The sequence below is a fragment of the Hyperolius riggenbachi genome, chromosome 6, assembly GCF_040937935.1.
Source record: "Hyperolius riggenbachi isolate aHypRig1 chromosome 6, aHypRig1.pri, whole genome shotgun sequence".
NCBI lineage: Eukaryota > Metazoa > Chordata > Amphibia > Anura > Hyperoliidae > Hyperolius > Hyperolius riggenbachi.
The window spans coordinates 148,282,357-148,426,535 of record NC_090651.1 but is presented as its reverse complement, the minus strand read 5'-3'; the positions used below and the strand labels follow the sequence as shown (position 1 = coordinate 148,426,535).

General features: G+C 40.9%; 1 protein-coding gene across 6 annotated transcripts; it reads right to left on the bottom strand.

The window, feature by feature from the left end:
• Positions 1-24,277: 24,277 nt before the first annotated feature.
• LHX9 (LIM homeobox 9) lies at positions 24,278-129,656 on the bottom strand. 6 transcript variants are annotated; one of them, XM_068240071.1, is made up of 7 exons: positions 129,338-129,651; positions 124,000-124,263; positions 120,084-120,167; positions 108,649-108,851; positions 94,347-94,708; positions 40,395-40,591; positions 24,278-25,281 (listed from the first exon to the last, which is right to left on the bottom strand). In XM_068240071.1, exons 2-7 carry the CDS (start codon positions 124,174-124,176, stop codon positions 25,225-25,227), a joined length of 1,080 nt encoding a protein of 359 aa, XP_068096172.1. In that variant the 5' UTR covers positions 124,177-124,263; positions 129,338-129,651; the 3' UTR covers positions 24,278-25,224. The 6 variants fall into 6 exon arrangements, with proteins under 6 accessions (XP_068096172.1, XP_068096174.1, XP_068096173.1 ...); XM_068240069.1 differs by lacking the exon at positions 24,278-25,281 and adding an exon at positions 37,983-38,842 and having other exon boundaries at positions 94,347-94,705; positions 129,338-129,656; XM_068240068.1 differs by lacking the exon at positions 24,278-25,281 and adding an exon at positions 37,983-38,842 and having other exon boundaries at positions 129,338-129,655.
• Between the last annotated feature and the right edge of the window lie 14,523 nt (positions 129,657-144,179).

The window sequence follows — 144,179 nt, the reverse complement described above, 5'->3', positions numbered from 1 at the left end:
GTGTCCCTGCGTCACGCTGTCCGTGTGCAGCTGGGTCCGTGCTTTTTGCTACTGTGCATGTGCGCAGCATGGACCTAGCCTCAGAGATACAGGAGGACAGGGCCAGGGAGACGGGTGGGCGCGTGAGCGGGCGGCCGGGTGTGTGCGCGCAGTAACATGCGGCGGGGGCGGCGAGAAACACAGACCTAGAGCCTTTTTAAACGGGCTTGGGTCTGCTAGTAGTTAAAATAATTGAACATAAATATGTTTATTCCAGGGCTAAAATGAAGGATGACTTAAGACTAAATACCGTATATACTCGCAAGCAAGCCGAATTTTTGACCCCCCAAAAGTGGGCCAAAAGTTGGGGGGTCGGCTTGCTTGCGAGTCATGGGTGGATAGGTGCTGTCCCTCCCCGCTCCCCCCGCGGCTGCCGCTGCTATTACCTTAAGCGGCGCCGCTTCCTCTATCCCCGTCCTCCTCCGGTAAGTAACTCATTCACAGCAGCGCGCCCCCCGCTGCTGTGATGACGCAGGAAACCATAGAGAGCGGTTCCCATAGTAACGGCATCGCCGCTACAGGAAGCCGCTCTCTATGGTTTCCTCGTCATCACAGCAGCGAGAGGCGCGCTGCTGTGAATGAGTTACTTACCGGAGGAGGACGGGGATAGAGGAAGCGGCGCCGCTTAAGGTAATAGCAGCGGCAGCCGCGGGGAGGGACAGCACCTACCCACCCACCTACCCACCCATACTGGGGCACTATGCTAGCTATATGGGGCACTATGCTAGCTATATGGGGCACTATACTAGCTATAATGGGGCACTATACTAGCTATAATGGGGCACTATACTAGCTATAATGGGGCACTATACTAGCTATAATGGGGCACTATACTAGCTATAATGGGGCACTATACTAGCTATAATGGGGCACTATACTAGCTATAATGGGGCACTATACTAGCTATAATGGGGCACTATACTAGCTAAACTGGGGCACTTTACTAGCTATACTGAGCACTATACTAGCTATACTGAGCACTATACTAGCTATACTGAGCACTATACTGGCTATACTGAGCACTATACTGGCTATACTGAGCACTATACTGGCTATACTGAGCACTATACTGGCTATACTGAGCACTATACTGGCTATACTGAGCACTATACTAGATATACTGAGCACTATACTAGCTATACTGAGCACTATACTAGCTATACTGAGCACTATACTAGCTATACTGGGGCATTTTACTAGCTATACTGAGCACTACCTACATATACTGGGCACTATACTAGCTATACTGGGACATACTGGGGGGATGACGCGGCCAGCGTTTCCTACCCCCGGCTTACATGAGGGTCAATCATTTTTTCCCTTTTTTTGGGGTAAAAGTGGGGGGGTCGGCTTACATGCGGGTCGGCTTGCTTGCGAGTATATACGGTAAATTGTAAATGATTTCAAAAAATATCCCTTGTATTTGTTAGCTATAGGAGGGGTACATAAAGAGGTGGGAGGAATATTAAAGACCACTAGAGGGTGCATTGTGAACAGCTCTGCATAATGGGATTACACTGTTGCAGATTTATATATATGTTCTTGATAAGGAAAACACATACTTTTTATATAAATAAACCATAGTGATTACTAATTAACACTATAAATATATAATTATAGACTATATACAGTAGAATCCCTTTATAGTAAACTCCAGGGGACCAGGAAAAGTAATTTACTATATCAGAAGTTTACTATATAAGAATTGGTCATACATTGTATATTTATACAGACGCATTTGTTGGGACCTGAGGGCTGAGTTTACTATATCCAGAGGTTTACTATACCAGAGTTTACAATAACAAGATTCTACTGTATATAATATATAATAACATTGCTATGTAAATAGATGAATAAGATGAAAGGATTCAAATTACATAAAAGTCCAGCAAATTACATGTGATTGCATACAATTGCATCAAATTAGCAGGTGATAAAAATTAACTGAATAAAATAAACTAAATTACGGGGGTGTAAAAAATGTAATTAGGTGGTTGCTATGGGTTACCACCTTTGTTCGGCACCATATCCCAGGAACTGCAATAACTTGACATTCTTACTGCATCAGCCAGCAATGGAGGCAGAACACGGACGTCTTCACACTTTTAAGGAGTTTATTTGGCAATACAGGTATACAGAAGAAATGCAATCATATGTCTTTAAAGGTGACTCAGCAATGCAGGAACCTGGAGTTCATCTTGTGTTTCATAGCCTCTTAAAAAAGGCCTAGTACCTGTTTTAGGTTCATATTAAAGAACAGTCTTTTACGTCACCCTCAAGACCAATTTGACATATGTACAAGTGTAGTGAAGCAAGAAGAACAGGTAGTGAAAGGAAGTAGCAGGAAGTTAAAAGTAGTTCCAAGTGCCAACTCTTGGCCGGGCAACCTCTTATAAACCAGTTCGCCAAGGGTTAATGCTGGATCCCACCCGAGGGGTGGAGTCCACTGTCCATCACTTGCTAGGCCTGCCTTTGGCTGGTTGAAGCATGTGATGTAGTGACAAACGTAATACTTACTGCGCTTGTCCGATTGCCTCCTCCAGAATTTGAACTTCCAGTGGAATTGACCCCTCCAATTCCAGGAAAATATTGCTTAATGTACTGTTAGAATGTTTTCCTTTCAAAGCATAACAAAGCGCGTGTTTTGCATTTGCTGCTGTCGGCCAGTCTGGCATATGATCTGATATCGCTTCTACAGCCTTGTTGAAGACACACAGAATGTTTTTCTAAAACCCTAAGTATTATGCTTCTAGAAATATAATTTAAAGAAACACTCTGCATATCAAGTCTTTTACTGAAACCAGTTTTCTAAAGTAACTGAGGGCCCAGCATTCAGGAATATAATCCTTAAATTCCAAGAGGGGGGGGGGGGGCACAGTAATTTGTTCAATTAAGATCACTTGTAGCAGGTTGAATTGTCTTTTATGTGCCAGATCAAAGTGTTTTTGAGAACCTTTTTTAAAGTTTTCCCTGTATTTGATTAGTCTCACAGGGAAAGCCTGTTTAGTGTGACTCATATACTGCAGATTGTGGGGGGCATTTTGACAAATATATAACATAATTGCTTTTACAGTTCAGGTATTGATGTATGGGCTACGTTTCTTGTTAAATGTAGAAATGAAATTAAGGGTGCCATTGCAGATGTTTCTGCAACTGAAGCATCTACTGCTCTTGCACTTGTAGCTTACAATTATTTTTGTGGAATTAACTATAGTTGTTTTTTTTGGTGTTTGTTGTTGGGTCTTTGAGATGACTTGGTGTTATAATGTTCCTAATTGTTTTTCCTTTCCTGAAGATTAAACATTGTTTTGAAGTGACAATATTTCTGCACTCTTTATGTTGGTCAGTGTAGTTCATTATTACATTAACATTAGTATGTCCTGTTTCATTAGTTCTTTTTGTTGGTACTTGGCAGTCTTTTTATGTTAGATTTTTTGGTTCTTTCAATATCCTTTTCAACCAGTGGTTTGGGATGTTTCTTATGCAAGAATCTTTTTTTGAAGATATTTGATTGGATCTCGAAGTCTGATGTTGAAATGGCCATATGGCATGTTCTTTAACCAGGGTCTGTGTTGTTTACTTGTATAGTCTAAATAGCCATTGCAAGTTTTGTAGAGTGTACCAAATTATTTTCATCAATGTAAATAGTTACAGTGGGATGTAAAAGTTTGGGCAACCTTGTTAATCATCATGATTTTCCTGTATAAATTGTTACGATAAAAAATGTCAGTTAAATATATCATATAGGAGACACACACACAGTGATATTTAAGAACTGAAATGAAGTTTATTGCATTTACAGAAAGTGTGCAATAACTCTTTAAACAAAATTAGGCAGGTGCCTAAATTTGGGCACCACAAAAAAGAAATGATATTAATATTTAGTAGATCCTCCTTTTACAGAAATTACAGCCTCTAAACGCTTCCTGTAGTTTCCAATGAGAATCTGGATTCTGGTTGAAGGTATTTTGGACCATTCCACTTTACAAAACATCTCTAATTCATTCAGGGTTGATGGCTTCCAAGCATGGACAGCTCTCTTTAACTCACACCATAGATTTTTAATTATATTCAGGTCTGGGGACTGAGATGGCCATTCCAGAATGTTTTAGTTGTTCCTCTGCATGAATGCCTTAGTGGATTTTGAGCAGTGTTTAGGGTTGTTGTCTTGTTGAAAGATCCAACCCTGGTGCAGCTTCAGCTTTGTCACTGATTCCTGGAAATTAGTCTCCAGAATCTGCTGATACTGAGTGGAATCTATGCGTCCCTTGACTTTGATAAGATTCCCAGTCCCTGCACTGGCCCCACAGCATGATGGAACCACCACCATATTTTACTGTAAGTAGCAGGTGTTTTTCTTGGAATGTCGTGTTCTTTTTCCTCCATGCGTAACGTCCCTCATTATGCCCAAATAACTAAATTTTAGTTTCAATAGTCCACAGCACCTTATTCCAAAATGCAGCTGGCTTGTCCAAATGTGGTTTAGCATACCTCAAACAACTTTTATTGTGCTTTGGACTGAGAAAAGGCTTCCTCTGCATCACTCTCGCATACAGCATCTCATTGTGTAAAGTGCGACGAATGGTCGGACGAACTGTGACTCCATCTGCAGCAAGATGATGTAGGTGTTTAGTGCTTATCTGTGGATTGACTCTGACTGGTCTCACCATGCGTCACTTCTGTCTATCCAAGATTTTTCTTGGTCTGCCACTTCGAAGCCTTAACTTGAACTGAGCCTGTGGTCTTCCATTTCCTCATTATGTTCCTAACTGTGGAAACAGACAGCTAAAATCTCTGAGACAGCTTTCTGTATTCCTCCTCTAAACCATGATGGTGAACAATCTTTGGCTTCAATTCATCAAGCATTACCGCATTCGGTAATGCTGAAAACAGCTGACTTAACGAAGCACTTTAGAAAATGTTAATTCATCAAAGCTGTTACCGAATGAGAAGCTGAAATGACACAGCAATGAGATAAATTACCGACATGTGCTCAACAAATGTTAATTCATCAAGGTTCCCACATTCGCTAACACATTCGGTGTTTATCTCAAGCTCTCCCCTGTCGTTACAGGCTTCGAAAGCCTTCTGTGTGAATGTTTTCATGATTAGCAGGAGCAGGCAGCCAATAGAAACAGCCCCTGTTCTCCTGCAAGTGCCGCTGATAGGTCACACAGGCTTCTCCACACAAGCTTTCAGACCCCCCAAGCAGTGAGCAGAGTGAACGGGTCAAAATATATCCCCAGATTCCCTTCGGTGGTGTAACCCTTTCAGGCCCTGTTTGATAATGCAAAGATGCTGGTGGTGAAATCACCAAGCATGGCATTTGTAATGTCTCCAGGAAGTTTATCTACGTTGTGGCAAAGAAGTAAAATGTTAAGAAAGACTGATCGACAGATTCAGAGCAGCAGAGGCAGTATAAATAACAGTAACTATAACACCTTTACATCTAAAGGGATGTCTGGATGCCTTCTATTGTTATCAGCTTGTAACAACACACGGACATTCCAAGCTGCTCTGCACCACTCTGCTGTTATCTAACAGCCTTTGATGAATTGAAGCCTAGTAGTTCGGTAACTTAACGAACCTCTACCACACATGGGAAAATATTGATGAATTAGCACAGTGAAGTGTAAAATACCGAATGCGGTATTTTAAGGACTGGGGTTTTGTTATCGAACACCCTTTGATGAATTGAAGCCTTTGTCTTCAGGTCATTTGAAAGTTGTTTTGAGACCACCATGTTGCTACTTTTCAGAGAAAATTAAAAGAGGAGGGAAACTAACAATTGACCCCCTTAAATACTCTTTCTCATAATTGGGTTCACCAGTGTATGTAGGTCACTGAGTTTATCAAGCCAATTTGAATTTTAATAATTAGTTCTAAATGTTTTGGAATCAATAAAATGACAAATTTATGCACCTGCCTAATTTTGTTTAAAGAATTATTGCACACTTTCTGTAAATCCAATAAACTTCATTTCACTTCATTTTTTATCGTAACCACCAACAATTCATACAGGAAAAGCATTACGATTAACAAGGTTGCCCAAACTTTCGCATCCCACTGTAGGTCCAGGAAATCTATTGTATAGGGGTGGATGGTGGCTGTAAATGTCAACCCAAAGTAATTGTTGTTTAGACAGTCTATATAGTTGGTAAGTGTATAATTTGAACCTTCCATATGCAGATGATGTTATCTATGAATCTTTTATGTTGGACCAGGTTCCCAACATAAGGGTTGTCTGTGGACCAAACCATTTCATCCTCCAGCCACCCCATATATAGGTTAGCGAAACTTGGTGCCAACATGGTCCCCATCGCTGTCCTTGTCTGTAAAAAGGTTTCACCATGAAAAGTAAACTAGTTAGTAGTTAAAATAAACTCAATATCTTCTAAAATAAATTATTTTTGTGCTTGCGGCATGATTGAATCTCCCTCTAGTTAGTATTTAATTGCTTGTAGGCCCTTATTTTGCAGTAGTATGTTGCTGTACAGTGAGCATACATCTAGGGTTGCACATACATAGACTTTTTTTCCATTAGATTGATTTAATGGCAGCAATAGTATGTGTGGTATCTTTTAAATGTTGAAAAATGTAAAGTCATGCATTTTGGTTGTACCAAGTCTAGCACCATACAAAATAAACAGGATACAGATGGGGACATCAAACTGGAGAAGTACTTAGGAGTACTTATTGACAGCAAGTTAACCACTTAAGGACTGCAGTCATAAAACCCCTTAAGGACCAGACACTTTTTTTCCATTCAGACCACTGCAGGTTTAACGGTTTATTGCTCGGTCATACAACCTACCATCTAAATGAATTTTACCTCCTTTTCTTGTCCCTACTACAGCTTTCTTTTGGTGCTATTTGATTGCTGCTGTGATTTTTAGTTTTTATTAAATTCATCAAAAAAGACATGAATTTTGTCAAAAAAATGATTTTCTGTAACTTTCTGTGCTGACAATTTAAAAAAAAATCCAATAAGTGTATATTTATTGGTTTGGGTAAAAGTTATAGCGTTTACAACTATGGTGCAAAAAGTGAATTTTCCCACTTTGAAGCATCTCTGACTTTTCTGAGCACCTGTCAGGTTTCATGAGGTGCTAGAATTCCAGGATAGTATAAATACCCCCCAAATGACCCCATTTTGGAAAGAAGACATCCCAAAGTATTCACTGAGAGGCATGGTGAGTTCATAGAAGATTTTATTTTTTGTCACAAGTTAGCGGGAAATGACACTTTGTGACAAAAAAAATAAATATAAAAAGTTTCCATTTCTGCTAACTTGTGACAGAAAAAAAATAAAATCTGTCACGGACTCACCATGCCCCTCTCTGAATACTTTGGGATGTCTACTTTCCAAAATGGGGTGTGTTTACTGTCCTGGCATTTTGGGGGGGGTGCTAAATTGTAAGCACCCCTGTAAAGCCTAAAGGTGCTCATAGGACTTTGAGCCCCTTAGCGCACCTAGGCTGCAAAAAAGTGTCACATATCTCTGTGAATGACAATTGTTTTATTTTTTTACAAACAATTGTCCATTTACAGAGATATTTCTCCCACCCAGCATGGGTATGTGTAAAAATACACCGCAAAACACATTATACTACTTCTCCTGAATACGGTGATACCACATGTGTGGCACTTTTTTGCACCCTAATGGCGCTAAGGGGCCCAAAGTCCAATGAGTACCTTTAGGATTTCACAGGTCATTTTGAGAAATTTGGTTTCAAGACTACTCCTCACGGTTTAGGGCCCCTAAAATGCCAGGACAGTATAGGAACCCCACAAATGACCCCATTTTAGAAAGAAGACACAACAAGGTATTCAGTTAGGAGTATGGTGAGTTCATAGAAGATTTTATTTTTTGTCACAAGTTAGCGGAAAATGACACTTTGTGAAAAAAAACAATAAAAAATCAATGTCTGCTAACTTGTGACAAAAAATAAAATCTTCTATGAACTCACCATACTCCCAACAGAATACCTTGGGGTGTCTTCTTTCTAAAATGGGGTCATTTGTTGGGTTCCTATACTGCCCTGGCATTTTAGGGGCCCTAAACTGTGAGGAGTAGTCTTCAAACCAAATTTCTCAAAATGATCTGTGAAACTTTCTACTTTCCAAAATGGTCATTTGTGGGGTGTATTTACTGTCCTGGCATTTTGGGGGGTGCTAAATTGTAAGCACCCCTGTAAAGCTAAAGGTACCCATTGGACGTTGGGCCCCTTAGCTCACCTTGGCTGCAAAAAAGTGTCACACATGTTGTATCGCCGTACTCAGGAAAAGTAGTATAATGCGTTTTGGGGTGTATTTTTACACATACCCACGCTGGGTGGGAGAAATATCTCTGTAAATGGACGATTGTGTGTAAAAAAATTAAAAAAAGTCATTTACAGAGATATTTCTCCCACCCAACATGGGTATGTGTAAAAATACACCGCAAAACATATTATACTACTCTTCCTGAGTACGGCGATACCACATGTGTGGCATTTTTTTTGCAGCCTAGGTGCGCTAAGGGGCCCAACGTCCCATTCACAGGTCATTTTCAGGCATTTGGTTTCAAGACTACTCCTCACGGTTTAGGGCCCCTAAAATGCTAGGGCAGTATAGGAACCCCACAAGTGACCCCATTTTAGAAAGAAGACACCCCAAGGTATTCCGTTAGGTGTATGGTGAGTTCATAGAAGATTATATTTTTTGTCACAAGTTAGTGGAAAATGACACTTTGTGAAAAAAAACAATAAAAAATCAATGTCTGCTAACTTGTGACAAAAAATAAAATCTTCTATGAACTCACCATACTCCCAACAGAATACCTTGGGGTGTCTTCTTTCTAAAATGGGGTCATTTGTTGGGTTCCTATACTGCATACGCACCTTCCAAAAAGTTCAACTTTTGTCTTGTCGGTCCACAAGGTATTTTCCCAAAAGTCTTGGCAATCATTGAGATGTTTTTTAGCAAAATTGAGACGAGCTTTAATGTTCCCTTTGCTTAAAAGTGGTTTGCACCTTGGATATCTGCCATGCAGGCTGTTTTTGCCCAGTCTCTTTCTCATGGTGGAGTCGTGAACACTGACCTTAATTGAGGCAAGTGAGGCCTGCAGTTCTTTAGATGTTGTCCTGGGGTCTTTTGTGGCCTCTCGGAATGAGTTTTCTCTGCGCTCTTGGGGTAATTTTGGCCGGCCGGCCACTCCTGGGAAGGTTCATCAATGTTCCATGTTTTTGCCATTTGTGGATAATGGCTCTCACTGTGGTTCGCTGGAGTCCCAAAGCTTTAGAAATGGCTTTATAACCTTTACCAGACTGATAGATCTCAATTACAGTACTTTTGTTCTCATTTGTTCCTGAATTACTTTGGATCTTGGCATGATGTCTAGCTTTTGAGGTGCTTTTGGTCTACTTCTCAGTGTCAGATAGCTCCTATTTAAGTGATTTCTTGATTGAAACAGGTGTGGCAGTAATCAGGCCTGGGGGTGACTACAGAAATTGAACTCAGGTGTGATAAACCACAGTTAAGTTATTTTTTAACAAGGGGGGCAATCACTTTTTCACACAGGGCCATGTAGATTTGGAGTTTTTTTTCTCACTAAATAATAAAAAACCATAATTTAAAACTGCATTTTGTGTTCAATTATGTTATCTTTGACTAATAGTTAACGGTTTTTGATGAGCAGAAACATTTAAGTGTGACAAACATGCAAAAGAATAAGAAATCAGGAAGGGGGCAAATAGTTTTTCACACCACTGTATATCTGTTGGATCCAAGGTTAACTTTTTGTAATATATGGTGTCATCTAAAATCCTGTAAGCTTCTTTGATATAGTCTGGTCTATCTTGGATGGCAACTCCACCTCTATTGCCAGCTTCTCTTGTAGGTTAGACCTCATCAATGGCTGTTCTTTCATTAAATTAATGTCTTTCGTTATAAGTGTATACTATGTACTGATCTGAGACAAGCTTATGTGCTTTGGGTCCTACGGGAGAAAAGCACTTTACAAATGTTTTGTTGTTGTTGCATAGGCTGCCCCCCTGGCTATTGACATATTACCTGTTTGGCAGGAAGTATGTCACTGGGATTCCCGTCAGTCCGCGAATGCCCGTCATGTCGCACTTCAATGCCATTGTGCACATTTTCAGCATTACCCATTGACTTGCATTGCTGCAAAGACACATATCATGGGGCAATGCACTGCAGCTTTTGTGCAGGTGTTGCAGAGGTTTGGATACTACCATCACATCTCATGTTAACTGTACGATAAGGAAGTGTTGGGAAGAGTACTGTGGAGCGACGCAGCACAGTGGCCAGAAGGTACCTTGTCTCCTTGCCACCCTTTATGTGGTTTTACACCTCCTCTTCACTTGCATTTTTTGTGGCTTGTCTCCATTTGTTTTGATTAGACTAGCCTTGTCTGCAATTAAACATCCAATTTAATAGAATTATCCATCTGGACACCAGGGGTAGACTCCTTTTCATCAGTTCACCCCCTCTATAGTTATAATTCATGAGCAATATGTAATTCAGTAGAATTTTGTAGTACATTTTTGCTCTTTTTTTCTTTCTTTCTTCCCCTCATTTTTGTTCCTTCACAGTTTTTACCCCTCCCTAAACTAGGTCCTGCTGTCATCCCTTATACAGGGAGTGTGGCTATACTAATTTTTTTCAGAGGTTTTTACAGCTAAATACAAGTAATAACAAATAATTTATTTAAAGAGACACTGAAGTAAAAAAACATATGATATAATGATTTTTATGTGTAGTACAGCTAAGAAATAAATCATTAGGAGCAGAGACATAAGTCTAATATTGTTTCCAGTACAGGAAGAGTTAAGAAATTCCAGTTGTTTCTATGCAAAAGAGCCACTGAGCTCCACGACGTTCAAAGTCGCAGAGAGCTCTGTCTTTTGAAGCTTATTGTCTCAAGTGTCTGGCACTGTATTGTTGTTGTTTTTTTGCAGGGGACTGTTCTAAAGTTTATTAGCCTGCTCTGTAAAATCATTTGGAATGCTGAGTAGTGTGTAAACTGCAAATATTAGAGAATGATACAATGTTATAAAAAAAACTATATAACTGAAAATAAAAATATGAGAATATTTTCTTTGATACCAATGTTCTAGCTATTATCCATACTACACAGCCAATTCATTATATCATAATTTTCTTTTTGCTTCTGTGTCTTTCTAACTTTACACCAAAATTGGTATAATATGTCTTCCTTTACTTTTTGTAAGCTATGCAATGCCATATTCATTTTTATAGATCTTTCACATACTAAAGCAGCTAAATATGACAAGCACAGCACTGTGCCATGGACCTTTTTGGGAACCAAATATTATTTCTGGCAAATATACCTCCTGGTTTGGCAAGCGATAGATATGCACAGTAATGTTTGGTTTTACTGCAGGATATACAATTTTCCTTAATCAGGAAGTGTCCCTACAATCCAACCAGAGGCTGTTTAGCCCATAATAACAGCAGCCCTATAAATTTACACCTTTGCATTGAATTAAAATGCTTTGCCTTCAGGTGCAACATATGGTCTTTCTTAAAGAAATTTCAGATTTCACATGCTTCCATTAACAGCATGACTGAGAGGCTATAAAACATATTTGTCTAAATTCTAACAGTAGTTCCACAAACTCTTTATCATTTGCAGGTTAAAAAAATACACTGTGCTAGTTTTTTTCTTGTCTATATGTTGAAAGGACTAAGCTTAGTTCTAGGGCCTGACATGTGGGTTTAAGCAAAAAAATTAAAATAAAAAAATAAAATACTAGTTTACTAGTATGTTAAACAGGAAAATCGGACACCAAAGTTATGTTCATAATCATTTGCTTAACAACAAAAAAAATGCATGCTGCAGATCTTAACAGACTTACGAGCCCAAAAGCACTAAAAAAGTAAATGCATGATGTACCTGCATGATGTTTAAATGCACGGAGGACACCATCCGCGCCCTCTGTGCAGTTCCGCCGGGTCCCCTTTGTGAAATCGCCCCCCATGCCGATCGCGACCCCACAGGCCAAGTCGGGTTCTCCTGCCACTCCTAATATGGCCGCCGGAGCTAGCCGCGACTGCGCAGTCCGCATTGCCGCGAGTGCGGCTGCGTAGCTCTAGGGCCAACCCCCCGAACCACGCACTGTAGCGTAGATCGGAGGGGGAGGCCCTAGACCTACTGAAACGTTCGTTCTATGAATGTGTCCTGTGACATGTTAATTGCTCCATTATTATACCATAATTGTAATTTTAATGGACACTAAAACAGGACAGAGTGGTTTTTTTTTAATGTGTTTTCAACGCTGTATTATCTAAATGCTCTACCTACATACCTATAGTAAGAGTTCTCGTACTGTAATGTAATATACGTAACGTTAGTTTTATAGTGTAATATAAGTTTTAAACCGTTCGTTACGTGCGGGCGGACCTTCCTATGATGTCACTTCCAGGAACAGTATGTGACATCTTCACTGTACAGAAGATATGGTAATGGCTAGACGTGAGCCAAACGTTCGTTGGCATCACATCCATCGCAGAAAACACGCATTTTCCTGTATTCTACTGTGACGTTCCAGATCGTTCGTTAACAAACGATCAGATCGTTACACACTTTTAAAAGCTACTTTTGCTTAAGTCGCTCTTTCATCAATTAAAAGATCGTTCGTCGTTCACAACGAATGATCGTTGTTGTATGTGTGTACATAGCTTTAGACTCCCCTTGAATTGTGTTTAATAAATGCCTTGCCCAAATCTACATGTACCAAAGTCCAAATTAGTTAAGATTGTTACTAAGGTGCAAATAAATTTGAGATGATACAGAATTATACAAATTTTTATGGATTACCCAGCAAGCTCAGGGTGAACCAGAGTTTATAGGAATGTGTAAGGTGCTAAAAAGCACCAAAAACCCCTCTTAGTACGAGCAGCAGAAGAGATTTGGGTGCAGTCCAGCACCACCATAGTAATAGGAATTATAGCAGCGCTCAGTGAGTAATCTGGGTGCCGTCAGAAGACTGAGCACAAATTATGAAACACTGTAGTTTGGATGCCAGCAATAGCTTTAGCAACTATCTTTCCCCATTATCCATGGCTGCCTGGAGGGGGAATAGTAATTAATGCCACCAGGACTGTTTATCCGCTTTACCTTGCACCCAAATCTCCCAGCGGCTGAATCATAGGTATGCTTCTTAGTAAAAACGCTATGCAAAACAGAAGGTATTGGCAATTATTCAGGTTGGAGTGAGTATATGAGGTCTCACACAATACATCAATGCTGAATATGCAAATCATCCCTTTGTTGTCCATCAATGCTAAACACATCTCCAAAAAACTGAAATTTAATGATGTGTCAGCTTGTTATCAATGCCACAACACTCCAACATGCATACAGGCTGTTTCCAACTGCGTGGTTCTCATCAGTGCATGGCATGTATTAATGTGCCTTTATGGGGTAGGACTTGAAGCACTCAGAGTTACAGATTACCCAGAAAGCTCACGGTGAACCAGAACTTGTAGAAGTGTGTAAGGGTCTAAAAAGGACCAAAAATGCTATTCAAAACAGAAATTTGCCTTCTTAAAACAGAAGGTATTTGTGAATGTTCAGGTTATAGTGGTATACTCACTCCAACCTGAATTATCGCTAATACCTTCTGTTTTAAGACGGTAATAATTCTGTTCTGCATAACGTTTTTAGTAAATGGGCTTTTTGGTCCTTCTTAGCCCTTCATTCCTAGAGATTCTGGTTCACCATGAGCTTTCTGGGTAATCTGTAACTGAGTGTTTCCTACCACATAAAGCCACATTAATCCATGCCATGCATTGATGAGAACCAAGCAGTCTGTAACAGTCTGTATGCATGTTGGATTATTGTGGCTCTGTACAATTAACAAGCTGACACATCATTGCATTCCAGCAGTTCTGGAAGTGTGTTTAGCTATCAGGGACAACAAAGGGACTACCGGTATTTGCATATTCAGCAGTGATGCATTGTGGCAGACCTCATATACTCACTCCAACCTGAATAATAGCAAATAGCTTCTGATTTAAGAAGGCACATTTCTGTTTTGCATAGCACTAATTATTATGAAAATCTATTTTAAACTGGACTACCATAATCAAATATTGCAATAAAAGCATTTTACTGGTACATATTCAAGCTGTATTGAGTTGCATTGACATTTGCATAGTTGTTCAATAATTTAGAATTATGTGCATATTTCAAGTAAAGTAGAAAGTTGGCACTGAGCTAAAACGTTGTGCCTTTTGGATGTCTGTAGAAAAGGGATATGGCCACACAAAAATGCCTATAGTTATCTGCTGCATGCTAGCTGAATAGCGTACTGGTAAGGCTGTTGCCTTTGATGTGGGATTTGATTCCTTTTCCAAGGGTTCGATTCCATATCAAACCAGTAGGGAGTCTTTGGGCAAGGCTCTCTAATTATCTTGGTCACCCGTGGAGCCTGCCTTATGTGGCTACAGCTCTGTTGCATTGAGTCCCCCAGGAGAAAAATGCAACATAAATGGTTTGTGTCTCTTGTCTGTAGTTTTGTATTTAAAAGCTTTTAGACATCTGTGGCATGTGGATCCGAAAACACAGAACACCTATAGATGTTGGTGGCAGGGACACTCACATTCACTCCCTCCTAACACTAGACCCCTGCCTCCTAACCCTTACCCCTGATATTTTCACAGCCAATGTGAAAAGCCATGATTACCCGCTATAAATGATAAATAGCGGCTATAAGTGTCTATAGTCTTAAATAGCGGCTCTGGGCGCCTCTGGGCGAACACGCTGAAACCAGCGCAGGAGATTTGGGCGCAGCGCAGGAGATTTGGGCGCAGCGCAGGAGATTTGGGCGCAGCCGGCGCCACCATAGGCAGTAATAGGAATTACGGCTATAGCAGGCACAGGGAGTAACTTCAGCGCCGTCAGAAGACGGAGCTGAAGTTACTTTTAAAACATAATAATTCGTCTTTCAGCAATTGCTGGAAGACAAATTATTTCATTCCCCACTCATTCCCCAAGTCTCCAGCGCCGTTATCTGTCGTACGCCCTCTGGGTGCCCAAACTACCATTTATAGAAGCTAATCTTGGATTTTAACATTGCCGCCTTTGGCAGCACCATTTTTACAGGGAGCCTCCGTCACCCTTTTTACCTGCTTTGGACACAGACTGTATTTGCCACCAGTCTCTCATTTATATTTGCACAATGTCCTGAGATGTTTGTTCCTATTTGTTACCATAACACCTTTGGAACGCTCACCTTGCTGTACTCCACTGACTCCCTCTCCTGCCTCTGCCTCTACTGCTTTTGCATCCACGGTCCCTTCTGTTCACATTCTGCCTGATTTACTTGCTGTTACATTTCACAACATCACAGTGTAGAAAGAAGTAAGTGAACAAGTGAACAAACAGTAAAAGGCTGGGCATTAAATCGGGAGGAAACAGAAACATAAAATCGGGAGGAAACAGAATGGTTGGTGACAGAAAAATGAAAGTAAAAAGGTTTTGTAGCACATGGAGAAGTCATGGCAAACAGGATATAATATATGGAGGCACACAGGGCATAAACAGTAAAGTGTGTGTGTGCGTGTGTGTGTGTGTGTGCGCACGCTCGGGGGGTATATAGAGCTGAAAGGAGCAACAGTTAAGTTAAAAGGAGGACAGTAATGAATGATTAGGGTTGCTTATTTAACATGGGAGACCTGGGTTTGATCCTGGCTAGGGTTGGTACTTATTCAGTAAGGAGTTCAAGGCAAGACTCCCTAACACTGCAGGGTGGCCTCTTGACCGCGTCCCAGTGGCTGCAGCTTTTGAGTGCTTTGGGTCTGACAGAAGAAAAGCGCTATACAAATGTTCAGATTATTATTATTAGATTATTATTTCCTTTTGTAATTTTGCAAATGTGAGCAGGTTTGTGAGAATATATAGGCATGAGAAACCTCATTTTCATGAGTGCATGAGTGCTTGGCAGAAATATGAGGTCATACCTAAAGGAGTGAGCATGGAGAGGGATTACAGTGCAGTGTACTGTACTTAGTTTTCCAGTATTGTATCTTAAAGCGCACCTGAACCAGGTAAAAAAAAGATGACTTTTACATACCTGAGGCTTCTTTTTGGAAATTGCGCCCTTCAAGTTAAACAGGAAAAGGTCGGCGTTATCCTGAGGGTTATTTATTGATTCTTCTGTGATTGGTCGGTGTTTTCTAGCCAACACACATGATGAGAGTCTTTCTTTTCAGACCTTGAGTTCCCCATCAGGTCTGGCCTATGCTGCGACTTTGACTACGCCTTTTCCATTGTCGCTCAGTTCCCCATTGGTTGGAACATCGGTGCAGAGCTAGGTTCTTTTTTTAAACCTAATAGTATATAGTTCTGCTGTTTGTGTAGTTTTATTCAGAGGCTGAACAAGCTTGATAAAGTGAGGATGTACCTCTCGAAATGTTGCATTGGTGTTTAGCTTTTAAGTATTGCCAATTGTAACTGTATGTTTGGAATAAACGATTTGGATATTGACTGACTGGCTCTCTTTTCCATTGCAGATGATTGAAAAATACATTTTGGAAGATTCAGAGCTGTTTGTAAAGGTTCTCTGTAATGATCGCTGCTGCAGCAGGTGTTGCTGGAAGTAGTAGTGCTGCAGCTCAGGCAGTTCTGATCTCTTTCCATGCAAGCTGCATAGCTTTGTCTGCCGTTCCCTGCTGTCAGCTTGTGACTGATTATCATTCACCTGTGTGGGAATCTGCATGTCTGCTCCCATTGGATGACCTCAGTATAAAGATCTGCTTCCTGCAGGACTCCTCGGGTTTTCATAGCTTCAGTTTAAGCCTGTCTTGCTGTCGCTTCAGCCCTCGATCGTGTTTCTTGTTCTAAAGATACTTTGCTGGTCTTTGCATCATATATTGGTTCATTGCCAATATATATGCATACCAGCACGTTTATTATTTTCCTTGTATTCGTGTTACGTTGATACATCAGTGTCGCTGATGTATACGTACACGAACTGTTTATATCCTGTGTGCAGTTAGTCAGCTTTCCAGCACGTTTTGGTAGGTTGCGTGTACCGTGACCACCCGTGCTGAGGTAGTTACCCTGCTCCTGGTACCGTTTGTGGATTGCGTTCATCTCTGCGAGGAGATAACGAATCCTTCTGAATCCTGTCCTGTTACCGTTTGTGGATTGCGTTCATCTCTGCGAAGAGATAACGAATCCTTCTGAATCCTGTTCTGTTACTGTTTGTGGATTGCGTTCATCTCTGCGAAGAGATAACGAATCCTTCTGAGTCCTGTTCCCTGTATTACTCCAGTCCTAGTCAGCGTTCCTGCTTATGTCATATATCGGTTCATTGCCGATATATACATATGTTAGTCAGACGTTACAAATAGTTTCATTGATAGCTGTAATTGTAATACGCTAGGAAAACATACTTATTGTATATTTGTCTGTGTTACGTTCATCTATCTTGATCCTGCTATTTCTTGACTATCCTGTCCTGTCTTTGTGAGGCACGCCATCGCTGCAAACGCATTGGCTGCCTCATTCCAGTCTGTCTTGTTGTGGACGCTTGCTGTCACTAAGTAGCGGCTAGCTAGCAAGCGTTTATTCTGTCTACCTGTCCTGATCTCCTCAGTTCTGGTTTATGCGCTCAGCGCTACTTTGCGCTGAGACGTTATAACGAAAGCATTGTTTGTGGCTGTCAGTTCTGCACCGGCTCTGTGCGCCACAATCTCCTATTGGAGTCAGTCCTCCCCTCCACTATACTAGGGATAGCCTGTTTCCTTGTGCTAGTGTGTGTACCTCCTCCACGTCAGCTCATGCGTTGCATGCTGACTGTGGAGAATACACCACCAAGCCTCACATTCTCATTGATCTAGGTCATTATACAGTGTATGATCCATTCCAAAATGGGGAAGGTGCCTTCATTACAATTTCTTATCCATGTAAAGTGCTATTCTATCAACTTTACGTGTATGTTTTGAAGATAATACACAACTTCAACTGGGTAACTTGAACCATTACACATGTTTAATGAACTTCAATTAGAGTAGTTTTTTCCTTGTCTGAATTACTATTATTAATCCGTATTTATATAGCACCAATATTTTACGCTGCACTGTACAAAGCATATAGTTTTGTCACTTATTTGTCCCTCAGGGGCACACAATCTAATCCCTAGTCATATGCCCATCATAGGCTAGGGCCAATCTTTTTAGGGGGAAGCTAATTAACTTATCTGTATGTTTTTGGGATGTGGAAGGAAACTGGAGTGCCTGGTGGAAACCCACACAGACACAGAGAGAACATACAAACTCCATGTAGATAGTACCCTGATTCACACTGCAAGGCAAGAGTGCTATCCACCATGCCACCGTGCTGATATAAGTGAACTAACTGAGCATAGCTAGTATGTGTATGTGGTCTGGTGGTGGAGAGAATCCAAAGACATAACAACAAAAGTTGTTTAAGTAATACCTTTAATGACTAACTGGACAAGATTTGTTTGCAACCTTTCGAAGGATATATGAGGTGAAATAAATATATAAAGCTTATCTGGGTTTTTTTCCAGCCCCTAGAAGTCTCTCAGGTAGCTCAATGCAGTTCCACCTTCCTACATTGTCCTGCTATCATCCCCATATTATGCATGCGCAGAACGCTCCTGGCTACAGGAGCTTGATCATGGCAGGCACGTGCCCTCTCTTGCGCAGTAGCTTCCGACCCACCGGGACTGTGATCACTATAGGGCTGACAGCTGAACCCTGGAGGAAGACGGAACTGCAGCAAGGGACCACAGTGGCCTGGAAGAAGCCCCGGGTAATTAAAGCTTTAAATGCTTATTCCACTTCCTATATCCTTTATGTTTCTTCTTCAGGCCATAGGCTTCTTCTGTATTGTGCCTCGTGTAAGAAGAAACATGTGAAGTTAATCATTAAAGGTATTATTTAAACAACTTTTGTTGTTATGTTTTCCGATTACCTGAGAACATAATCATTTAGATATCACAATCACCCAATTTGAAGAAGTAACTTGCACTAGTAAAAAAAACATCTGCTGGAATGCAAAAAGGTTCTCAGTTGAAGCTACCCTATTTTCCTAAAATATGTATGTACAGAAATATAATCTTGTTCTGTCATGTGTAAAGTATCTCTTGAAATGGTTCACAAAAGGCTCAATTTAGATGGTAAAAGAAAAGCATTCATAAGTGCAGCATGGCTGTTTTTATCCCCAGAATGGAAACAATAGGCAGTCAGCTTAACTAGTGCACGTAGTAAGGAAAGATTGGCATTTCTGAGCCCAGCCTGTTGGAAGCTATTTCTAAACCCCTCTTATCACTAAACCTTTCCACCTTGATCTGCAGCATCAGTAGAGGTGGGCACCATGCAGATTGCAAACCAGCCATTTATGAATTACATATGTAAATTTAAGAGAAAAGGATCTCTGCTGGTACTGTTGTGTTTGTAAATCCATCGAGGTTTTACCATTTAGATAGATTAAATGTTTTAATTTTGCCTTTAGCTTTTACAGTCTTGTAACCTTGTGGTTCACATTTCTTCAATATGAAAATAATGTATTAGTTATTCAAGTAAACCTGTAACCTTTGGTGGACAACAATGTAGATACTTACCTAGGTAGATGGAAGCATCTGGATAGTCCATGCGCTTCCTGTGTCCTTCTCCACACCAACACTGCAGGTCGAGACCCTCTGACTCATTGCAACCATGCTTGTTCATGAAGGGAAGCGCATCTGCAAGATCACATCCAACAAGCTCTTGTCTAATTTGTTCAAAGGGTCCAAGCGTAAAAAAAAAGGGTCCAAGGGTGGCAATAGTGGGATAGAAGAGGACAAGGGAAGCCTCTGGACTAATCAGAGGCTTTCCACTACCTAGGTGTTTTTTTTGTCCCATAAGACTACAAGTTTACTTTAAGCTTGAAGATGCTTTGAGTGCTTCACCACATGCCAGGTCACACTAAAATGTGAGCATAAGAACAAATGGTGCTGTTCACATCCTAGCCCATATGATGCCATGTAAAAGGACATTTAAACACTTAAAGAGACGCTGAAGCGAAAACAAATTATGATATGATTTGTATGTGTAGTACAGCTAAGAAATAAAGCATTAGGAGCAGAGACATAAGTCTAATATTTGTTTCCAGTACAGGAAGAATTAAGAAACTCCAGTTGTTGTCTATGCAAATTGCCATTGAGCTCTTTGACTTTCAAAGTCGTAGAGAGCTCTGTGTTCTGAAGGCTGTTATCTTAACTGTATTGTTTTTTTCTTTTGCAGAGAACGGTTCAGGACAGGTCAAAAGTTCACTGCCTTTTCTGTAAAAAACATTTAGAATACTGAGTAGTGTGTAAAATGCAAATATAAGAGAATGATGCAATGTTATAAATAAAAGCTGTATAACTGAAAATAAAAATATGAGAATATTTTTTTTGCTACTAATGTTCTTGTAATTATCCGTACTACACAACCAATTCATTATATCATATTTTTTTTTCTGCTTCAGTGTCTCTTTAAGCGTTTTGAGGAGTGCTCTAATAGTTACATTTTTAAATGTTATATATCAGTGCACAAACATCTCAGAAAACAATTTATTATAGGAAATGTGCAACAGTTTTCACTTTGAACATCTTGGGTGTCAGGGATTTTTAAAGTCTAGCTCTTGGTAAGTAATTACAAGCAGTCCTGTCTTAATTGACATGCTTTAAAAATATAAACATGCCACCAGTCTAAATTAATTGTGATGTGCCTACTTAGCCTTCTGGTTTTGGAGCTCTGTCCTAAAAAGCACAATATGCATATTCAGTACCTTTTTTTATGGCCCATTTGATCATATTCCAGTCACACTTTATTTTAAAAAATGAAAGTAAGAAAATCGATTTCTTGAGATGTGACCATTTCCAAAAACTGTATATTGGGAGACTTATTACTAAATGGTTCAAAAAGCCCACTGATAAAAACAATCTCTTGAGATTTAAAAGCTCACAGGATCGGAAAGTAGTAACAGCTATTCTAAAGGGCCAGTGTATCTGGGCCAAAATTGTATCAACCTCTTACACGGGGCCTGATTCAATTAACCTATTCTCCTGAGTTTTCTCCTAGGAGATAATTTTTCCTCTTTTGTTCAAAATAACTTTTGCAGTCTGCACTTTAAAAAGTAGGGGAAAAAGTACTGTCAAATTATTCTGAGTATTTACCGTACTTCTAATGTGCAAATATTACCTAGGAGAATATGTCAGAGAAAAAGTGAATTGGATCGGGCCATAATCAGTATTCTATAATGTCTCTCAAAAAGGTTGTGTCTCTTGAGTTCTGGCCTGCATGGTAGACTAAAAGAGGATGGACTATATTGTAGGTTAGATGCCTGTTTCACATGTATCTTTTTCCTCCAGGAAGTTCATGAATCTTTTCTCACTAATGAAAGATTCTGTACACATTATGCTCCCGGGTGTTAAATATTTGACTTATATTTTAAGTAAACAATGGTCTTCATTTTACATTTGTCTGCTTTAGCTATGCAATATATATTTTTATTACCTTGAAGTTTACTGGATTGTGCCAGCCACAAATCAGTGAAATGTAAAACATTCTAAGCAGAGCTTGGTTGTCAAGTAGACTGCAAATGAATCAGCCTTTAGAACGGTAATTGTGAAAACATGCATGCTAGTATCAGACAAGTGTAAATATTTATGCCCTTTTTATACTCTGTAGGCACCTTTTGTACTGTTATTATCCCAGCATTCCTCTAAGCAGTCTGTGCCGACATCATGCTGTGTAACTTAAATAGCAGTCAATCCAAGAGTGATTATTATTATTTTATTATTATTATTTTTTGATTACTGTAAATGTAATATTATAAAAGTTATAACAGTGCTGACATTTTCTGCAGTGCTTTACTAAGATCACTAAGTAATTAATGTCATTATCTGTTCCTTCGAAGATGCTCACAATCTAATTCCCATAGCACAGGCATACCCTAATATCCCCACATTGTCAAGGGACAGTTTGGAGGGGAGCCAACCAACCTAACAGCATGTTTGTGGGGTGTGGGAGAAAATACAGGCAATCCCTCTAAGACGCTCACAATCTAATGCTTATAGCACAGGCTAATATCCCCACATTGTCAAACGCCAGTTTGGAGGGTAGCCAAAGCCAAGCAACCTACCAGCATGTTTGTAGGATGTGGGAGAAAATACAGGCAAACATATGGAGAATACACACACTCCATACTAATAGCAAAATCCACAGTAATAGCACATCGACTGGCCATACAGCTGGATACCTCTCTCTCTCTCTGTCTAGAGAAAGAGGTTTAGAAGGGCTTATGAGCCTGTATGTGAGGTTCTTGCTAATATGTGTTGCAATAGGTGTAACTGATGTCTCCTTCGCATTCAGTTTTTTTGGTCCTGCTTTATTCCTGTTAGAGAAGTAATAGCACAGTATGTCTTTGAATTTGCTGAGAAGCTTTTCCTGAAGCCATATATATGTCAGGTGCTGCTTGGCTTAAGCACTTGCCCTTTTTTTGCAAATGTATTGCACTGCATCTAACAGGGCAACACTGTGGTTCAATCAATTTTTGATAGATTTCCTGCTGAAATCTATTCAACATTAATGTGTGGTGTGTGGGTGGCAGACTTCCATTTGTCTCCCAACTGGGTGGGGGGTTCTATCATTTTGCCACATCAGGTGGCAATCTATAAGTGTTTGACTAGCTTAAGTCTTACCTTTAGGTTAGATTGTACCTTGAGGAAGTGTATGAATGTGTGTAAACAGCTAACAGTGATTGGTAATGTTTTCCCCTATGTGTTGTGACGTATACAGGGCTGGGACAAGGATCTGCAGCACTAGAGGCTGAGATTCCAAAATGTGCCCCCTCAGTTAAGAAAGAGAAAATCTCAAAAACTAAAAGGAAACAAGCCCAGGAGCCAACACAGTGTAGTATTTTGCTATAAATAGGGTACACATTTGTCAGAATGGTACTCATAAAATGGGGTCATGAAGATAGGAAACCAAAATGAAGGCAGCTGAGGAGCTTTTATCGTTGAAACCCTTGAACCTTTATCATTGAAAGCCAGCAGCAATAATATGTATATCTTGAGATATCATTTTCTATATTTTGTTATAACTTAAGCCCAAATATGTGTGTTGATCCTAGTCTAAATCTGGTCAGCAAATCCTTTTCTCAAGCACTACATAGAAAACAAAGTTCTGAGTTATTAATTATGGAGCCAGTCAAATGCAAAGGTAACATGCAAAGAGGCATGACAATGGCTAACACACACCTAAAACAAGGATGCAGCCATTGAAGTCAGAGCAAACTACTTGGAAACCTCTAGGAACAGCACGCTCTTTGGCTCATTTGAAAAAATCCTATGTGTGGCTACTACAACATGGCATGGTTAGGAATCTGGTATTGTTCCACTGCTGTGGTGGAATATCATGGTGTTGCAACTAATCATTTGCGTTGATGAGATTTTTAGTAGTTTGTGAGAACAGCACGTTTAAATTCTGCACATCGTAACATGTAACGTATGCATTAAAGTACAGTTATCTGTTTCCTCCTAGAAAGTATCAAAAACATGTCTGGCCACTGCACCCCAATGTCTTTTCAATCCATGCTGACTGTTGTAAACAGTGCAGACGACATTGTATGTCTATCTGAAGAAATGAAGAGGTAGATAAGAAGGCAGAGACAATAAGGAATTGTGACTGATTTTGGACATCCTTCCCCAACTAGTAGACACCCTAACCCCAGCCACCTGTAGCCCTGCTTCCTGTCTGCATCCTTGCTTCTTTGTGTACAACCACCAGCATAAATTGAAGGGTGGCCAGGCTGTAGTGGCAAGATCTATGTGCACCCTAGGTATGGGGTCCTATTAAGGTTTTTGTTATACTTTTTTTTTTAGGGGGAGGGGTGCAAAAAGCTGTATTTACATGCATAAGTACAGTAATCTTACTAATGCTTGACTTCTTTCGGACTGAATTGTGTATTTTAGCCAACGCTATTCATATCTTGTCCCTTTTACTCTGGTTTTTGTGAACATGTTTTGGTATAGTTACAGTTACATAAATCCATAGTTACTGTTACATAAATCATATTTACGTTCTATAATAGGCAGATCATTATTTGTGTTTTGAATCAGCAAATACACAGCCATAATTCAGAAATTCTATGTTCAATGAATGTAATCCAACATTTTATCTGTACTGAATTTATTTATGAAAACGTGTTTATTTTACAGCAAACATCATGGAAAGTTTCTCACACTAGTAGACAAGGATATTAAAACATCATGCATATTTATTATCTTGTTTAAAGACTTGTCCTATGTAGTATAATTTATAAGTGCCGTTTTGAAACGTATGTGTAATCTGGAAGCTTAGGTTAAAACATAACTAAAAGTAAACATGTATGAGTATTTCCACTAAATACATGAAATTTAAGGTAAAAGTCTAGTTATGGCCATAAACTGACAGACCACCAATCTTGTTATGTAAAATAAGAATAAAATAATATATACCAAGTTTAAAATCCATTATCCTTATCATATGTCCATAAATTGTTCAAATGATACACCTGTAAAATGTTGTATGTATAAAGTGTTGCTTCAACTGTTTTTGCTTGCAAATGCCTTTTTATTAATTAGAATGTTGAGAATATTTTGTCTGGCAGGTAATCATTTCATATCGTGTGTAGTACAAATGCTACATGGGACTAACTCCTATAAATCAGTAAAAAAAAAAAAAAAAAAAAAGATATATTGTAGATGATTCACATTTTGTAAGAATATGCTTTGCAGGCATGTTAAAAAGTGTATTAAAAACATTTAGATTAACAATAGTATTGTGCTTACTTCAGGCAAATCATTCAAAACTGTATACAATTCATTAATGCCAGGTTGCTCCATTGTGCATTTACACATTTTATGGTTTCTATATAAACCTAAAGATATTGAAAATGAAACTGATAGAGTAATAAGTATTATGCCTTCCCTATGTGTTGTAGGGCACAACATTATAAATCTTATCAGCCAATTATACATATGGTAAAAAAAAACAATTCTCAACATTCAAAAAATTACATAAATGTTCTATATATATTGATTTAATTTTTTGGCTAATTTTGTCTTTGTCTTCACTGCAGTAGGCTTTCCGATCAAACTTTCCCCTTCTTTAAATACTTTAGGGAATTTTCAAACGCCGGGTTGTATGGCTGTTAAACCCCGAACATTGTTCTCCCTGAAAAAAATCATAGCAAAAATGTATTAAACTACAGAGCAACCTGGCACTAATGGGGTAAGCATTTTATCATCTGAATATTAGTTTGCATAAACGCACCCCTCTGCTGTTCGAGATAGAACTAAACCCAAAAAATAACTTTTATTCAAATATTGCATATGTATATATAAACTAGATGATATATCTTATGTTGGAAGCCTTGGCGGTATTTGTTTTTGCCAACTGAAAGCCACTACTGATGTTGCCAGTTGAAAGCCACCAAAGATGAGAGGTACTGTGAAAATAAGCATTAAAGAAATTAAGTGCAGTGATAGTAAAATCTTGAGATTTGGAATGGCATGAAATAATGTAGCAGAAATTTTTGCAACATTACAGAACATCATGAGCTTGGGACACATTCCATATGTCCCATGTTGCACAAAAAAATAGCAGCATCCAGTAGGCAAATACTGTTTCATTCTGGCAATTTAAAAGTAGGAAAAGAGACTAGGCCTGAAACCATTAGAATATTTTTTTCAGGTTTAGTTTACCAAGAAGCTAGCAGAAGAAAGTTTGGGGTGGGTGTACAGTATATGGGGCGAAATGTATCAGTATGATAACATTTCCTAGTTATGATTTTTTTTTACTTTGTCACACACAGCACTAGACTTCTTCCAAAGCCTAGGACAAAAATGCCAGTTATCTGTCCCTCTATGTATTTTTTTCTATTACTTCCACCATGCTATTGCTTTTTTTCTAGCTACAACTATTTTGTTGACAACATACTCTCCTCATATGCTCAGGAAATAGCTACAATTCCTTGGTATAACACAAACATTTAATATTCTCTCTTACTACTTTGTCTTTCATTGATATAGCTGGTGTCAACTTAAAGGAATACTGTAGGGGGGTCGGGGGAAAATGAGTTGAACTTACCCGGGGCTTCTAATGGTCCCCCGCAGACATCCTGTGCCCACGGAGCCACTCACCAATGCTCCGGCCCCGCCTCCGGTTCACTTCTGGAATTTCCGACTTTAAAGTCAGAAAACCACTGCGTCTGCGTTGCCATGTCCTCGCTCCCACTGACGTCACCAGGAGTGTATAGCACAAACCCAGTATGGTCTGGGCCTGCGCAGTACGCTCCTGGTAATGTCAGCGGGAGCGAGGACTTGGCAACGCAGACGCAGTGGTTTTCTGACTTTAAAGTCGGAAATTCCAGAAGTTAACCGGAGGCGGGGCCGGAGCATCGGTGATTGGCTACGCAGGCACTGGACGCCTGCGGGGGACCATCAGAAGCCCCGGGTAAGTTCAACTCATTTTCCCCCGACCCCCTACAGTATCCCTTTAAAAGAGAACTCCAAACAGCACCATGTGAATATAAATTAGAGAGGCAATGTTTGTCCTACTCAACCTACTCACCAAAAAGTAGTTTGGTTTACAATTTCCAAATTTGTTATTAACATGTCTTCTACAGCCTTTCAATGCTCTTCTGACACTTTTTTTTTTATTTTACAGGTCTCTTCTGGTCCTTCTAATCTTGCAATCATAGATTTCTATAGGAATATGTAACTGAGCTAATAAATAGACCAGCAGTGCGTACATGCCAAACAGCTGCAGATTTTTCCAATGTGGTTATTTGGCTTTGGAAATCCAGCAAGGTTTCTTCTTTGGTAAGTAGGACAATCAAACCCACAGTCACCCATTCTTTCATATAGTACTAAATGGAGTTCCTATTTAAGGTATAATTTAATTACATGATACATATTGCCCCATATGTTTTTTTTTTCTCCTTCATTAAACATAAGCATTCCAAAATGACTTGTTGTAGCATGAATTTAAAATGTTTGATTTACCAGAATATAAGCATTAGGAAAATATTCATTACCAATCTAATTTACCTTCTGGCTGTTTTAAACAATCTGGAAGTAAAGAGTAAACTGTAAAATAAAATATAAATAAAAGTCGACTGAATTCAAAATATTTTATTCACACAAATTTAATTGGTTTTCACAAAGGTTTGGTCCATAGATACTCAAAGGGAGCCATTCTATACAATGCATTTCTCATTCAACAAAAAATAAAACTTGGACATCTTTTCTCTACCACATACTGTACGAAAACACAAAGATGTAAATGTAAGTTGATAAAAATCTTTTTAACTCTCTGATCAGATGTTTTTGGATGTCAACTTTCATTTCAAGCAATTCAAAGTCTTGACTTTAATATCTTTATTCAGAAATAAGAATCAACCATACAAAACTACTTGTCAAAAAGCAATTGAAACAATTAATTTAACAAACAACAAATATTCATCCTGATTTTCACAAAGTACTTGAAAGTACAATAAGGCACTTCAAAAACTGAGATTCAACCCCTGCAGAGGAGTTAATTTTGTATAAAGGCAGGGTAAAAAGAATGGGGTGGATATGTAGCCTAAAAAAGAAATACCTATATACATAACGTTATCAGTTCATTGATGCCATATGAAAGCAGCCATCTTTCCTTTGTAATGTTTTTAACTGCACAGAGTGCATGCTGTTATTATGTTACCATGAGACAAAATCCCTTGGATCAATGTAAGTTTTGTAACATTTATTTTTCATTTTCCATACTTTACTGTTGGCCATGTTTAATATCCTGATAAGATTATACTAAATGTGACAAGATGTATTCTTCATTGTCTGTTGAAATTAAGGGTAATCACTAATACTTATTATGTGTTTAAATGTATAACAATGGATTCTAAATTTTACTTTTCACTGATGTAAGTAAAACAGGGTGACTCTTTTTTAAACAATTCTGAACAAATTTTTGCCACCATTTAGTGTTGTTAAAAGCCCTGAGTGATTCATTTAAATTTTTTCTGTATCTAAAGCAATTTTCTGTCTCTGGGATTATTTTCACCCTGACCAGTTAGAAGTATTGTGTATTCAAAGATACGTCTTGTAAAGTTTCTAAAGCAAACATTTAAAATTCAGTTATTATTTTATATGTGGAATTTTACATTTTAGCAAAATGGTTCACATGATATCTAAGGTCACAGAAATGTCTGCTAATTATACAGATGGTCTTTAAATTCACAAAGATTTTTGAAAAGTCTTAGCATATTTAAATTCATATTTTTAACTATGTTACAAATTTACAGCAATCCACTGGTATAAAGATTTTCAAATGAACAATGGACTTTCTCGACTTAATATTCATTGTCATAGATCATTTTGATCCTGTTAATGCATTTCAAGTTTAAAATGGTGCCTCATAATAAAAGCTGTTGTCACAACAGCTTCTGGCTTCTTATCCAGCAATAAGTCTGTTCCAGCAATAACTTAAATTGTTTGCATCTCACAATGAGCATATTGTTCAACATTTTAATAGTGCAGCATGTTAATCTATTGGATTCACTTGTTAACCCTTAACATAATGTGCAAACATTTTGTTTTGCCAACAGAAGACATGGACAGAGGGAATAGTACACAATCATTTAATGAATAAAAAATAACATTCACCAATGTTAAAGCCATTTGCCTCCAAGTCTGAGATCATGACAATGCAATCATTAGGCTTGTAATTTCAACTTGTCTTGTGTTTATTAAACCTGATATCATCTCTGTGTCATTTTTACTGTATCCTGGATGAGTATTTAAGTTTAATGTTTATATAGCACCATCTTGAAAAATAGCAACAGGAATACCATGTTCTGGATTGTCAGTTAGTCTTCCTGTACTGGAGCATTCATTTAAAAACTCAAACAAAGCAAGTGGCAATGTATTATTATTTCCGTTTATATAAAGTAAAAATAAAATGTTTTATACTTGAGTATGTATTTATATTTCAAATATGACTTCTTATTAATTAATACATTTACTAAATGTAAGTTCTATTTCATGTAATCTGTAAATGTATAATTGTTCTTGTCAAATGGCTGTGGTGCACTCAAAGCAGCTTTTAACACATTCGCAAGATACAATAAAGATAACAGAAGAGAATTACTTTTCTTATACAACTCTGATCCCAACATACAAAACATTAATGTCCATTTGCACATGACATATTTTATACAAAAGTAACAAAAATATTATATATTAGAAATACTTGATGTTTGTATGGTACAATCTGATCATTAAATACAAAGAAAAGGAATGAAAAGAGTTTGTTTCACAAAACATTTTTCTCACAAATCATATTTTGCTTATTTCCATTTAACCTGAAAAAAATATATACTGAACATGATCTGAACAAAATTTCTGGATATGTACAATCATGATTGTTTCTTACAATTAAATATGCATGTTAATAAAATATCAGAGTGCTAATTATATTCAGATATTTAAAAAGGTACCTATAATCTCAAGAATATGATAAATTAAAAATGTAGGAAAAAATTTCTACATAATGCAGTACTTGGGGAAAAGTTAGGTTTAACAAGCAGTAATTTTAAAATCATAACAAAGATTTTGAAGCGTTTTAAAAAATATTTTATTACTACTCCAAAGTCAATAAAATTATATGGAGTATTTGGGATGACGTATTTGAAATTACAAACATATTAGGTTTATTAAATGTTAGACGTAGGGAATAGAAATAGGGAGAAAGTATTAAAATAGGTTTGAAATAAATGCATGAAAGAAAATGAAGGATTTATGTTGTTTGCATACACTACACTTGAAAAGGCCACTAAACAGAAGTTGATATATTATGATATAGGTAGTCCCCGACTTACAAACGCTCGACTTAGGAACGACCCGCCGATACGTACGGCATGGATTCTGTGTTTCCATGGGAATAAGTTAAAACATTTTTTTCAAATTGGACTTGTATTTTTTGAGGTAAACGATTTTAAAAAATTCAAAGAAAAAATTGCTTCTAAACTTGTATAAGCAGGTACAGAGGGCAGAGGGGGATACTGGAGGCACAAGGGGGCACAGAGGAGGTACAGGGGACAGAGATGGCATAATGTTCTGACTTAAGAACAGATTCAGGCTAAGAATGAGGTAACAGTCCCGATCTCGTTCGTTAACTGGGGACTACCTGTATATAGATATATACCATGTTATTTACTACATGAGTAACTTTTCGCCTTTACCGGCCACATCACATTTACTTTAATTCATCTTTGAAATAAAGTAGGTTCACAGTGTCGCAATAAACGAAATGTACATAGAAGCTTGATGCAGATGTACATCCATTTCTGTGATGCATTTGCTGTCATTTCATATAATCTGTTCCCCTCAAGCATAATTAATGGAGAAGCATGTGGCTCATTAGATTAGGTGAGTGATTTTAAAGTCTCTGATTGGCTGGTCATTATTATGTGGTCATGCCTTACTTCTACTTTAGCCTACATATGAAGCAGAAATGAGACATGATCACATGGACATAATCTGAAAAAAAGTAATGCAGGCCATACACTTGTAGACATTTGGTACATCAGGTAGATAAATAATATCTTACTGATATCGTTTACCTTTTGTACCGCTTTGTGCTATTAGAAATGAAATACGATTTCAGCAAGTCTTGTTGTTGATCTGTCCTTATTTTCTAATAAATTGGTATTATACTTGATGTTTATACAGAATTTAATGTCTAGTCTATTAAAAGTGTCTTGCCGCGTATGATCACCTTTACAGAAACAATCATCTGGTCACATCAATCACTTGCTTTTCCATGAATTTTCCATAGAGAGAACTGCTGAAGAAGTTGATTATATCTAATTATAATGAGTGAAACAGCATAACTACTTCAAATGCTCTTCTTAGTTGAGCCAACAATGCACTTCAGATATACTGAGTTACTTATTAAGGTAGGGAAGGGATATGAATTAAAGATTACATTTTTCCCCCCATTTAGTTTTACTTACTATAAAGATAATTCTTTTCTTTTTAAATAGATTTCTGTGTCAACTCCTGTTGATTAAACACCTCCTACCCTTCATTGCCAGTCCTCAATTCCATTCCAAGGTTATTTGTGTGCACATAAATACCACATAACAGAGGCCTATAGTTGGTTCTTTATGTTTCCCTTAAAGATGAAATCCCTCACATAAAAATCTCAATTCGTCTTATTCTCCAATAATAATTAGTCATTTTTAATCTGAATAACGTGATGAGACTATACCAGGTTCCAAAATTCTCTATTTCCCTGGCATAGGATTCAGCATATAACTGTGATTAAGCTCTGCCTGTACTGAAGTCTTGTTAAAGTAATGCTGGGTTAGGTAAACCAATCAATTATACTAATAGGTTAAAGGGGACCTGAACTCTTGCACTGGACAAAAGGAAAACATAGATAAATGCACCTTGTATGTACTTAGAGAGTTTAGCTTGTCCAATTTCTCCCTCATCTGTGACTAAGCACATGTTGTAATTTGATCCCGTATCTGTGTCAGCTGACTGCCATGGCACAGAGCTCATTTGTAAACACAGGATGTTAATAATATGTCTGCTTCCATGAAAGCAGAAAGTAGACAAAGTGCAGATTGCAGGATTTGCATCAGCTCTAACAAATATTTTTTTTTCTTTAAAGGTTATTACATTGTTGCTTATATTTTAAAGCTGAGATGAGGTTCTGAGTTCAGGTCTGCTTTAACCAGTTCACCCCCAAGGGTTTTTATCCTAACGGACCAGAGCAATTTTCAGTTGTCAGTGCTCCTCCCATTTATTCCCTAATAACTTTATTACTACTTATCACAAGAAAATGATCTATACCTCGTTTTTTTCGCCACCAATTAGGCTTTCTGTGGATAGTACATTTTGCTAAGAATTTTTTTATTCTAAATGCGTTTTAATGAGAAAAACAGAAAAAAAAGAAAAAAATCATTATTTCTCAGTTTTCAACCATTATAGTTTTAAAATTAAACATTCTCCTGTGGATAAAACAAACACGTTTTATTTGCCCAGTTGTCCCGATTATTCACTTTTTTTGTTTTTGTTTTTTTTTTCTTCACTTTATTTAATTGTTACATTTCCTGTTATTGTGAATGGACGTAGCCGCTGTTCGCGGTCACGTCCATTCACTCCAGGCACTGCGATTGGGTAGAGGACCGTTCGGTCTTCTTCCTCAATCACCCAGCATGGAAGCCCGTCGGAAATAGCGGCGCACACACGGCGGTAGCAGCGGCAGGAACGCGGGACGTATTAAAACGTCATGTTGCTGTTAATAGCGGTAAGCATGACGTTTTAATACGTTAGGCTGTCAGTAAATGGTTAAGTAAGCTATGCCCACTAAAAGTTGACAGGGATTAGTCAGAGATACTAAACTGTTGCACACAACTCTAGATAGCCAATTTTATAAAATGTAAGCATCCATTACTCCTAAACTATAAAAGGTATTTCTCAAAAGTTATGAAAGACAATATCACCTATGCAGAAGTTTTAATATAGTGCTTTGTGGAATTATTTTTAGTTATTTGACTTAATATATATTCTCAGGAATAAAGCTGATAACATTATCAGGGAGGTTAAAGTGAATCCGAGGGGAAATTAAACTTATGAGATAAACAACTGTTTTTATCCTTCTCCTAAAAATGACTTCTTTAGGTTCTGTGGATTTATTTTATATTTAATCATTTATAAAGTAGATTGAATATTTTCTTGTCTCTGCTCAGTGGCAGCCTATTAACCTTTTCCTAACTACCTCTGCTCTTTGTAGCAAACAGACTTCTAACATTAATAAAGTCAAGTCCCCCTCCTAAGTTTTCTCCTAGGGGATATTTTTAAACTTGTCCATATAATGCCTTTTAACCACTTTACCCCCGCCCGTACGAATTTCTCCGTCCCTTTTTCCATCCTTTCATCCCCAGGGACGGAGAAATCCGTACTTTCCGCGCTCCCGCTGCTGCCCGCGCTCCCGCTCGCTCTAGCGCGCACTCCCGCTTGTAAACACGCCGCCCGCCGCTTGCCCGGAGATCAATGAACGGGAAAATCCATTCCCGTTCGTTGATCTGAGCCCCGCAATGATCCGCTGCTTTTCCGCTAAGCAGCGCGATCATTGTGAAAAAAAAACTTACCCAGCCTCCTAGTACTTCCTCCAAGCGTCTGGAAGGACGCTTGGAGGCCGCATTAAACAAAAAGTTACTGTTGCCATCTTGTGGCCAAATAGTAAAACTACACCCTAAAGCATTTCTCACATACAAATCATTACTTATACACAAAAAATTAACTCATTACCTCCCACACTCCCCATTTTTTTATTTTTTTTTTTGTAATTAAAAAAAAAATAAAAAATTTACAATTAAAAAAATACATAAATAGTTACCTTAGGGACTGAACTTTTTACATTTTTATGTCAGGAGGGTACAACACTGTTACTTTATAAACTATGGGCTTGTAATTAGGGATGGACGCAAAACTGAAAAAAATGCACCTTTATTTCCAAATAAAATATTGGCGCCAAACATTGTGATAGGGACATAATTTAAACGGTTTCATAACTTGGCAAATCCATTTCATGGGTTTTAATTACAGTAGCATGCATTATTTAAAAACTATAATGGCAGAAAACTGAAAAATAATGATTTTTTTCCCACATTTTTCCTATTTTCCCATTAAAACATATTTAGAATAAAATAATTCTTGGCATAATGTCCCACCTAAAGAAAGCCTAATTGGTGGCGGAAAAAACAAGATATAGTTCATTTCATTGTGATAAGTAATGATAAAGTCATAGACGAATGAATGGAAGGAGTGCTGAAAGGTAAAAATTGCTCTGGTGCTCAAGGGGTAAAACCCCTCAGTGGTGAAGTGGTTAAGCCACCAGAAAGTAAGAAAATACTGAAAATAATTTTGATTGTACTTTTTCACCTACTTTTTGGTACTTTTTTAGTTAAAACGTGCTGGAAAGTTACTTTACATCGAAAATGAAAAATTATCTCCTGGGGGAAAACTGAGGTGAAAAAGTGGATTACATATGGCCCTTTTTTTCCTTAAGGTAAATAATTTTACAGATAATTTAATTATGCTGTTTCATAGAAAAAGAGCAAATGCACACAGAAAAATGCAACTGTTTATGTTTAAAATCTAAAATTAGCCAGGTAGAGGTTTGGAATTAGTTTAAGCTTTCAACTGCTGAGTCCGAAACCATTTGCTTTTATGTGAGACTGGATATTAGTGTATGATACAGTCTACCTCACACTTAAAGTGTACCCAATATGTGACATGATCAGATAAACATGTGTATGTACAGTACAAAACATATTAAAAACAGGCTATTTTTACTTGTTTTATTTTGCTGCCTGCAAGAGTTAATTTCTAGGCATGGATGTGACAGCTTGTGTCTTTGTCGGGAATATAGTAAACATCACTGATAAGCAAATTATAGCCATAAAAGTTTTCCTGGCAAAATACAACTATTGAGAGCAGAGGGAGATAAAATTCATGAACTATTGACCTTTTTCTAACTCTGGTACATTTAATAGGCTGCCACTGACTGGAGATAGTAAAACATTCAACCTACTTTGCAAATGTTTAACTATAAAAGATAATGGGATACTTAAAAAAGGTCATTTTTAGGAGTAGGAAGATGAATATTATCTCATCAGTTTATTTTCACCTCTGGTTCACTTTAACAACAAAAAATGGGATATTCACAGCTAAATCTTCTCAAAACCAGTATTACATTTTAAGTGATACAAACAAGGTAAGTCACCCAGCAGTTTGATACATCTTTTGTGTAATTAGAAAATTAGATCTCCAAGTTTTAGTTGCTGCTACAGCCATAAGGGCCCTTTTCCACCAGCGCTGGCTGAATCGCAAAAACGCAAACCGCTAGCGATTTTACAATCGCTACGGTTTGCTTTTTAACATAGGAATCGCGGTAGGTCATTTCCACTACCGCAATTCGTTTTTGCCGGGAACGCGAAAGCGCGGCGGAGCGATATTTGCCGCGATTTTGCTATGCAGTGCATAGCATAGCAAAATCGTGGCCGCAAATGTCGGGGAATCGCCGGTAATTGCGATTCAGCAATCGCTAGCGTTCAGCGTGAACGCTAGCGATTGCTAGTGGAAAAGGGCCCTTAGAACAGGTCCTAAAAGTGTAAATGGCCTTTTTATAAAAAGTAGTAATCCATCCATGATTGTTATTTTTTCTCCACTTTTGAAATAAAGGTTCTTATTGTTTTAGGGCATAGCATATCCATATAAAAAATAAGGTAGCTTCACATTGACATGTTTTTGTGTTCTAGAGAATATTTTACTGATATTGCAAACAATTTTGTTTGCTCTAATTAATGAATAAATAAATTATATAGACAGTTATAAGTACAGCCAGAAGTACTTACTACTGCCAGCAGTGTAGCAAATTGACACTCATTATGCATTTTGCCAGGCTTTTTGTTGTTTTTTTTGACACCACAATTATAAAATGAGAAAAAAAAAGTATTTTAGATGAAAAATAGAAAAAGTACTATAGATACCCAGCAATAGAGAAAAGAAGCGTCACTCAAATGCACCGAAGAGGAAACAGTATAGCAGAAATGTGATAAACAGGTTGTGGAAAATGCAATTTTCTACTTTATTGGCACTTTTTCTTGAACAAAAAATTACATTATTTATCAGCAATTAAAGTTGAATCACCTGATCACGTTATTAATAGGCCCCTTACTGTATTTATATATGAGTATGGTAAAATAAATGATTTATGCTTAAATGAGGCTATTGATCAATAACACTAAATACTTGTATTTCTGATTTTAGCTTTGAATTAACATACATGCATGTCACTCCCATTGCTTACATTGCAAACCTTATAGATCACTTGCCTGTTCACTATAATTTACTGATAAAGTCTGAACAGGGAGGATAAGGAGTGGAAAGAGATTATTTATAATGAGGGATGGCTCCAAAGCAGTGAGGACAACTGAGAGCAGGACACAGTCATAGTCCGTAGGTAGTTTACTAGCAGTAAATGGTATTAGAATGGCTTAAAGAAGAACTGTACTAAAAAGAACATAATACAATTGCTTATTTTTTTACAGTATTACTTTTTAAATTATGTAGTCGGTGTTTACCCATTGCAAAATCTTTTCTCACCCTTTACTCTCCCTGATTTAAATTCTTAAATTGATCATGGGTAGTGACATATTCAGTGCTATCAGGTGCAGCTTTGCGGAATGTTTGTATACTCGGTGCTCAAAAGCCAGTAGAAAAAAAGTGGGAGGATTCTCTGGGAAGAGAATTGCACATAGTTAAACAGTTTAGGCTGTGACATCACTGGGAGAGCGGGGCTGCATACCAATATAAAGCAATATATATATATATATATATATATATATATATATATATATACACCATATATACTCGAATATAAGTAGAGCTCATGTATAAGTCGATTCCAATATTCAACCTTCTTAAGATGGAAATTTTTATTGACTCAAGTATAAGTCTACCCAGCAAAGTTAATAGTTGCACTTGGGGCTCAGCAGTGGTTAATGACTTCCCTGCAAACAGTATTGCAGCCATAATCCCCTCCTGTCCCCCAAGTGCTGCAATTATTCACTCTCTTTTATGCAGCCCAGTATTTCCCCCCTGACCCTTTCCTTGTTAATTGTTGTAGCCAGGACTTTCAGACCTGTGTTTTCTTGGCATTTCCTGTCCTCAAAGTATCACTTACCACAGGATAAATTACTGCAAATTGGAATGTCACTATTAGTACACACAGTGTGCTCAGTGTTGCCCATGACTTGTGTCGACCACTATACTTTTATGACATGAATCAGACCTAAATTTCTAGACTTATACTCGAGTATATACAGTATATATAGGAAGTGTTTTTGATGCCAAAACCAGGATAATAAACATAAAAATGGCTGTGTCATCAACTGAATGGTTGTGTATCCCGGGCTTTTTTGTACTGAGCATGTGCTCAGCCAGGGCAGTTAGGACACAGGGCAGGACCTGACAGTTTGCTGTCTGTAGTTCACAGAAGTTTTCATTGCATTTTGGGAAATAACAGCTTTTTCCAACTGCCAAGCAAGCAGCTCCCTGTGTGCATATACTTCAGACAGTGGTGGAGAACGAGCAAGCAGGCCGCGTATGTGCGTGCATTGCGGGGGGTAGCCGCTGTGACCTAGCACCCGTTTTTTAAGGGGCGGGGCTTTTTACTAGTTCTAAATAATTTAATACAGTCTATAATGTCACCATGGTGTCTTAACAACTTTAACTGGCCTTTTGGGGACTGACATGCCAGCATTTTAAGTAATAAAGTAAAATCAATACTGCAAGTAGATTGAATTATTGATCAAGGCCCCATTTTATAACATTATAAGCATGCTTAAATAAAAAAGCACTCACACATCAACCATAAATAACAATATTTTTTAGTGGGCTCTCACTTTAAGTCTCAAGGAGATACACCTGTTTTAATTTGATCTAAAAAATGTTGCTGTTTCAAATTGAATGATATCTCTTTCTGTATATCAACCTTTGTAAATGTATTTTTCAAGTTTATGGAAATAAGTAACATATAATTTCTTAGAGGCACTTACAAGGATGTATACATATGAATCTTACCTCAGCTTTATTGGTTGTCTCTGAAAAATAAAATAAACACCTGTGACAGATCATGTTTTCCTAATCTTCAGTCTGTCCATACCAAGGGGCTCAGCATATGGAAACTATGGCTACTCTGCATAAATGTGGATAGTGGAATATTGAATGGGCTATGCAATACAGATTCTCTCCCCCCCCCCCCCCCCCCCCCCAAAAAAAAGACTAAGGATTGGGGCCAGTTTTTACTGAAGGCAATGTGTTTTTAAATGATTAAGGTTAGTGACTCTTACTACTGTAAAAGTTAAAATTAATACCAGGTATTTATCATTGGAGTGCTTCGCCATCATCATCAAATAAAATCAATGAGGTGCCAGCAAATAATGGACAACCATAGTAATAAAAGAATTGAGGATATATCTATGAAGATCACAGTGAGAAGAAAATAATACTGGTGCAGTGGATAAGAATTGGATCTCATTGGCTCTCTGCAGAGTAGGAATACATAACTGCACCTTTTTTACTGCACAGAGTTAAGAGGGATGTTATCTTATGACTGAGCGCTTGCCTGCTTAGTATACAATTACATTTGCGAGGTTGCCTGTTGTCTGCACATTTCTTTCCTCCTCCCTGTACAACATCCATCCATGCGGCCCCCGGTGGACTTCGAAGTTTTTAGGCAACAAAGAATAGCACAGAGCAAAGACTTATAACTAATTCACTTTGTGGCTGTTATGTCCATCCTTCTTCTTTTACAATGTGCTGAAGTTATACCTTAAAAAAAGGGTAGAAATGCACAGTATTGCAAGGGGGGAAAAGACAGCAAGAGAAAGTCATAGTAAGTGTTAAAAAAGATTGGTGAGGGTTGTTTGAGAAGGGCTTCCAGACTCGTGACTGTCCATGTTTGGCGTAACAGAGGCCCCCACATTGAGGGAAGGGCTGGTGAGGTCTGATAATGTGGATGCAGCACCCGTTGGTGTAAGTGCAGCACTGTCCGTTGATGCTGGAGCGCTGAGAGAGGGACCTTCAACCTTATCGCCTCCCCCATTCTCCTGACGTAAAAGATTCCGTCTGAATTTCGCCCGTGCGTTTTGAAACCAAACCTGCAAACCAATCCCAGGGCATTCCTTTTACCGATTATTTATTTTTTTCCCATATTTTTACTGGATATTTTTACCTACTTATTAAGAATTCTACTTTACAAACATGTTTTCTATAAGGAATAACTATACTATTTCCAATAATCACACTTAGACAATTAACATTACCCATTAAATGTCCCAGTATAGGCACTATAACATATACAAACACATATGCATCAAGTAACAAAAAAGATTATTTTCTTTATGTTTTTATCCCCAGGCTATCTATCATCTACAGTATGTAAATAGCATGAATGGAGTTATGGTGGCTACATATACACTATATTCTATTTCAAGCCTATTTAAAAAAAAAAAGCATATTTATTAATTCACTAGAAATTGTGACATCACAAAGTGCCCAATGTCACCATCTAGTTTCTTGGGAATTAATAACCTGATTTTTTTTAATCTCCTAGAAAAAGATGACTGCCTGAGTATCAGGTACACATCAGGGCTTCACGTTTTGTAAAAAAAAGTTTACATTTGTAAGGTATTTGCTATAGTGTTACACAAGTCTGGACTGGCATTTGGGCAACTATAGAACTTAGAGAAGGCTTGAAATAGGTAAACAAAATTTCAGTTCATGCTAGAAGCCTGAACGGAAAGGAATATGGAAGGAGATATTTGTAAATATTACCTGCTTGGTTGTTGCACTGATCCTCTAATATCTTCTGAATCACTGACCCAGAACAAGTATGCTGACCAGGTAATCAGACTGCAATGGCTGCATGCTTATTGCATGGGGTAATACAGAAACTACCAAAGGCATTACATCCAGGCAACAAAGGAAATAAAGATGGGCGTCTCCATATTCCTCTCAGTTCAAGATTCCCTAAATACCCTAGTCCAAAATAGTGCCAGTTTATTGATCTCATTAGGTGTTTTTGAAATAGTGTTCATTTAGCCATTGCCCTGTGTACTTTGTATGCCAGGGATGCTCTTTATGTCCAGTTTACATTGACGATTGACAGCTGTCACCTCTTACCTGCTGTTTCTGTCTGCTGGTGTTCAGGACTCACAGTGGGACCCATGCAGGTACATCTGACTGATTCATGCATCATCAGATGACTTCCTAGTAGCTAAACCTCATGTCAACCTTTGGTTGACAGGAAAGCCACCATTCTTCTGCATCATACATCATCTGAATGGCAGAAGATCCCCAGCATTTCAACAGTCAACTTCATGGTAACTGCCTGGTAACCACACAGTTCAACCATCCATGTGAACTGGCCCTTAAACACAATTTGATGTGTGGTGAAAACTTCTAATGCACAAAGTTACCTTCCTGCATTTACCTGCTACTACATTTTCTATTGTAACTTCTACATTCTACCACTATTCATTTTAAGTATATCTGACTTTTCCTTACTGAATTAGTCAGCAGACAAACATTAACCCAGACCAGTTCAGTCTAAAAATGTCAAAATAACAGAGAAGAAATAAATCATATAATGGGCTCTGAACAATTATGGGAATTATAACATGGGCAAAAGGAGAAGTAACAATTCCTCACCTGTAGGACCCTTTTGGTTAATCCTGTTTTCTGAGCAAGTTGCTTCAGATCCTTTGCATCTGGATTATGGTTTATGGCAAAATATGACTTCATGGTGCGAAGCTGGTGATGTTTAAAAGAGGTACGCATACGTTTTGTCTTTTGAGATGGAGGGTAGGATTGGTCTCTGTCCAAATCTGTATCATTCTCATTGCATCCTGCAAAAAATAAATTGAAATAGTTTACATTGTTGTCCCAAAATGTGTTTTTGCTTTATGAATTATCAGCAGGCCAGTCAGGCAATTTGTATTGTTTAAAAGTAAATACATGTCAAACTCCATGTTCTTCTCCCTTCAGATTCCCTTTAAATGTTTTCTTGCATAGATTATCATGTAAAACTTTCTTATTCTGACATATTGGTTTCCTTCAATTCTCAGAAATCCCCATAGGCTATGTACTCACTACAGTATTCTTCTATACTTTTCATACATTTCCCTTTTAATGTCCATGACTTTAACCCATTACTATACATTCCTAGTCTGCTTTTCTAGAGCTGCAAAAGTTATAGGGTACATTTTACAGACTATTAGACTATAGTAAATCTAACAAAGCTTACCCTTTTATTGATTCATCCACCACTTGTTTATGGTGATTGCACTATATTGTTTATTAAAGCCTGTATTCCTTACTACAACTGTTATCTTTAATGATATATTAAAATGATATATTAATCGTTATCACCCTTCACCAATAAAGACAAAACACGACACTGAACATTTATATTCTGCTTTTCTCTTGGCAGACTCAAAGCGCCAGAGCTGCAGTCACTAGGGCATGCTCTATAGGCAAATACAGTGTTAGGGAGTCTTGCCCAAGGTCTCCTCACTGAATAGGTGCTAGCTTACTGAACAGGAAGAACCGAGATTCGAACCCTGGCCTCATGTACCAGAGGTGACCCTTAACCAGTACATTATCCAGCTATAAAAAAATGACCTTTCCACATAAACATTTTTAGCCATTACACTCTTTACAATACCTACATTCATAGTTGGTCTGAAACATAATTTTAAAAACTGACTCTCATTATCCCATTCTCCTCAGTCACCTAGAGTCTTTGTTTTCCTCCTTTTTATACCCCCATCTTCCCTCTGGCTGTTCCATGGCCATCTCACACAGTTCATGTACAGAACTGTCACCCCAAGGATTGAGTGGCTTTTGTATACAAAGGCTTAAGGACCCACAGCTTTAAAAAAACAAATTAACTTATTTGTTTAATAACAGACTCCTGACCACTAGCACTTGTCTGACCTTTGCTGAATTATTTATATTTTCACTGCAGTAGTAGTTTTTCTGTGTTCTGGGGAAGTACTGTATATGTTGCAGCAGCTGTGCTACCCCTTTAGCAACTACCCCTGAGTTTATTTCACCAGTATCAGCCAAACAGCCACACAGTTTAGGACGTACTACTTCAGAACTAGACCCCCTTATTGTTATTGTGACTCCTCTACATATTTCTGAATATTGATCTTCATTAGTATTTCCATTACGAAACACATACATATATAGAATCCCAGTCTAAGCCATTACACTCTTCTGTACTAGAGACTGGCAGCCATGAGGCATCATCCAGCTGGCAGAGCAATAACTCCCCCCCCCCCTTGCCCCCATGCCCAGGTGACTAAAGCTGAAAGTGAACCTGAGATAAAGAGAAGCCTCTCGATCCCACCGTTGCCACACACAGACCCTATGAACACATATGACAAGAGCTTGCCGGATATATTCTCATGGGTGAGGTCCTCTGTTTTATGAGTGCAGCCATACTGTGCCTGTGGTAGTACAGTTGCACTTGCGCAGTAAGCAAACCTGTTTGTCCACAAGCGGCTCCGTGCTACTGCGCAGGTGCAGCCGTACTCACACAGGCACAGTATGGCTGCACTCAGCCAGTGTCTCGGTCAGTTGCAATGTGGTCAAGGAGGACATGGGAAGCCTATGGAGGATTCATTGGCTGCCCTCTTCTTAGGTACATATCTAACTTTTGTTTTTGTTGCCACCTTAGGCTTACTTTAAGTGTTTCAAAATTTTGCATAATCTACAACAAAACTGATTTCTAAATAATTAGTTTCAATAATGTTCTATTGAATGCAGGTAAGAAAACTGTGAAACCATAAACTTTACTTTGCTCGGCAGACATCATTTGCAGATACTTTAACTACTTAAAGACCGCCTCACGCCAATGGGCGTGAACGCGGTGGCAGCCCCCGGACCGCCTAACGCCAATTGGCGTCAGGTCCTGGGGCTGCAGTTTGCCAGGGAACGGCCGCGCGCATGCACAATCGTTCCCTGCCGCTTCACGAAACGGAGTTCCGTAAATAGCCTGCTAGCCGCCGATCATGGCTAGTAGGCTGCTTGTAAGCGTAAGGGGAAAGAAATACCCTTTGTTTACATGCCTACAGCGCTGCCAGGGGCCGCAGCGCTGTACGAGATCGGCGATCCCCGGCCTCTGATTGGCCGGGGAGTGCCATCCTCTCATAGGCTGATGCCTATGAGAGGCGGAACAGGACAGATCGCCGCCCTGTTCCAATTCAGATGCCGAAGGGGAGGGGGAGGGAGGGAGAGAGAGCCTTGTAGAGGCTAAAGAAAAAAAAATACAAACTGCCGCAGCGATCGGACCCCTCTGGCGGCATGTCCCCTAAGGGACAAAAAAGGAGGTGAGTCCGATCGCTGGGTTCCTAAGCTGGGCTGTGTTGGTGGCTGAAAGGCCTGCACAGCCCAGTACTGCAGAAAACGGCCTGGTCTTTAGGGGGGGGGAGGGGTTAGCACTGTGGGCATGAAGTAGTTAAAATTGAACATAGCATTAGAGCTATTTGGGACAAATTCCAGGTAGCCCTATGACTACGTTTTTGGGTTAATGGAAAAAGTAGATACAATACAATAACATTTGTAAAGTGCTTTTCTCCCATAGGACTCACAACGCATCACAAAAATGAGACCAATGTCAACATAGGGAAGCTATATAAACTCTGAACATAAGTAATATAGGGCTGATTCACAAAGCATTTTTCCTAAATTGTCTCATCTTACTTAATTTTCACAGAAAATGGGCCTGATGCACAGAGCAGTGATAAAATACTACCTGCGCATGGCAAGTTTACTGGTACCAATAGCAGGGGGCAGTGCGTGTTACCCTATTAGAGCAATGCACGTTACCGGGGTTACGGGCATGTTGCACAACATGATGCCATAGCTACGCACAAATAACCCAGGTATTGTGTGTTGTGCTAATAGGCTAATGCGTGCTCCTCTCCTGCATGTGGCAATTTTACTGCTGTTTCATGCAGGGGAGCTAATTCATGAGATAAACTGATAAGAATAAATAACTAATTAGTTAAATAAATAAGGAGTGATAAATCATGAGTTACATCAGTTAAGAATGGTTAGCAAAGATAAGGATCCAAATGTAAAAACTGTTGGTAAATTTGCTGTGTGCATGCCAATTTTACCAATACTAATGCCAGAGGAGACATGCGCATTAACTTAGGCAAGTGGCATGTAAAGCTATAGCAAAGGACGTGTAACCTGGGTAATACAATTTGCAGTAATGGCATAAGGCACTCTACTCCCCTGGCATTAGTATTAGTAAAATTTCAAGTATGCCAACAGTTACTGCATCAGGCCCAATGAGAGATAAATTGTGAGTTATTAAGTAATATGAGATAATTCCTGGGAAAAGTTTTGTGAATCAGCCATTAAATGGTCATTGACAACTGTTCCAACATTTACCAATTTCACTGTAGTCTGCATGATGTTAAAATTAACCCTTAATTAATTAACTCTTGCACAGGACAGAAGGAAATCCAAGAGAAATGCAACCTGTATATACAGTATTTAGATAGTTTAGCCTGTCTAATTCTCCATTACCTGTGACTGATCACCAGTGCAATTTGATCTCTCAGCTGTGTCAGCTGACAGTCATGGCAGAGCAGCTAATTTGTAAACACAAGATTTTAACCCTATGTCTGCTTCCATGAAAGCAGGAAGTAGAAACACTGCAGATATATTGCAGGATCCGTATCAGCTGTAACAGAAATGTTTTTCTTTAAAGGTTATTATTCTGTTGCTTATCTTTTAGAGCAGAGAGGAAGTTATGAGTTCAGGTCTGCTCTATTAAATTGGAATTCTTCTTTCAATTGAAAACATGCATATTAATACTACACAGCATATTCTTCAGTTTAATGCTATTAAAATTACTTTTCCATTTTAAGCTGCAAACAGCTATGGTATTCTTAACCACTTAAGTATCAGCGGTCTCTTATCCTTTAGTACCAGCGGTCTCTGCCCCTTTAAGGACCAGATACCGCTGGTACCAGAAATGGTGGAGCACCAACGAATCGGCCACATCCACGCTGCATGCCGGGAACCTCAGCCACCCACTCTGCCATCTCAATGACGGCAGAGTTCCTGTGAGCCATTCAGGAGCCGCTTTCATTGGCTCCTGACCGTATGTATTAATGTAAGCCAATGGGAGTTGCTTATGTTGATAGACAGGGTCTGGAGCCAATGAAATCGGCTCCTGGCCCGCTGTCGAGATTTCCATATGGCGGAATATCGTTTTTCCGATAAACTGAACTGTACATGATCAAATAGGAATAAAATCTAATATTTCCTTCCCTTAGGTTACAGAAGACAAAGACTTTTTAATGTATGGTGATTCTAGTTAACATAGTTGCATTGAATATTTAGAAATATATATGGTTTATTTTAATATATCCTGTAATGCTGAATTGCACAATCTGTGTCTCTAAAGTGAGGTTAGCTATTAGTAACAGGCAATCAGCTGATGTGCTGTTTGCAGTGGATAAACCTATCCACTTTGCCTGGACAATAATATCAGACCATTCCTTGTTTTAAGGACAAACAATTGCCAAACAAGAGGAGTCTGAGTGACAATAGATTGTTTAAGGATAGACTAGCATTTGTGTACAATTGCTCAAACCTGGCTGTATTGAATGCATAAGAAGCCTTGAATGGGGGTTTTTCACAATGTTTGTGGTTCCAAAGTCCGGACACAAAAACAAGGTTTAGGAAAAATATACTGGGTGCTGTCAGCAATTTTCATATTAAAGAAGCATAAAGCTATCTTATAATTCCCCATCTAGGTTCAGAACACAGACAGCACATGTATGTATTATTGCATAACAATTAAGAATGAATATATAAAATGTTATGGCATTATATACGTGTTAATATAAAGATTCTCTGAATGAATATCCAGAATGGTATGGAAATGCTATATGTTTACCCGTGTTGCACGTTAGACAATAATGTTAATGGTTAGACATAAAACTTTGCTAACATGCACAATGTGTTATAATGAGAGATCCATGGTGGTTTTAAGTATGCCAATGATTTTTGGATCAAATCCAGTCTATATTAAATATGGTAGAAAAGGTCACTGGATAATAAATAAAAACCAGTGATGCCAGCAAGATCAGCTATCCATAGATATGAATTTTTATATCATTGGTTTATTTGCTGTGGGCTATAATAAAACACGAGCAAAATATCTTAAATTCTGCCACATATCCCATTAAGAATGTGATTAGTTAGCCAACAGCACCTCCAGTGGATGAAATCCAGGATTACACTTGGGTTAAAGATTAGTTACAGAGAAACTCCCACTGATCATTCCCACTGTCTTGTGATAGGCTGGAAGATTTAATCTCCTGGGCAGGACCATAGGTAGTGATGGGAATAAGAAGAGAGGGTGCATTCAATGATGGATCAAGCATCAGATCACCAGCTGAAGAGGGCTCACAGGGGAATCCATGCATTCTGAATGATCACGCCCAAAGGAACACGCCCTTGACTCCATATTGGTAACTATTAATAACCAATTTTTTCCAGTTATATGGCTTATCACAGCGCAGTTATCTGAACGTTTGATTTATTGACAATTATTTCTCTTATTTTATAGTCATTTATAGCCAAAGGGAGTGGGTTCTTCCAGTGCACAGGAATCACTCACTCCGCATCTTTGATAAAACCCATTCAGTGGATATATTTTTCTTTAGATTAACACAATCAATAGTTCAAGAATCGCTGGCTGTGAATTCCATAACTTGTTTTTGGATAAAAGATATTTCAAGCTACCTCCTCTATGTATTTATATTTTGGTATTTTGCCGCAGCATGTGCAGGCCACACCTAGCAAAGTTTAGAATGACTCAATAAGATATTTCATTCCAAAATTATATATCTGTATGTTACCCGCTCGCTCTGTGTAGTAACACAGGCCAGCGGAGGTTAAAGTGTAGACAGAAGTAAAATTCCTGTCATTTATAGTTGATTGCATATCCATTGTGGGGCAACGCCCAGTCGTTATATCCACTGAGTCATCCTAAATTTGTCATATTGAATGGTATAGCTGACATCAGCCATTTTATTTTGGATAGCGCATTTTTGATTTTGACTGCGCCATTTTGATTTTTGACTGCGCCATTTTGATTTTTGATAGCAGCCATTTTGATTTTCATAGCAGCCATTTTGATTTTAATAGCAGCCATTTTATTTTTGATTCAGCCATTTTGTCTCCAGGAATCCTGTGATAAATTGATTGACATGGCCGGTGGCCATATTTGAGGACTCATAGCTATGTACTGTATTTGAGTTGACTGATAAATGGTTTAAATCCTGCTGTTATTGATAAATGAGTATAATAACATTTTGATGTTTTACTAAAGTTGTATTATCCAGCTCATTGCTCATTATAAGCATAACCTTATGAGTCTTGTTTTAATTCAAAAGTGCAATTTTATATTGTTTTGAAATATTGTTATATTTATTTGATATTAAATTAACATTTTTACAAATTGGTCTACGTTTATTTACATGTTTAAACCAGTACTGTAAAACCTCGAAAAACGAACTCATATAGTTAGGCGTGTGTTTGTATTGTTAGCTCCTCCCATTTTTTTTTAGGAGCTTTATATTTGTGATTTTCTAATTTTTAACGATTTTATACAAACATTGACAAAACGCCCGACATAAGATTGGAGGCCCCAGCGAGATTCGTTTACTTTCCCTTACTGGTTTAAACAGTGTAAAAACGTTTTATTGAGCTGGTTGTATTGCATTGGCTATTGAATCATGAGTGCTGCAGATAATGATTCAGGACTCCAGATGGAACGGTTATTCCGGAAGATTACTGAATTCATATTCATACAGCTAAAATATAATGAGGAAGTAGATGACTGGATAGCCAAAATGAGAAAATGTATCAGACAGGAAATTGATTGTATATTTAAGTCTCAAGGTACATTTGATCATTATCTATCATGTATGACCACAATAACTTCAGAATCCGATCTGAAGAAAAGGTTGTTAGGTTCCCTACCTCCTGTGTTATATGGGTTATTGGAAGTAAATTACCTTTCTCAATCTAGGAAACAAGAAATAGAACAATTGGGATCTCAATTGCAAGAAACGGAGGAAAACGTCCAATCGTTGACCTCTCAGTTACATGATATGGAATCAAGTATTCAGGTTATGAGGGCTGATAGAGACCAATTAATGATTGATATTTCAGACAGGGAAGCAGCGATCAAAAGTCTGGAAAAAGACGCTGAACAAAATCGTAAAGCGCATCACAGACTTAAACAGGATTTTGAAGAACTACAACAGCAGTACTTCAAAATCAAACAGGCAACCGAACCTGACAGAGTATCCAGTCCTTGCTCGCCAGTACTCCCTCTATATGACCCAAAATGGCAAGGCATGTTGGATCGTATGGAGGCGGTATGTAAAACCATGAATACCATGATAGATGACAGTACGAGGGTCCCTAAAGATCGACATTTGGATTTCTCTCCAGGGAGAGATATGCGAACAAAGTCCCCTGTGTATAATACTTCCCATAAAGGTCACGACTCCCTTGCTGATATTGATTCAGATGAATTTGAGGCTGATGAGAGAAAGCGAGAATCCAGCCCTATCCCAAGAAGGGGGAAAGGTACGTATAAAGGGGATTCAAACAGGGGAAATAATCAGTACCCCCAAGAAAAACAAAGCTCGGCCAGCATCATAAAATTCTTAAACAACGCTGTGCCAAAGTTCACTAAAAAGGGTTCAGCGCAAATAGCATTCCACCTAGAGTTGTATGAATCCACCATGGACTCTTTAAATCTGTCTGAAGCAGACAAAATCAGATTTCTCCCATGGGTTTTTGATGACAGATACCGCCACTATTTCACCTCATTTAAGGAGCGGGGTATAGTGAAGCTTGAGTTTGGGCCGTATCGCACATCAGAAGCAAAACGAGATGTGTATCGACTTACTTGTCGACCCGATCAGAGCCCCCGAGAATTCCTTTCCGTGCTAAAAAACTCTTACAGTTTAGCATATCGGAATCCTAACTGGGAGTCTCTTGATTTTAAACAGGCATATTACGATGCATTGCCTACCCAAATAAAGTTAAGCATGGCCAATGAGTTAGACTTCGGAAACTCCCTAGAGAAAATGGTTACCTCAGCAACCCTGCTGTTCAATATCAGTGGGAGTTCCAATGTAAGTGGAAGAAACAACAAAAGGTACCCAGAGCGCAGAGTAGATGAAATCAAAGTGAAAGCGGACCTGAACCTTGAATCCCGGCAGAAGAAAATACCTCCTGCAAAAGTACCTATCCAGCAGGGCCAAAGACAGCGACAAAATCCTAATCAAAATAGGCCCCAAAATCCTAAAGGGTCAGATAGGGATAGCTCAGGCTCTGGAAACCAGGACTACCGTCCTCGGTTCAATCGCAGGTATCAAGGATACCAGGGTTACCAAGGAAACCAGGGTAGCCAGGGGTACAGAGGTTACCAGGGATATAGAGAACCCCAGGGGTACAGGCGTCCCCAAGGATATAGACGGTGGGATAACCGACCCAGGCAGCAGTGAAAAAGGAGACAGGGCCCACCTAATTCACCTAGGGGTAGATCACCACCTAACTCACCTAGGAGTGGATCACCCGCAGGGAACAGAAATGATCCCCGGAACCAGAACCCTCGCCGACCTAATAGGTTTGATCAGCTTGTCGATCAAGTGAACAAACTAAGCGACATGATGGGTAAGTTGGCTCAGGGATCTGGAGGAAGACAGCATGAGGATTTTTTAGCTGGGGAGGCAGGGCCCAGCTCTGCCAATTAAAGGAAACCGAGACAGATCACTGTACGGAAATGGATATGGCAGTACTAAATATGGTTAATGAAAAGGATTTGCAATGTACCGACCTATCCCAGGTCGAGGAAGGGAAATCTAATGTTCTTGATATTTCACCACAAATGGGTGATATTGTGTCATTTGAGCCAGAGCGTGAAGTACCCTCTGTTCAGATTGTCCCATTGGTAGAATCCATGGGAACCCAAATGCCTTGCAGGCAGAATCAGGAGGAACAAGTTCCTAATACCCTGACGCTGCAGAGAGATCATTCTCTGAAGCGACAAATGGAAAAACATTCCAATTTTCTTTGCAATCTTGAACGGGTAGATGGCCGTTATTTTATCGATACCCATCTACAAGATGGATGTATCGGACCGATACCGGGTTTACTGGATGCCGGTTCCCAGGTTACTATTCTGTCTTTTAACTATTACCAGCAGATCTTGGATTCATCAAAAAGGAAGCCAAGATTAAAAGCCTTTGACGGTGCGCTGATAAGCGTTGGTGGTAATAGTTTACAAGTAAAAGGCACATCCTGGCTGACATATAAGATCGGTAAAAAGGTCATTAAACATCCAACTTTGATTGTTGATCTTCCATATGATAGATTGATCATTGGAATTGATCTGCTCAAACGACTAAATTCCATAATTGACTTCATAAATGAAGCAATATGGGCTCAAGTCAATACTCCAATTGATTTTGAGCGCTCCAGCAATGCACAATCGCAACGCAGCTGCCATACGATTGAGGAAAGGCCTAACTCTGTTGAAATCCATTTCCGGAACAGTCAGATACCAGAAGTCACGATCCTGAAAAACGGTAAACCCGAGGAAAATGCTAACACTGCTTTTCACATCATAAATATCCGAAAGGATAAGATTGAAAAGATAGTCCTTGAAGAGGATGTGTTAACTATTTCCTTTAAAGGGGGAAACCAGGAAGTGGCAGGCATAACCAGCCATACACAAGCATTGGTTAAAATCGAGAAAACCAATGACAATGTGCTGATTCCCGTGCAAGTAAATAATATTGCTCGGGTAAAATATGCCAAGTTGGATCTCAAATCTGAGGCCAGCTACATAAGCCTAGGACTGCTGAAGCAGGTTACCGACCCTCAGGTAATCAAGTTTATCTCTACACAGGAATGGATCCACGATCTGGATAACGATAACCAGAGTCATAATGTGATTGCAAAATGCATCTTATCTGTGTCTCTAGGAAACAAATCTGCAAAACATGTCTTCAGTGTGTTAAAGGAACCACAGTACCAGATGTACTTAGGAAACGACATCATTCATCGATTCGCCATACAGGTTGATTTGGTCAATAATGTTCTGTGGTCCAGATTATCCGGAAACCCAGAGGAATTCCAGGATAGAGAACAAGCCCTGAGATGGGGACAGCGAATACCATATGCAGTGGATATCACTGTCGCTGAAAAAGTAAAAATCCCTGAAGGTTGTAAATCATTTCTATTACCCATTCGAGTAAGGAAGGGTCAAAAGATGAGAAATGCAGATGCATTGATTTGTTTATCCAATCGGATACAACAATTGGGGTTGAAGGTAAAACCAATTCCCCTAATAAATATTCATCAGGAACCATTATACATGGTCATGCAAAACATGAGCCCTCATAGTATCACGTTACAGGAGGATACAATGATTGGCTTAGCCATTGACTCAGAATATTATACTTTTGGATTCCAAAATGAAGTCATTGGATTAATACCTGATGAATATTTGACAGAAGAACAAATAGTGGACCAACAATATTTCTCAACACCTGAAGGATTGTTCAGCATACACTCTGTTTATCCTTTCAGTCCTGAGGAAGGTACATGTCATGTCGAGGAAACATCATTGATTTTTAACCATGAGATCAATGAAAGTGAGTATCAAACACTCCAGCAGGGTAAGGATCAAGCATGTTACACCCCAAATGATCTAACTAATAGGCTTGAAGAAGCTTATGAGGTAGGTCAACCCGAGATTTTCCCAGAGTTTCAGGAACGGGTGGAAGAACAGCTCTCTATAGCTGATGGATGTTCTAATGAATCAGAACGACAGCAGCTAAGGCAACTATTCTGGGATTTCCAGGAGATGTTTGCCAAGGACTCTTATGACTGTGGGGAGACTAACCTGCATGTTACGAGAATCCTGACTGATCCAGATGCACCCCCTGTGTTTATCAAACAATATCGACTTCCGCTAGCAGCCTATGAGTCATTATCGGAAATTGTTAAGAACTTGGAAAAGAAAGGTATTATCCGACCAGTACACAGTTCCTTCAATCATCCAGTACTCGGAGTTCTCAAACCAAATGGTCAGTTCCGTCTATGCTCAGACTTGAGACAGTTAAACAAACGTGTCTACATGTCGGGTTGGCCTGTACCATACATTGACCAATGCTTGGCGCAAATCCAAGGGTCTAAAATATTCACAGCCCTTGACTGCGCACAAGGTTATTGGACAATTAAAGTGGATGAAAGGGATCAATACAAACTGGCATTTATGTTCGGTAACAGACAATTTGCGTGGACCCGTACGCCTTTCGGATACATCAATGCAGGCCACGAATTTGCTGTGTTCATGCACAAAGCAATGCCTGATGCAGCTGAACGAGGTACCCTAACTTATGTCGATGATATCCTTATCAAAAGTACAATTTTTGAGGAACATATTTCAGAGTTGAGATATGTATTAAATCAACTAAGAGAAGCAGGTGTTAAGCTTTCCCTACAGAAAGCTCAATGGTGCCGATCTAAGGTAAATTTCCTAGGACATGAAATTACTGCAGAAGGAATTAATCCACAGAAAAAGAAAGTGGAAGCAATCAAAAATACAAGGTTCCCCACAAATCTCAAGGAACTGAGATCATTCCTGGGGATGATGAATTATTCTCGCAAGTTCATAGATAACTATGCTGAGATTACAAAGCCGCTATTGCAGCTGCTAAAGAAAGGAGTACAATGGGAATGGAATGAGTGCCATGAACAAGCCGTATCTGAGCTTAGAACAAAACTCATACAGGCCCCATGCCTTGCTTATCCAGAAGGTGGTAAACCCTTCTACGTTGAAACAGGTTTTACCGACAAGAGTGTATGTGCAGTTCTTTTCCAAAAGCAAGAAAGACTGAATAAAATAATTGCTTATGCCAGCAAATCATTATCACCAGTTGAAGTCAAATTTAATAATTGCGAGAAGGCATTATTAGCAACTGTGTGGGCTTTTCAATATTTCAGAAGTTTTATTCAAGGTGAAAAGATCATTGTGGAAACTGCACACCAATCACTACAATATTTACAAAGTGATCAAATAAAAGAAGGGAACCTGTCAAACAGCAGGATAACTGCATGGACAATGTCCCTAATGGGATGGCCATTGGAAATCAAATATAAACAGGATACTAAAAATCCAGTTGCTCAAGGATTAGCTGAACTCCATGACTGTACTCATGTGGAACATAAAGATGAGTCACCAGAAAACGATTTTCTGGAAGAGCAATCTTTATCCCCATATAAATCCTATGAAGAGGAATATTGCAAATCACTACCATGTGCATATGTTGATGGCTGTTCTTTTCACACAGAAGGAAATGAAAAGATGCTGGTTGCAGGTATCGGTATCGTATGGAATAACATATTTCCAGAGATATCTGCGGGATACAAAATTGGTCCCAAAAGTAGCCAGGTCGCAGAACTTGCTGCCGTGTATAAAGCTATACAAATGGCTATCGAACATAACCTTAAAGAATTTGTTTTAATAACCGATTCTGAATATGTTCGAAACAGTTTTGTGGAATATTTTCCCAGTTGGAAAAGAACTAGCATGACAAGGAGTAACAAAAAGCCAGTCAAACATGGTAAACTGTTCTGTAAAATCGATGAACTGGTTAATACCCACGGTCTTACCATTTATTGGAAAAAGGTAAGGGGTCATTCAAAACGCCCTGGCGCTGATAAAGATGGGAACGATTTAGCAGATTCCCTCGCTAAGAAAGCAGCCATTGATGGTGAGATCTTTGATATCAATGACCTCATGGGAACTATCGAAGTAAATGTCACCACGAGGGGGCAGGCCAAAAAGGAGTCTCAACCCAGTGTGGCAATGTGGAGTCAAGATTCTCCTAGTGAGGATCTCATTGCAAGCCAAAAGGGGGATCCCATTATTGGTTTGTTTTATAAACATTTTGAAAGTCCACAGGATTATCCCATCACCGTGGAAGACTGCAGTGACAACGAAGAATTACGTATTCTGATGAAAGGTGTGTCACAATTTTCATTACAAGATGGATTGCTAATATGAACCTCGAAAAATGGTATTACGCAATGGGTAGTACCCGCAGCATATCGGGGTCTAATGTTGCAACATGCTCATGATGCCCCGACTGCTGGTCATTGAGGAGAGAAAATAACGTATGAGTTATTAAGAGACTACGCCTACTGGCCACACATGTTACAGGATGTCAGGACATATTGCCAAGGATGTTTGATATGCCCTCAATTCCAGCCACAAGGTCCCACTCATAGGGCACCGCTGATGAAAAGAGGCATATCCATGCCATGGTCAGACATCCAGATTGATTTCATTGGACCGGTAACAACGTCTTCAAAAGGAAACCGGTATATGTTAACCGTAACATGCCTGTTCACTAAATGGGTAGAATGTCTACCAAGTAAAACATGCAGTTCTAGTGTGTGCGCATCACTGCTCATTAACCACATATTTTCCCGATTTGGTCTTCCCCAGCGCATCGAATCCGATCGCGGAAGTCACTTCACCAGTGAAGTAATGACCAAAATGTGGGAAATCCTAGGGATAAAACGGAAGCTACACATAGCTTACCGACCAGCCTCTAGTGGTGGAGTGGAGTGGAGCGTTACAATCAATCTAGTGTAAATATCCTGAAAAAATTTGTTAGCAAATCAGGTAAAGACTGGGATGTCAAGCTGCCACTAGTTCTTATGGCTATTAGAGCTACTCCAAGCACAGCAACCAAACTTTCTCCATTTGAGATGCTCACAGGTAGAAAGATGGTGTTACCCCAGCATTTGCTTTACAAAACCACAGATCATAACTTGATGAATGCAACTACTGCACATCAATACGTGGAGAACTTAAGCAAACACCTCCAGCATGCCTTCGCATTTGCTCAAAGAAACATCGAGAAAGCTGCAGTCAGTACGAAAACGTACTATGACCTCAAAACTACACAAAAGGAGTACCAGGTTGACGATAAAGTCTACCTGTATAATTTTGCCAGAGACCAGGTAAAGGAAAGGAAGTTCCTACCTTCATGGAAGGGCCCATATCCAATCACTGATAAACTGTCTCCTGTAGTTTACAAGGTTAAGATCCCTAAGGGGGATGACTTTGTTGAAAAATGGGTACATATTAATCAACTGCGTATATGTCACCCTAGTTCACAATTGCGGAGAATTGAGCAATCTTGAAATGTGTCCTAACAAATTATTTTTCTCCTGACAGGTATACCTAATGATGTATTTAATATCTACTAGACACAAAGATTTCATACCGGCGCAAAGATGCCCCACCTGATGATTACCATCCTTTACGCAGTCCTAATCTTGGGGAAGAGTGCCGAGCCACGAGTGATGCCAGATTCAGCATCCGTGATGTTACCGGATACAGCGGAGTTCATCATGACCAGATAGATGTTCCTATCGTAGAGGGTCCAGATGAGCCTAAACCCGCGATGTGTCATTGAATGACGAGCTGATGTATCCGAGGTCCATTTGATGGAGATGCAAGTTGGATATCTGTTGCACACCAGATACTCACAGGAGTGAGTTGTTCAAATCTTGAAGCAGATCCGGAAAATCCTTTTGTTTGAACCAAAAGCCAAAGCAGTTCATTGCTGTTACAGTTGCTGTTTGCCACCTTTGCAGCAAGAAGAAACCTGTTTGTTTACATCCGGAGTATCATTTGCCAAGTTTATTTTTCTTGAAGCGTGAAACATGAACTTCAATGTGATGAAGACGATGTTTTAAAGTCCATTTTTCCCTTTCATACTTGGATTACCAATACAAAACAAAGGTTATTCACAACGCGTTCCCACGGGAATGAAGCAACGAAAAACGTTTAATAATCCTTGTTGTTCTTTTGAAATGATCACACACTGGAACATTCCAAAAGAAAAGGGGGATGTGTCGAGATTTCCATATGGCGGAATATCGTTTTTCCGATAAACTGAACTGTACATGATCAAATAGGAATAAAATCTAATATTTCCTTCCCTTAGGTTACAGAAGACAAAGACTTTTTAATGTATGGTGATTCTAGTTAACATAGTTGCATTGAATATTTAGAAATATATATGGTTTATTTTAATATATCCTGTAATGCTGAATTGCACAATCTGTGTCTCTAAAGTGAGGTTAGCTATTAGTAACAGGCAATCAGCTGATGTGCTGTTTGCAGTGGATAAACCTATCCACTTTGCCTGGACAATAATATCAGACCATTCCTTGTTTTAAGGACAAACAATTGCCAAACAAGAGGAGTCTGAGTGACAATAGATTGTTAAAGGATAGACTAGCATTTGTGTACAATTGCTCAAACCTGGCTGTATTGAATGCATAAGAAGCCTTGAATGGGGGTTTTTCACAATGTTTGTGGTTCCAAAGTCCGGACACAAAAACAAGTTTTAGGAAAAATATACTGGGTGCTGTCAGCAATTTTCATATTAAAGAAGCATAAAGCTATCTTATAATTCCCCATCTAGGTTCAGAACACAGACAGCACATGTATGTATTATTGCATAACAATTAAGAATGAATATATAAAATGTTATGGCATTATATACGTGTTAATATAAAGATTCTCTGAATGAATATCCAGAATGGTATGGAAATGCTATATGTTTACCCGTGTTGCACGTTAGACAATAATGTTAATGGTTAGACATAAAACTTTGCTAACATGCACAATGTGTTATAATGAGAGATCCATGGTGGTTTTAAGTATGCCAATGATTTTTGGATCAAATCCAGTCTATATTAAATATGGTAGAAAAGGTCACTGGATAATAAATAAAAACCAGTGATGCCAGCAAGATCAGCTATCCATAGATATGAATTTTTATATCATTGGTTTATTTGCTGTGGGCTATAATAAAACACGAGCAAAATATCTTAAATTCTGCCACATATCCCATTAAGAATGTGATTAGTTAGCCAACAGCACCTCCAGTGGATGAAATCCAGGATTACACTTAGGTTAAAGATTAGTTACAGAGAAACTCCCACTGATCATTCCCACTGTCTTGTGATAGGCTGGAAGATTTAATCTCCTGGGCAGGACCATAGGTAGTGAGGGGAATAAGAAGAGAGGGTGCATTCAATGATGGATCAAGCATCAGATCACCAGCTGAAGAGGGCTCACAGGGGAATCCATGCATTCTGAATGATCACGCCCAAAGGAACACGCCCTTGACTCCATATTGGTAACTATTAATAACCAATTTTTTCCAGTTATATGGCTTATCACAGCGCAGTTATCTGAATGTTTGATTTATTGACAATTATTTCTCTTATTTTATAGTCATTTATAGCCAAAGGGAGTGGGTTCTTCCAGTGCACAGGAATCACTCACTCCGCATCTTTGATAAAACCCATTCAGTGGGTATATTTTTCTTTAGATTAACACAATCAATAGTTCAAGAATCGCTGGCTGTGAATTCCATAACTTGTTTTTGGATAAAAGATATTTCAAGCTACCTCCTCTATGTATTTATATTTTGGTATTTTGCCGCAGCATGTGCAGGCCACACCTAGCAAAGTTTAGAATGACTCAATAAGATATTTAATTCCAAAATTATATATCTGTATGTTACCCGCTCGCTCTGTGTAGTAACACAGGCCAGCGGAGGTTAAAGTGTAGACAGAAGTAAAATTCCTGTCATTTATAGTTGATTGCATATCCATTGTGGGGCAACGCCCAGTCGTTATATCCACTGAGTCATCCTAAATTTGTCATATTGAATGGTATAGCTGACATCAGCCATTTTATTTTGGATAGCGCATTTTTGATTTTGACTGCGCCATTTTGATTTTTGACTGCGCCATTTTGATTTTTGATAGCAGCCATTTTGATTTTCATAGCAGCCATTTTGATTTTAATAGCAGCCATTTTATTTTTGATTCAGCCATTTTGTCTCCAGGAATCCTGTGATAAATTGATTGACATGGCCGGTGGCCATATTTGAGGACTCATAGCCATGTACTGTATTTGAGTTGACTGATAAATGGTTTAAATCCTGCTGTTATTGATAAATGAGTATAATAACATTTTGATGTTTTACTAAAGTTGTATTATCCAGCTCATTGCTCATTATAAGCATAACCTTATGAGTCTTGTTTTAATTCAAAAGTGCAATTTTATATTGTTTTGAAATATTGTTATATTTATTTGATATTAAATTAACATTTTTACAAATTGGTCTACGTTTATTTACATGTTTAAACCAGTACTGTAAAACCTCGAAAAACGAACTCATATAGTTAGGCGTGTGTTTGTATTGTTAGCTCCTCCCATTTTTTTTAGGAGCTTTATATTTGTGATTTTCTAATTTTTAACGATTTTATACAAACATTGACAAAACGCCCGACACCGCTCACAGGGCCCTGCCATTATAGAGATGGCAGAGCGAGTGATCTGTGGTGGGAAGACAGCGGCAAGATTGTCGGGAGCAACGAAAGCGTCGAGAATGTGTGGCATTGGTGAATTGATATCTACGCCCTAGCAGCCAGATCAGCATCAAAACAGGGCGCAGATTTCAATTAGCATTGTCCTTAAATGGTTAAATTGCCATTGTCAAATGTGACTTATTTGCAATGGTCATGAAAATACACTGTTTAGCATACAGAATGTCCCCAAGTTCCATCTGCCCTGCAAGTGTAGTTAGATGCACAGAGCAGGAAGAATCATTATCACAACCTCAGCAACAGTTTCTTTGTCAGGTTTTACTTGTGCATATCTTACATATGTTCAGACACAGAACTAATCAAATGATTATAGGCAGCTGTTGTATTTCATGATTTTCAAATAATATTTACTTATGTTCTTACAATATTCACCACAGAAAAGAAGATAGTTGCTTTTAAGTAAATAAAAGTGGTGATTCACTTTACATGTATCAAACTGTTTACTATGGGTTTTTTTTTAGCATTTTGTGTACCAGTTTTTATTTGAAGTATTTCTCTCTTTTGAACTTTTCTAAACACAGATGTAGACAGCAGAAGAATCTAACAACCCCATTAAGTAGAAACCTAAATACATCTTTAACACTATCCTTTCAGAGGGATAACTAATCTTCTCAGAATTTCCTAAGGGCCCATTAGAGGGCACTGTTACACTGCAGTACAAGGCAAGTTCTTCATTCATTCTACATTCCACAAACCATTAGTACCTTAGTAATCTTAAAATAAATTGTAAGAGCTTTGATATAAATAAGGAGGCAGTCATACAGTTCCACATTACCACTGTTGAATTTGTGGCAAGCGTTTCAGTTAAAACCCATCTAAAAAAAACAAACAAACAAACAATACTATTAAGTTTTATTTTTATGTGTTATGAAAAACTTTTTGTCAGGTTTTTGTCATTTTACATCTTAAAAGAGTCTGATTTGTTTAGTGTACCAGATGGCCCTACACAGGTCTGATTTTGGTTGGTGGGAGCTGGAGATCTAGAGTGATCAGGCAAGCCAGGCCATTAACAGGAGCTGAAGATCGATAAATGTGAAGAAAACACTTACTGGAGCTGCTCAGAACTATCAGCACTGGGTGCTATCAGGGGGAGAATTAAAGAGGAACTCCAGTGAAAATAATGTAGTAAAAAAAGTGCTTAATTTTTTACCATAATTATGTATAAATGATTTAGTCAGTGTTTGCTCATTGTAAAATCTTTGCTCTCCCCGACTTACATTCTGACATTTATTACATGGTGACATTTTTACTGTGGGCAGGTTATGTAGCTGCTCCTAGCTGTTTTGGCTGTTAGAGACAGCTGTAAACAGCTAATTCCTGTCTGTGAACATTGTTACATTGTGGCAGTTTGCCCAGAGTACCGCGGTACTCAGAGCTTCTTGTGGGAGGGGTTTCAGCACAAAATCAGTCATACATCGCCCCCTGATAGTCTGTTTGTGAAAAGCATTATATTTATCATGTAAAAGGGGGTATCAGCTACTGATTGGGATAAAGTTCAATTCTAGGTTGGAGTTTCTCTTTAAATGGTCCACATGTTGTTTGCAAAATACTGGTGCCTGCATTGTTGCAATGTATCAGGAACTTGCAAAATTTATAAAATAGGACCCGAGATAATGCAAAGTGACCACACATCCATTTCCAGATGAGAGATTACCAGCAGAAAAATCCAAATCTTCCTACACATTTACTGCAGGAGAAGTAGAACCATAACTTGGTGAGAAATACAGAGTAATAAATAATTCAATTTAGGAAATACATAATAATTAAAGGATTCACAATGAACTTGTGTCCAAATCATGCTGCTATCTTATAACTGCTTCTTGTCTCTAATCTGATAAACACATTTTTTTACCAGGGCTAAGGCTCAGTTCCCATTGCAAACAGCCAGTTCGGCACAGAGCGGAGCATTAAAGGAGTACTATCAAATTTTACCAATTTCTGTCTGTAGCATAAATCAAAATTGCAACAACATACCTTATAGACGGCATCTGACACACTGACGGCAACGGGGAATGGGGCAGCTCATTACGTGAGAGGGGATTCCTTTTTTACAATGCGGCAGTGCATTATCCTACTTTCATGTTCCCTCACATCAGAGCGCACTATACACGCCCCCCCCCCCCCCCCGCCCCGCATACATTACCTGCTCCGCCGGCGCGATTACCCAGGTCTCAGCTGTCTTCTCTGCTCTGGTCTGGCCTCCGGGTCCGGCATGCTTCACTTCTTCACTGTCTGGGGGAAGTTTAAACAGTAAAGCGCCCTCTACTGTTTAAACTTCCTGCCGGGACAGGAAGAAGCGAAGCCTGCTGGATCTGGAGCCCAGCGCAGAGACGGAGCAGCGGTGACCGGGGGAATACGTGCCGGCCGGATCAGGCAATGTATCAAGCTGTATTGCGTCGGCCGTCGGGCACTCGAACGCCGCTAGCGATGCGCTCCCTACCCGCGGGCGATCAACGGTAATTTCCCGCACGGAGCGATCAACGGGACCGATCTATTTCGGGACGAAATAGATCGAAATTTAGCGGTAACGTTAACGATTTGACAGCAGATTCGTTTCCAGTGATCGAATCTGCTGTCGATCGGCAGGGAATCGGCCTAGTGTATGGCCAGCTTTACACTATAAGTGGCTATGGGCAACACATCTGCTCATTCTGAAAAATGCAGCATGTCGGGACTTTGCGATCCATTTTGTTTTTCAACAAGTGGAAGCAGATACTATTTTTAACAATAGGATCTGCTTCCTGCATTGAGCGGAGGTGTAGAAAACGTACCGAATGGGTAAGTTTACTACACAAGTACACAAGCTTTTACTTGATCTGAAAAGAAACAAAACAAAAACATACATAATGGAACATGGAACAAAATGAAATTTCTCCCTTATGAGAGTGATCTGAAATTTCCACTAAATACCTTAGCACAGCATCTGTACTTAACCCAATTTATAATGTAAATTGAAACACCACAATATAATTGTATTGTATATTACCAGAATATCACAGTAATCATTTCTACAGTAGAATCAAATGCTTCACACTGAATAATAATGCTGGGCACATAGGATCTGAGGACACATCATAATGATGCCCTCACTGCTAGAATGAGAGGAACAATAAAAACACTACTGAATTCAGCAGGAAAGTTTGTGCCACTGTTGTCAGGACTGTTAAACTGGCCAAACACAGGTCAATTATGACCCAATATGCTATCCAAATGGAATTTGATGGCATAGTGAGTGATTCTTTCCCTACATGGCCTACTTGGTCTCATTGGATTTCAGCAGAAATCTCTTAAGCTTTGATTGGACTGCAAGTGTTGTTCTGCTTGATGCAGAGCAGCACTATAATAATAATAATAAATTGGACTGCAAGTGTTGTTCTGCTTGATGCAGAGCAGCACTATAATAATAATAATAATAAATTGGACTGCAAGTGTTGTTCTGCTTGATGCAGAGCAGCACTATGGATGATCGATCCCCCAAATGACACCTATCCCACCTCCATTGCACAGAGAACTTCCAACATGTCCAAACATTTTGTACTTTCAATCAATAAACTGCTTATGCTGGGAATACACGCCTCGTTTTTAAGCTGATAAGATGGTTCAATAAATAATTTCTGGCATGTCAGATTTCACTTTCAATTTTTTGGCCGCTCGTATTCTGATAGAAGTGAATGGAAAAAGATAAAGACAAACAAACGTAAGATAAGAGAATCGAGGGCTGAATCGAGCGGCAAAAATGATCGAGAGCAGAAACGCATGGCAGAAACGAACCGTGTATTCCCAGCATTAGAATCAATTGAGGAGAAGGGATCAGATATGTTAAGTGACTAAATAAGCACCAGATTTAAACGAAGTGATTGAATTGGACAGAAATGAAACAGAAAAATCAATACAGGTATGGCCAGCTTTACTCCTTCACCTGCTATGCTACTGCTACTGCTCTGCATTCTAACTATGCATACTACTGGCCTATTCATATCATGCTCACCTAATTGTAGTCTTTTTTATCTTGTGCATCTTTCCCAGATACAAATTAACATTGTACAAGAACACTGCTTGCGTGAGCACAGCCAATTTTGCATAGCTTTGAGCAGACTTTACTTCTATTGGATGTAGCAATACATTTAAATTGTACTTAGATATTCTTTTGCATCAAATGCTATAAGCTAGTTTCTGTCATAAAGACAATTCTTGTCATACTTTTTCTTTACACATCTGAAGCTATTTCCAGGGGATGTTGATCTTTTTCCCTGTCAAATTTCTCTGTGAACAACTGTGATGATTTGACAACATTGCCTAACTGCTTTCCCTTGATTTGAATCTCTAGTGTAAAGATCCTGCTGTCATGACAGATCAAAGGCACAGATAACCTTTTAGTGTCTGGAGTAAGCACCAGGTGTCATTATGAAACTTCAGCTTTGCAGGTGAAGCAATTTCCAAAGTTTCCAAATAGCAAGATGGCAGCCCCATGAAACAGAGACAGCATGATATTGTGCAATACTAAAATGATGAAGATGGGATTACATAAAAAAAGTTTTAGTTAAGGTTTGACAGAGTAGCTATGTGACTAAGTAGCTTAAATAATCTTTTCTTGAGACGGTCAAAAAGCATGGTGCTTCTGAACTCTGAATAAGCTGGTAACAAGTATAGTAAATGGTTATTACTTTTACATTTACTTTTATAATGTCTGACTATTCTTCTTAGATGGTTATTACTTTTACATTTACTTCTACAATGACTTCCTATTCTTCTAACATGCATGTTTCCATATCAAGGTAGGAAAGCCTAGTAGCAATCTTCTTTGGTGTGTATGGTATATTTGTGCTGTAACCACATCTTAAGGAACATAGGTCTGTGATGCCAAATATGATGCAGAAACCTACAACATTTCTTCATCATTCATTCCACCAGCCATACACATTTCATAAAACAAGTTTGACATAACAACATTTGTCAGTAGATAGATTCTTCTTTAAGACTTTCAATAAACTACTATGTGCCCTCTATGCTTCTCTACACTATATATGAGATGTTGACACCACTAGTGTCCTTATCACATGCATGGCCTTCTCTAATAAAAGAGAGGACATTTAGGAAACTGAATGCTGGATCACACTAGATGATGGGGAAAAACACAACTAAAAGACCTTTGACAGGCCTTGTTTTCTGCTCAGACAAAGAACTTTATTGAACATCACAGCATATTCACACGTTTGCTCTTAAAAATGCATGTGCTTTTGATGTGTTTTTTGAGGGCTGTGTTTTATGAGGAGGCACAGCTTTCCACATTTTATGTATAGTTGCTTATGTATGTATCTTGAAACCCGAACTCCACAAACACAGTAAATACACAACGGAAATAACAGAAACTGTGAATTGTCTTACTAACTAAAAGCTATATCCTGTTCTCTACCACCTTTCTGCTGCAGAAAACAACATGGGCAAATCTGAAGCAGTTAAATTGAGTGTCAGCATTTCGGTTGAATTTATTGAAGGTGAAACTGTGGCTCATTAGTGCCGGCTGTTTGATTTGGTTTAGAGTTAAGGGGGAGCAAAGTTAGAAAAGTGAAGGACATCTGTTTGGTATAACCAATCAATGTGGAAGATTTCTGTAAACCCTTACAAAATTGCCATCATAGAGCCAATAGGATAATATCAGTAACAGCACTTTACTATTGTTCTATAGGCAAAATTCAGTGCCCAAATTAAAACAGGTAGAAATCAAACCTATGTAGGCAAGTTCCCATTTGGCTGATGGTAAAGGGCAGATGAGGAAGTAACTGATGAGTCATCATACTGTTTCTTCCCTTTTGTATAGTAGATGGCAAAGCCTGCTCTTTCATCTGTGTCATTGATTCATAGTGAAGGTTGCTGAATGATTACTGAAGTGAAAATGCTATTTGGAAAGTTCAGGCCAAGTTTCATGTTTACTATATTCTCCAGCAGTTTTCAGCCAAGGAGAACCATAGTAAATCAGATCTGGTGACTGATGAGATTTCCTTGGCCACAAGGTTCCACAGATTTGGTGAACCTAGTCAGCTGCAGGTATTTCACTATCTTAGTGGCCAACAAACTAATTTCAGTGCTGATAGTTTCAGTGCCCATGTCTTGCTGCAAGGGGTTCATCTGGGCTCTGGTGATCACTAAACACACAGTCAAAGTGCTGGCAGTCCTGATCATCAGAGAGGGTTTAACTCTAGGGGGTGTTAGTGTTTGGTATCAAAAAAGGAGTTAAAGTTGGTGTGAGATCAGGGTTAGGCATCAGTAAGGGGTAAGTAAAAGGGCTGGAGGCTAGGGTTAGGTTTCAGGAAGGGGTTAACCTAAAATGGTACCGAGGAAGATAAAGTTGGGAGTTGGGAGAAAATATTTCATTTTGGAGATCAGTTACAAGTAGCTAAAGACAAACACTTATATAGCGCTGCAGCCACTAGGACGCACTCTATAGGCAGTAGCAGTATTAGGGAGACTTGCCAAAGGTCTCCTACTGAATAGGTGCTGGCTTACTAAACAGGCAGAGCCGAGATTCGAACCCTGGTCTCCCGTGTCAGAGACAGAGCCCTTAACCATTACACTGTCCAGCCACTACACTAGCTGCATGACACAAAAGAAAAAAAGAAAGCATCACCAAAAATTTCATGAATTAACCAAACCACGACTACAGTGGCCAAACGAACAGTCCAAGGTTCCATGTACCCCCAAGAAGCAGTGTGTCATTCAAGTAGCCAACATCAAACCAAATATGAACTAACTGAGCCTTTAAGTGTACCACATTGTTTAAAAATATGATGAGTCCTGGCGGTCAAAGCCGTAAGTCAGTCACAGAAAAATCTTGTATGAAATATGTAAAAAAATGTTCTGTATTGCCAAGAGAATAATGTAAGAAAAGGGTATCAATTTAAAATATTTAGAGTTTTTTTTTCTAACTATATGGCAAATAGAATAATTAAGCTCACTAATATAAGTATGACAATGTTGTATATGATTTTCCCAACCGTTTTTGAAGTCTGTTGATAATTGTAATGTATGACTTTATCCAGTATTTTCTGACTAGAAAAAAACACACACACACACGCACGCACGCACGCACACACACACACACACACACACACACACACACCCTATTGTATTTAGTTCCTGTTAATTCTAACATACATGAAGCGTCTGGCACATCAATAACAGATACAGACTTTCTTTTATCGTACCAAAATCCACAATTTGGAACCTCAGTAAGGAACGTGCTCCAAACAGGTGACAGTGACAGGTAATTAGTGGGAAATGGCAGGTGTTCTGCATTCCCCAGTGGCAGTGAAGGGGTTATAAGATATCACTGGGCTCAGGGTTTTACCGGATGATTAAATGCTGGTTGTTGGCCAAGGGATTCCAGTGTCATTCCTAATTAAAAGGAAATAATTAGCACAGGAGGTGTCCTGTCCGCCTACATCACGCATCAGAGGACTTGAAACTCGACTATGAGAATTTTCCAGAAATATAGGGTCAGAATTAGATGATGATGTGCTTTAGAAAGTTGTTAAATCAAATAGCAGCCTGAAAGTCTATATTTAGAAATCCACAACAGCCGAACTGTAATAGACAAAGCATGATTTCAAGTGTACCCACACCTAAATTCCAAGGTAGTATTTTCTTTCATACTATAATATACACTGACACTTTTTCCCCAAAAAACAAGTATGTTATATAAGTAAACAGGGCCAGATTTAGGCCAAGGCTACCTAGGCCATGGCCTAGGGCACCACAGGAGCAAGGGCACCAAAGCAGCAGTATAAACTGGTGCAGCATTCGCAAGCTTGCAAATGCTGCAATGCAGGGAGATCAGGCGAGCACCTGACCATGGTACTCTGCTGCTAGCCACTTGTGCAGCAGCCACCTTGCTCTCTGTGCACGCTTGCATTGTGGCCAGCAGCTATGGACTTGGGCAGCATTGGAGATGGAAAGAAAGAGGAAGCTTCTGTACTGGAGAGGAGCGGAGAAATAAGTGACACTGATGGCAGCTGCGGTGTAAAGGCGAGCTACCTATACTGAAAGGGGGGGAGGTGTGATTAAGGAAGTGGTCTGGCTACCTATGCTGGAGGAAATAGGGGTAGGGGTCATCTGGCTACCAATACTGGAGGGAAGGGGGGAGGATTCATCTCACTACCTATACAGAATGGGGGTAGCTGGTGACCGGGGCCTTGGGCCGTAAAGAGTACAAATCCGGCCCTGTAAGTAAAAAGCATCTACCAGGGGACCCCACTTAGGAAGAAGTCTCAGGATCTTTATATCAAGTAAGAGAGTGTCAGTGCTCAAAATCCTGTGGCAGTCTTTCTGACAAAACAGTTCACACTCCAACGACCACATACATGTCACTCAGTGATGGTGGTTGGATAGTTCTCAGCCTCAGACGAGATGTACATAAATGGGAATAAAGGAAAACCACATATAGTGTAGTAATTTCAGCTTAGGTTTGCACCACCACCTTCCCGTGCACCACACATCCTACTTAATAAAAGGCAAGTGTCGCTGCGTCCCATGTCTGTCCGTCAGTGCTTTTTGTGCACTGCGCATGTGCAGGGACGCAGAGACACTGCCGAGAGCTAGAGGAGGACAGGGCCAGAAGGGGCGGGCGTGTGTGCGCATTAGGGACAGACCTAGCCCGTTTTTAAATGGGCTTAGGTGCACTAGTCCAGCAATAATGTGCTTAAATGGCAGTATAATGCACTCACCGAATAGGGTGGCTGCTCAGTTACAAACAGCAACGTAAGCCTTTGTATAAACCAAATCGATCGCATCTTCTTCGCATCTCCTCCTGACACTCTCTTAATTGATATAAAGGTGACTGTATTGGGGTGTTGCGATCCAATCTAGAGAGACCGCTAAGATATAAGGAGAAGGAGGAGCGCAATATCATCTGTTACACTAAGTCTCAGGATCTACCCTACCAAAGACTGTGAAAGTGTGATGACTCTGTAACATGTAGTTAAAGGACAACTGTAGGAAGAGGGATATGGAGGCTGCCATATTTATTTTCTTTTCAGCCATACCAGTTGCCTGGGTATCATGCTGTTCCTCTGCCTCTAATAGTTTAGCCATAGACCATGAACAAGATCAGATCAGATGTTTCTGATATTATTGTCACAACTGACAAGATTAGCTGCATGCTTGTTTCTGGTGTTATTCAGACACTACTTCAGCCAAATAGACCAGAAGGGCTGCCAGGCAACTGGTATTGCTCAAAAGGAAATAAATATGGCAGCTTCCATATACCTCTCACTACAGTTGTCCTTTAACTATGCATGTCGTGTCAGGGCACATACATGGGATACAACACAAGATAGAAGATGCTATCCCAAGCCTGAGGAGAAAAACCAGTATGGCTGCTCCCATCAATAAAGTATCTCAAAAGTAGACAGATTAATGTTCAGTTTGCAGTTCATCAAAGGTTGTTTTTATTTTTCAACAATTGTCTTTATTGTAATTATTCATATTTACCAATGCAGTGTACATTCACTGCGATTTAATTACAGTTATTGTAGTAGGAAAGTTGGGGAAACAGTGCTTCTGGGTAAACAAACAAAAACAAACCACTTTATTTGTATATTCATTTAAACATGTCCAAGGGCTCGTTCTCACTTTAGCGTGAATCGCACGTTTCCCGCTCACCGCAAACTGCTAGCGTTTTTTTAAAATCGCTAGCCCATGTAACACTATGGCAGTGTTCTCACTGCCGCGATTGCGGTTAGCCTTAACCGCAAACGTGTTACATGCAGCAGTTTTTTATTATTATTTATTTATTGTATTTATAAAGCGCCAACATATTACGCAGCGCTGGACATTAATTTAGGTTACAGACAATATTTAGAGGTCACATACAGCAATATGACAATACAGGAATACAAGAAAACCAGATCACACAGCACAGTATGAGTACAAGGTAATGCTTAGTCACTGGAGGGGAGCATGGAGATTAGGCAAGTTAGGTTCACTCAAATGCATAGCATGGGTTTACAGTAATGGAGGTGCATGATCAGGTAGGACACAAAAGGAGGAGGACCCTGCCCAAAGGCTTACAATCTAGAGGGAGAGGTAGGTACATGAGAGGTAGGGGACCAGAGTTCAGCTGTGGGTTTAGAGCAATTGTGAGGGGTGGTAGGCCATAGTGAAAAGGTGAGTTTTGAGGGCCTTGTTGAAGGAGGGGCTGCCCTAATGGGTGGAGGTAGGGAGTTCCATAGTGTTGGAGCGGCTCTTGAGAAGTTCTGGAGGCATGCATGGGACTGGTGATGCGGGGGACGGTCAGGCGAAGTTCATTGTAGGAGCGGAGTGAGCGGCTTGGTGTGTATCTGTGAGTAAGATCAGAAATGTAGGTTGGACAGGTTTTGTGGACGGATTTGTAGGTCAGGGTGACACCCAGACAGCGGGCTTGAGAGGAAGGGCGAATTGTAGTGTGGTTAACAGTGACCTGCACATCTGGGAGGTCCAGGGATGACCGGGGTGGGAAGATCATAAATTCTGTTTTGTCTAGATTTAGTTTCAGGAACCTAGCGGTCATCCAGGAGGAGATGGCAGATAGGCAGGAGGAGACCTTGTCCAGATTGTAGTGGGTCTAGTAGTGAGTTGGCATTGAGGTACTGGGTCAGGCGTTTGTGAACCAGATGCTCAAGGAGTTTTGAGGCAAAGGTTTGCCAGCGATTCCGGAGCGATCGCCATTAGCATGTATAGAACCGCTAATCGCGATTGTCCCAAAATGCTACAGTGTCCAGTGATTTTTCTGCGTTAACTGCGGGAAAATCACTCCCGCAAAACGCTAGCGATAATCGCTAGTGTTTTGCGGTTTTAGGTGTGAACGGAGCCTAAAAGCTCTTTAGCAGTACCTGTCTTTTCTCAAACTGATCAGAGCTCTTATAAATAATAAAGGTAATTTTGGGTGAAAAGTAGTGCACCAGTCTTTACTGCTATAGTGATGAGCCTGAAACGAATGATACTGAGGGGAGTGGATTTTTGGCACACTTCGATCTGACGTAAATATGAGTGATGTTCACCTGTCATTATGGAATATAGTTATCATATGTATAGAACAATGAAGCCCACTATTTTACCAAGTAATCAAACTGCCCTGTGTTTACTGCTCTGTAGAAGTACAGTACAGTAGGCTATGAAAAAAGACTGCTAAGTAAAATCTGCTTATACATGGGCTGCAAAGTAATACAAATTCCTCAAGCTCACTCTAAGCTATGCAGCAAGAGGACCTGTCAACCCATCTCTTGATGTAAGTTTTGCACAGTTTACATGGGCAGCTTAGGTGCAGGAGTTTCACTGACTCTTGATATGTTACTGTATATCAGACTTTCCCTGACTGGCTGGTCATATTATTGGTATGAAGTCACACCAATGTACTAACTGATCCAAATTTAAGTGGGCGTTTGACTTTAAATGTCTTTATCCCCTGATGTTAGTTATAAAACATGTCAAGACACATCTTTGGTTAAAGTGAATGGGTACTGTTTTAAAAACAAAAAAGTCAGATACTCACCTAAGGAGAGGAAAGGCTCGGTCCTAATGAGCCTTCCCTCTTCTCTCCGGGTGCCTGGTGGATCCTCAGTTCAAATCCCCCGCTGCGGGGACTTCGGAAGTCTTCGGGAGCACTCAGGCTCCCGAAGACGAGCCGCTCCATACTATGCACGCGCGAGTGCGTCATAGATCCGCTCTCGCGCGTCATAGAGGGCGCTCGCGCATGCGTAGTATGGAGCGGCCCGTCTTCGGGAGCCCGAGTGCTCCCGAAGACTTTCGAAATCTCCTTTCAGCGGCTGAAGTGGCAGTATTTGACCGAACTGGTCGAATACTGCTACGGGGGATCCTGCGCGGGACCGGGAGAGGAGAGGGGAGGCTCATTAGAACCGAGCCTTCCCGCTCCTTAGGTGAGTATCTGACTTTTTTGTTTTTAAAACAATACCCATTCACTTTAAATAATAATCGCTAGAGCTAATATTTTGTTTTCAAAAGTTTTATTGATTTATGTTTTTTCAATAAAGAAAGGAATAACACATAATAACACATGCCATGGGCTAGAGCTAATATTTTAATGACTAACTGCATATAGAAAAAAGGGGGTTAAAGAGGCGCCCAAGGTGAATAAAATACATTAAAAGCAACTAAAATATAAATAAATGAGGTGGCTTACCTCAATGATGACACACCCATATAGGAATGGATATTTATTAATAAAAAAAAAAGCACAGGCAACGTGTTTCGTGGGAACTTGCCCATTTCCTCAGGTCAAATAAAGTGCCGCTTAATGCCAGTAGCCAGATTCAAGGCACCTCCCTTGAATCTGCCTACCGGCATTTAGTGGCACTTTATTTGGCCTGAGGAAGTGCGCGAGTTCCCACGAAACGTGTTGCCATTCCTATATGGGTGTCATCATTGAGGTAAGCCACCTCATTTATTTATATTTTAGTTGCTTTTAATGTATTTTATTCACCTTGGGCGCATCTTTACCCCCTTTTTTACTGTGTCTCACCCCATTCATGGGGTGCTCCTACACCTTACCACTGGTGGTCTCTTTCACTACCTAGTTTGCCAGTGGGTAAGAGTCTTTTCAAGAGAGTGACCTTCGCCAGGTCTCCTGGTACCCCGAGTGGAGTCGGGTTTGTGCATCTCCACCTGCCTGCAGTGGTCGGTTGCCCTTCTGCATCCCGCCTTTGTGAGTATTATTTTCAAAAAAGAAAAAGAAAAAAAAGTAGGCTACCTGATCCGCAGGGCCGAGCGGGTCAGGTAGCTGCAAAAACGCCACTCCCCGCCGCTCTTGTGGGCAGCAATTGCCCACTTTCACTTTTGTGACCTACAGGTCACAACGCAGCACTGAGAAACTGTGTCTCTCATAGCGTGCAGGGAGGCGGGGGAGCAGCAGAAGGTGAGGCTAGGGAGAGAGAGCTGCCCAATGACAGCTCAGGAAACCCTCAGGAACGCCCCTGGCGGGCGTATTGAACAGGGAATTCCTTTCCCCTGTGTTTACATCTGAGTTAGCGACAAATCTTGTTGCTAAACTCATCTTGTTGCTAAACTCGGGGAGCAGAGAGCGGCGGTTGGGGGACACAAAGACGTCATTAGGCAAAGGACATGCCTCTATGTATCATCTGCCCCCTCGAAGATCCACCTCAGATTCTCTTTAAAGGGGAACTGAAGAGAAAGGTATATGGAGGCTGCCATGTTTATTTCCTTTTAAGCATTACCAGTTGCCTGGCAGCCCTGCTGATCCTCTGCCTCTAATGCTATTAGCCATAGCCCCTGAACAAGCATACAGCAGATCAGGTGTTTCAGACTTTAAAGTCAGATCTGACAAGACTAGCTGCATGCTTGTTTCTGGTGTTATTCAGATACTACTGCAGAAAAATAGACCAGCAGGGCTGCCATTAAACTGGTATTGATTAAAAGGAAATAAATATGGCATCCTCCGTATACCTCTTACTTCAGTTCCCCTTTAAAGATATCACAGTGAAACTTCACCACTCTTCACTCACAGATAGCAATACATAGTTGACAGTAACCCAGTCCTGCTAGTTAGTGATCACTCCCAGTTGTAAATTGATCAGGCTGTAGTGACTGATGTATTGACTTGCCCCATCCAAGATTGATGACTTTCCAACCAAAATTGTGGATTCTCTCACTTCAGTTGTACTGCTCATGTATTTCAGAGATTACCTATACTGTTGGTAAATTCTGTTGATCTTATAAATACCTGTCAGATCCAGGGGCGTAACTAAGAGCCCCAGGCCCCCCTGCAGAAATTCTGAGCGGGTAACCCCTCCCCCCGGGGCCCGCTCGTGGCCGTTTTGGGGGGCTGAAGGGGTCGCAGCATGAGGGGAAAGCTATGGCCACACTCGGTGGGAGGGGGGACTTTCCCCCCCTCCCTCACCTCGGGCTTTCCCTCTGCGCTCCCCTCCAGCTTCAATAGCTACTGTACATAAGTGCAGCGGAGCGGCGGGCAGCGGCAGGCAAACATACCTTCCGTGCGTCCGGACGCTTCTCGCTCTAGTGACTGATGCGCTTCCTGTTTTATACAGCAAGTCGCGTCAGTCACTAGAGCGAGAAGTGTCCACGCTGGAACGCACGGAAGGTATGTTTGCCTGTCACTGCCCGCTGCTCCGCTGCACTTATATAGCTATTGAAGCTGGAGGGGAGCGCAGAGGGGAAAGCCCGAGGTGAGGGAGGGGGGACCGTCCCCCCTCCCCGCCGAGTGTGGCCATAGCTTTCCCCTCATGCTGCGACCCCTCCAGCCCCCCAAAACGGCCATGAGCGGGCCCCAGGGGGGCGGGCGCATGGGCTGCATCCCCTATTGTTACAAGACAAGACAAGCCAAATAACATTTACATTGTGCTTTTCTCTTAGCGGACTCAAAGCGCCAGAGCAGAGCAGCAGCCACTAGGGCGCGCTCTATTGGCAGTAGCAGTGTAAGGGAGACTTGCCAAAGGTCTCCTACTGAATTAGTGCTGGCTTACTGAACAGGCAGAGCCGAGATTCGAACCCTGGTCTCCTGTGTCAGAGGCAGAGCCCTTAACCACTACACCATCAGCCAACTGCCTACACCATCAGCCATAATTTTTTGTTACGCCCATACTACCAGTTTATAGTAAAGCAGGCCATAGTTGCATCGATTTTCCTGTTCCAATTCTCAGGAGATTAGAATATTGCACAGAAATGTTTGGTAAGTATTTTACATTTTGGGCCTATTCTTGTGACAAAAACTGGGCAACAGTGCAAAGTAAGGGAGTGGTGGGCAGATATAGTAAAACCAGGGCAAAGAAAACAGGAGCAGAATTGGTGTAAAAATTAAATAGATGTCCATAGGATTCCAGTATATTTGATTGCTCTAAACAACTGCTCTGCTTCTCCACCTTGCATTAGTTCTCCTAGCACTGGCTTTGAGTGCCTAATGTAAAGTTATTTATTTATTGATATTACATATGGCCGCAAATTCAACAAAAATCTCCTCTAAGTTACGGTGACCATACGTCCCGCTTTACCCGGGACGCGTCCCGCCTTCGGGGGGCGCTGTCCCAGGCTGCATGAGGTCCCGGGAAACGTCCCGCTTTTAGCAGCGGGACGTCCCGGCCTCGGGACTCTGGCCACCATACAATGAACTAGCCGCAGCGTCTACTAGACGCTGCGCTAGTTCATGCCCCGCTCCAGCCTGCAATGTTCTCCTCTGGAAGGCACAGGCAGAGCAGGGCTACGGGAAGATGGCGTCCGGAGGCGGAGCCCTGTATTGGAGACTATTTGTCTCCAGTACAGGGCTCCGCCTCCGGACGCCATCTTGCCGTAGCCCTGCTCTGCCTGTGAGAGGCTGAGCGGGAGATTGAACATCGTCCAGGCCAGGGGGAGCTGCACCTGAGGCACCAGAGGCCGGCTGCGTGAGGGGACGTCTTCTGCCAGGTGAGTAAATGCCTTTTCTTGCAGGTGAAGTGTTTGGCCGCATTGCGTGTATTTTGTACTGACATGTTTGCCCGCAGTGCGTTCTTGTACTGACATGTTTGGCCGCATTGCGTGTATTTTGTACTGACATGTTTGCCCGCAGTGCGTTCTTGTACTGACATGTTTGGCCGCATTGCGTGTATTTTGTACTGACATGTTTGCCCGCAGTGCGTTTATCTTGTACTGACATGTTTGGCCGCATTGCGTGTATTTTGTACTGACATGTTTGCCCGCAGTACGTTTATCTTGTACTGACATGTTTGGCCGCATTGCGTGTATTTTGTACTGACATGTTTGCCCGCAGTGCGTTTATCTTGTACTGACATGTTTGCCCGCAGTACGTTTATCTTGTACTGACATGTTTGCCCGCAGTGCGTTTATTTTGTACTGACATGTTTGCCCGCAGTGCGTTTATTTTGTACTGACATGTTTGCCCGCAGTGCGTTTATTTTGTACTGACATGTTTGCCCCCATTGCGTTTATTTTATGCTGACATGTTTGCCCGCAATGCGATTATTTTGTGCTGAAATGTTGCCCATTGCGTTTATTTTGTGGTGTCTGGGGTAACTGTTGCTGCATTTATTATTTAATGGTCATAGTTGGCTGTGTTTGCTGCTTTGCGGTTATGGCATACTATTAAATAGCATCACACAGTTTCTGCACACCTATGATGTGAATCCACGTTTGACCACATCACGACGTAAACACTGCTTTCTTATGCCTCGCTGTTGCATCATTCTGTTAGCTCCGCCCATAGAATGTCATGACCACGCCCATTTTTATCTCGCGCTGCAGACACCAAATTTTTCGGCGTGGCGCGCTGTGCGTGCCGCACCCCCTATTTTTTTTACCCCAATTCACCCCCGTCCCAGGTTGAGCCTACAAAAATCTGGTCACTCTACCTAAGTTTTCTTCCAGGTGATATTTTGTCAGTGTATCTACAAAATAATTTTTTCAGCATCTATCAGCTTAGCAAGTATTAAATTAATCAAAGTAGGAAAAGTAATATCAAACATTGGTTAACTTGTGAAAACGTATCTTGAGTACTCATGTATATGCTATTGAGGGTGCGTGAGGTTTGAAAATATATTTTATTTATAAATACAAAACATCTCAAATGAGAAACTCAGTTTACTGAATCAGAGCAACAGAAACATGATTTCAAAATGTTAAAAGATACAATACAAATATGATTCAGAAGAACAATCTGATAACTTTGTTAAATATCAACCAAAAGAAAGATTTATCTCAAAAAATAAAATAAAAACCGTTGTATCCAAACCTATTAACAGTCCGAAAAAATCTAAAACAATTGACTAGATGCAAGTTTGATACAAAATACCAGCAGAAACAATGTACAACAAACTGCATCCAGGCCTATGTAACTTGTGCTTGAGAAACTCAAAACAACAGCTTATTCTCCATAAATAAAACTCCAACATCCTATCTCTCCCTCTCCAAAAGTCCAGAAATGTATTAATCCCACAGAGGAAATAAAAATTATACAGCTGGATGATTGGTTATGGCTAGTGATGCTGGCCATGGGTGCTCACTTCTTACATAGCATGCAAATCACCTGCGAGGGCCTAAACTAAGCCCGGAGGCTTATATTCTATAGCCCTACAGAGGGTTTATGATCAACAGCACAGTTATGCTGGATACACACGGTGCGTTCGTGCACTCGATTTTCCCGTCGATTCCCGTCGATTCGTTTATTTCCAACATGTCCGATTTGGATTTCGATGGATCGTTAGGTCGATTCGGCATACTTTGCATGCGAATCGACCTAACGATCCATCGAAATCCAAATCGGACATGTTGGAAATAAACGAATCGACGGGAATCGACGGGAAAATCGAGTGCACGAACGCACCGTGTGTATCCAGCATTTTAGAGATCTCAGAATCCTCCAATGGTAGATAATCCATTAGGCCTGGTGCACACCAAAAACCGCTAGCAGATCCGCAAAATGCTAGCAGATTTTGAAACGCTTTTTCTTCTTTTTCTGCAGCGTTTCAGCTAGCGTTTTGCGGTTTTGTGTAGCGGTTTTGGTATAGTAGATTGCATGTATTGTTACAGTAAAGCTGTTACTGAACAGCTACTGTAACAAAAACCGCCTGGCAAACCGCTCTGAAGTGCCGTTTTTCAGAGCGGTTTGCGTTTTTCCTATACTTAACATTGAGGCAGAAACGCATCCGCAATCTAAAATCTGCTGCAGCCCGGGAGTATGCGTTTCTGCAAAACGCCTCCCGCTCTGGTGTGCACCAGCCCATTGAAATACATTACCCTAGCGGATCCGCTCCCGCAGGCGGATCGCAAACCGCTGCGGAAACGCTCTGGTGTGCACTAGGCCTTAGATAAGATTTCAGATATAAAATGTATGCCATAGTTAAAGTGGTCTAAAACTCAGCAATTCTTCTTTGCTCTAAAAGATTGTTTACAGCCTTAAACCAACTACCAGCATTTTTTTAGCTGAACAGCATTCAAACAGTTAACACAGCACTTCACTTTGCAGTGGAATCTTGTGATCCACAATTAGTTACAGCTAGCAATGGCTGAAACTGAACTACACAGAGCTGACAAGCAGACACAGATGAGAAATTTATGACTAGATAGCTGTTGTATTTGTATTAAAATCTATGAATACAATGTAATGGCAGCTTCCAGAGCAGATAAAACTGGGACCATGGGCGTAACAATAGAGGCTGCAGCCCATGCGCCCGCTCAGGGCCGTTTTGGGGGGCTGGAGGGGTCGCAGCATGAGAGGAAAGTTAAGGCCACACTCGGCGGGGAGGGGGGGCGGTCCCACCCCTCCCTCACCTCGGGCTCTCCCCTCTGCGCTCCCCTCCGGCTTAAATAACTATATATGTGCAGCCGCGGGCAGCGGCAGCTACATACCTTCTGTGCGCTCCAGTGTGGACTATTCTCTCTCTAGCCTCTGACACGACTTCCTGTATAAACAGGAAGTCGCATCAGACACTAGAGAGAGAAGCGTCCACGCTGGAGCGCACGGAAGGTATGTAGCTGCCACTGCCCGCCGCTGCACACATATGGTTATTGAAGCTGGAGGGGAGCGCAGAGGGGAGAGACCGAGGTGAGGGAGGGGGGACCATAGCTTTCCCCTCATGCTGCGACCCCTCCAGCCCCCCAAAACGGCCCTGAGCGGCGTCCCGGGGGGGGGAGGAGGTGGGCCGCTTAAAATTTCTGCAGGGGGGCCCGGTGGGTCTTAGTTATGCCCCTGACTGGGACCTTGCAATTTGTAAACTGGCAATATTACTTGTGCACAAAAGCAAATATGGTAACTGAATGGGTAATAAAAAGTAGGAAAACAACTTTTTTTAATTGAATGTTATGTCAGAACTTTATTTCACTTCAACAACTTAAAGTGTAACTGTCGGGCATAAAATCAATTCTTTATTTTTATCTGGTAAACAAGTAATAAGGATGCTAATTAGGCAATCCAAAAGTTAAAATCACTATTACTTTTCTTGCTGATAAATGATCATTCCCCAGTTTACCTGACTCTTATTTGGTACATCTGCCGCACAAAGGAAGTTGCAGGGCATGCTGGGTTGTCCTTTTGTGCTTCTGTACATTAGTTTAGTCTGAGGGGAAATAAAGAAGCAAAAAAAGACAACCCAGCATGCCCTGCAACTTCCTTTTTGCGGCAACATACCAAATAAGAGTCAGGTAAACTGGGGAATGATCATTTATAAACAAGAAAAGTAATAGATTTTAACTTTTGGATTGCCTGGTTAGCATGCTTATTACTTGTTTACCAGATAAAAATAAAGAATTGATTTTTGATTTTATGCCCGACAGTTACACTTTAACTAGACTTAAAGTGGACCTCCGGTATTAATTCCAAAGTGAAAAGAGCCAGAATGACACTATGACTGTTCCCCCTCTTTTTTATATACAATGCAGCAAAGGCTGACTACTTCATTAAAGCAGACCTAAACCCAGGACTTTCTCTCTGCTTTAAAAGATAATCAACAGCATATTATCCATTACAGAAAATAATTTCCTTGTTACTGCTTACAGAAATCCTCAGAGATGGTGCAGAACTTTTACTTCCTGGTTTGCTGGAAGCACATACAGGGTTAAACGTCCTGTGTTTACATATAGGCTCTCTGAATGGCAACACCTCTGCACAGATCAGACAGAGTTGTCAGCTCAAATTACAATGACTTATTACTTCAAGATACGGGAGAATTAGACAGCATGTTATCTCTAAATGCAAACTGGGTTCGTTTTTCTGTTTTCGTTCTCTTCTATGCATAAGTTTAGGTCCTCTTAGCAGCAGGGAAGCATTGCAGCAGCTCTGGAATGCAATGTACTGTGGCTGGCAGTGCACTACTTCCACCTCTCCTCTCTGTGATTGGCCATACTATGAATCACCGCCCACCCACAGACAACACACTATTTTACCTGTGTTTGCCAAAAGAGAAATCTGCCATGGCAGTTTTTCAGAAAAGGGGTGTGGCTAACCAACAAAACCTGGATTTTATGGCTCAAGTGGTCAGTTTTTAGATATTTTTTTCCTGTTACTCTGTTATAACTTTTGCTGCCTGTACTAATGTGTGAGTTTTATTTTCACATTGGAGGTCCCCTTTAAAGGACACCTGGACACCTTAAGTGAGGGTGATATAGAAGCTGCTGTATTTCTTCCCTTTTAAACAATACCCATTACCTGGTGTCTTGCTAATCTTTTATGCATCAGTAGTATCTGAATCACACACATGAAACAAGCATGTGGCAAATCCAGTCAGAATTAATGGCTTGTTCAGGGTCCATGGCTACAAACATTAGAAGCAGAGGATCAACAGGACAGCCCAGCAACTTGAAATTGTTTAAAACAATATGTCAGTCTTCATTTCACTCTCACTTCACTTGTATTTTCAAATATACAAATGGATACTGTATTTTTCAAAAATGCTATGATTTACAGGCAACAATATTCAGATCTAAAAACTCAAATTCACTCAAGTGCCCTAAATGTTCACAAAAATGTAAGATATATAAGAAGTGTAATAACAATTACTGTATGGCAATGGCAACTGCCACATTTATGCATAATTTAAATATAAAGTAGAGCTTTATCATAACACTATAGCAATTATTTAAAAGCCGTTAAATAGCAAGAAATTACATAGGCTTCAAGAACGTGTTTACTGGTGATTTTAAATGAATAAATGTAGAAACAAGCAGACAAAACAATAAATGTGGTTAAAGTAAAAAATACATAAGATGAATAAACTGTAGATAGGAAATTGGAAAATAATGCTAATAGCATAGAAAAGTCATAACAAACACATCCAATGAGTTTTACATTAAGCAAATTACAGCAAAATAAGATCAACTAACTACTTTACCCCCAGCGGTATGGATTTCTCCGTCCTTTTTTCCACCCTGTTACCACCAAGGGACAAAGAAATCCGTACCAGACGCCGCTGTCCGCGCTCTCGCTCGCCTGTCCGCGTGCCCCCGCGCACGTGCACGACGACGCCCGCTCGCCCGGAGATCAATGAACGGGAAAAACCTTTCCCGTTCGTTGATCTCTGCCCCCCGCAATGATCAGTTGCTTCTACGAGAAGCAGCGATCATTGTGAGAAAAAAACAGTGTCCTAGCATCCTAACTCTTCCTGCAAGCGTGCTTCCTGTACGCTTGCAGGTCGCATAAACAAAAACTCACTTTGACCATCTTGTGGCCAAATAGTAAAACTACATCCTAAAGCATTTTTCATATGCAAATACATTACTTTTACACAAAAAATTAACTCATTACCTCCTACACACCCCAATGTTTTCTTTTTTGTAATTAAAAAAAAAATTACAATAAAAAAAAATACATTAACCACTTTACCCCCGCCCGTACGAATTTCTCCGTCCCTTTTTCCATCCTTTAACCCCCAGGGACGGAGAAATCCGTACTTTCCGCGTACCCGACGCTGTCCGCGCTCCCGCTCGTAAACACGCCGCCCGCCGCTAGTAAACACGCCGCCGCCCGCTCGCTCGGAGATCAATGAACGGGAAAATCCATTCCCGTTCGTTGATCTAAGCCCCACAATGATCCGCTGCTCTCCTATGGGCAGCGCGATCATTGTGAGAAAAAACTCACGTGTCCAGCCTCCTTATACTTCCTCCAAGCTTCCGAAGGACCCCTAGAGGTCGCATTAAAACAAAAAGTTACTGTGGCCATCTTGTGGCCAAATAGTAAACTACACCCTACACATTTTTCACATACAAATAAATGATTTTTACACAAAAAATTAACTCATTACCTCCCACACTCCCCATTTTTTTTTTTTTTTGTAATTAAAAAAAAATTCAAAAATGTACAATTAAAAAAAATACATAAATAGTTACCTTAGGGACTGAACTTTTTAAATATTTATGTCAAGAGGGTATAACACTGTTACTTTATAAACTATGGGCTTGTAATTAGGGATGGACGCAAAACTGAAAAAAATGCACCTTTATTTCCAAATAAAATATTGGCGCCAAACATTGTGATAGGAACATAATTTAAATGGTTTTATAACCGGGACAAAAGGGCAAATAAATTTCATGGGTTTTAATTACAGTAGCATGCATTATTTAAAAACTATAATGGCCGAAAACTGAAAAATAATTATTTTTTTCCCCACATTTTTCCTATTTTCCCATTAAAACACATTTAGAAAAAAATAATTCTTGGCATAATGTCCCACCTAAAGAAAGCCTAATTGGTGGCGGAAAAAACAAGATATAGTTCATTTCATTGCGATAAGTAATGATAAAGTTATAGACGAATGAATGGAAGGAGCGCTGAAAGGTGAAAATTGTTCTGGTGCTCAGGGGGTAAAACCCCTCAGTGGTGAAGTGGTTAATAGTTACCTTAGGGACTGAACTTTTTAAATATTTATGTCAAGAGGGTATAACACTGTTACTTTATAAACTATGGGCTTGTAATTAGGGATGGACGCAAAACTGAAAAAAATGCACCTTTATTTCCAAATAAAATATTGGTACCAAACATTGTGATAGGGACATAATTTAAACGGTTTTATAACCGGGACAAAAGGGCAAATAAATTTCATGGGTTTTAATTACAGTAGCATGCAGTATTTAAAAACTATAAAGGCCAAAAACTGAAAAATAATAAATTTTTCCCACATTTTTTCCTATTTTCCCATTAAAACACATTTAGAATAAAATAATTCTTGGCATAATGTCCCACCTAAAGAAAGCCTAATTGGTGGAGAAAAGAACAAGATATAGTTCATTTCATTGTGATAAGTAATGATAAAGTTATAGACGAATGAAAGGAAGGAGCGCTGAAAGGTGAAAATTGCTCTGGTGCTAAAGGGGTAAAACCCCTCAGTTGTGAAATGGTTAAGCTGAAGCTATGACACAATAATGTCACAATGTCATTCATTATTATTTCTTGTTTTTTATTTAGTTTAGTCTTTTTTCATATTACAATGGCTTGTATCAGATGATTACCTGATTTCTTCATACTGAATTTTTCATTCATTCGTCATTCAAAAATCTTCACTAATCACCCATCTGAATTTACAGTATATAATCAGATATTCATTTGAACCACATGTATCAAGCTCTCATTTGATTCTGTAGCTGTAGATTCCAATAATTATGTTACGGAATGACAAAATAACTGTCATACCTCTACAGCTAAATGTGCACAGAATGACTTTCATGGCCCTAGAAACAGAATGACGTCCCTAGCACAGAATGACTTTCATGGCCCTAGAAATTGAAAACTAAGCTTTGGGATAAAACGTCCCAACCAGCATCCTGATCCTATGTAATAAAACTCCTGTGTCCCTGCAACCTCTCATGTCCCTGTGTCTGTGCCTTTTATGCCAGAACATATGCGCAGCACACGTGCGGACGTTGGACAGTACAGGAGGATGGGGCAGCGGTGAGCATGCATTACGGCATGCAGGTGCATACCTGTTATGGGCGTGGTGGTGGTGTGAGGGGTGTAGCATCTGAGCCCTAGCACCTGTTCTTAAACGGGCAGGCTTAGTTCTAGTTAGTTATAAATTAGTTCCTGCTTTGCAATGTATATTTTTACACTTGCATTAAAGCAGCATGTCCTCCCTGCAGACTTCAAACATACCTGACACTACATGCACTTTAAAGGGGGGTTGTTGGCCTTAAAATCAAATTCCCTTTATCCACTACTCTGTGTTTATTATGTAGTCTTCTGACCTTGCATTGCAAGCATTCCAATAAAATCATAAATGTGTCTGCTGTAGTGAATCTTATCTCAGTCAGCCTGGCTCTATTCTGGTTCATTGCCAGGGAGAGGGAAGCTTGTTATCTCCCTCCTACAATCCTGTTCCCAACTAATTGGCAGTTCACTGTGACCCAAGACTGAGAAGGGAAATATGTCAATTTATCAAATAGCGCTGCAATATTCAAGTTATAGCAATTCAAATGCCCCAATATTGGACCATAGACTGAAAAGTTCAAACTTAGTAAATAGTCTCTATGTATGCGCTTCTCTATGGGGTGTAGCAAATCCCTTCTGTAAAGTCTCTTTATATAGGTAGCGCTCCACAGTGATGATTGGTTAGAAGATAGAGAAGTCCCCTTTAGGACCGCACTCACCCGCTCAGGTGGACCACTGTCAGACTGTGTCCCCAGACACAAAATACTGTATCATGCAAGAGGTGTTGCCGGGGAATTTTTAGTAATGCTTACCCCTCCCTCTCTCCACTCTCAAGCAGCTGTCCTATCGCAGCTCGAAACGTCATCAGGCTCTACAAACCCGTCAGGTTTATGTATACACGTGACATAGAAACAGCCGTTGCCAGGGTATCCTGAAGCCACATATCCTCTATGAGGAGCGCTGGGGAAATGTAACTACCAGTGGAGTCATCTAATCACATTGTGGACGCCATCATCTGGATAACGGACAGAGGGCTTCAACGATCCCAACTCGTATAATCGCCCAAAACGTTTATGACCAGTCTGACAGTGGTCCACCTGAGCGGGTGAGTGCAGTCCTAAAGGGGACTTCTCTATCTTCTAACCAATCATCACTGTGGAGCGCTACCTATATAAAGAGACTTTGAGAAGGGAAATAGAAGATAAATGCCATAGTATGGATACAGAGGCACCAAAAGGATAAAGTATTTAAAAAGTTTAAAACACTTTTTAGATACTTTTATCTTTTTGGAGCCTCTGTATCTATACTAAATAAATTCCTAGATAAATTTCATAGTATGGATACAGAGGCACCAAAAGGATAAGGTATTTAAAAAGTTTAAAACACTTTTTAGATACTTTTATCTTTTTGGAGCCTCTGTATCTATACTACACTATCAAGTCCACCCCTGGGGGAGGGGTGTTACCCCTTCTTTTTCTCATCTACGGAGAGTGATTTCTTAATCCTGAGTGGGGTGAGGTCCAATCTCCCCACCTGCCTATACAGTGGTTGCCTTTTAGGTAACCCTGCTTTGTGAGTATAGGTTATTACTCTATCATACTTGATTTCAACTACAGTACATACTACACTATATTTGCCTCTTGGTGTCCCTACACCGTGTAGAAGATAAATTGCCTTACCACTCTGCAGAAGTTGCTGAAATATGATCTATGCTGTGCCCACATGTTTACAAAGCAAGCTAGATATAACAGTGCAGTTTCTAGGAGAAAAGAAGAGTAAGGTAGGAAATTACATCAGGATTGGCTTCAGAGACAGTAAAGATAGAAAATGCCTGGAACAGTGTTCTCTTTATTTATTATATAAAATTCACTTAAATCAAAAGTTGGACATTACAATATACAGTATATGGTATGTAGTAGAACAAGTATTTTTCTACTTATATATGTGGTTGTTTTCTTGGATGTCCCTGCTGCTTTAAAGCCTAGCTAAACTCAAAACTGGTCAAAGAAAATTATGAAAGCATTAATGTTGATTGATATAAATTCTAAGAAGGTCCTTTAGAGCTAAACTTTAATATTGAAAAGCTTTTGTGCAGTGGTGTCCGTAAAGGATTAAAAGAGTCCATTCATTTTTAGCAAACAATCGTATTTTCAAGATCATTCCGATCAAATAGAAAAAATTGTTACCGATCCACAGCATTAAAGAATCCAACTTGCGGTCCTATTTATCTAAATCAGTTGTGATTATATCTGTGGAAAAATCTGTTACATTGATCGAACATTTATTTAGAGGACAACTGAAGTGAGAGGAATAAGGAGGCTGCCATATTTAATTCATTTTAACTAATACCAGTTGCTTAGCAGTCCTTCTGAACTTTCAGGCGCATGTCTGAATCACCTGAAACTAGCATGCAGCTAATCTTGTATAATAAATGTCAGAAACACCTGATCTGCATGCCTGTTCAGGGTCTATGGCTAAAAGTATTAGAGACAGAGGATGAGCAGGACAGCCAGGCAATTTGCATTGTTTAAAAGGAAATAAATATGGCAGTCTTAATATCCCTCTCATTTCAGGTGTCCTTTAACCTCCTTGCCGGTTATCCCGAGCTCAGCTCGGGGTAACCTGCGCAGGAGGATATCTCAGGCCCCGCTGGGCCGATTTGCATAATTTTTTTTTTGTTACAAGCAGCTAGCACTTTGCTAGCTGCTTGTAACTTCCGATCGCCGCCGCTCGCCGCCGATCCGCCCCAATCCGCCGCGCCGAGTCGCTTCCCCCCGCCTCAGAGCCCTGCGCTGCCTGGCCAATCAGTGCCAGGCAGCGTTGAGGGGCGGATCGGGATTCCCTATGACGTCCCGACGTCCATGACGTCGGTGACGTCATCCCGCCCCGTCGCCATGGCGACCGGGGAAGCCCTGCAGGAAATCCCGTTCTCAACGGGATTCCCTGCATACTCTGATCGCCGAAGGCTACATGATTTAAAAAAAAAAAAAATTAAAAAAATGTGCGGCGCTGCCTCCTTGCCGGATTTTTTAGACCGGCAAGGAGGTTAAGGAAACAATTGATAATGTGATTATTCAGGATTGATTGTGTGCGCCAGTTTCTCTAATTAACTTCTAATCAATTTTAGACACCTTATTGGTCAAAACTTTCATTAGGTGTGGCAGTAATTTTAGTAAATTGGATGGGGAGGAGCAGTGTGGGTCACTAAAAACTTTTATGGCATCTATTGGTACAAAGTTAATGGAACAGGAGTTCAGTTGGTTCTTGATCAGGTTTCTGCTGCAGTTTACTCAAGACTGAGAGGTGCAGGATAGTAAAATGATGGCACCTCTCCAATGAAGTGGCATTCAGTTAACGATTGACTGTTTGCTTATTAGGCTGCTACTGGATATTAGATCACTTCACAGAGAAGACGTTTCCTATATGCCATTTCTTATCAACTCTGTTTTTGAAATTCTGTTAGAATAGAACTACTAAACAGAAATTGTGTGTATCTCCCCTTACCTACACTTCTGCACAGAACTTCAGGACGTGTATAGGTTCAGCATGAAGTCTTATTTAAAGGCTTTGTTCTAGAGAAAAGTTTACTTTAGGTTATGTTCTATTATAATAAAAAATGGATGTCTGGGCCAAGACAGGGCTTCTTGATGCACGGCACGTGTCGCGCAATGCCTGAATTGGGTGCCGCTATAGTCACAATGCTATAGTGCGCCTCCCACGTAGCCATAATTCAGAGTCTGGCACTCACCAGACCCTGAATTATTTCTCCCTCAGAGGGGCAATAGTAATTAACGCCACCCGGAATTTCACCGACAGTAGGGTGAGCAGACATTTGGCTCATCTTGTGCCAAAGTGCAGAAAACTGACATGTAAGTTTTTGGGCTCCTAAATATTGGTTAAATTGGACCTGTACTCTTGCACAGGACAGAAGGAAAACATAGAGAAATGTACCCTGTATGTATTTAGAGAGTTTAGCCTGTCTAATTACCCCTCATCTGTGTCTAATCGCAAGTCGTAATTTGATCTCTCCCTGTGCCACCTGACTGCCATGGCAGATAAGCTCATTTGAAAGCACAGAATGTTAACAACATGTCTGCCTCCATTAAAGCAGGAAGTAGAAACAATGGAGATTTATTTTAGGATATGATCCCGCTTTAACAAAGAAATTTTTTTCTTTAAAGGTTATTATGCTATTGTGTATCTTTTAGAGCTGAGGGGACGTTCTGAGTTCAGGTCCACTTTAAAACAAGTATGCAGTCTTTGAGGAACATATTTGATAGCTTAGCAACATTACTGTTTTTTCCCTTTTTAGTACTCACTAGAACCAGGTTTCTTAATAAACCATGCCAATCCTTCAGACAACCTTTCTGTTTCTCTTTTTCCACCAGTAGACTGGGACAGTGGGCTGTGCAAGGAACCTACAGATATGATCTTGTCTTTCCTTCTAGACAAACACATTTGTAGCTACTAGAGAGTATTTATGACATGCTTGTTTTCCAATGTAATGCAAACTGAAACTTGGAATTGGGCCAATCCAAATCAACAGCGAGTGCACTTGACTGATTCAACTAAAAAAAACTGCACATCATTTGCTACAAAATCTTCTTCATCTAAGAGATGTAGAATATCATTGTCCATCTTTAGTAGCTACCATTAAAAGAGACCAACACTGCGGTGAATGCAGAGAGAGGTTTGTATTAATCAGAAAGCAATACACAGATTTAAATAAAGCATTTGATAACTCAGCAAATGTTTACATGTTACCTTTTAATGTTTAAAAAAATGAATCCAAGGAGTAACAAGCACTAGAATTTCAGTTTTTCTTACTCCTTGTATGCCTGGAGGGAGAATTTCACTCACTTCTTGTCCCTTTTCTAGGCACTACAACAGACATGGTACAAGCAAAAATCTACCTATTGGGAATGCAGACAGCAATACTAGAGGTATCCATTCTATATTCTATCTAGACTGCTTTTTAATTTCCTGAAATAGTGCCTTAAACACAGATTTCTTTTCCAGCTGCACTGAATCTAAGTGTTAGTGAGTCCCAAGGTGACTTATGTTAAAGTGTAATTCCAGTCACAGAAGCAGGACAGTACTACTTTTAGTCTGCCTATGCTGGAAACCAAAAACCACATTGTTATTGGAAATGTGTTTCTTTAAAGTGACCTAGGCAACATATGTATATACAAATATTTTAAATGAACCTCCCCCTAAGGGAGGTTCGTAAATTATGCTGGCTCTGAGGGGACAGCATTAAATTAACTTACTTATCGGGGCTGCTCCGTAGCCCCCTGTCTCCACAAAGGCATCCATCTTGCAAATGTCACTGCTGCACGGCAGCAGTACGGAGTGCCTGAGAGTATAGCGCATTCCGGGACTCTCACTGCCCCCCCCAATATAAAATCATTCACAAACCTCCCTTAGGGGGAGGTTCATTTTAAATATATATTTACTAGACATAAGCCCGCCCATTAAAAAAGACTCTGGCCGCAACCCCCCGCACTGCCTCTCTCTCTCCAACGCCTGCGCTCAAACCGCCGCACACGCCTCATGCACATGCCACACGTGGGCGCCTGCCCCCTACCTCTGCTGTACCAAGTCCACCTCGTGCCGCGCATGCGCAGTACGCCACACGCACAGACACAGGGACAAAGGACGCAGGGACACAGCAGTTTTATTATATAGGATGTGTGTGTGTGTGTGTGTGTTGCTCAGGTCACTTTAAATCCTGCAGTTATGGTTCACATTTGAAATTCCAGCTCAGGCTTATTTCAGTTTGCTGATGATGATCCCCATTGGTCCATCTGCCTGGAGCACGATTTGCTGCCTTTCCTCCATTGGTAAATTGTTGGGTAAGTTAGTGTTGTGCATATGAATGCAAACACTAAACATAAAGCAAACACAAAAGAAGTTCAGCAGGGGCAAAAATAAAGTAAGAAGCCAGTGATTTCTCTTTAGAACAGCCCAACACAGAATTGACCTTAAGTTTGTCATGTATTGGACAGGCTGTGTTCCAATGGTCAAGAAGAGATAAGACCAGTCACATGACTTTATGTTAAAGGACCACTATCGTAAATTGTAAAATTTAAAATACATATAAATGTGCATTTTTCCCACAGTGAAATGTTCTACAAATGGCTTTTTCCTACAGTACAGAAGATAGTGAAAATCTTACAGATCTGTCAGGTTTTGGACTCTTCCATCTCCTTGGAAGATTCTCAGTTATTGATTTATAAAAGCACTTACTGAACTGCAGTTGCTCAGTCCAACTGAGTGTGCAAATGAGTAGTGGAGCTGGCTGACATCTTTGTATAGATGCTTTCTAGGGCGTTCCAAAGTTAATACCGAGAGTCACCCATGAAAAGATAGTGGTCCTTTTAGGTGAAAAATTATCAATTAATATTGAATTACTAATAAATGCACTTGAAGGTTTCCTTGCTGGACTGCAGAATACTACTGTGAAGGGATTTACTCAAGTGAAAGTAAATAGGTCCAGCTGTAATGTTTACAATAGTTTACTTGGGATGAAGCCATTTAGAAGGCAGTCTTTAAAAAGGTGAGCATCTGATCCAAACAATATTTACCCCAGATACCCCAAAGACTCATACACCAAGTTAAAACCCATGTTCTCATATTGTTATGCCCCAAATCACCATTCCATATGGATTTGTTTTCTTCCCATGTAAAATAATGATCTACTATTACTCACTCTATTTTAAAATGTCAGCAAAAAGTGTCTGGAGTGGCACACCTTACGTGAGAGTTTGGTGCTGGACCTGGGTGCTAAGCCACGTCACCCAAATGACAATAGTAACAAGTGAAGTTAGGTCCGCACACCATCTTCATAATGCAGTATCTTGCTTTATTGCATAAGTCAGCAAACGCTCGACAATTGTTTCAGGTGCACTTTTCTGCAGAAGAGGACCCACCGTGACCCCGAAACAATTATCAAGCGTGTGTTGACTTATGAAATAAAGCAAGATACTGCATCATGAAGTTGGTGAGCAGACCTAGCTTCGCTTGTTAATATTTTAAAATGTAAAGTCACCTACAGGCATCATACTTGGTTGGCTATAGTGGCTGACATTAGCCAAACATCTTCTGCACAAAAGACCTTTTGTTATTAGAAAAACTCAAGCCTTTGGAATAGATTCTTCTCATCCAAGCGTCTTGTGACCGTGATGAAGAGTTAGTCTGTTCACCACTCTGCCATACGAGACTAGCTTTATGCCCTTCCAGGTCTACCATCTGCAGACAACAGTGTTGTGTTTGTGGCTGGATCTACTTCTTTTCAAAAGACACTGCCGTGATGTACTTTGTTTGTCCCAAATGATTCATTAGGGAGAGCTTTCTCAGAAACATAAAGAGGACCTTTACCGAAGGATAGTAATAGGGGGAATAAAATAAATCAATACACTGCAAAGTGAGAAAAAAATAGATCAAGAAATGACTGATGTTCACCATATAATTAGTTAATGTTGTTTGATCCACTTTGAGCCTGCGGCCTGTCTTAGGCTAAACGGTTAGGGTTCTTTATAACACACACACACACACATATATATATATATATATATATATATATATATATATATATATATATATATATATATGCACAGAGGGGGATATTGCTTGCTTGGCAGTTGAAAACAGACATTATTTCCCACAATGCAATGGGGTTCACAGACCAGACACTGTCATGACCATGGTCTTGATGTCACACTGTGGGAGAGGTCTCACTCACAACAATATCAGCCATACAGACATCCCTTATGCTCTATTCAAGAAAAGGTAAAGATGTCTTATGGGAAAGGGGGTATCATCTACTGATTTGGGTGAAGTTCAATCCTGAGTTGGCCTCAGACACGTCATAAGCTCACTGCAGATTGTTAGTCTTCAATACAACACTGAATTAATCACTCAAATGCCTTAATTGGCAAAAAGCAGCATTTGGCTTCAGTAAATTATAAATATTGTTGCCCGTTCAACAGTATACCTGCAAATACCTGTTAAAACGTAGGCGTCGACTTGGATTTGCCACCTCTTTATAAACTGGCCACTTTAAGTGGTCTGAAACTCTGACATAACATTCAATAAAAATGTGTTTTCCTACTTTTTATTACTCATACAGTTATCATATTTGCTTTTGTGCACAAGTAATATTGTCTGTCTACAAATTACAAGTTTACAAAGTGTAGTTTATCTTGCCCTGAAAGCTGTCATTGCATTTTATTATTTTTCCATTATAACTGCTTTTTATTATATATTAAAATATTCTAATGAGCTATTCTGAACTGTGTGAGTGCCTGAAGCAGAGACCATTTCTCAATTTACATTCCAGTGTTGATACATTTGTGTTTAACAAGTAAAACAGATACTGTCATCTCAGGTTTGGATGCGGATTTGAAGCTGAATAGCAGGACAAAGTGTTTTCTTTAACCATTTCAGTGATGTTCTGCTAGAATTTTTTTCTGGGATAGTAGCTTTATAGCTGTATGGAATCTTTTAGAGCTAAATAGAAATGCTGACGTTCAGACCACTTTAAAATGATGACAACAAGTCTGGGCACAGCACAGAGTTGAGACTCTGTCTTTGTTAAATTTTACATTTTAACAAGAAGATATCAAATCTGCTGATTTTCCACAGCGAATTATGAGCCAGTGGTAGCATGATTTCAGCAAGGTTTATTCTACTATACAATAAAGGCACATTGCCTTATGTGTGAGTGATTTAGTTTACAGTGGAGCTACATCCAGAGGCTGGATCCACACTTGTCTATCAGTTTTCTGCGTCAGTTTTTCTGCATGAGTTATCTGACAGTGCTGCATTGCTGTCAGTTGTTTTTCTGCATGTGAAAAATGCATCCAAGTATGAACTAGCCCATTGAACAACACTGGTTCTCAGTTTTCCCTCCTGTGCAGAAAATGCATAGAAATACTGACGAGTGTGTGGACAGGCCCTAACAGCTAATAGCACAGCAGAAATGTGAACAATAGCACTAGCCACATTACATGTGTGTTTCAGTACAGGCAGTATCCTACAATTTATATGACCTTCTCTTTTACAGTGTAAGTGTTAGAAATATGGGTTCTGCCACTACTGATTTTTTTAAATCTCCCTGTAGCTTCACTACTCAGTGAACCAGTGACCTGAAAGAAGAATGCAACCCGTGAGGTCAAGTCCAGATATGAATGCCATGTTCTGGGTCAGTGAATCACTCAGCCATGGGATCAGAATGACAGTCAGGAAATGAATAATCTCTAAGAAAAGAAATGGTCAGAAATGGAGCACCCATACTTACTGAATGATAGGTTGGCACTTAGCTATACTGCTTGGGCAGGTCATCAGAACTAGCTCACTGATTGGACACTGACCAATTATCACAACAGCAATAAAGTAATTTCCGCTTTCTTTTCTACTTTAGCCCAAAAACTAACAGTGTTTCAAAAAAATGTTAGACTGAAAGGACAATGCAGCACAGCATATTGTGACGGGCTTCCAGTGATGTTGCTAGAATTTATCACTGTATGCTCTGAGGGCAGTACGACTATAGAGGCCACACAATTTGGTGTTGGGTACCAGAAACTGAACATAACTGAGAACACTGGTTAGTTCTGGTCTCTGCAGAGCTACTTTAGCAGCCAAATGTAAGACAGTTGCTTAGGAAAACCACTTTCTGAAGCATATTGGGTTGTTGTTGTTGTTTTTTTTTAAAAGGAAGGGTGGTCTATACATTGGTAGCAAAAGGACATTCAATGTAGTTTAATTAAACATGGGAAAGATGCTTATCCTTAAATCCACAGGTGTGTGCTGTACATGGGGTTGCAGAATCCCAAAGTGTAATTTCAGGAACAGCAGCACTAAACACTTGCAGCACATATTTTTCTCTACATATCAATGTTAAAAAAAATATTTGTGCACAACAACATCGCTACTTCTACTACAGCAAATGGACTAGCTAGTATCAGGCACATTGTGCTACGAACTTGCCGTCTGTTTCTCGAAAATTTGCATTGGGGTATACCAGTCACCTGCTGAAGCCAGCACCCAAAAGAACTGACCCCTAGTGTTGCCTTTTTAAACTCACTTCTTGTTTTGTCATGACAGTGAGAATTGGGTACTGTGATTTTATGCCTTCCTTTGTCATGGCATGGGCAGCAAAACTGCAAACTGACCTAGTCAACTAACAGCTCACAGCCATCCATTCACCACTAGGTATTATGGACAGCGAGCAGATGGCGACTCATGCAGAAGGGAGCATCAGTCCCTCCCAGTAACCTTACTACCGAGAGAGCAAAGTGGGGCTAGAACGATGATGTCATCAGGGTATTGCTATTTAAGGCATCTGCAAGCCTCATTTTGTTTTTTAACTTTTGAACTGAAGTTACTCAGGAAGTGGTCAGGAATGTGTGCATGAGATGTTCTAGATACAAGTGTCTGAGGGACAAGTATTTAATGGATTGAGGATAGGAGGACACAAAAAAATTCAAAGAGCAGTGTTCTAAAAAAAAAGACTGGACTCCCCCTGGTTCTGAGCCCTGTAGCAGTTACTATTGTTGCTATGATTACAGCACCACCCTATGAACAATTTCAAGATCTAAAGAAAAACACAACAATTTTACTGGTTTATAATTTCTAATTTCTAATTTATTGCACAGCAATCTACAGTTCCCTTTTGCTCACTCCTCTCTCACCCCTTCCAGTCAGGCAGTAGGTAGGTGTGGCTTCAGTTGACAGAGCAATCATGCTCTGCCCTTCATGACCATGTGACTGAAAGGGTAAAGTAATAGGCTAACTGCATATGGGCAGGCAGTAGTGATCCTCTAAGGATCTATGAACTGGTAGATCTGACAATATCCCTTTTGGTTTTGACAAAAACTACATTTTTTTTACAAACCTTTTTTATGCATAATTTGTTTCAAATAATGTTCTTTTAATTAACCCATTCGCGTTCCGTCGTTTTCACTTGAGAAATGTTCACCTCCCATTCATTAGCCTATAACTTTATCACTACTTATCACAATGAACTGATCTATATCTTGTTTTTTCCGCCACCTATTAGGCTTTCTTTGGGGGGTACATTTTGCTAAGAGCCACTTTACTGTAAATGCATTTTAACAGGAAGAATAAGAAAAAAAACGGAAAAAATCATTATTTCTCAGTTTTCAGCCATTATAGTTTTAAAATAATACATGCCTCCATAATTAAAACTCACGTATTGTATTTGCCCATATGTCCCGGTTATTACATCGTTAAAATTATGTCCCTATCACAATGTATGGCGACAATATTTTATTTGGAAATAAAGGTGCATTTTTTCCGTTTTGCACTATCACTATTTACAAGTTTAAAATAAAAAAAATATAGAAATATATCATCTTTACATTGATATTTAAAAAGTTTAGACCCTTAGGTAAATATTTACATGTTTTTTTTTTTTTTATTGTAATGGTTTTTTTTTTTTATATTAAACATTTTATTTGAGTAGTTTTGGGAGGGTGGGATGTAAACAATATGTTTATAATGTAAATGTGTTAATTTTTATTTTTTTTTACTTTTAGTAGTAGTATTACTTTTTGGCCACAAGATGGTGGCCATGAGTTTGTTTACATGACGTCACTCTAAGCGTAACATGCGCTTAGAGCGACGCACGGGGGAGGTAACAGCCAGAAAAGGCGCAGCTTCCAAGAGAAGCTGTCGCTTTTTCAGCAGGGGAGAGAAATTAGTGATCGGGCACCATTGCCCGATTCACTGATTGCCTGGCTAATGAACCGCGAGCCGGGAGCGCGCGGTAGCGCGCATGGTTCCTGGACGTAGTTTCTACGTCCAGGAACCAAAATAGGTTAAGGAAACTGTGCCTGAACTAGGGCTTTAAAGGGAACCTGAGGTAAGAAGTTGTCATATTTATTTCCCTTTAAACAATACTGGTTGCAGTAATATCTGAAACAAGCATGTGGCTAATTCTGTCAGGCTTGAGTCAGAGCACCTGATCTGCATGCTTGTTCAGAGTCTATGGCTTAAAGTATGACAGACACCAGATCAGGAGGACAGCCAGGAGACGTGCATTGTGTAAATAGTCTGCAAATATGGGTGTTTCAAGTCGTACTCCATAGAGCCACATTAATCCATGCCATGCACTGATGAGGATCAATCAATCCGAAACAGTCTGTATGCATGTTGGATTAGTTTGGCTCTGTAATATTAAAAAAGCTGACACATCATTGCATTCCAGCGGATCTGGAGGTGTGTTTAGCCCACACGGACAACAATGGGTAATTTACATATTTCAGCAGTGATGCATTGGGAGAAATCTCAGAGCTAACTCCAACCTGAATTATTGCAAATACTTTTTGTTTTAAGAAAGCAAATTTTTATTTTCAGAAATAAATATGTCAGTCTCCATAAATTACACAGGACAACCTGTAACAAGCATACAGTAGAATTCAGAGAATAGAGGATTATAGCTATTCTAACAGAGAAACTTTGATCCTGTCTTCTCTATAACCCAGGGTTTCTTTTTGGTTGTCCTTTCAAAAAACATTATCCATTTTTCTCAAGACCAAATCATTCCCAATACCTTATGCATTAGTGATCACTTTTAAAGACAATTAAAAGCACACAAGCACACATAAGTAGTCAAAGGTTTACATAAGAAGGCCTTGTACAGTGTAGAACATTCTTACCTGAAGCATAGTTGATGATGTCTACTCCTAAGGCTGGACTCTTCCTCTTCCTGGGCCTCCCTTTTTGCACTGCACCTGTTCCATTGGTGAAATACGGAAGCGTGGACAGCCCACCTCCTTTGGCAGACAGCTCAGTATAATTAAGCTGTGGGTGGAAATCTCCCTGAACCAAGAGCTCAAAGTGAGCACGGCAGTACACTAGGTTTTCCTTCATGCCGAAATGGTCTCCTGTACTCAGGGTCTTGTTACAAGTGGTGCATGTGAAGCAGCTCAGGTGGTAGACCGACTCTCTTGCTCTCATGACCATTTCTGAAGCTGAGATACCAAGGTGGCAACGAGCGCACCTCTGCACCGAAAACCTTCTGGAGACAATCAGAACATTGATTGACTAAGGAGTTTACATTACATGAATACAAATGCAATTCAAATATCAAAAGCAGTTTTTTCTGACATAATGGCTTCAAGTTGAACACATCCTGTCACATGACAAATAACCAGGTAATAGAAAAAAAATAAAACGTCAGAATCTTATGGTACATATTATAGTTCAGACATACTCAGTGGCAAGAAAAAAAACTGTGGCCTAGCAACAAACGTGGTCCCAGTTTTTCCTGATATATATATATATATAGATATATATATATATATATATATATATATATATAGAACTAACAGAGGAATGCAAGAGATCAACTCAATTTCTGCACTAAGGGAACATTTATAAAGCTGCAAAAACAGTTTTTCTGGCATCTTAGTCCAGTTGTTCATCAGTTATTCTTCCATTATATTATTATGCTGTAATAAAAAATGAGAAAAAAATCATTTTTGCACATTTTCCTCACATTTTTGCAAAAATATCTGGAGTAATCATTTTTTCCCCAAAACTGGTGATACCTTTTCACCACTTTTAAAGCTGGGAACTGTTTCAAACATTTTATGGGCCCTTTTTCCATTTCAATGGGGTATCTTTTTACTACACTGCTTTTCCCCCGTTTTTCCAACCCCACTTTATTTTAATGGAACTTCTTTTCACCTCCACTGTAAAGAATTACTACCTGTGCACAAAAATACAGTTATCTATGTCCCTCCCTAAAGTATATCAAAGCATCAAATTAGACCTCTTGCCTAGGATACATGGATACAGTGATTTGGACACTGTGGTCTAGTGCCATTGCCAATCCACACTAGCAGCTGTAAAAAAAAGTGATGTCATCGCTTGTCTACTCAAAGAAGCCAGGAGACAGACAGGTGGTGTGTTTTCTTTTGGAGAGGGAAGGGGCTTTCATCGTCACAGCCACAGAGTGCCATTACCCAATCTACTGCTATCAAAAGCCCCACCTCCTGTCCATCTCCTTGTTTCTTTAGATAAACAGGAAGTGAAATACAAGGTGGCAAATATAAAAGCAGCCCCAGCTGCCTGCTACCAGCATGTGAGTATATAAGCAGATGCTGGCCAGTTCCGGCATGCCTGTACTCTCTCCTTCTCTGGTGGGTGTGGTGTGTGTGTGTGTGTGTGGTTTATTATTATTTATTGGATTTATATAGTGCCAGCATATTATGCAGTGCTGTACAATGCATAAGATTACAGACAATGATAACAGGGGTGACCGACAACACAATACAGGTAATAAGCATTAAGATACACAACACAATACAGGTAATAATGCCAGATTACAAACTGGAGTGGTAGTCCCAATAATACAAGTTCACATTATTCTGGGTAGACTGCATGATCAAGTATGATACACAAGGAGGGAAATGTTATGAAAATGTTACCCCTACAACAGTGAATATCGGCAACACAGGCTGTTGTAGACCACATACAACAAGGAGGGAGAGAGTACAACAACACAAGGGCGGGCTGGCCGGCATCTTCTTATATACTTATACACTGGTAGAAGGCAGCCAGGGCTGGTTTTACAAGTGCCACCCTGTACCTACTGTTTTCAGCTGCCGGAATGGACTGGAGGGGCACTAAGCTACTTTGGCCAGTTATCTCATCCCATTGCAGGGCAGCAGACCTAATGTGAACTGAGTCTAATTGTAGAATTGTTGACCATTCAACTGTTGCAATATTAAAGCTGTAAACTAGAGAAAATTGAATAATTCACAGAATGTCCACTAAGCCGGAGGGAGGGAAGCTCAGTGACAAAGTATGGGAAGGACTGGGTAGGTCAAACCATAATGGCAAAATGGCAAAGTACAGTATAATAATTATCTCTACAATACTGTGGGGGAATTTAATATTTAAAATTGGAACTTAGAATGCATTTTCATTATGGATGTCATCCGAGGTTCTCCTTTTTTCCATAGTAGACTATGGATACTCTTAACAGTGAGATAAGAACATATCAACATTGGATTGGTGTTGACGACTGAAAAATTCCTGATTTCCAGTCCTATCTATCATACAATCATAGTGGGCTCAGGGAGTAAAATAATAAAGCTGTTTGAAATTGAAATTAACTCTAATACAATCAGTCAATTTGATTTTCAGAAAATGTACAAATCCATGTTTTATATATGTTACGGCCAGAACCCGAAGACTTGCCACTTTGGGTTCTGGCCGTTCAGAATGCGAAGTGGCCGGCTGATACGGCCAATGTACAAAAAGGGCTTCAACTTTTTACTTTGGCCAGCCAGAACGCGTTGTGACTTAACGTGGCCGGCCAAGTCCCGAAGTCCTGCTCCCCTTCGCCAGCTGCTCTCCTCTCCCCACCGCTGGAGAGACAGCTCACATGCGATCCGCAGGATGCAAACACTTCAATGCAGAAGTGACATCATTAAACACTTCCGCATATAAAGTGTATGGGTCCAGGCGGGTAGCGTGCGTGCTGCCTTTCTCTGCCTCTCTGGTCGCCCTGATCGGAGGTCTGAGTATCGCAAGCAGCCCCCAGCAAAGCCCCCCACAGCCCAGCAAAGCACCCCCTGCCTAAAAGGCACCCAGCAAAGCCCACCCCCAGCCATGAAAAGCCGCCCCCCCCCCCCCCCCGACCATGCAAAGTGCACAGCAAAGCCCCCTCCAGCCATGCAGAGCCCCCCCAGCAAAGCACCCACAGCCATGCAAAGCACCCAGCAAAGACCCCCCAGTCATGCAAAGCAACCCCCCCTTCCCCCCAGCCATGCAAAGTGCCCAGCAAAGCACCCCCAGCCATGCATAGCGCCCAGCAAAGACCCCCCCAGCCATGCAAAGCCGCCCCTCCCCTCCCTCCGACCATGCAAAGCGCCCAGCAAAGCACCCCCAGCCATGCAAAGTGCCCAGCAAACTACTCCCAGCCTTTCATCCCCCCTCATCTGTGACTAATCAACACTGTAGTTTGATCTCTCCCCTTTGTCACCTAACTGCCACAGCAGAGCAGCTAATTTAAAAGCACAGGATGTTAACAATATGTCTGCTCCCAAGAAGGCAGGATGTAGACACACTGCAGATTTATTGCAAGATTTGTATCAGCTGTAACTAAGCAAAGCCTCCAGCAAGGCCACCCACAGCCCAGCAAAGCACCCCTGCCTAAAAGGCACCCAGCAAAGCCCACCCCAACCATGCAAAGCGCCCCCCCTGACCAGGCAAAGTGCCTAGCAAAGCCCCCCTCCAGCCATGCAGAGCCCCCCCAGCAAAGCACCCCCAGCCATGCAAAGCACCCAGCAAAGACCTGACCATGCAAAGCAACCCCCCTTCCCCCCAGCCATGCAAAGTGCCCAGCAAAGCACCCCCAGCCATGCATAGCGCCCAGCAAAGACCCCCCCAGCCATGCAAAGCTGCCCCTCCCCTCCCCTCCCCCCGACCATGCAAAGCGCCCAGCAAAGCACCCCCAGCCATGCAAAGTGCCCAGCAAACTACCCCCAGCCATTCATCCCCCCTCATCTGTGACTAATCAACACTGTAGTTTGATCTCTCCCCTTTGTCACCTAACTGCCACAGCAGAGCAGCTAATTTAAAAGCACAGGATGTTAACAATATGTCTGCTCCCAAGAAGGCAGGATGTAGACACACTGCAGATTTATTGCAGGATTTGTATCAGCTGTAACTAAGCAAAGCCCCCAGCAAGGCCACCCACAGCCCAGCAAAGCACCCCCTGCCTAAAAGGCACCCAGCAAAGCCCACCCCAGCCATGCAAAGCGCCCCCCCTGACCAGGCAAAGTGCCTAGCAAAGCCCCCCTCCAGCCATGCAGAGCCCCCCCAGCAAAGCACCCCCAGCCATGCAAAGCACCCAGCAAAGACCTGACCATGCAAAGCAACCCCCCTTCCCCCCAGCCATGCAAAGTGCCCAGCAAAGCCCCCCCTCCAGCCATGCAGAGCCCCCCCCCAGCAAAGCACCCACAGCCATGCAAAGCACCCAGCAAAGACCCCCCAGCCATGCAAAGCCGCCCCTCCCCTCCCCCCAGCCATGCAAAGTGCCCAGCAAAGCACCCCCAGCCATGCAAAGTGCCCAGCAAACTACCCCCAGCCATTCATCCCCCCTCATCTGTGACTAATCAACACTGTAGTTTGATCTCTCCCCTTTGTCACCTAACTGCCACAGCAGAGCAGCTAATTTAAAAGCACAGGATGTTAACAATATGTCTGCTCCCAAGAAGGCAGGATGTAGACACACTGCAGATTTATTGCAGGATTTGTATCAGCTGTAACTAAGCAAAGCCTCCAGCAAAGCCCCCCCCCCCCACAGCCCAGCAAAGCACCCCTGCCTAAAAGGCACCCAGCAAAGCCCACCCCAGCCATGCAAAGCCGCCCCCTCCCCCCCCTGACCAGGCAAAGTGCCCAGCAAAGCCCCCCCTTCAGCCATGCAGAGCCCCCCCAGCAAAGTACCCACAGCCATGCAAAGCACCCAGCAAAGACCTGACCATGCAAAGCAACCCCCCCTTCCCCCCAGCCATGCAAAGTGCCCAGCAAAGCACTCCCAGACATGCATAGCGCCCAGCAAAGACCCCCCCAGCCATGCAAAGCCGCCCCTCCCCTCCCCCCGACCATGCAAAGTGCCCAGCAAAGCACCCCCAGCCATCAAAAGTGCCCAGCAAAGTACCCCCAGCCATGCATCCCCCCTCATCTGTGACTAATCAACACTGTAGTTTGATCTCTCCCCTTTGTCACCTAACTGCCACAGCAGAGCAGCTAATTTAAAAGCACAGGATATTAACAATGTGTCTGCTCCCAAGAAAGCAGGATGTAGACACACTGCAGATTTATTGCAGGATTTGTATCAGCTGTAACTAAGAAAGGCTTTTTTTAAAAAAAAAACTGAATAACATTTAAGCAGTCACCTTCACAAGATGAAGCCTTTTTTAGAGCTACAGGTGATCCAATGCTGTACTGCAGAGAAGGATTTGTATTTTTTCTGACCCCTGAGTATGTCTTGCATGTATAAATATTATTATAGTGTACACAAAAGCATATTTTCACATTAGCTATTCTGTGGAACGGTAGCAGCTAATCAGTATGCACAGAATATCACATCTAGACTGTAACTATGGATTTCTCGATGAGCTGAGACATTCATATAATGTACATTAACAAAGATGGACTTAAACAGTATTCTCAAATATAGCAATGTTTAAATACCAAAATACATATTTCTTAAAAAAACATGGGTTGGTACATATTTTAATCCTCATGGATGCATGCTTTTTTTTCAACTACACTGTTACAAAGCTAAAAAACTAAGCTTGATTTATTTCCTTTACTAGATATGATATCCTATGTACAGGATATATAAAATACCTGTTGTTAAACACCAAATAAAACATCATAACTCTGTGCATTAACCTAAACACTTATTCATACATATCTTAGAGGTAAATGACTTATATAGAATCATCAGATTCTCTTTCATTTTGAAAATGAGCCTCAATAATAAGAGACAGTTTTATCATTGCTTCAGTGCTGTTGACTTCTGTCACTACCGGGGCTCATACAAACCATAGAGACTCCAGTACTCTACTGAAAAGTTCATAACAAACCCTACTAATGATCTGCACTTTTGCAGAGGCCAGTCTACAATGCAAGGGAAAGGAGATGGTGTGGCTATGTTGGGAGGAGCTATGGCCAGGAATGGAGGAGCCATTGCCAGGGGTGGAGGAGGCATGGTCAGGGATGGAGGAGGCATGGGCAGGGGTGGAGGAGGCATGGTCAGGGATGGAGGAGGCATGGGCAAGTTGAGTGAAGCATGGCCAAGTATTGAGTGGTTGGAATTTCATACTAGAAAGTCCCCCCCAAAAAATGTTAATCTACTGGGGCTCAAGAGCCCTACTAGTAGTAATGGGGGTAACTGCCTTACCACCAATTATGTTTACAGCAATGTCACTAGAGTATCACCAGTGGAGATATTCCCTCACTCTCCATTGTCAGGAGAGGAAATCAAGGGACTGTTAAAACCCAACTGCGGACAAAAAGTGTAGGACAGCTACGAAAGCAATCATATCTGCACCAATTGTCAACTTTTTTTCCAAATTCTTTGGGTTATTGAGTTTTCAGCCTCTGTCCTCTCCATCCAGGAAATACAGTAGGCTGCTGTTTCTAATGTTAGCACATCATCTCACTGGAGGTGACAGAATGTATAGATGCTCATTAATGTTACAATTTCCCAAAAGATTGACTGTATGAACAATCTAATCTAGCTCTGTTGATGGTACTAATCGGCGACAAGCAGTTGTTCTGTGAATCCAAATTCCAGAACGATTTGTTTAGTCTCACCAGATTGCTAGTTCTTTTTATTGCTAGTTGGTGGGCCCAAATGATCATTTCTGGATCAGAGGATCGATCACTTGGGAAATTGGATCGTTAATGGACACCTTGGAGCTGTGTATATTAACTGGTGGCATCCGACTGCCCAGCAACTCATGGATCTCTGCAGAACCCTGGCTGTTAGGGTAAATATGACTTCTTCTACCGGGATGGGTGGGAAGTGGAAGGTTGTTGCTATAGTCTGTTAAGGTTTGTGCTCCGAGTCTAGCATTGAGCGCTCAAAGCCTGGTCTCAGATATGACTTGATTAGGTTTGCCAAGCTAAATAGAGTGGGATGATGTCACTTTATCAACACTTTCCAGACCTGCTGGACAGGCAAGCTTGCTACATCTTTGAATGCTCTATTTATACAGTGTTCATTGAGATCAGTATTTCAGATTCTATATGCAGATTCTGGAATGCAGTTTTACAAAAATCACACTAGCAATGGTCATCAAAAGATCATAGGCAAGGCCGTTCTTCTCTTATACTGAAGGCTCAGCTCACATCATTGCTCCATTACATTGCCTATAACAACTGAGGATAGATAAATAACACCCTTTTACCAATTTCTGTTACTGTATATGGACTCTGGAGTTGTCCTGCAACACTATTTAATTTGCTTAAAGTGGGCATGCACAGCTGTGGCCTGTGAACATTGTCAATGATCCTGCGAATAAGCTCTGCAACACATCACTCAGCCTCTTCAATTTCCACATTATACTGATATAAGGCAGCCAAGAAAAGGCCAATAGATTCTCAGTACTGCACACTACACCTATGAACCACTCACATAAATAAAAATAGGAATGTATCTGTTGTTGCTGCTAGCTATGCAGGAGTCAGAGTCTTCTGACCACAAATATTTCATTTATTACGGAGCCTGGGCTTAGGGGAATCGGAATACTTCCCGTGTTTTCCTGCTGTATCTAACAAAAAAGAAAAGGAAATCACAGTGCTCAACATAATAAAGACTATAATGGGAAAAAGATACAGTAATACAGAAAATAAGATTTGTTTGGACAAATATGGCTGTTAGGTCCGCCCTCTCAATATATGCATGGGGAATAAGGTGTTCAAGCACTGGTTTGAAAGCAAAGGAAACTGGTTTTACTATTTAATGCAGAGATTCTTGACCTTGAAGCACAACTCCAAGCAAAAATACTAATTTACCACTAAACTATAGTTATCCTCTATATCACAAATTTCAATACTGCCACAAATTGCAGTTTTAAAAACCTATGAAAACCCCAACTAAATCCAGAACAAATTTGAATGCCTTTTACTCATGCTGGATGAGTTCTCTGGTAGAATATAGCATATGTACAGTGGTCCCAAAGTACCCACTAAAGATTCAGACTACCAGATCATCCTGGGCACGAAGCCCAAGCCCATTGTTCTCCTACTAAACTCAGCCCCCTACTTCAGTTGTAAGTGACATTCCCCCAAAGTCACAAGCCAATGGCTCAAAATATATAAAAACAGGATGAGTTGGAATTTGCCTCCCTGCCATCTGGCCCATGCCAAGTCATGCCTCAGTCCATGCCTGTTCTCTGCATTCCAGTCTAAACCATGCGTCTGCATGAGGAAATCTACATAGTCCATAGGAACTAGGTGAGCAATTACAAGATCTCATGGGCCATGAGCCTTTTCTCCAGAGGCTGGGAACACACTTAGCAGAAACGCTAGCGTTGCGTAAAATGCAGTGTTTATGCGTATAATGTTACTTAATGGGCTGCATAAAAAACTGCATTGGTATGCATTTTGTGATATGCGTTTTTAAAAACGCTGGTTTTGTTGCATATTTTTCAAAGATGCATCAAAATGAAAGTCAATGGTGACGCAATGTAATGCGTTTTGTATGCGTTTTTTGTGCATTTCTATATGCGTTTTATTTATGTTTTCTGATGTATTTACGCTTCCTCTTGTCTTCCTAGTGATTCGCATAAAACGCAATAGAAAAACGCATGGAAAATGCATTCAAAATGCATATGCGTTTTGTATATGCGAACTGCAAGCGCATTAAAACGCAAGAAAAGCGCATGTGCGGGAAAAAAAATCACAAAACGTGAACGTGTGCACCCAGCCTGAGTTTTCTGCTAGGTGATATTTTTAAACGTGTCAATAAAATGCCTTTTAAACCACCAACCACCAAGGATATACTCAAAATAATTCTGATAGTACTTGTTCACCTACTTTTTGGTACCTTTTCAATTGCAAAATGATGGGAATAATTTTAAATGGAAGGTGAAAAATTATCTCCTCTGAGAAAACTCAGCAGAAAAGTTAGTTGCATATAGGCCTATGTCTGTTAACAGGACACAACAGGTCTTGCATCTATATGGATAACGTCACAAGAGATTTTTCAGCTTGAAAACTTTGGTTTCAATTATGATGCTTGTAATTTACACTCATCATCAAGGCTGCATTTTCAAAATGATTGTCTTATTCAATTTTCTGAGTTGTTGAACTTCAAGTGGCCCAAGTTATGTTCCATTCATGTTCCATTTTGTCAGCATATTACTAACTTCCTCTCTCCCCTCCCTATTCACTCTATAACCACTGAACACTTGTAGATAAACCTCGAAAAGCTGAGGTAAGTAGAGGGGAAATGTGCGCAGTGTGGGGATTGGAAAAATCAATGGATATTTGAAGACCCAGAACTTACAGAAATAGCAGCATGTCCCCCAAATACACTAACTGAATAGATCAAAGTACCTACACGTCCAATGAAGGAAATCATGTCACTGATGGCAGGGCCACAGAGGAGAGGTATCCAGACACACTGCTTAACTTATTAAGAACCGCCTCACGTCAATTGGCGTGAGCGCGGCGGAAGCCCCAGGACCGCCTAACGCCAATTGGCGTGCAGTCCTGGGGGTGTGTTTTGCAGGAGATTGTGCGCGCTGATGCTCCATCATCAGTCTCCCAGCGTCGATCGCTGCTAGGAGACTGTTAGACTATTAACACTGTACAGCGCTGTGATCTAAGGCAGTGCTGTACTGGGGACAGCCGTGTCACTAGGCTGTCCCCTCCAAGGCACAAAGGCGATCCGCTGTCATAGGCTAGCTGGGGGAGGGAGGGCGGGATTATTCTAAAATAATACAAAAAAGACTAATTTATTGTTAAAATTAAAAAAAAAAAGAAATAAACATGCAGGCAGTATCAGACCCCACCAACAGAAGCTCTGTTGGTGATCAGAAAAGGGGGGGGAATCACTTGTGTGCTGAGATGTACGGCCCTGCAGCGAGGCCCTAAAGCTGCAGTGGCTTACTTAGTAAAAAAAATGGCCTGGTCACTTGGGCGGTTTAAGCCCGTGGTCCTTAAGTAGTTAAAGAGTCACTTTACCAAAAAATATTGGCGGGGGGGGAGGGATTAATGAATCAACTTTACAAAGTGAGAAGTTAAAAAACAGAAGAGATATCAAGAAATTATTGATATTCACCAAGTAATTCCTTAATGTTGATTGTTCCACAATGAACCTGCTAGTTATCATCTTTACTACTGGCAGACATTCGAAAAACTAGACAGCACCAACTGCTGTTATCTATAACCACACCCCCTAACAATGTGCACAAAGAGAAATGCAGCTGGCTTGGTAGTTAGAAACAGTTGTTATGTCCCACAATGAAATGAGGTTCACAGACATGAAACTGCCATGACCATGGTCATGACATCACACTGTATGAGGGGTTTCACCACAATATCAGCCATACAGACCCCCAATGCACTATTAAAAAAAAGGAGAGATTTCTCAGGGGAAAGAGGGTATCAGCTACAGATTGGGAAACTCAATCCTTGGTTAAAGTTCTTCTTCAAAATGAAGGTTTCTCTCATTGTTTAGATTATACATGTGATGATGAACAAGGGCAGAGAAGGATGGAAAGACACCTTTTTATCCTCTGCTATTGTTTGCTCATCAGTTTTCTTTTGTTTAACCATTTAAATCTGACAAGGTAAAGCAAGAAGGAATAATTGCTCTTTTAATTGCTATTTTGAGGAATATATTTAGTACCTTCAAGCTGTTTTTCTAGTCCCTGTCCCTGTTTTACTCTCACTAAGTGCAGTGCAGTGATATGAAAACTGCAAAGTACACCAATATCTCTGTTTAAAAATATAAATTTTACTTTGCATAGAAAAAAGTGAAAGTGTCACTTTAATACAGCCATGGGCAGCGCCAGGGGGGTGCAAGAGGGTGCTCAAGCACCCCCTAGAATTGTCCAAGCACCCCCAAAGCACCCCCTGGTGTGAACTGACTTCAGGCATCTAAGAGCAGCAGAGCAGGGCTACGGTAAGATGGCCGCCCGAAGCCCTGCTCTGCAGACTTGGAGTCTGCAGTGCAGGGCTTCGGGCGGCCATTTTCCCGTAGCCCTGCTCGGGTAATGTAGGCTGCAGGCAGGAAGTCAAGTAAAGGAAGAGGATCGTGGGAGCTGCGCGCCACAAGGAGGTTGGGACAGGAGGAGGTTGGGACAGGAGGTCTTCTGACTGTAGGTGAGTAAATGGGTTTTTCTTTTCTTTTTCAGGTGGTGCTGCTGATTGTGGTCAGAACTGCTGAGCATTGTGCATATTGTGGTCAGATCTGCTGAGGATTGTGCATATTGGGGTCAGATCTGCTGAGCATTGTGCATATTGTGGTCAGATCTGCTGAGGATTGTGCATATTGGGGTCATATCTGATAACGATTGTGCGTATTGGGGTCATATCTGATAATGATTGTGCGTATTGGGGTCATATCTGCTGAGGATTGTGCATATTGGGGTCAGATCTGCTGAGCATTGTGCATATTGTGGTCAGATCTGCTGAGGATTGTGCATATTGGGGTCATATCTGATAACGATTGTGCGTATTGGGGTCATATCTGATAATGATTGTGCGTATTGGGGTAATATCTGATAACGATTGTGCGTATTGGGGTCATATCTGATAACGATTGTGCGTATTGGGGTCATATCTGATAACGATTGTGCGTATTGGGGTCATTTCTGATAACGATTGTGCGTATTGGGGTCATATCTGATAACGATTATGCGTATTGGGGTCATATCTGATAACCATTGTGCGTATTGGGGTTATTGAACGTGTTTTTTGTTCAAATCTGCACACATTACGTGTATTTTCTTGAGAAAACCTGCACGAGTATGTGAATTTTCTCGGGAAAGGGTCACCAAAACTTGGGCCCTCTGTCTTTGCGTTTCACTTTTAAAGGGAACCCGAGGTGAGAATAATATTGAGGCTGCCATATTTATCTCATTTTAACCACTTAAGCCCGAAGGGTTGAAATTTTTTTACATCCGAGCAACTTTCACCCCCCATTCATTTGCCAATAACTTTATCACTACTCATCACAATTAATTGATCTATATCTTGTTTTTTCCGCCACCAATTAGGCTTTCTGTGGGTGGTATATTTTGCTAAGAGCCACTTTACTGTAAATGCATTTTAACAGGAAGAATAAGAAAAAAATGGAAAAAATTCATTATTTCTCAGTTTTCAGCCATTATAGTTTTAAAATAATACATGCCTCCATAATTAAAACTCACGTATTGTATTTGCCCATATGCCCCGGGTATTTCACCGTTAAAATTATGTCCCTATCACAATGTATGGCGACAATATTTTATTTGGAAATAAAGGTGCATTTTTTCCGTTTTGCGTCCATCACTGTTTAGAAGCCCATAATTTAATAAATCATATTGATATACTCCTTTGACATGCATATTTAACCACTTCAGGATTCTGCGTACGCATATGTACGCCCCTGAATCCTGAAGCGGTTTCCATGGAAACGGCCGCTCGAATGAGCGGCCGTTCCATGTCAGTTCACGGAGGGTGTCTCCGTGAACACCCTGCGAGCCTCCGATCGTGGCTCGCAGGGTAAATGTAAACAGGCGGGGAAGATCTTCCCCGCTGTTTACATACATATGGCGCTGCTGCGCAGCAGCGCCGTGACGGAGATCGGCGATCCCCGGCCTCTAATTGGCCGGGGATCGCCGGCATCTGATAGGCTAAAGCCTATCCTATCCGGCGCAGGACGGCTTTCCGTCCTGCGCCGCACACAGGGGACGGGAGAGGGAGGGAAGGCGGCAGAGGGAGGACTAGCGCTGCGGAGGGGGGCTTTGAGGAGCCCCCCCCCGCTAGGCACAGCAGCGCGGCGGCGATCAGACCCCCCCAGCAGGACATCCCCCTAGTGGGGAAAAAAGGGGGGAAGTCTGATCGCCCTGCACGATTTCTGATCTGTGCTGCGGGCTGAAGAGCCCCCGCAGCACAGATCAGCCAAACCACCCGGTATCCGGAAGTGGTTAAAAAGTTCAGACCCTTAGGTAACTATTTATGTTTTTTTTGTTTTTTTTTTATTATTGTAATTTTTATTTTTTTTAATTTAAACTTGTATGTGGGTATTTTTTGGTGTGGGAGGTAAACAGGTTTTTTTTTTAATATATTTATATGTTTATTTTTAATACTTTTTTTTTTAGGTGTAATTTGCTATTTAGCCACAAGATGGCCAGAATCAAAAAGTCCTGGGAGCGATCGATCTCGCTCCCAGGCAGAAGAAAGGAGACCAGAGCTCAGAAAAGCCGCAGCGTCTGAAGAGACGCTGTCGGCTTTTCTCCGGGGGGGTCCGATCAGCGAAAGGGATTTATAATCCCTTTCACTGATCGGTGGGCTAGCGGCCAGCAGCGGGGGCGCGCACGGGGGGGCCCGCGGGAGCGCGCGCAACCCGCGGGAGTGCGCGCAGCCCAACTGGACGAGAAATCTCGTCCAGTTGGGCTTAAGTGGTTAAGCAATACCAGCTGCCTGGCTGCCGTGTTGGTCCTCTGCCTCTAATTCTTTCAACCATAGACCCTGAACAAGCATGCAGCAGGTGAGGGGTTTTGGACAATATTGTCAGAACTGACAAGATTAGCTGCATGCTTGTTTCTGGTGTAATTCAGTTCACTACTGCAGCCAAATAGATCAGCAGGGCTGCCAGGCAACTAGTATTGTTGGTTAAAAGGAAATAAATATGGCAGTCTCCATATTACTCTCACCCTGGGTTCACTTTAAATTACTGTAAGCCCCGCCCTCATCCGGTCATGACCACGCCCATTTTTCGCCACACTCATTTTTTGCCGCGCGTCAGCTACCACTGAAATTGGTCCAGCACCTGCATAGCACCCCCTAAAAAAATTCCTGGAGCCGCCACTGAATACAGCTACTGTGTCTCTGTGTTAGTGCACTGCATGCCAACAGAGTGACTGTGCATTTCTGCATCCAGTTGTGTCCATGTGGGGAGGGAGAAGGGAGGACATCATTGATAAACTGTGCCTAGGGCCAAAATGAACATTCTGCTATGAGGTCTGTAGTTAGTAGTTATAGTTGTATTCTGTGGGGACTAGTATTTTAATTGATATTTTCCTTCTACCCATTAATATATTATTATTATTATTATAATTTAATGGATTGTGAAAGCACAGATAGGCGCATACAACTTGTATGGGGCATGCATTGTACAGAGTATATATCATACACCTATCCTGATATGTAGGCAGCAGATTGATGATGCTTTGATGTGATTTTGAGGAGCACATAATAGATTCTGTGATGTACCTGTAATAGTCTTCTTTACAGTATATACTTCCATCTTTTGCAAAGCATGTCAGCTCTGACTCCAAGGCCAGCTTACATTCACAGCACTTCAGGCATCGGAGATGCCACTGCTTGTCCACAGCCAAGAGGTAATATCTGTCAGAGATCTTCCCTCCACATCCTGCACACAGAGCGGGCTTCTCTGGGCTGAGTGGTGGCATTCTCTGTGGTGAGAGGGAAAGGAGCGGTTACAGAACAGACACTGAACAATGAGGATAGACAGCTAACTGCATCCATCCATACTAACCTCACAGTTTACACAGTCATTCCATAGGTATTGTCAATTAACCATGTATGTAGTACCAACACTAATGATATAATCAAAATTAGGTTATAGCTTAGTCACATAGAGCGTAAGCTGGATTTGCATAAAGAGTGAAGGTTGTTAGCACATCGTCAACATCACACAGGCTGCAAAAAGTTACCATTTATTGGTTACAGCAGGCTTTTAAATAGAATAATGCAGAGACCAATAAAGCAATCTACAGCTTCACCATACTCAGAAAGCAAATCAGGTAGCATCAGTTGCTGCTGGGACTTGTTATCCTGTTCTTTCTCTCTTTAGGATGCTACTTTATTTTTGATCACTAATTTCAGGTGAAATCTGCTATCAAAAATTTATATCGCCTTACTTATACAGCGGAGATCAGCTGATCACTAAATAGCACCTTACTCCACTTTAAAATGAAGTAGTTCATGGACTGTAATGGAAAACAAAATAAAGTTATTTTAAACAGAATATGAAAAATTATCTCCTAGGAGAAAACATAGGAGAACAGTGAATTGGATCAGGCCCTATGACTGCCTGATCCAATTACGTAATGGCCACACTGTAGTGTGTCTGTAGGTCGCTTCAGTATGCCACTGACTCCAGTTACAGTGCAAAATTTTAGTTTGGAGAATTGATTTAGCATATGTTTGTGTATTTCTGGCTGAACATCTCTGTACCTGATGGAGATCTCTGCAGTGCTGGGCCGAAATTACGCATTAGCGTAATTACGCATCGTAATTCACTACAAATGCACCGTAAGCGTTACGTGTAAGGTTACGGTATTACGCGTAATTAATTACGCGTAGATCGTAGGTTACGTTATTACGCGTAACAAATTACGCGTAAGACAGTAAACTCCCATTGAAATTACACAGTCTGCCGTAATCGCGTAATATTACGCTCCCGTATAATATAAAAAAGTCGCCGACTTTAAGGGTTAATAGCAAAGCCCCCTTAAGTGCTAAGAGCCTCAAATTTGGAGAATATATTAAGGAGATCAGAAGGAATAAGAGGAAAAAAATTTTTTCAAAAAGACCTTGTAGTTTTTGAGAAAATCGATGTTAAAGTTTCAAAGGAAAAATATATACATTTAAAAACCCGCCGACTTTAACGGTTAATAGCAAAGCCTGCTTAAAATTTAGGAACACCAAATTCACAGGGTATATTAAGGGGATGAGTGGGAATAAGAGGAAAAATTTTTTTTTCAAAAAGACCTTATAGTTTTTGAGAAAATCGATTTTTAAGTTTCAAGGGCAAAAATGTCTTTTAAATGCGGAAAATGTCAGTTTTTTTTGCACAGGTAACAATAGTGTTTTATTTTCATAGATTCCCCCAAGTGGGAAGAGTTTTACTTACTTCGTTCTGAGTGTGGGAAATATTTAAAAAAAACAACGTGGGGTCCCCCCTCCCAGACCTCTTTAACCCCTTGTCCCCCATGCAGACTGGGATAGCCAGAATGCGGAGCACCGGCCGCGTGGGGCTCCGCACCCTGACTATACCAGCCCGCATGGTCCATGGATTGGGGGGTCTCGGAAGGGGAGGGGCAGCCAAGCTTTCCCCTCCCCCTCCGAGCCCTTGTCCAATCCAAGGACAAGGGGCTCTTCTCCACCTCCCTCCGATGGGCGGTGGAGGTGGAGGCCGCGATTTCCTGGGGGGGGGGGTTCATGGTGGCATCTGGGAGTCCCCTTTAAAAAGGGGTCCCCCAGATGCCCACCCCCCCCTCCCAGGAGAAATGAGTATAGAGGTACTTGTACCCCTTACCCATTTCCTTTAAGAGTTAAAAGTAAATAAACACACAAACACATAGAAAAAGTATTTTAATTGAACAAAAAACATAACCACGAAACCACTTAATTAACCATTAATACTTACCTGTCCCTTTAAAAGCCAGTTCCCACGCAATATCCTCGGAAATATACTAATCAGTTACAATGTAACAAAGTTGTTACAATGTAACAACTTTGTTACTTTGTAACACCACCGCACCCAACGTCACTCGCCGCTCACCCGCCGGCCGCCGCATACACTCTAAGTCCCCGCCGGCTCCCGCCGTCCACTCCGCCGCATACACTCTAAGTCCCCGCCGGCTCCCGCCGTCCACTCCGCCCACACCTGTCCAAGGAGCCCCATTGGTCCTTAGCAGACCAATGGGGCTCCTTGGAGCCCAAATACAAAGATGCTTTAGAGAGCTCTGAGCTATATAGCTCAGAGCTCTGTCGGGTTTAGGACGCTAAGTCCCCGCCGGCTCCGCTGCCCTCCCCGCCTCTCCCACATGTCACCTATATACATGCTGGCACCCATGGGTGCCAGCATGTATATAGGTGACAGGTGTGGGCGGAGTGGACGGCGGGAGCCGGCGGGGACTTAGCGTGTATGCGGCGGCCGACGGGTGAGCGGCGAGTGACGTCGGGTGCAGTGGTGTTACAAAGTAACAAAGTTGTTACATTGTAACAACTTTGTTATATTGTAACTGATTAGTATATTTCCGAGGATATTGCGTGGGAACTGGCTTTTAAAGGGACAGGTAAGTATTAATGGTTAATTAAGAATATTAAAGGACTTTTTTCGTGGTTATGTTTTTTGTTCAATTAAAATACTTTTTCTATGTGTTTGTGTGTTTATTTACTTTTAACTCTTAAAGGAAATGGGTAAGGGGTACAAGTACCTCTATACTCATTTCTCCTGGGAGGGGGGGTGGGCATCTGGGGGACCACGTTTTAAAGGGGACTCCCAGATGCCACCATGAACCCCCCCCCAGGAAATCGCGTCCTCCACCTCCACCGCCCATCGGAGGTGGAGAAGAGCCCCTTGTCCTTGGATTGGACAAGGGCTCGGAGGGGGAGGGGAAAGCTTGGCTGCCCCTCCCCTTCCGAGACCCCCCAATCCATGGACCATGCGGGCTGGTATAGTCAGGGTGCGGAGCCCCACGCGGCCGGTGCTCCGCATTCTGGCTATCCCAGTCTGCATGGGGGACAAGGGGTTAAAGAGGTCTGGGAGGGGGGCCCCCACGTCGTTTTTTTTTAATATTTCCCACACTCAGAACAAAGTAAGTAAAACTCTTCCCACTTGGGGGAATCTATGAAAATAAAACACTATTGTTACCTGTGCAAAAAAAACTGACATTTTCCGCATTTAAAAGACATTTTTGCCCTTGAAACTTAAAAATCGATTTTCTCAAAAACTATAAGGTGTTTTTGAAAAAAAATGTTTCCTCTTATTCCCACTCATCCCCTTAATATACCCCGTGAATTTGGTGTTCCTAAATTTTAAGCAGGCTTTGCTATTAACCGTTAAAGTCGGCGGGTTTTTAAATGTATATATTTTTCCTTTGAAACTTTAACATCGATTTTCTCAAAAACTATAAGGTCTTTTTGAAAAAATTTTTTATCCTCTTATTCCTTCTGATCTCCTTAATATATTCTCTAAATTTGAGGCTCTTGCACTTAAGGGGGCTTTGCTATTAACCCTTAAAGTCGGCGGCTACCTAACATTGATCCATGCGTAAACTTTTCCGCTTGGCAGCATGACCTTACGCATTAATTGCTAGTAGGATTTTACGCGTAAGCCTATAACGTAACAACCTCAGTTACGGTATTCTTACGCGTAATTGCGTAAGGGCTATGCGTAATTACAGACATGTACCGAAATTGAATGTCTACGCCGTAAGCGTAATTCCGTAATGCGTAATAGCGTAAAATTACGTGTAATGATCCGTAAGCGTAGCTTTTTCCATTACGCCCAGCACTGGATCTCTGGGTCATGAGTGATACTTTTGTAGATTCTGCTACCTGCTCTTACCATGTCTGTCTCTACATTATACCAGTCTCTCAGCATGAGGTACTTGTAGTCTGGGGGTACGTCTTATGAATTTAGAGAGTACTTGTCATCACTCATTACAACAACTTTTCAGTTTTAGAAAATAATACATCATGTTATTATAGATAAACAAAAATCAGTATGTATAAGTTGAGAAGGGGTCCTTATTCAAGTCACTTTTTCTCTGTTTTCTCCTAGGTGATATTCTCACATCTTACCAATAAAATGCCCTTTAAGCCACCGGCAAGCAAGAAAATACACAGAATAATTTTGACAGTATTTTTTCTATCGTAGAATGCTGAAAAGTTATTTTAAATTAAAGATGGAAAATTATCTCCTAGGAGAAAACGTAGGAGAAAAAGGGACTTGAATAAGGGCCACTGTTTGGTAAGCATTTAACCTCCCTGGCGGTAAGCCCGACCTACACTCGGGCTAACCGGTGGAGAGGATCACATGGCCCCGGGAGGATTGTTTTTAATAAAATGTGACTTCAATGCTTAAGCTAGCACTTGACTAGCTAACTATGCCCCCAAGTTCCTCCGCTCTCCCCCGATCCCCCCCAATCGGCGCCGGAATACGTACCCCCCAGGGATGCCGCGATGGCGCAGCACCCAATCAGCTCCCAGCTTCTCTATGGGGAGTATCGGGACTGCGCATGACGTCAATAACGCCAGACGTCATGTCCGATCGTCGCCATAGCGATGAGTAAAGCTGAATGGAGAAGCTGCGGCTCTCTTGGGCTTGCGGAGTGGTAAATATTGCCGATGGCGATCGGGGGATCAGAGAGGTGTGGCGGGGCTTGGGGCACATGGTTAGCTAGCGCAGTGCTAGCTAAAGCATATAAATTACATTTTATTAAGAAAAATCCTCCCGCGGACACAGCCTCTGAAACTGCGTACCGCCAGGGAGGTTAAAGCACAGCTGGACTAAGAGGCATATGGAGACTGCCATATTTATTTCCTTTTAAACAATACCAGTTGCCTGGCATCCTGCTGATCTTCCATGCATCAGTAGTGTCTGAATCACACACCTGAAACAAGCATGTGGCAAATCCAATCAAACTTGAGTCAGAGACACCTGATATGCATGCTCAGAGTCTATGGGTAAAAGTATAAAGGTGCGTACACACATGCGACTATAGTCGTTTGAAACGATCGTTCCCCGATCGTTTAAAACGACGATCGTTTAAAAAAAAGCAGCCAACGACCATTAAGTCTAACGACGGACGAGCTAGATCGTTAAAAACGAACGATCTAGCTTGGCGGATTTTTTCCAACGACGATCGTTTGCAAAAGTAGTACATCTTTGGAAACGGTCGTTCGTACTAGGCTTGACATGCGCATTTCACTATTTCTCCATGGAACATTTCATTTTCATGCGCAGGCGCAATACTTGCTTTTACGTGATGTTACAGTCGTTCTAACGATCTGATCGTTACACACCTTTTAAAACTAACTTTACTTAGGTCGTTCTTTCATCAATTAAAAGTTTGTTCGTCGTTGACAACGAACGATCGTTGTCGCATGTGTGTACGTAGCTTTAGAGGCAGAGGATCAGCAGGACAGCCAGGCAATTTGCATTGTTTAAGAGGAAATAGATATGTCAGCCTCCATATCCCGCTCACTTCAGGTGTACTTTAAAGTATTCTAGAGCTGACTTAATAAGAAGAAACAATACTTACCTGGGGCTTCCTCCAGCCCCATAAGTAGGTGTGAGTCCCTCACTGTCCTCCCGCAGTCTGCCGTTCAACCGCAATCAGCCCCGGTAACAGGCTCAGTCACTAGTCGTGGCCTTCTGCGCATGCGCGGACCACCTGACTGACACAACTGAGCCTGTTACTGGGACTGATTGTGGTTGAAAGGCAGACCACGGGAGGATGGCAAGGGACTCAAAGGAGCTTATGGTGCTGGAGAAAGCCCAGGGTAAGTATTGTTTCTTCTTATTAAGTCAGTTCTGGTTTACTTTAAGTACACATGGGATGTGCTGTTAATAAATGTGTGTAAAGGGGTTCTTATGATAATGCTACCTACGTTATAGGTTTCCTCAGTGTTCATAAGGGGGTACCTAATGTAATAACACCCTAGAAATCTGTGTATTCATAGAAGGGTTCTTGCAGTGTATATTTACAAATCTGAGAAGTTTCACATTAGAGTGCATTTACCTCCTACAATTCCTGGCATGATGTATGTGCTCATGTAATAAAGAGAACCATATGTCTGCATAGGAGCCAGGCAGCACTACACGTTCCCATGTGACTTCATATTGTTCTGCACTATTTTTTTCTATCACTTTGTTGTTATTTGTAAATCTTTAGCTATGATACGAAGTAAACAAAGACATGTTATACTAACATACAGGAGATCTGAAACACATCAGCAATTGCATGCTGTGCCTGGACTCCTTAAAGGACCACTATCGGGAAAAAAATGAAACATTTTAAATACTGTACATGTAAATACATACAAATAAGGAGTATGCTTCTTCCAGAGTAAAATGCACTTTAAATTACTTTTCTTACTTTTATGTTGCTGTCACTGACAGTAATTAGTAGAAGTTAGACATCTGACGGAACTGAAAGGTTTTTGCCTATTCCATCTCCCCATGGGGGATTCTAAGTATTTAATTTATTCTTTACAAAAGCACTCCCAGGAGAGCATCTATACAATGATGGAGGCCGGCGCCTCTACCAGTTTGCACACTACTCTGGCAGTTGACGAATCCACCAAGAGAAGATGGACTGGTCCAAAACCTATCGGTTCTGTCAGATTTCTACTACCTGTTGTATGTGACAGCAAGATAGGAGAAAAGTAATTTATAGCACATTTTACTCTGAGAGAAAAGTACTTTTTAGTTATGTGTTTTCATGTTTTTTAAATTTTATAATTTTTTGCGATAATGGTCCTTTGAAGTAAACCTATAACCAGCCATTTGCCACTATTGTGAAACAAATCAGCCCCACAGTAAACATTCAAGAAAAATGTCATAATTCCATAAAACACCATGGGACTGGGAATTAAATAGGATTAATATTTGTCATTTATTTCTTGAAAATAGTTTATTGTATAATAAATCTGCATAGTGCTTTAAAAAAAAAGAATTAGAGAAATAGCTTAATTTACAGATTCAAAGAAAATACAGTAGTCTTGAAGTACAATAGACTCAATAGCAGTAGCCTTAGAGATCTTGCTAATCTTGCTTATCTTTGATATTATACCACGAATTATAGATACACCTTTGGGCAGATCATTTAGCCTAGGTCCAATGCTCACTACTGTTAAATGAAATGAAAAGAAAATTTAAAGGATCTTTCAAAGTGGATCATAATTGAGGGAAATATCTGTTTAAAACTTATATTCCTTGAGTATTACTTGTATTCAATGCTCACTAGAATCCTTCTTTAATGATTTAACAGATCCTGGAATCCTTGTGAATCTAGTGCTTGCGTGTTATCTTGGTGCCTAGGCATCACAACAGGAATTATAGACTGATTAAGCTTCCCTTCTATCACAGATGACAAATGTCATTGGAACTCAGAAAAGATCTCTCTAACTGACAAAAATGACAATAAACTTGTGATAAAAAGGTCCATGCCCCTCCACCCTCTATCATAGATTTTACAATATTAATAAATAAAAAGGTAAAGTTCCACATTTAAGGGAAGTGGAGCCTGAGTAATAATCTATAGGCCTGTGATGTTAGTACTTATGTTATGTGGGCCAATGATGAAACATATACTTTTGTGCTATCTGTTTCCTAACTGAAGGATTATTTCTGTACAATTCCATCAAGGTGGATAAAGTAAAAGTGTCACCTGTGTAACATTAAAGCAAATCTGAATTGAAAATAAACTTATGAGATAAAGAATTGCATGTGTAGTACAGCTAAAAGTAGAACATTAGTAGCAAAGATAATAGTTTCATATTGTTTTCCCTACAGGAAGAGTTAAAAAACAACAACTTTAGTTGTTATCTTTACAAAAGAGCTTCTCAGAGCTATCCGACCCGCTGGGTCGAATACAGTCCTGTTTTCTGAAGCACTTAAACAGCCAAGAAACAATGAAAGAGAGCTTGAGATAAGGTTTTACTGCAGGAAATTCAGAAGGTCATTATTTCTGCTGTGTTTTATAGCTTATCCACTAGCTGAACGCATCACGCCGATGGGTGTGGCCGCGGCGGCAGCCCCAGGACTGCCTAACGCTGATTGGCGTAAGGTTCTGGGAGCCTGTTTCGCTCCACCTTCAGTCTCCCAGCAGTGGTTGCCGATAGGAGACTGGTAAACCACCGTCTATTTACTGTACTGGGGACAGCCATGTGACACGGCTGTCCCCCTGGGGCACACAGAAGTGATCCGCTGTGATAGGCTGAAGCCTATCACAGCCGATCGCAGTAATTGGCTGACGGAGGGAGGGAGGGAGAGAGGAAAAATGTAAAAAAAAAAATACACAAATTTAATAATAAAAAAAAAAGAAAGAAATATTGACCAAAAAATAAATAAACATTGGGGGAGAGATTAGACCCCACCAACAGAAAGCTCTGTTGGTGGGGAGAAAAGGGGGGATCACTGGTGTGCTGACATGCATGGCCTTGCAGCGAGGCCTTAAAGCTGCAGTGACCTATTTCATGAAAAATGGCCTGGTCTTTAGGGTGGGTTTAATGCTGCGGTACTCAAGTGGTAAACCAACAGAGTTTGGTTTTAAAACTGCATCTTTGACAGTATGAATGAATGTTATAAAAAAAAAACGATATAACTGAAAATAAAAATATGAGGCTTTTCTTTGCTACTAATATTCTGTTTATTATCTGTACTACACATACAATTCTTTATATCATAATTTTTATTTTCACTTCAGGTTTGCTTTAATAATATCTTGCTTCACATCTCCAGTAGTGTAAGCCTTTTACCATCACTAATGAACTGCAACATCCCCTCTTTGTGCTAAAGCATCCCCTCATTCTAAATGTATTCACGTCTTAAATACGTAGAAAATAAAGAAAGAGAAGATACTGGCGTAAGATGCATATGTCTCCATTTCAGCTTTTTACCACATGGGTCTTTGTTTCCCCAGAATGCAGCAGAGAGCATGCAGTAAGGCTGGGTGGTGGATATGGAGAAACATTTACATTATAGAAAAATGAAAATAACTAGAATTTCCATGAAAAGTCAAAAGATACTGCAGCCTGTTGCTAATAAAGCTGGATTCGCCATTCCTAGACTCCTGCTGAGCTGGGCCAGCGCCATTATATTCATGAAGTCAGAAGATACTTTAGCAGTGAACATTTATGGCCAAACAGCATGCGATTGGATGTGGGTGCAATATGATCCAATCACGTGCTCGACTTCAGTTGAGAACACCTGCTGCTCTCTCAGCAGTACCTCACTGCAATATACACAATGCACATCTTACACACTGTATCGCCCTGGAGGAGTGACACTCTCTCTTTATATAGCTTACTTTGTAGTAGGAAATCTGGCCCATGCCTTCATATTGATTCAAGTCAAAAGTTTGGACAAAATTATGCAGAAATCGACTGTTTCTCCAGGCTTCATAAGGGGGCGGGGGGGGGGGGGGGGATTGGACATTTTAGTTGGCTGCTTTTTGTTTTATCCATCCACATAGCCTTATTATTGTCAAGTCATGTATGGAAAATATATGTGTCGTATATGTGCTTATACATATACAAGAGGTTGTACCATCAGATCCTTGTCACAGCCTGTGATTTTCCCATTTGAATATCTCTACAGTAGTCTGTGTTGTCAGACAGGAGACATACGCTCATTTTGTAAGTGAACATCAGAGCTCTATTTTTTAATTTGTTTAAGTCCATAAGAAGAATGCCAATATCATAAAACGACCCCCCCCCTCCTCCCCCCCCCCCCCCCTAATTACATGGTTCTAGATTCCTGTCTAAAAGGATTTCCAGACTCCATATTTATGCAAAGCTACTGCTGCACAAGACAGGATTAAATATAATACTGATGTTACACTCAGCAGAGGTTAAATCTGAACACCTAAAGACTACATACAGAGAAAAAAGATTGTCACCTTATCGTTATGCCAAAAGTGTATATTTACTAAACTTAAAAAGACCAGCTAAAACACACCTAAAGAAAAGAATACTGAAGAAGCGTTTTAGAACTTAAGTAATGTGACTTCATTAGGCCTGGTTACTGACTGATAATAGTGGACTGCACTCTGTTTCTTTGTATTTCTGGTATTTTGACTCACTTACAAAAGTGAGATCACATACCGTAATTATGCTCCTTTGCTCTTACAGGAAACAGTCACATCAAAGTTTACGTTATTAACTGGCATGAATAATGGAATACTGTAAGTATTTGGCCTTTTTGGCTTGTTTTTAAGGTAAAATATTGCCTTGCTTTATTGTGGGTATGTTTTAATGAAATTGTGATGATAGGACATTGAGACTGTCAAATGTCATATATGTTTCTATCCAACAAACACACAAATGTTTTAATAGCAGAATAGATTCTCTCTTCCTTGCATTGTCATCTTCATTACTCCTTCCACAACAATCTTTATTTTCCAGGGTGTTTCCAGGCCTGTTAAGGGGGAGGTTGATGTATAAGTTCACCAGTGCTCTGTTTCCACTCTAGCACAAGCAATGTAGAGTTATTATGGTGAATCTGTACACTAAAGTATTTGTGTGTGTGTGTGTGGGGGGGGGGGGGGGGAGGACAAATTGGTCCTTTATAGCCAGAATGTTTTAATTTTTTAGACTGATGACTCAAGTGTCCAAAACAACAATTAAACTTATGACATGATGAACACAAGGGCCCATATGCAATTCACTTTTTCTCCTAAGTGATATTTTCACACTTTATCAATAAAATGCCTTTTAAGTCACCAGCAAGCAAGTAAATACTCTGAATAATTTTCTCAGTTATTTTTACCTACTTTTTGCAGAGTGCTGAAAAGCTATTGTAAACAGAAGATGAAAAAATATCTCCTAGGAGAAATAGTGAACTGCATATTGCCTAATAACTTTTAAGTTTAGGCTATGGGAAAAGTTCAATTTCCCCCAGTTCTCCTATTTCTGATTAATGTTTAGAGCCAAATACATGTTTGTTGGGGAAGTTAGGAATGCTTTTTTTGTACCATAGTTAGTACAATTTGCAGTAAAGCAGTAATGTGTGGTTTGCAGGCAGATGCAGGTGATTTTAGTTTACACCAAGACCCATACATTTTCAGTGGTGGCATTTAGTAAAGTAGATTTGTGGTGAAGGGCAGAGATCATACACTTCATATATACAATCAGAAGTAAAGAAAGTGAAAAAAGAAGACAGTGACCTTGCTGTGCATGATTGGCTGTTGAAAGAATTCTATCTTCACCTCACTGTATCCATCACACATTCTCTGTATCTCCATTTCCTTCTGATAAAGAAGATTATTTTGCTGATATTTCACAATCCAAGGCAAATATTACACCAATAAACTTTAAACAGCCACTTAGGATAATAGCAGAAAATAAAAGTAAACTTCCTCTTAAATGGGAAATGTGTAACACCGAGCACCAAAAGAGCACCAAAAGAGTCCCGAAGGAGAACCAAAAGAGCTTTCAGACTATTTTGCCCCATCATGGTTGTACATAATCTCAAATTTGTCTTTGTACCTACCTGAAAATTTTCAAGTTTTGCTTTGTGCTAGAGATGCAACCATATGCCACAGCCCACTGTTTTTCTTTTGTTGTTGTCCCCCCCCCCCCCCCCCCCAAAGAATCAAGCAAAACATGAATATTTTCAGTAGAACACAATTAATTTTTCAGATGTATCTGTCGTTTCCACAAAACACATTTATTACAAACTGCACAATATCTATTCTTCCTCTGCCCTGCTTTAGTGTATGAAATGTACCACAAAGGTGGACTTACACTTTAAGATAATTGGCTGCTTGAAGTTAACACATGTGTGAGGGATATGGTCCTCATATATTATTATTATGATAGTAACAATCAATGTCTTTAAATTCTGACAAAGCTGTGCCTTCTTGGGATTATTGCTATGCCAGATCACCAACTACATCACTTACTTTAATGATTCATATCTAAGGACCACTGTTTTCCTCGGACATCCCATAACCTTATGAGCAGTCATTGATTTGTTTATGTTCGTGAATGTTTAATTGTATGTATATTTCTGGGCTTAAAGTAAACTTGCAATTCCTGCAATTCCTGCAATTTAGCAGGGAATTTTAATTCCCTGTAAATTTAAAAACAGGGGGGGGGGGGGTCGCTACTGTTTGAAGTCAACAGTGATTAACAGCCAATGCTTTCATCACCTTCTATTGAATTCTCTGCAGAAATTTCAATTGGGTCTGAATTTCATGAGGCTGCTCTTTCACTATACAATGCATAGAATTATTCAAAATGGCCACACTCTGGGGGAATGCAATTTGTTGTTCCATTTTTATATATATTCATATACTGAAATACTTGGAATCATGCTAGATTACTACTTTGGTGGATGGTAGAACGTCCAAGCCTGACTTTCTTCTTAACTAGCTCTTATTGGTCAGATCACTTGGAGAACTAGAATCAAGATAGAGAAAAGCTGGAGTCATTTAGCATGCAGCATACTGTGGATCAAATCCTTAACAGTGGTGTAATCAGCAAGTTCAGAGGGTACAACTCTGAAGGCTATTTTACTTAAACCTTAGTTTGGGAGAGATAGCCAAGATGTAAGCCGTAACTACTCAGTATAGGCTGTTCTCATTGTTTTGTAGTTTCGTTTTCTTTATCCAGCACGGTATAATTTGTAGTTATTAAAGAAGAATATGAGACCTTCATTCTCTATGAAGCTTGCCTATCATTTCATTCTACATTTTCCTGCTTCTAAGAGTAGTGCAGACTACAGTCTTTGCTTTGTGGCATAAATAGATTAAGATGAAATTAAAATATTAAGTTTTTCTGCCCTAGTCTGTAACTTTAAACTGCTCTTTGTAATGCTGGATTAAATGTATATGTTATTTAACCATCACTCAGCTAAACTGCTTAGAACAATAGCATCCCATAATCAGTCTATGAAAATGTAAAGGAGGAACAAGGAGGTAGCATAGCAAAATTCATAAAACTACCATGTGCCCTGTTAAATTGACAGTAATATTAGTCTAGCTTACAATAACTGCAATTATAACAAAAACAGAGTTACCAACTGTAAAATATTAAAATTATTAATAACGGACTATTTGAAGTAAAGTTAGTGTAACATACACTTCAAAACAAATGGTTGCCATCTGCTGAAAGTAGTGTCAGTCTCAAGGCATGTGAATCTGCACAAACCCCACCAACAGACACACAACAGACACACAAACAAACACACACAGTAACTCACACACACTACAAACATACACTCACTCTCCACAAAAACACACACACCACACAAACACATACAACCACCACAAACACACACACTCCACACAAACATATGCTCAGAACCACCACAAACACACACATACACACACTCCACACAAACATATAGAACCACCACAAACACTCTCACACACACTTTACACAAACACATACAACCACCACAAGCACACACACTCCACACAAACATATACTCAGAACCACCACAAACACATGCATACACACACGCCATACAAATACATATAACCACCACAAACACTCACACACACACTTTATATAAACACACACCACACAAATACATACATACTCACACCACAAACACAATTTTAAGATGTGCAACTCCTTCATGAACATGCTACAAATTCCTGTGCGTTTATTTCTATTCTCTGCCTGCAGATAATCAATAACTGCCTGGCTTTATTTATTTAAAGAAACTCTTAGTTGGTGCAACAGATTTGTTATAATTTAAACCTTCTTCCCTTTATTTGTAAAAAGACACCTTTTAGGGAAAACAAACTTTTAGTGCAGTGTGCTGTCATTTTTAGTTGCTAATATCTGCTTTGAATTCTTGAATTCGTTATTTTGAAATATAATTTAACAAAACTTTAGTCTTCATTTAAGCTTTTGTTTTTTTCTTTAGACAAAATTTGACAACCAAAAAAATAAAGAAACTGATTGCTATTGTCTCTGTGACAGAAACCCTTCACCAATCTGTCTATAGCGATACTAAATAATATAGTCTCTGCATTTTAGAACATGCAACACATTTAAAACTAAAAATAAAGAAAAGACACAAAGAAGCATTTTTTGCAATATATTGTGCTTTGGTTTGGGGACTACTCAAAACAGAAAACCTCGAAATTTATAGGTATTAATACATTATTATCTGTCTGTATATCTCCCTGGAGAGCTTATTAAAGTAGGAAAAATATCCCTTATCCACTAATGAGGCTTGATCTCTGTCTAATCTCTTTGTTATACTGACCCCAATTAACATTGTCTTGCTTTCTTGGGTTGCTTGTGGTTTAGATTATTTGTGTGTTTCTAATGAAAATATTATGTTGCTTGTTACCTAATAGAAAAAAATGTATTATATTATGCTTTAAAATCAAGTGATACAGCTAATACTGATATTGGTAATAATGATACTTAATAAATATTATTATAGGAAGTTTTTAAACAAAAGAAATGCACTTGATATGGAAGGGATTTATATAAAGTGTGCGTGCACTGAGAAGTGCATGGCTTATAGAATTGTATATGCAGTGCTATATGTACATTTAGAGTAATACTGTATTCTGGAGGTAAATCTTTTTATGAAAGGCATTTCCTGCTTTATGTTGCTCTTCAGATTTTTATTTGTTACACCTTCACTACTAATCATAAACAAAAGAACACAGGATGAGATTCTAACAGATAAAAAAGTGAGTGCATGGTGCAAAATATGTAAGTATATTATATATTCTATTATATAGTTATTAAATATTATTCCTGTAAGAAGCTGCTTCCACCCAAGAATTTTCCAGATACAAATGGTAATCAGGATTACTCCTGATAATATGTACATTGTAACTGTTCATAACTGTGTGTTTGAGTTTATTGCTTACTGGTCAATGTATTCTTCTTTTCATGAGATGCATAATACAAGTCCAATAATCTGTGTTTAAGTTATATATGGATCTCATTTTGGTTAGCCACTGCAGCAATTCTTAACTGCAGAGTTACAACCCCATCCATAACTGAAGAGCCTACCGCCCAGCTCCATAAACCCGAAAGCAGTAAAAGCATAAAACAAAATAGAAACAGAAAAAGAAGCGCATAGAGCAACTTTGAGACACTCACAGTTTCTCTGCCATTGACTTGGATAGTTTTTGCCAGGCGGTTGTCCGCAGACTTGGACCTCCTCTCCATCTCTTCCATGATCCCCTGTATATGTCCCCCGGTTATCCCGTGGAAGAGCATGGCTGCTGGTCGGAAAGGATAGGCACTTTCTTCTGTTCTGCACCCCACAATTTCCATATACAGAACTCTAACGTGTTCTCCAGCATCCAATCCCAAAAGATGGTCTGGCAGGCAGCCCGGACACTCTCAGCAGTCCTGATCCTCCTGGAGACACAGCAAGGAAACACAATGAGCCATAGGGCGCAGATGGAGGAGGCTATAAGTAAAGTGGTGGGATGAGGAGGACCCTGCAGGACAGGCAGCAGAGGAGGACAAACTCCAACAGCTCTGGTGCTCGCAGGACCTGGTCAGTGGATCTGTAGGGGGAACCGGCAAACCAATCCATTTCTGATCACTTGGGTAGGAGGGGCTCACATTTTCTTAAGCAAAACAATAGGTTGTCATGCACTGGTGAAGCACTCACTGATGGACAAGTGTTGACAAGTGGGGGTTGTCGCCTCCTTCCTATTTACAGTTATTTCATTTATTTCATCAGATGAAGAAGCACTGGGGGGGCATTAGCCGGACCTGCCTGTGACTAAAGCCATGTTCAGGGCAGAAGACTGGTTTAAATACTATAGAATATATATGTATTAAGCCTAAAAATGGACATGTGGCAGTGTTATACTGAGAGGTGGACTGAGCATACTACACTGTTTCTTGCAAAGAAACCAAAAGTTGCGGAAGTATGTAGAGTGCAAGAGAAAAGGATGGGGGGGGGGGGGGCATTAGAGAGAAAGACAGACGGGGAGGGGTGTGCTGGAAAAGAATATAGGGCGAGGAGAAAGAGTGGGAGACAAATTATACTGAGAGTTAGAGAGAGAGGTGCTAGGTGGAGAAAGAGGAAGAAAGTAGCGAGAGTGAAAGAGAGAGGCACAGTGCCTGAGATGGGGGGGAGAGAGAGAAGGGAAGAGGGGATAAGAATTAGGTGAGGGGGGCTAATGGGAGATATAGAAATCAGGGGGTAGCGGAGAATGAAAGAGAGGAGGGGAGATAAAGAGGGCTGAGCCACACTGCAGAGTACTTTTCAATACTTTTGCACTGCGTTTGCGTTTAAAAAAAACACTCTCATTGGCTTGCATTAATATTGCAGCAATCGTGATTTTTCTTTGCTGACTTTTGATTGTGATTCCAGTTGTCACTGGGGGCTAGCAATACAAGAATAAAATGCTGAAAAAAACGCAGCATGCGGCACTTTTTATTTTTGCATAAAAAAATGGAATTGCGTGTAAAATCGCATCAAAAATCGGAATTTACTAATATATTAATGTAAGTGAATGGAAAATAGAGAGAGCTCAGGTAGGAGTGTGAGGGGGGGAGAGAAGAGAGGGAGAGATAAAGAGAAGGGTGGAGGAAGGAAGATGGATGAGTGTGTGTGTGTGTGGAAGGGGGGGGGGGGAGGGGGTTATGGATACATAGTACTGTTTTATTAAACATGGTACAACTTGGGCTCAGCCCTGTGCAGCTGTTGCTTGCTGTCTGCCACCTCCAGCTCTGCTCTCCTGGATGATGATGTCTTGCTCACTTGTCAGAGTCCTCGGGGACCAGAAATGTCCCATCCCTGACTTATTCTTCCATACCGCGCCTTCCTCTCAGCAGGATGTCACCGGGGAACCGGGGAGGACACATTGTATTATTGCCATACCTTTAGCCTATACATATTTAAGCCGGTGTTCCAACATTTTAGCATACCCGACAGAATAGCATACAAATGCTACTGAGCATGTGCAAAGTCATGCAGGGCATACATTAACCCCATAATACCCATCAGCAGCATTAACCTTTTCAACCCCAGTTAGCTGCCTGTGTGCTGATGTGCAATCTCCACTATCCAAGTGGACATAGAGTTAGAATAAAAAGTTGTCCGAGCGAAGCGAGGACCGAGCCCGCAGCCCAGCGAGCGAAGCGAGCGGGCAAGGGGACACTGATTCTACTAACAAGGGGTATATCACTTTAAATGTATGCTATTCTGTCAATGTATGCTAGCTAGTTGGAACACCGGCAGTGTCTCCCTGTAATTGAGTGGAAGTAAAAGGCGGTGTATGGCGTCTGCTGACAGCCGGGGGATGAGCTGCAGCAAGCTGGGAGTTGAGTGTGGGGTGCCAAGTGCACATCAGGCTGTGGATGGCTCTGTGCTGTCACTGTGCTGACACTGAGGTCACAGCCCATCCGCAACACTCAGGCCACATGCAGGGGACACCTACACAGGAAGACACCGCACACTAAATGGCTGGTTACTAACCAACCAAACACATCATCTCTGGCTGCTCCAGGTGTTTCTTACCACTAATCAGTTTGACTGACTGTTAGGATATAGGTCTATATAGGCTGCTTTTAATCTCCCACAAATATGACTGTATACCACAAGGTTTACTGTACTGTATTCCTATTGCCATTACAGTAAATAGAACATGCGGACAAGCGACACATTTCTACTTCAGTACTCAGTAAGGTTCAAGAGAATTTTAAAAAGGAAAAAATCCATGCATTTGCATAGGACTGGTGGATATTTTATAGATCTCAAAATCACAGTCCAGTCTAAATGCCCCCCCCCCCCCTTTAGTAAATCACCCCAAAGATGCCTCTGCTGTTCTCTATTCCTTTTCCCTTCACTTTGCTGTGTAAATGTATTAAATGCAATATACAGCCCCGAAAGCCCAGAGATGCTCTATACATCATACACAGAATTAGTATATGTACAGTATACGTGAATATTAAATATATATGTGTTTATACAGAGCTATTCATATTCATAGCTACTCATGCCGGGTAACTGTGTAATTGGACACATTTATAGAACAGAAAAGAGATAGATGGATGGATAGATGATAGCTAGCTAGCTAGCTAGATAGATAGATAGATAGATAGATAGATAGATAGATAGATAGATAGATAGATAGATAGATAGCTGAGGTCCAGCCGGCTGATATACTGCGCGTTGTTTATAATTTTTTTTTAAATGGAATCAACTCCCAAATGATAATCTCAGTTTATATAAACGCGTGTCACAAAACAACACATATCATTCCTCTTTTTGCAGGCGGACATCGTCCACTTTCCTATAGATGTGGCTCTCCTCTTTGATTTCCTTCTATACATTAAAATATTGCAGTTCACATATTTTGTTTGCTAACAGTAAGATGCCCCCCGTCCAGAATGACCAACATCCAAAAAAAAATATACATTATATATATATATATACATACACATACATACATATATTCCGCAGGTGCCCTACTGTATAGCTGGCATTTACAGCGATAGCTCCAGTGGCGTGTTAGCAATATTCCTAATCTTGTTCCTTGTTATCTGCCGGAATTGAGGGGTATACAATATATACAATCAAAGCTGCACTAATTTGCATAGAAGGTGTCCTAATCCTGTGTATACAGCTGTATACCTCGTTTCATGTGATGATCATTTGTGTCATGGAGTTGTTTTAGTTTACAACGACCCTTATAGTTTGGAGGGGGGGGGGGGGGGGGATATGGACTGTCTCACTTCACGTTGTATACTGACAAATGTAATTATAATAATTATTTGTATTATTTGGAGGAGTATTTGTCAGTGTTTCCCGGGTCCCTTGTTTGCTGTGATCCCGTCTCTGCTGCTCTCCGAATGGCATCACTTTGGCCATAAATACCTTGTTAGCTGTGGCCAGAGGCGAGATGGGGAAGCTTACTGTAGCGTGAAGGTTTGTGCATTGAGAGCTATGTACAGTGTAATTGGACTGCAGATAGCGCTGGCCAGTGATATTGTGGCATTGCAGCTGGACACCATGAGCTTGGGGTGAGGGAGAGAGCAGACAGGCTGCTGCTCCCTGGCACTGATCAGATGGGTCCCTAGAAGCCCATTAGCCCGCTGAACAGGCTGCCAGCATAGGGGATAATGAGCAGGAGGATGCGCACAATGGGACTCACACAAGTATCACATTCATGGAACAATGGACATCATGCATGCTTAGAACTGTCTAGGAATATAGCAATAGATAGATAGTGAGCTAGATAGATAGATAGATAGATAGATAGATAGATAGATAGATAGATAGATAGATAGATAGATAGAGAGAGAGAGAGAGATAGAGATAGAGATAGATAGATAGATAGATAGATAGATAGATAGATAGATAGATAGATAGATAGATAGATAGATAGATAGATAGATATGCTGACATTACTGCTGGATACAAGGAGAGAGAAATCTAATCCTATGTAGTTGCCTACTATCAGCATACACTGCATGTAATGTTTGTTCCTGTATGTTACACGTGTATGATCCCCTCTCTTGTATTGGGGGTATCCATGCTGTAGAACGCTATATAGGTCCTTATGGAGAGAGGGGCAGCCATGCAATGTCTATAATTAGTTACAGGGTGCAGAGGATTAGATGAGGATGCGGAACATATGGCCACCAGAATAAAGTACCAGTCCCAGTGTCACCAACACCATGATGGCACCACAGCTGGGTCCTGTGTGTGGAAATACTACGGAAATAATGCATGCTTGTTTTGTCTTGTACCGCTTCACGTTTAGCGTTAATATTCTGCATGATGTAAAATTGTTTATATATATATGTGTATATATATATATATATATATATATATATATATATATATATATATATATATATATATATATTATAATAATACTATTATAAATGATATTATTATTTCACAGAACGTAGTGCTGGCATTTAAACGAATATTTTTATGTAAGAGGTAATTCGAAATAATAATAATAATTACAACAAGAAAACCTTAATGTCATTCATTATACAAAATACTACAATATTTCACATGTTATTAATTTAACTAGAGGTGAAACAGGCTAATGAAAGCGAGTAAAAACAGTGTAAACGGTGTGAAAGCCCATTGCTGGTAAAAGGGGCGCAGAGGGCTGTTAAGGTTTGCTTTTATGGGATGCACATAAGCCAGATATTTACTGTAACCGCTCTCACACTAAACGGCGTGTCATCGGAATGTGGAGAAATATCGCCTCATACGGGAAATAAATGAAATAGTAATGCGTGCAGGTGAGGGGGGGGGGCATTCTTGTATTAAATATGTATGAGTAATTGTGGCTAATCAATAGGAACATGTACATAAAAATCAGCAGTTTCCAGGGAAATCTTAGTATAAATAAACAGAAAAATTATGATGGAGCAGCAATGTGAGAAGTTTGCATAATAAGTGGAGAACTGAGAAGTATACATAATAAATGGAGAAATGAGAAGTACATACCTGATGCTGCAGAGACTGAGCCCCTCAGCTGGGGTAAAGGGAACAGAGTGGACGGGTCTGGCTGCTCCTCTGTAGTCACCACTGATGAATGATCTGCTTCCCTCAGTATAAGGATGCTGATGCTGCGCTCAGGTCCAGCTGATACCTCCTCAGTGTCAGTGGGATAAGCGCTCACAACTGGAGAGATGTGGGGTTCTGGCATGAGCAGTGGGCTGGTCCTTCTCACTACAGACAGTCCCTTGGCTAATTAAAACAAACAAGATGCCTTGCCTAGGAGACTGGCTCTCTGTGCCATCCGCTATGTGATCTATATTCTCTTCCTCCTTTTCACATCATTCACCCTCATGCCTTGCTTGTATTTCCCCTCATACACCTATAGCAGCACTTGCCTGCTGGCAGTCAGCATCCTCCTCTCACCTGTATCACACCTGCTTCTACTGCCTGTCAGTTACTGTGACAGTATAACAGCCACCTAATAACTGATCAAAGGCAATACTGCTGCACCAGTCCGCAGCTCATCAGCTCATCAAAATTCAGAGCATTTTAGTAACAGGACAAAAAAATGAACTGTATGTAACTGATTATGCGCAAGCATGGTCTCACTGCTGATATCATACAGAGAGTATTTATCTGACTTACTAACCCATACGAAATAATCAGAGATTCTATTAATTTGCCACTACAGACCACTGTATTAGTCTTCCATACATGCTGATCAAACACTTTATATACTTTACTATATGGCAAGCCTGCACTAACCGGCAGCAGTGTGCCAACAGGGATATGCCAGTGATGCCTGCCTGACTATACCTGCTGTAGGAGAGAGGCGCCTGCTTAGAACTGGCACGCGTCTTATGTGTTGCGTTATTATTGCAAGTGATTGATGAGCGACCGCCTTTTTCTGCGCCTACATCGCACGATCTCATCGAGCACAGATCTGTTCCAGGGAGGCTTTCTTTTGTTTAGGTTATAAGCATGTATGGTTTATCCAAATATAATACTATTATGGCTTCAACTAGACGAATCGTTCAAGATCCAGGGCAGAAAAGATGGTATCTAAGCTACATTCTATTTCTCTGAATATAATCCTGCTAAAAGGAAGTGCCTGTCTACAGCCTGCAAATATCTGCTGTGTGTACAGCTTTTCGGTGATAAGACTCAGTGTTATAAATTCTAGGGGAATTTCGTTATTCTTATATTTTATTTATATGATATCCTTACATTTATTCTTGAAGTAAGTCGTAGGGGTGAGTCTGCTAGGGTGTGGGCGGGCAGCAGGTTGGCAGGACCAGGTGTTGCATAGCAGCTCAGTTAAGTGGAGTGGTCAGGAGTGGACACCCACTGAGCTAGTGACAATAGGGAGATGCAGCAATAAGTGACATTCCACCGAATCAGGCAGAATTTAGTAGAAATAATTTAGTAGCATCTAGAAACACACACACACAAAGTCAAATATATATGCAGTAGAATCTGCTTATAGTAAACTCTGATATACTAAACATCTGGTTATAGTAAACTCAGTCCTCATGTCCCAGCAAACGTGTCTGTATAAATATACAATGTATGACCTGTTCTGATATAGTAATACTATAAAGGTATCAATATATATAAATGTATATATATGTATGTGTGTATATATGTTTATGGGATACAAAATATATCACTTTAATGATGATACAGGGATATGGGCTCAAGTCACTAAAGTTGCGGTAATAGCGTTAGCTGGTTCTTTAATTTACCGATGTGTTTGACATTGTTAAATTGTGCGCATTCTTAAGCCAAAACACCAAGACAGTCACAGCGGCAAACAGAGCAGATTGCCTCTGCAGAGGAGACCGGATCGGGCTGGGGCGGGATGGGTTGAGATAGTGGAGAGCGGGCGGCTGCAGCAGTGGAAGGGACGAGGGGACACGGTGCAGGGGAGCGCTAGGTTAATCGGCAAACTACAGTGGATGGGGCACTCATAAGACAGGTTAGGACGCTGCACCACCAACACCCCCCAATGCAGACCCTCCCCCCAGAACCCGAGCTAGGACGGAACAAAGTGCAATCAGGTGAACGGAGGAGGGAAGGTTACTCAGAAGAAGTACTTGTTGTGCGTGGGTTTGGGGATGCCATTTGCGCCAGCATGTCAGTTGGGAATAGGGTAGATGGGTCAGGAGTGGGATGAGGTGCTGCACTGTAGCGCCTGTGTGTTGTGGTGGCGACGGGGAGCGCTTCTAAGCACTTGTGGGAGAAGGGGGTCTTAGACTGGATGAGAGGAGAGCACTTGTTGGGGGGAAGGGGGGGGGGATGGATGGTGCCATTTGTGTGCACTTGGGGGTTGGGTGGGGGTAGAGGGTACCGTTTGTGCGCACTTATAGGGGAAGGGGGGGTGGGCAAGGGGGATAACTGAGTACTCTTGGGGTAAAAGGAATTAAAGCAGCACTTGTGAGGATAGAAATGGGATGAGGGTACCACTCGAGGGGGCACAGTAAGCATGTATGGGAGGGGGATGCTTTGCTTGAGAGTTAAGGAGTTGTGGGCATATTGTGTGAGCATATATTGTGAGCATATAAAGTGCCGCACCACTCCAGGATCCAGAGATGCGCTTTCCATCACACCCTGCCTTGCTCAGTGAGATGCTTCACTGGATCCTGGGGGGGGGAGGGGTGAAGCTACCTAAGGAACCTGGGTTCACACTGCTCCAGAAATGCAGCAGATGCGGAAATGGCAGGATGTGCTGGTGTGCGTTTCGTTCACATTACCTGCTGTTTCCATCTCATATGTTTGCATTGCACTCACCAGTCCACTTTTCTGGTCTTCCACACCATTCCCAATTATCCTGGAGACCAGGAAGCATGAGGCTTCCTGTTGATTTGTAAAAAAAAAAAAACCAAAAAAAAACCAGGAACTCTATCTAACAACAGGGAGATTTCTCATTGGTTCAGCATAAACCAATGAGAATGTTTCCTTTTGCAGGTGAATTCCCATTGTTTCTTTGCAAACCAATGAGGTCCCCCATACTTCTTCTAGTGACCGATCCCCTGCCATGGACTGAATGACAGCAATGGAACTAAAAATCCTTGGGACAGGTGAGTGTTTCCATGTGGCAACTAGCCTAGTGAGAACAGCCATAGTCCATTCCCATGGGCTTCCATTGTATCCAATTTACATCATTTGAGGTGCAAACGCGGTCCAGCTGTGTAAAAATGCAACCGTTTGGCCGCACCATATGTACGTTTTGTGTTTTTTTAATGCAGCCAGTGCATTTCAATGAGGAATTGCATGCTTTGTGTGCAAAAGTAGTGCAGGTTGTATCTTTTTTTAACACTATACAGAGTTGCAGCTGGCTTCTGAAAACACAGCTGCCCCATAGGAAAGTATTACTCACGTTTTTGCATGCAGCAAAACATTTCGGAACTGCACAAATGTGATCCCTCCCTAACACTTCTTCCTCTTCACAGACGACTCGGGGAGGTAAAATAAGAACAGGCTGAGAGTGGTGACAAATAAGAATAGGCTTAAATGTTAATACCACATGACACAGCATTAGTGAATTGATACCATGCATTAAAATAAAGCATTCATGCTTTATTTTAGGAATTTCATATGTAATTTAGGAATTTCATCTGTATTTTAGGAACTGTCTTTATTTTAACATTTCCATTTGTAAAATAAAAACAAACAGCTTAAAGGATACATCCGAGAGAAAAAAAAAGATCTACTTAACCGGGACTTCCTCCAGCCCTTGGCAGCCTTTATGTCCCTTGCCGCAGCTTCAGAGTACCACGGTCCCCTCCGTTGCAGATGTCAACTTCGCCAGGTTGGCATCTTCTGTGCATGAGCGAGGACATGGCTGCGCCACTCGCAATTGTGCTTCAGTGGCTGGGAGCGCCCTGGGCAAGCGCAGTAGTTCTGCACCTGTGCAGAATGCTCCAGGCCACATGAGCATGATGGCGAGCGGCACGGCCAGGTGCTCACGCAGGCGCAGAAGGTGCCAACCTGTTGAGGTCGGCAACAATCAGTAACCCTTTGCACCCTCTCATGCAAATGTTCAAACAAATGCATTCACAGATTCACTCATCCAGGCACCCATGTTATACCTACAGCTAAGTTAAAAGCCAGGGTCTTAGTTCACAAAGGAATGCATTCTCTTGCTTAGTCACCTACACTGCACAGAAGTACCCAGGTAAATGTAGGTGTCCAAACTCTGGCTCTGTAACATGCATAGTGCGAACATGCAAGAGGTTTGATGCAATGAATGTTTACATGTCTGCACTATGCATGTTACAGGGCCAGAGTTAGGACACCTACGTTTACCTGGGTACTTCTGCGCAGTGTAGGTGACTAAGCAAGATAATGCATTCTTCTGTGAACTAAGACCCCGGCTTTTAACTTAGGTGTAGGGATAACAGTGGTGCCTGGATGAGTGAATCTGTGTATGCATTTGTTTCAACATTTGCATGCGAGTGTGCAATGGGTTACTGATTTTTGCTATTTTTCTGGCCACACCACTTTTAGCACCTCCCTTTCCCTAAATTACTTATTTCAATGTCCTAACTAGAGGCGATGTGCCTAGATTTATGTGTTTTTTTCCTGTTGAGGTCGGCATCTGCAACGATGGGGATCCCGGGATTCCGGAGCTGCGGCGAGTGACATATTGGCTGCCAGGGGCTGGAGGAAGCCCCGGGTAAGTAAAATGTAGAGAAACCGAGAGCCCAATATAGTGTATGTTAAAACATAAACGAAGTAAGGCAAATCAATGAGAAGAATATACTCACAAACATGGGTTACCACACAGGCAACCACTGTATAAGCAGGTGAGGAGATTAGACCTGTCCTCGCTCAGGGCTAAGAAGTCGCTCTCTGTAGATGAGAAAAAGGGGTAGCTCACCCCTCCACCAGGGATGGACACGATTTTGCAGTAGGAGAACAGAGGCGCCAGCAGAATAAAAGTGGATAAAACCTTTAAAATTTGCTTGGAGGAAGTGGTGGACTTACCTCCATAAAGCAGACACGAAAGACTGTCTGAAAAGTAGCAATCACATTTGGTATATAGTACCCCATCTTATCTTTGAAATCTCCTTTAGTTCTGTACACTTAACAACGCAATCTATCTCTGAGGATTCTTGTAAGTTTATTCCAGAAGTGTTTGTCAACTGGTTATTGTCAGTCTGGAGAGCTGTATTGGCAGAAAAGTTCTAGGTTTCAGTGCACTTTGCATGCCTGGGATGCATCTTACAAATTGCATGCAATTTTTTGCAAAATATGCAAGTTTTTCTGTGGTCCCATGGACTTGCAACAAATGTGAATTGCACATTGCATACAAACAAAAAGCAGAAACATTTTCAGCAAATCGCAGTGACTGCTGCAGCTTTGCTGTGTTTGCGTTTTAGTAGGAGGGGTTTTTGGTTTCTTTAAGTCCCCTATACCTTCCTTGGCTGTTTTGGGTCACCCCGAGCTGCTTGGTTATTGTGTTGTACTGGTCCAAGCCCTATCCCATAGAGCCATATCAATCCCTGCCATGCACTGAAGAGGACCAAAAGTCCAAAACAGGCTGTCTGCATGTGGGGTTGGTATGGCTCTGTAAAATTTTAAGCAATAGGCTTGCTAGACACCAGTGGTTCTGTATGGAAGCTTGGCTTCTGGGGCATAAAGAGATAATTTGCATATTCAGTAGTGATGCATTGGTGCATTGTGGGTAACCACAGATATTCACTTTAAGCTGAATTATAGCAAATTCCTTCTGTTTTAACCTCCTGGGGGATACAATTATATCGCCCAGGAGGTGGCGCAGCACAAATTTTTTTAATTTTTAATTTTTTAAATCATGTAGCGAGCCCAGGGCTCGCTACATGATAGCCGCTGTGCAGCGGCATCCCCCCACCCCCTCCGATCGCCTCCGGCATACAAAGCAAACAGGAAATCCCGTTCCGAACGGGATTTCCTGTTTGGCTTCCCCCGTCACCATGGCGACGATCGGGATGACGTCATCGACGTCAACGACGTCGTGACGTCAGAGGGAGTCTTGATCCACCCCTCAGCGCTGCCTGCCACTGATTGGCCAGGCTGCGCACGGGGTCTTGGGGGGGGGGAGCGGCGCGGCACGGCGGGTAGCGGCGAATCAGCGCGGAGCGGCGGCGATCGGTATATACACGCAGCTAGCAAAGTGCTAGCTGCGTGCAACAAAAAAAAATTATGCAAATCGGTCCACCAGGGCCTGAGAAATCCTCTGTGGCGGCTTACCCCGAGCTCAGCTCGGGATTATCCCCCAGAGGGTTAAGAAGGCAACCCACACTTAGCATTGCTTTTTACTAGGAGTGCTTTTCGGTCTCTTTAAGTCCCCCTATACCTTCCTAGTGGATTTAGGTCACCTCGAGCTGCTTGGTTACTGTGCAGTAATCACTGTGAAACTGCTTGTCACCTGTAGTAAGGCATTCCGGAGCAGTGCTTTTTAGCGCTGCTAGATTTTGGCGCAGCCGGTGCTACCATAGACTATTATAGGAATCATATCACACAGCGCCGTCAGTAGACAGAGTAACGTCAGCGCCGTCAGTAGACAGAGCCAAAGTTGCTTAAAAACCCCTAACGCAACGCCTGGTGCTCTCTGATGTGGACGTCAGAGTGAGCCGCGTTGTGCAGCTCACTCTGGCGTCCGTGATGCCGCGATGCGTACTCTTGGACGCATGCGGCATCACGTGGTCCCGCCCGGCCAATTGCCGCACAGAGCGGCGCTCCAGGAAGTAAACACTGCATGTCACACCGTGCAGTGAATATTAATTAGCCATGTGCCCGGCCGCTCTACCCTCCTCCCCAACTTGACTGAGCATGTGCAAACAGTCTAACGCGGCTGCACTAACGTGCGCCTGTAACGTCCCACTGTGAACCTAGCCTAAAATAGATTTTTTTTTACAAAAATAATTTTGTTAGTACTGTATATGGATTAACTAAATTTTTGTAAAAGTTATTTCCACATCTCCTCACCTGCAGTTACATTTTCAGAGAGCTATAATGCGTTGAAAAATACACATATTTGTGAAAATGTACACCCAGGGAAGAGCGGAAAGAAAAAACAGCACCACTCTATTAAAGTTTGAAGAAGTTATATACAGGATCTTTATTATAACATGATCAAATGCTAATGCAATACCTTATGATGGTACAATACAATTAAAAACACATTAAAAAAAATATTTTTTTTGCCATGACACAATAACCTATTATAATATTGCTGCCCAGCTACAATATGCTATCAGCATCACAATTAAACTCTGTGTGATTGAACTAGTGTTCAGAAATAATGGAATTGACAGTGATGTAAAAGTGCTAGTGCAATGCATAAGTGCTATTGTGAAATCATAATTTTAAAAAAAGGAAAATCAATGTGCAGAGCAAGATATCAAACAATACAATTATATCTCACCAAGTGTACAAACCAAACCTGAATTATGCCCAAGGAGCAGCCTACTGTATACATTGCATAAGGAAGGAGGATACTTAGCCCAGAAGGATAACCAGATGCAGAGCAGGCAAGAGGTGTAGGCAGAGATGGACGGAGGGCTCCCTGACGGACCCCACAAGTTCCACAGGAGTCACCCAGCTTTCTGAACAGGGGAGGAGCGGTCCTGTGTTTTTACCTGTTTGATTCATTTTTGGGAAAATATTTATTTTCGTGAAAATGTGTTTTCTCGTGCCCATTGATATCAGTGCATTTGGTGAAAATGTGTTTTTTATTATAATTACTATTATTTAGTATTTATACAGGACTGACATCTTCTGCAGCTCTTTACACAGTTTGGGCTTGATTCACAAAGCGGTGCTAACTGTTAGCACGCCTGTGAAAACTCCCTTAGCACGTCTAAACGAGCTTTTCGCGCGTAAAACTTTACGCACACACTGCACAGAGCGCAGGGCGCTCCGCGCGAAGTGCCCATTAAAGCCTATGAGACTTAGCACTCGCATAGGACTTTGCGCACAAAACTTTACGCGCGATCTGATTGAGAAATCTGGTGCTAACCTACTTAGCACCCTGGTTAGCATGTCTAAAGACTTTAGACGTGCTAAGTAGGTTAGCACCGCTTTGTGAATCAAGCCCTTTATAGTCTTATTACTAACTGTCTGTCACAGGGGTTCACACTCTAATCCCTAACATAGTCATACCGTAGGTCTATCCTAGTATTTTTTTTTTGAGGGGGGGGGGGGGGGGGGTAGGCCAATTCACTTATTTGTATGTTTTTGGGATGCGGGAGGAAACCTGAGTGACCGGAGGAAACCCACACAGACACAAGGGGCCTGATTCACAAAGCGGTGGAAAGTGTTTGCATGCCTGTGAAAAGCCCTTTATCACGCCTAAACTCAGTTTAGGCGTGATAAAATAAAAATTCGCGCAAAATTGCGCTTTCGCGGGCAGGACTTTGCGCGCGATAAAGAGCACAGAACGGTGTTGACTCAGCAGTGCAAAGGTTATCACGCCTAAAGTCTTTTAGGCGTGATAACTGAGTTATCACCGCTTTGTGAATCAGGCCCAAGGAGTGCATTCAAACTGAGGACCCAGCGCTGAAAGGTGAGAGCACTATCCACATGTTTCTGATGGCGATTGGCTTCAATTCCTTTTATGAAAAGTTTTAGTTTTATCATGCCCATATATTGTTGTGAGCATTTATGTGTTTGCTCCAGGGACTTGGACTTCCTCCCATATCCAAAAAACATACTCGTAAGTTAATTGGTTCTCTCTAACTGGCCATAGTACAGACATTAGACTATGATTATGATGGTTGGGATTAGATTGTGATCTCCTCTGCGTTACAGTTAATGGCATGATTACATACTCCATGTAAAGTGCTGCAGAGAATGTCTGCACTACATAAATACACAATAGTAAATATATATATATATTTTTTTATCACCGGTATGTAATAACTTTTTACATTAGATCATCAGGTTTTCCTTTAAAAAAATTAATGTAAATAGGAAATTAAACACATACAGTGTGATGTCTGAACACCAGTTCATGCTGCGGCGCAATAAGTGGGAACTTTCTTAATCATTGCACAAGCTGTTTGTGATTAATTTAAAAAAAAATTCAGCTCCACTGGTATGTCAGTTGCTTTCAAAATGTTATGTTTTTCTTTACAGCCACAGCAACAGTCCTCTGTTTGTAGTAAAGATTTTTATGAACTTTAATTTCTTTGGCTACATTCACACTACTCACTTTTTTATGTATTTTTTTTTAATTGTAGTTATAAAGCGCCAACATATTACGCATGCACATTGAGCATTGTTTAATGCTCGTGCTATAATTTGGGCCTAAAGTAATGCACATTCTGCATGTTACAGTGTACAGATTAATTTTCATAGCAAAAAGATTACATTACTATAATAACATGCTCATTAATGAGGATCAGCCAGCAGAGTTTCGTAAGAAGAGAAACTGTACCCACTCATGTACGAGGAAGTGGCCGCAGCAGAGGGTTAATTTACTTGGATTACATCCTCTTGCCTTGGTGCTCCACACTGCACTCCATCCTCCTGACACTTCCTGTTTCACAGAAAGTGTAGTGAAGCAGGAAGTGTTGGGGATGGAGTGCAGCATGGAGCGCTACGGCAAGAGCATGTTGTCCAAGTTAATTAGCCCTCTTTGCACCGGCACCATTCTTAGACATAAGTGGGTACAGTTTTGCATCTTGTAAAAGTGTTCTCGCTCATTCTGTCCCATTAACACTGGAGATGGCCTGAACCTCCGATTTTCAGTTCGCGAAACGGGTTCGCGAACGTCCGCAAAAGTTTGGTTCACTCAAACTTTTGCGAACCGCAAAAGACTTCAATGGGGAGGCAAACTTTGAAAACTAGAAACACTTATGCTGGCCACAAAAGTAATGAAAAAGATGTTTCAAGTGGTCTTAACACCTGGAGGGGGGCATGGATGAGTGGGATAGACGCCAAAAGTCCCGGGGACAAATCTGGATTTGACGCAAAGCAGCGTTTTAATGGCAGAAATCACATTGAATGCTAGATTGCAGGCCTAAAGTGCTTCAAAACATCTTGCATGTGTATACATCAATCAGGTAGTGTAATTAGAGTACTGCTTCACACTGACACACCAAACTCACTGTGTAACACACCGCAAACAACTGTTTGTGTTGTGATGGCCGTGCTGGACTGGTGCGCACCATGGCCAGAGTGCAGGCCATGGTGGTTTTTAAGCCCATATGGTCGCCGGGCGTTGGTAGCTCAATGATAGAACAACAGTGACTCTCCAGCTGATCAAATTTGGTCTGTCCACAATGAAGCAATGACCTTATTATCGTGGGTGTACCCCCCTCCCCGAGACACTCATATAGCCGGCGGTCATTGCTTCATTGTGATATGCAAGCCCCTTCACCGCGGCAAGGTAATGATCACGAAGGGGTATTGGCACATGTTTTGTTGTTGGCCTTTTGTTTTGTTGTTGCAGCTGCAGTGCAGCCAGAAAAATTAGGCAGGCATGTACACGCACCAGAAAAAGTAGTATAGCATAAAAATTCAGGAATCCACATGGAGTCCTGGACCCTGTTGGTGGTAGCGGAGAAGGCAGTCAAGCAGTCTGCGGGCAGAGGTGCTGTGTGAGAAGCGACTTAGTCTTGGGGCAGGCAGTCACACGGCGTGCAGGCAGAGATGCTGTGTGTGGGGACTGACTTAGTCTTCGGGCAGGCCTGAGCGTGCTTCACAGACCAGGCATCCGTGGTCAGATGGACCCTTGACCCAACGCCGTGTGCCAGAGATGTCACCACTTGCCTTTCAACATCACGGTACAGTTTAGGTATCGCCTTTTTGAGAAAAAATTGCAGCCTGGTATGTTCACGCTTCCGTGTAGAAGCTGAGAAAGATGAGGTGTTCTGTGTTAAATAGTCAACTACGTCCTGACAATATTGGGGGTTGATGGCATGTGCCTTCTTCTGAACACTGTACTTTGGTCGAGGGCCACACGAAATCACGACAGCGTGACCTCGAACAGACCTGCCAGGTGGCCTGCCTCTGCCTTTTGTTTTGTCCATATTGGGGGGATGAAGTGAAAGGTATGCACTGACTTGACTAATACAATGTGCAGTCAGTCACACAGTTGCAGTTACCAGGTATGCACGGAGTGGTATATCACACTGCGTGCACTCACGTAGGTAGGTGGGTGCACTGTGATGCTAATTTTTCAGCAAATTATGTTGCAAAAGTTACAACTAATTTGCAATTTATTGATCTACTCATTGATTTAATCTACTCATCATTATCATCCATTGAAAAAAATATATGTTTATAAATGAGATGCAAAAAATTCAAGTTGATGAAAGTTGTATTCAATTTATGCATATTTATGCAACTTGGAACTGAAGCAATCAATTGCAGTTGTTGACAAAATTGATTACTCCAAACATGTTCTATCTCTCGATGTTATGACCAGCCTATGGAACACTTGTCAGTATTTATGAAGTGAATGAACAGAACATCCTAGCACGTTGGAAGATTTCCACATCCCACTCTATTTTCACTGCTTTGAAGACTAGTTGTTTACATTATCTGATTGGCAACAGTAATGCTTAGCTCTGTCTCGCTGCTTGCAGAAATCTCATAGCATGTGAGAAAAATTACTTGACCTAATCGGTAATTCACACAAGCGGCTGGACACCTATTTTCCCGTTAGTCTTCCTGTTGAGATACCATCACCTGCTGCTGGGAAGATAAGTACCAATAGTAATCTATGGGAGTGTTGGCGAATGACGATACCGCACATGGATAGGTTTCAGCAGCGTTCGTAAAATGTCATCTTTACCAAGTGGTATAAAACTGCCTAAAGTAGATTTCTAGAGGTGGCGGAAACCTATTTTGTGTGTACTTGGTTGTAGCAGAATTGGTTCAGCAAATTTTTACCCTGATACATGAGTGCTTCTAACTGGCAGCTGCATTGTGGTTCCAAACACTAGGCAAACACTAGGACCACACGACAAAAAAAAGGCCCGGTAGTGGCAGCAAGGACAAAGTGGTGGAAGGTAGCAGCGAATGTTGTAGCAGCTGCCTCTGTGACTGGACCAGCAAACCTGTAGCGAAAATACACTTGAGATAATGAATTGTATGTATAGTGCAGCTAAGAAATAGAACATTAGTAGCAATGAAGAGAGTCTCATAGTGTTTTCCAGTACAGGTAGAGTTAAGAAATTTCAGTTGTTATATATCCAAAATAACTTTTCTGAGCTGAAAACAGCCGTTTTCTGAAGCACTTATCTCAACCTGTCTCTCACTGTTTCTTGGTTGTTTAAGATTTTACTGCAAAGAAGTTCAAAGGGTCACTAGCTCTGCCCTGTTTTATAGTTTAAAATGGTTTGTGGTTTGTAAACTGCAAATACGACAGAGTGATGCAATGTTATAAAAAAATAGCTGTACAACTGAAAATAAAAATAAGAGACTCTTTTTTTTTTTTTTTTTTTTACTACTAATGTACTATTCATTTTTTGTACGACACAAACAATTCATTATATTCTAAGTTGTTTTTGTTTGCTTTTTGCTTCTGGTTTGCTTTAAGGGACGCAGACACTGGTGCCTGACGTTTCTACTTACCACAAAAACAGGAGTGCTTCGATGGTATGAATCTTTATTATTCACATATGTGACCAACCAAACTCATACGGCCAACGTTTGGTTGGTCACAAATTATCTGATTATAGCAAGACATAAGATTGGCTTGACAAAGCATACAATAGTTAAGGTGTAATAGGCACTTATGAGTAAGCTACATATTATTGATACAAAGCAGGGACGCAACTATAGGGTAGTAGCCCCAGTGCCTGAAGGGGGACCAGAGCTGTAAGGGGGTCCCAACAACTATTTCCCTACATCCGATAAAGGGGTCCATCCTTCAGATCAGGGGCTTGATTCAGTAAACCGTGCTAAGTGTTAGCACGCCTGTGAAAAGCCCTATATCATGGCTAAAGTTAGTTTAGATGTGACAAATTGTGATAAATTCACATTGCGCGCAAAGTACAGCGCGCAAAACATTGCGCACGCACAGCGCGGTGCGTGCGAACTGGCGCATCGCGGTGCGAAGAAAACGGCGCACCCGGTGCGCGCGCTGTGAATTTAGTAAACAGTGCTAACCCAATTAGCACTCTAGTTATCACTCCCAAAGTCTTTAGGCAAGCTAACTGGGTTAGCACCATTTACTGAATCAAGCCGATGGTGTTTTTGTGGCTATACTTGTGAGGGCTTGTTTCCATATAGCCCGCTTTCAGGCATGCTTATGGAAACGCGATCGCAAGGACATCAGAGAGCACATAAACTGCACTCTCTGATGTTTCCATCCATGTGTGGCGATTCACCCCTGAAACACAGCGCATGGATTGCTGCAGACTGCGATACCATTCAGTAACGAATGGAATTGCAAGTCCCCCCTTCCCCGCCGGGAGTGACGTGCAGAGCAGAGCCACAGGGCTCTATGCTTTAATGGAAACAAGGCATTATGGGTGTGAAAAATATGACTTGTGTTATAGCCCTTGCAAGACTGTTAGGGCCACCAAGGGAAAGGATGTGAAGATTGGGGGCCCCATCCGAGGTTTGCTGGGGCCCCATGATTTGTAGTTATGCCCCTGACGCAATGAATAAAAAAAAACTAGGGAAACAAAAATGGAAAACAACCCGATAATATTAGATAAGAGTACAAACAAGCAACAGAGATTCAGAGGTAGATTGATGATGTTCAAATGTGTAGCCCTCTAAAGCACTTAATATGGGTCCCTCAAAGAGCTTGCTCTATAGCTTGTGAGAAAAACATTAAGGTAACAGCCACCTGTCATAGCATTGTGTATTGTAACCTACAGCTCTGTAGCACAATCTTATCTTTATATAGAACTGCCTGTGTTGACATAAACATGTCATGCCTCAATCTGGTGACATGGAGCTGTCATAGCTCTCTGGTTAGTAAAATGTATATCTAACAGCTCTGCCTTTGGTTACTTGCAGCTTTATTTTTCCCTAAAATGAATTCAAAATATGGAATATAAAAAATGAACGAAGAAAATCAGACACAGTCTAGTTGCCAGTGTAGCTTTACAAAGAAACACAAGGATCGATTAAATGCTCCTGTTATTGCTATAGAAACGGGAGCAGAGAACCTTGCACAGACAGCACCAACACAGCGTTACCAGGGACAAAGTTTAGCAGTTGTATTTTGATACAGTTTTCCAATGGTACCCAGTAGACCACACAAGGAACCTACAGATGGGAGATTGTCACCCAGTGTAGATAAAAATGGCTTAATCTGCTTGCAGTCAAATGTTATGCTAAGTGTGACTATCTTGGAATCTTACCAATCAAAAGATGTTTTTTAATTGGTCAGATTTCAAGCCTCATACAAATAGATTTAAGGTGGCCATACATCAGGCGACTTGGCAGCCAAACGACCATCCAATTCGATTATTATAATCTAATTGGATTAAAATTGGTGCTGACAAGTGCATGCCTGATCGACAAAGCGACCAATTTCGGGAAGGTAATTGGTCGCATAGTCGACAATTTCAGGAAGGAAATTGGTCGCATAGTCGATCGCGCATGCCGCAAGATGTCAGGCCGAAGTTGATTGGTTGAGTGTGCGGCGGTATTGCGGCCGATTTCGGAACGAGCAACGAGACGACGAAACCCCCGTCCGCTGCAATGTATAAATGTGCCCCCCCCGTATGTGCATTTATACTTTACCTGTCCTGTATGCGCCGACGTCAGACGCTAGGCGCCAGTAGCGTGTATGGAGAGACACCCGGAGGATTACGGACACCGCGTGGAGGCTGCTACTGGACAGGTAATGTATAAATGCACATACTGGGGGGAACATTATACATTGGGGCAG

Coding starts and splice junctions, on each gene's coding strand:
- LHX9 (XM_068240068.1), bottom strand. CDS start 124,176: ATGGAAATTGTGGGGTGCAGAACAGAAGAAAGTGCCTATCCTTTCCGA. Junction 108,852..120,083: donor AGCCAATCATGCACAGCAAG/GTCACTGTCTTC, acceptor CTCTCACCACAG/AGAATGCCACCACTCAGCCC. Junction 38,843..40,394: donor TAACCAAAAGGGTCCTACAG/GTGAGGAATTGT, acceptor ATTGGTTTGCAG/GTTTGGTTTCAAAACGCACG.